This window comes from Dryobates pubescens, chromosome 3, assembly GCF_014839835.1.
Source record: "Dryobates pubescens isolate bDryPub1 chromosome 3, bDryPub1.pri, whole genome shotgun sequence".
Lineage (NCBI taxonomy): Eukaryota > Metazoa > Chordata > Aves > Piciformes > Picidae > Dryobates > Dryobates pubescens.
Genome location: NC_071614.1, coordinates 35,459,827 through 35,604,005, shown reverse-complemented (window position 1 = coordinate 35,604,005; position 144,179 = coordinate 35,459,827). Strand labels below are relative to the sequence as shown.

The 144,179-nt window shown below is 36.9% G+C and overlaps 2 protein-coding genes across 3 annotated transcripts; one reads left to right on the top strand and one right to left on the bottom strand.

The window, feature by feature from the left end:
* Positions 1–29,728: 29,728 nt before the first annotated feature.
* Positions 29,729–65,307, top strand: MCPH1 (microcephalin 1). The gene is made up of 12 exons (XM_054180176.1): positions 29,729–29,808; positions 31,631–31,722; positions 33,816–33,934; positions 37,045–37,129; positions 37,681–37,801; positions 38,100–38,240; positions 41,331–42,013; positions 49,543–49,581; positions 56,162–56,196; positions 59,150–59,314; positions 64,152–64,227; positions 65,272–65,307. Exons 1-12 carry the CDS (start codon positions 29,790–29,792, stop codon positions 65,305–65,307), a joined length of 1,611 nt encoding a protein of 536 aa, XP_054036151.1. The 5' UTR covers positions 29,729–29,789.
* A 2,722-nt stretch (positions 65,308–68,029) lies between these two features.
* ANGPT2 (angiopoietin 2) lies at positions 68,030–108,275 on the bottom strand. 2 transcript variants are annotated; one of them, XM_009904176.2, is made up of 9 exons: positions 107,607–108,275; positions 88,320–88,475; positions 86,302–86,423; positions 83,960–84,192; positions 81,609–81,736; positions 73,897–73,998; positions 73,246–73,412; positions 70,236–70,366; positions 68,030–68,911 (listed from the first exon to the last, which is right to left on the bottom strand). In XM_009904176.2, exons 1-9 carry the CDS (start codon positions 107,889–107,891, stop codon positions 68,751–68,753), a joined length of 1,485 nt encoding a protein of 494 aa, XP_009902478.1. In that variant the 5' UTR covers positions 107,892–108,275; the 3' UTR covers positions 68,030–68,750. The 2 variants fall into 2 exon arrangements, with proteins under 2 accessions (XP_009902478.1, XP_054035941.1); XM_054179966.1 differs by lacking the exon at positions 88,320–88,475.
* Between the last annotated feature and the right edge of the window lie 35,904 nt (positions 108,276–144,179).

The window sequence follows — 144,179 nt, the reverse complement described above, 5'->3', positions numbered from 1 at the left end:
GATCAAGGCATATATCTGGCATATCTATTTCTCTTTAGCTCATGTTAGAAGTGTACAGCCAGGAACTCAGTGATAAGCATTAGAAGTACTGCATCTGAAGCATCATTTTTGAAAGCAGAAAATTAGAAACTTCAACTGGAGTTGTGAAATAATTGAATGGTGTCAGAAATAGAACCATGCAGCCCTTACTAGTACTTTATTTCATTTTGTTCTTTCTAAAGATATGCTGCTCAATCCACCCTCCCATGCACAATCATACACGAAAAAAATATGTATTCTAGTCCAATGATGGAGTAAATCCCATGGCTAAAAAAACCAATATACAGCTGTGAACGAGTGATAAAGCTACCTGCCAGCTCAGCTGTAAAGGCATGTAGGAGGCTTCTTTTTCATCCCTCTGGAACAATGTGAATAGGGTTGTGATTGCTACCTGTGGAGTTCTATCACATAAAGCAAAACGTCCGTGTTGTGTTGTAGCATTTCATCAGCGTTTCACCACTCTTTATTGGATATGTAATGACAGTTCAAAACTGCATGGCAATCTTCCTTTGAAACATGATGATGTCAGGAACCCTGACAACACATCAGCTGCCTCCCTCCTTTTAAACTGATAGCCCAGTCCTGCAGAAGTTTCTTGTGAAAAAATTCTGAATCCAAAGCAAGGAGTTTGGCAAAAAAAAATACTGCAATTCACTGAAATGAAAATACTTTGTATAAGGATCTTGGTTTCAATACTGTGCAGCACAAACATAGGCTGGACTTTAAGCAAAAGAAAAAAATCTGGTTCTGACATATGATCCTTCCTAGCAAAGCTAGAATGCAATTGGACCTTGGGTCACAAGTTTAATGATTATAAGAGGTTAGCAACATGCATTAAAATTTGAGATCTGAAGAAGACAATATATACATGACTGGGGTCAGAAATCATGACAATTTCTGTCACAAGTGGGCTCCTGAAGTCAGTGAGAGGCAATTCACAGCCTGGAGAACACAGGCTGAGCAGGGACCCAGGGTTTCCCTATCTCCTGGTGTGAATTTGTGAGCCTGGGGAAACCCAGAGCAACTGCCAAAGCCAAACCTTCAGTGTTTATAGACTCTTAATAGTTTGAGCATCAGTTCTTGGTTTAAGAAGGGCTTCCCAAGCTGTCCACTGTAAAACCACTGGAAAAATAATAGTTCATATTGCCACAATAAACAATGAATCATTTCTTTAGAGGGCCTAAACTCAAGTGATAGAGTGTGCTTCCTCAGCCTGGGGGCAAAGTTCACGGAACCTAGGGACCATGTGCCAAATCAACATTCTTCTAACACACTTGCAGGCCTATATTGTCTATCATGCTTTGATTGGTTCCTGAAGATTTTAGATGTTGATAAGCTCCTGAAAAATGTATGGACATTTAGTGATTCAGTGGGCTTCATGTGAGAAGGTAATGTGCTGCTGAAGTTTTTCAAGCGCTAAAAGTTGTCCCCATTCTCACTTAAGCCAAAGGGGCACCAGAGACATAAAGTTAAGATAGTGTCAACTGTCTTCAAATATAGCTCTCCATATTCTTCTAGAAATATGGCACAGTCATGACTGTGCAAGGATAGAGATTTTACAGGCTGGAACCTAAGTAAATATAAATAATATGCTGAATTTCATGCAACACAACTGCATATAAAAGTCTACATAGGCCCTGGAGAGAGTAAAACTCATCACTCAGCAAGGTACCACGTTATGATGCATACAGATAAATTAATTCATACACTGTGAACAACAGGTTGCTTAGCAACTGGAAAACACAAGATAGCCTGAACTGGTATATTATATTCAGTGCTTCAGAAGGGCTAATTTCACAAAGCTCTGGAAATTTTGAATCCAGAAAGCTGTTTAAAATGATTCCACAAGAAGGCCTCACTAGTGCATTGTAAATGGCATTATTACTCACCTTTCTCTCCTAGAAACATGGACTCACCCTACTGCCACATGCTGCCTGACCCAGATCATTCTCCTTTGTTGCCAGTTCTAACTGATCAGCCCCTAGCTACTGGAAAAAATTCTTGTTATTAATTCCTAAATACATGACCTGGCACTTTTAATTTTTAAATGTAATCCTATTCTATTACTGCAATCCTTGAGGTCATCCAATTTCTTCTTTGTGTTGATAAGACTTCCCAAAATTTGTCATCATCAAATTTTATTATTACCTTTCCACTATTTCTGCTAAGATCATTAATTAATATATTATATGAGATCAACCTCCAAAACCAGTCCTTGAAGAACTCTACAGGCAATGTTTCCATCACAGTTCTTTCAAACAATATGTTGTCAAATTGTCTTTAGTCACTTTTACTGTATTTCTATCCGTTTTTGCTATTCTCCATTTTATCTAATGTCTTCTCAAATGGTGGTGTACCGAATGCTAAGATGAAGATCAGTACTGAATTTCCATTACTTTCTGAATTATCTAAGAGTGATAAAGAGCTTTACATCAGCATGGTTCATAGTTAGGGGTCTTAAAATGGTCATTTGGCAAGCCTAGCATGATTTATGTTCACCAGGACAGAAGTGAAATTTCAGAGGAATAGATATGTGATCATCTCAGGTAATACATTTTAAAACTAAGTGTTTTAGAAACTCAAATAGCAAGGTTGACATCAAAACAAAATTTTGGTGAAACCTAGAAATGCTGAAAAAGGATTTCTCAAAAAAATTAAAGATAGGAATACAATTAAAGTCAGGGGGTTTGATTTTATGGAAAACAGACCTCATCAAAGAAAAGTGATTGCATTTTTTTCATAAGACTGATTATTGGAATTATATACACTTAATATATAATATTGGAAAGCATTTGATGTGCACTCCATTAATTACACTGTATTTAATGGATGAGCATCATACAATATCAATAAAGCACATGGAAAACATTTTACAAGCTACCATGGATAGTATATAGTGAATCTTAGGCTGACCCTGGAGTCACCCAAATGGATGTGCGCGGCTCTCTCTGGTCTGTGTCATACATTGTATCACTCAGCAAACCCACCCAAGTTATTGAACAGCTTTTCTTTCTTTTACTTATTCCATGGAGTAGAATTAGGGAGATGAAGGGAGATAATGAAGGGTGCAAAAATGACAGAAATTTTTGATACTCGAAGCTTGCATATGCAAGTGAGCTTGAAATCCCTTTTGAAAACGTATGAAGCAAGAAAAGACAGATTTCATCCTGGGAATTTAATAGAGTCTCCAAAATGGGACTGCACTATCCCTGTGATTAACCTAAAAGAATTACAGACATGGATAGCTGACAATGGACTCATGGGCAATTTGGTTAAGATCTTGTAAGACACCTTACCTCATATCTGGTACATACCTTACTGAAATGCCTTCAGAACAGTTGTCACCAAAAGGTGTTCCACTGACCGGAAGTGTTTTGCAGGCAGTTCCAAAGGAACTGGTTCCAGTCCTGATTCTATTCAACGTTTTCATTCATAAACTAGTTACAAATTATTACATATGACCATATAGTTAGCAGTGATAAATAGTGATGAGGAAAAGGAATGATGCAGAACAATCTGTTTCACTTAGTAAGTTTGGCCTCTATTTAAATAGTATATAATTTAGTAATGCAAAATGCATTACTAAATGTGTACAAACCAAGAACAGAGGTAAAATCTACAAGTATGACAGACTGTACCCTGAAAAGCAGTGACTAAAAAGCATCTACAAATCACAGCAGAATGGCAACTAAATATAAACTCCTGAGGCATTGCTATCACTGTAATGTATACAGTACTGGTGAGAGTAATCCAAGGAGATTGCATCTAGGTCTAGGGGTTATGTCTAGAAAAATTGTTGAAAATTCAGCAGTATAGAAAAGAACACCAAAAAATTTGAGGGGTGTAGAAAATGACTTTTAGTGAAGGACAAGATAGATCCCTCCAGTTTTATCTCCCTGCATTTGCAGGGAGAAAATATCAGGTGCAAAGGCTATTTAATCAAGCAGAAGAGAGCAAAGCGGGAACCAGTGTCTTGGAGTTGAATCCACAGAAGTTCATGCGAAAGCCAAGGCACAAAATTTCAGTGATGACAATGTGTAACCATTGAATTTTCCCATTACTGACAAAAAACTTCAATTACATATTTGATCTATTTCAAAAGATGTGCTCTAGGAAAACAATATGAAACACAATGACTTGTTACAAGCAACTAGATGATCTAGCAATTTTGTCCTTAAATCTATGCATGCCAAACAAATGCCAACATAGTCTCTGTCATATGTCAAACCTTTGTATTTGTTGGACTTTACCAAAACAGACAATGCAAATATTGCTTGTATTTAAGAAATACTATTAGTGTCACTTTCATCTTTCTTCAGCAGCAAAATAAACCCTCTACTACCAGGAGTACAAGTGTGCAGACATTCAAAGAAGAGTGAAATGATCAGTAACATACTGTAGAAATGCAACAATTAAATATAAATTGCTTTTTCACACATAATATGACAAGTGCAAGGTTTGATATTTCAGTAATGACATGACTGCACACATTCCATTTCCTTTCCAATGATCTGCCCTGACAATGGCATACAGCTTCCATTTCTAGGCTGATGGATCACAAAATGCTGGACCTTAGTCCTGTCACTAGTTCATTACAGAATATTGCCTGGCCTTGGCTCCAGGCCATATTGAAAGAAATTCAGCAGTTGTGGTGGAAGCAGAAAGAACGAAATATTTATATAGGAAGATATTTTTTACCCTTGCTTTTCAAAAGAGGAAGTGCATCTTGAAACTAATAAGTGAGTTGGAATGTTAAAAAGTAATCCCAACAGAACTTTACAGGCAAAGTGGAGTAACAGAAATAGCTATCAAGTGCAACCACATCATATGTGGTGTATGGCAGAGTTATGAAAGTTTGTGTTTAGACCACAGAATAGAACAGAACAAATGTTTTCAATTGGAAGCAACCTACAATGATCATCTAGTCCAACTTCCTAACCACTTCAGAGCTCAACAAAAGTTAAAGCATGTTAGTAAGAGTATTGTCCATCTGCCTCTTAAACACAGGCTTGCAGCATGAACCACCTGTCTAGGAAGCCTGTTCCAGAGTGTGACCACTCTCTACACAGGAAAATACTTCCCAATCTCCAGTCTAACTGTCCTCTGGAGAAGCTTTGATCAACTCCAGAGAAGGGTCATGAGGATGATCAGAGGGCTGGAGCTCCTCTCCTATGAAGATAGGCTGAGAGAGTTGGGGTTGTTCAGTTTGGAAAAGGTTCCAAGGAGACCTTATTGTGGCCTTCCGGTATCTGAAGCAGGTCTACAAGAAAGCTGGTGAGGGACTTTTTAGGGTGTTGGGTAGTGATAGGACAAGGGGAAATGTATCATAGTTAGAGGAGGGTAGATTTAGATTAGATGTTAGGAAGAAGTTCATCACCATAAGGATGGTGAGACACTGAAACAGGTTGCCCAAAGGGGTGGTAGAAGCCTCATCCCTGGAGGTTTTTAAGGCCAGGCTGGATGTGGCTCTGGGCAACCTGGTTTAGTGGAAAGTGTCCCTGGCCATGGCAGGGGGCAACTAGATGATTCTTGAGGTCCCTTTCAACCCTGACAATTCTGTGATTCTGTAATTCCCATGTTCCATCACTGCGTAACAGGAAGAAGAGCTCAGCACCTCCCTCTCTACTTTCCCTCCTCAGGAAGCTGTAGAGATCAATGAGGTTACCTCTTAGTCTCCTTTTCTCCAAACTAGACAAGCCCAAAATCCTCAGACACTCCTCATAGGACATATCTTACACCTCTTTCACCAGCTTTGTTGCCCTCCCCTGGATGTATTCAAGAACTTTCCCATCCTTCCTCCATTGCGGGGCCCAATGATTAATACAGTGGGACAATCACCTCTTTTGACCTGCAGGTTATTCTATGTTCAATGTACCCTATCATATTAATTGTATAGTGCAAAAAATTACACAAATAGTGTGATTTGTGTCAGATTGAGGGGTGGATTTTCATACAACCTATTTAGGAAAAAATGCAACTTTTTGTGGTGGGATCAATTCTTGAGTAGGATGGCAAACTTAACAGAAATGGCTTTACCAACATTCTTTCAAAAGTTCTTAGGTCAGCCCTCAACTCTGTACTTAGGACAGTTAATGTTTCAAAGAAAACTACATTAACAGTTATTTTGCAAAGTTATTTTGCAAAGTCATTCTAGGAAGCTAGAACTAGTGGAAAGCACTTGCCACTGGTTAGAGGTCTTCAGGATACATGTTCAAGCAATACCTTGTACCTAATATTAATATTCCACCAAAAAGAATAATCATATATACCTTGAGCTTGTGCTGGAATGGAGGATGAAAAGACATTAAGAGATTGTAAAAAAGTATATAAGTACTTTTATGTTTCTCATGAAAACTCCTCTTCAGTTAAATGCTTTAAAATGGGTAAGTGAAATACCTTTTTTTTTTTCCTTTCTTTTCCTAAAGTTAATGTTTGGGAGTTTTTCGGACAGGTTCACATGTGCAAAGATTGGCAGAGTCTGTATCAAGGGCATGTAGCCAACAACAGCAAAAGTTACTTTTGGGGGGAAATGAAGGCAAAAGCAACTTGAAGCTGTTCAGCAACTTGGTTGCAAGATAAGACATGCAAGCAAAAAGCAGACTACAGGAATGGAAAGAGAAGCCCTTAGCTCTGCAAAGGCCAAGGCACAAAGGCACTGATCAATGTCACCATTGCATGCCAACATTAAATTATACCAAAAAGACTATTAGCAATTGTGAGGAGCAACAGAATTTCAACTCAAAGAAAGAATATTAGGTTTATCAATTAATTCAACAATTCGAGTCACTGGGGAAAAATGTGTCTTTTCATTTGGCTTCTCAGCTGCTAATCAATTCTTAATTATCTTTAATCATTTTGACCTGCTCCTGCTGTTTGTGCCATATAGATTAATGAATGACATTCTAAAGAACACAGTATCACACTTGGAGAGCAAGGGACTCATGTATTATTCACTCTACACAAATATATACTGCTACCCTCTTTTGACCTAAGCAGTTAGCCAGACTTTGAGGTTGACAGGTTGTTTGTGTGAGGAGATGCTGATAATGCAATCTTATTTATCTACATCTACATTTTAAAAGATACAGAAGTCTTCTGTGAACACAGAAGACTCTTAGTTTACAGCTCTGCCCTGGAGTTCTTGGTCCCAAAAGCAGCCATTTTAAGGATCACGTTCCCAAGGCTTTTTGAAGTTTGCTTAGCACTTTTTCAATAGCTCCTCTCTTCTCTGAGTTTTCTGCCTTAACAATGTAACAGCCAAAAAAAAAAAAACCTCACGAGCCTTTCAATTGTCTTTGTTTCATTGCCAGGAACATGTACCCAGTTTGGGGAGTAATCCTGCAGTCTGACTGAAGAAACAACTGCTGGTTTTTCGGAGGTTTGGGTTGGTTTGGATTTTGATTTGTTTGTATGCTTTTTTCCCTAGTGGTTATGCAGAGTAACCACATTAGGAGTTGGGAGAGGGGCTTGAAAGGTCAAAGCACAAAACATAAAAGGCAAAGTTCTGCTCCTCAGTTAAATGGGGAAGAAGACAAAAGAAGTCGCTGTACATAAAGTACACATACACTGTACATGGCTTAGGAAAACCCAGGAAAAAGAAGAAAATATACTTGAAATGAAGATTAATTTGAGCACTTACCCATTGCTGTCCCTTGCTGTCCACAGCCAAGTACGAAAAATCTTGTGGAAGGCAATCCCTTCCAATACACTACAGTGAAAAAAAGACTCCTATTTTTGTTTGTAAAGCTGAGAAAAAGGGGAAGGATATTCTGAGTTTGTGCTTTGGTCAGTTAAGCTAGAAGTGCCTTTCTGGTTTCTGCTGTCCTTTTCCCTAACATAACCTAATTTCTCCTGAGCAGAGATTGAGTGATTTATCGTGGCTTCTGCCAAATGTCATGGCAGCCAACAATCTGTCAGAGCCTATTCTCGCCCTTCTACGCTCTGCTATTCCTATGAGGGCAGTTGGGACAGGTACTTTTTTTTCTTTTCTTTTAACTGCAGATTTTAAACAACTGGCCTAATATTTTAAACCAAGGTCTGTAAAACAGAGAAGGGTTTTTTTTGTTTTCTATTGATGTAGATAAAAACCCCAAAGGTTTCATAGAGACACAGATGACTCAGTGATATAGCTATATACATGCGTGGAATAAAAACAGTCCTTGCACACAGTAAAAACAAACCAACCAAAACCAAAAACAAAACAAAACAAAAAAAATCAAAACCAAGCCAGACTCAAAGATCTCCAGAGGTCCCTTCCAACCCCTAATATCCTGTGATCCTGTGATCCTGTAAAGCCCTGTCTGACTTTTACACTATTTAAAGCCTGTCTTGATGGATGAGGTGGGATTTAAGCAGGTACTTCAATTTGGTGCATATCTTCTCCTAAGGTCTACTCTAAAAGTGCAGTTGCTCTAGTTCTCCTGTGCAGAGTATAAGTGTAATAACAGCTTTCAAAGACTCCCAGGGAACAACACTGTGCCAAGAGACATGTCACAAATAAACACTGAATTGAAAGAGCATTTGTAGTACCTTGGTATATCAAACATTGATCCAACTACTTCTTGCAGTTTAGAAGTTTAATCATGAACTGTGTATATTTTTAGAATTTAATACTTTGAAAGGGATAAATCCCTCATCAACTATTGCCTTAGTCAAAACCTTGGACTTTTCCAAGGATAGATACATATTTTTGTGTCTGGTGACATGAACAGTGATATCTCTCTCAAATGCAGAGATTTTTCAATGTTTTAAGTATCTTCAGATATTCTTCACCACACAGTCAAACTCTATACATGAATATATGTGCTTATGTAACTGTGGCTGCATCAGGGCCCATATGCTTGCTTTACTGTATGGGAGCACGAATGTGGTATTTCAAGTCTCTCTTTACCGCTTTCATCTAAAGAACAACATTTTCCCCTTCTGGTCCATGACCAAATATGTAACTAGAGTTACTATAACCTGATGAGAATTGAAAGTCAGGGGGAGTATGATGATGTGTTCAGGGGAAAACCTGAAGGAAGAGGTTCTTGCAGTCTGTCACTAAGTGCAGCATGAGTGCAAGCTAACAATAAATGCCTCTGCACTAATGGATGTGGTGTGGTAAATGAACATGAGTAATTAGAAGTTCTTGCATATCTACAAAGTTCTATCACTGGGACAGAGAAACATGGTGGGACAACTCACATGCCCAAGTGCTGCAATGTTTTTTTCTCTTTTTTTTTTTTTTTTTTTTCACATCAGAGAACAGAAAAACATGGGTGACACTGTGGTATGCATGTAACACATCACCTGATAAGAATAGAAGAAGATGAACACTTCTTTAGACAGGGCACTTTCACACACCCTGGTACACATGGGAAATTCAGGCACTCTGGTAAGTGCTGGGAGGACATACTCCTGGGAGAATTTGCAAGTGTCCTCACAGGTTCAGTTTCTCCAGATGAAGGGGATCAGGTGACTAGGAAGATGTTCTCCTGGACCTATTACTGTCATATAACTAAAAGTTGGCCAAAGGTGGGAAGATCAAGGGCAGCCTTAGCTGTAGTGGAAGATTATGGAACAAACAACTTCAACAAAAGTGAGCAAATGAAATAATAGAATCACAGCCCTAAAGTAAGCAAATTTCAGCTTGTCAGGAATCTGCGTGGCAGGATCCTATGAAAGATATTTGCAAATAAAACCTGAAAACTTGGGGAAGCAGCTATTTATATTTTTTAATGCTTATACATTTATGAAACTTCTTGTATGTCCGTATTAGCACTATAGTGACAATGGTACAGAGTAGAGTCTTTAATTACCATCTATTCAGGTCTTCAAAATTGTCAGCTGAAATTAGAAGACTATGCTAGTGTCTAAATTTGAAGATTAAGTGGTGGTTAATATTTGCATAAAACATATAATGTAAGCAATATAGACAATGTGGATCATATAATGTAAAGACTTACTATAAGAAATATCTAACATACCTACAACAATTTTTAAAAATCCCATCCTGGTTTGAGCTACAACTGAACTAATTCTGGTTAGTGAGTTTAGTTTTCAGCTCAGTCTCTTCTAAAGTAACCATTTTCTGAAGTTAAGGGCATGTCTTTGCAGATAGTGTCTGCTTCTAGCAGTGATAACGTTTGATGTTTCTAGTCAGTACCCAAGATTGGTATGGAGGCCAAGGTACTGCTAAATCTTGTTCACCATGCTGCGGGTGAAGAGTAAAAGGCTGCACCTGCAGGGAGGTTTAGGTGACCCTTAACTGACAACAAGGGATTCTGTTCCATTCCATATATAATATGCCCTATTCAATGAAAAGCCAAGGGATCACAATGGTCAATGTCTCTTGTTCAGCAGCCAACATCTGAGCAGGGCTCTATCCACTTTGCCTTTGATCTTCATCCATGGGTTCCTGAATCCAGTTCCAGAAACTGATTCCCATCTGCTGCTGAGTCCAGTCTGGGACTTCTACCACAGCACCAGTGGTGATGGTGCCATAGGTGCCATCAAGGAGGGTTAAGTTCCATGTTGGTTTTGTTTGTATTTTTACATATTTAAGTTTATTGTTGTTGTTTTCATTAAAGTGGTTTAGTTTTCTTTTCCATAAGACTCTCTCCCTTATTCACTTTCTATTCCCTTCTGGGAAGGGAGAGGACATAACAGAGAGTGTCTAGTCACTGGTCTAGTGGCTGGCCCAGCCATAGCCCTTGACAATCTCTATGTCATAGCTGAGTCCTAAATATGTATACAATCATGTACACCAAAGAAAAACTGTTAAGAGGATGCAACACCTGTAAATATTCATCACAGTGATTTGGGGTTCTCAAGATATTTGAAAGTCTACCCCTTCTTAAAGTATAGATTAAGAAACACAACCTCAAATAAGCAAAAATAGAGCATGGGGCAAGCAATGCAGGAGCCACATGACTTTAAGCAAGGAATATTGCTTCTCTAGACTTGCTGTATACAGTAAAGGGAGAAAAAATTCTCCAGAGGGCACCACAGAGCAAACTAAACTAGGCTACTACTCTACAGTATTTCATAAAGAGACCTCTACCAAATATCGAGGAAGCCCAAAGAAATTAGTCTCCTGTGCCTGAAGTGAGTCATTGTAAATTCCCCCACATGTCCTCTTTTATACTGTCTTTTATATAGAAGTAGATTAAATAAGTGGACTGCCAAAAAAATATGGCAAAGGTACTTGTGCAGATAAAGATGGCTTCTTTGATGCAACTTGAATTTTGAACTTTAAGAGATGCAAAATGATATTAAAGTAAATCAGAAAGGATCCCTGGGAAAAAACCACCCTAATATTTAATTTTTCTTGGCTACCAACTGCAGCATTGGATTCTTTGTGAGTCAGAATTTAAAGAAGACAAAAAAATAATTCTGCTAGCCTGCAAGACAAGTTACCCAAATGTCTAATGAAAGTTGTTTACACAGTACTACAATAAAAATAAACATTATGTATATGCATCTTAAGCACATCACATCAGTCTCAAACATTTTATATCACCCTGAAGGTCCTTTAGACAACAGTTTGAAGCCAAATTTTTTGCTTACTCTGTTGTTTATTTTTTATCTTATTTACATGCCTTGAATATGTAAAAGATTAACTTTGAAAGAGGTGATGCATTCCCTCTGTGCTTTCCATATTGGGAAAGATATTTTGGATATGTATCTTTTTTATCTCCATTTGAAAGGATTTCACAAGTAGATTGTTTCCTACTTCATGATCAAAAGAGAAAAAGATCTGGATAAGCCATGATCAAAAGAAATTTAAAAATAATCTCATAATAATTCATTTTAGAATAAATAAATAAATGCAAGTCAGATAAGACTGAAGACAGATGGCAAATGAAAATCATAAATAAATAACAATAAACTTATGGCTGTGCATAAGATCTTTCATGCAGTATAAAGAATCTACAAAGACAAATTCAGGAGCAAATGGCTGTTTTATTCTTTCTATGTAAAATTAAATTTTCTGCTTAGAATTCTCAGAATCAGAAAGATTTATAGTAAAGATATCTTGTTTCTGCAATTTTGCATGGACTATTGCACATCTATTGCAACCTGATATGCAGAACGATTTTTACAAAGGAAAACCATCAGAATAATCACCATCCATGTGAGAGGAATGTCCTCTGACTCATAAAAGAAAGCCCAAAAGAAAGAAATATTGAAATGCCAGTATTCTCAGTGCAACTTTTGCTATTAAAACATTGTAATGAAAATAAGCGTTTAAGCTCAGCAATTGACTCAAAGCTTTGATTTTAGGAAATATAACAGTGCAGTGGATGTCAAGCCTGTCAAGATTTAGTGGTATGTTTTACTTTATAATTATACTGAATTCCATGAAATTTACAGGACAGAAGAGTTTATTTTTCTTATCATGCATGCTCTAAGACAATTACAATACTGTAAACATCAGGTAGACCAAAAATTACATCAATCAACATGTTTAAGCAACAAACTTACTGTCCAGTGTTTACTCACTATGTTGAATAATCTCTGACTTGTCCGAGACAATCACCATATTGACATGGAATTCACTCAACATCAAACAGAAGATGACATACTCATATAAGAAGTGAATTTAAATGATTTGTGAGAAAAATATCTTTCTTAAAAATATCTTTCTAAAATCAGTGGAGAAAAGAAAGTTCTCAAGTGAAAACACAGAGTAGTTTAATTAGAACCCAACTCTTGAACCCAACTATAGTATATTACAGTTCTGTCTATTGAAGGAGCCTTTCAATTAGGAGCATCCAAAGCCTAGGGAACTAGGGAAAGATAGATGCTATGCACACCCCTCCTGTCAGTATAAAAGTGGAATCATGGCTGCTGAATTGCTATCACAGCTTAGGGTGAAAAACTTTAAATTAATTATCATTATGTCTGGAAAAGAGAGGGAAAAAAAAACCCTAAGGCTATATTCAAATGGATATAGAACAGACCACAAATGGCTACTCATACCTTCTAGTCCTGAGTTTTAAAAAAATGACTAGGGATTTCCTGGGATGCTCTGAGTGATTTACAGATTGATGATTCCTCTCTAATATTAGTATTACCACTTGAGACAGGTCTTTCTCTGCATATGCAAATCACCTGGGAGGTGATGATTACATCAAGAACTGAGAAGTGTTTCAACAAAGATAAGATGTGTCATCTCTGCCCACTGAGACACCAGCTGCTTGGGAGGTGTGGTGGAAAGACTCCCTGGAACGTGCAACAAAGACAAGAACCTCCTGGGTGGTTTACCTGATAAAACCACTACTGGCCTGGGGTTGGTGTGGTGAACAGGTGGGAGGCAAAGAGGGCAGAGGCCTCTGCAAGCACATAGGAAAGACCACCTGGACCTGGAAGTCATGTATGTATTATAATGTGACTAGGGTGTGGGGCCAGGTGGAGCTGCGATAAATGAACTGTATAAAAAAATCCCAAGCTATCCCTGCTCTGGGAGGGAAAAACTTCACTGAAAACACTACACACTGGAGCCTGCTCAGAAGAGAAAAACATCACAAACCACACTGAACTCATCAGGACTCTTGGACCTCTCTGCTCCTTTGGCCAAAGGCATCACAAGATGAAGGGACTCTTCATCTCTCTGCCTCCTCCTGGCCAAAGACATAAAAGCATCTTGGGGTGATAATATCTCTCCTGCTCTCTCTTTCTCCATTTTTCCTCCTGCTCTCTCTTCCTTTTCTCCCTTCCTCTGTTTCATTTACTTTATTCCTTAACAAACAGCCTCACTTTGATATTTGACCTTGTTTGTGCCTTAATTTCACTCACAGGAATGTTCAAAAAAGAACCGCGTCTCCTTCCCAATTTCTGGACCAAGACACCACTGAACCCTAAGGCCACTGTTGGACTGCTCAACAGATAGAGTTCTGGATAAAGCCTACCTTGTCATTTTAACAGTCTCCTATTTATTCAGTAAATTACTTAATAAAGTCATTTGATAACAAGGTAATGTAGTCAAGAGGCCAGAGAAGGAATGCCTGATCTTTTACATGCTGATTTCAAAGCTCTAAACATAGTATCTCAGATTCTCCACTTTCAAAAATATGCTGAAACTCAGTGTCAAAATAGAGGTCTACAAGATTGAAGTTTACTTTATTCTCCACATCTGGCAGTGACAAATGACCAGTATGGCTAATAAAATTTAATGTACTATTTAATCACAAATTATTATAAACCATTACTAAGGTCACTAAGGAAAAGATGATACAAGTTTGAGTTTGATTAATTCATGAACATGATTACTTGACATGGTCATCAGTAAAAACAGGGGGCAGCCTTAGTTACAGCTTGAAAAAATCTCTCTTTTCTGCTTTTAGTAAAATTATACAGAGCTAAACCTTTCCTTTGGAAAATAATACATTTCTTAAGCACATGCAGCAATACAGTAGCATTTTATTGTTTTCCTGGTTTATACTGGGGATGTATTTATCTTTCAGTATGATAAATAACAAGTTCCATGAAACTCTGCACATTAAGCAATGCCAGAGCACAAAAGTGGTGATAATGCTTCATATTAAAAGAATATAAGTAGATAAAAATGTATGGTATTTCAAAGCATTTTCCATAACTTTAAATTTTATTTTTGATATGTAAATAAGTGGTAAAACATGACAAAGATAAGGCACTTTTCAGTGCTATAAAACTTATACAGATTAAATGGTTTTCATATATATGTAAGAGGAAGAAGAGGCAATGCCTTGTAGATCACATTACCATAATTTTCTACACGCCATAAGATACCTACACTGACACAGTAACTTTCATTCACTTGTTTAAAACATTTCAGCATTCTGCTGAAACAGCTTAGAAATGTATTTGAATTTTATCTTTCAGATTTCCTTTCCAACCCTCCAAAAGATTTTTTTATCTTTCTGATATGTAACAAAAAATAAAAAAGGGATTTGCGCACATGAACATGAACTCCTATTCCTTTCTACTGCCTTCCTGGTAGTGGTCATAGTGGTGTTTGGGTTGACAGCTGGACTTGATGATCTTACAGGTCTTTTCCAATCATAATGATATTATGATTCCATCAGTCTGTTTGAATACCCCTGCTTATAGGTTCTCATTTTGGCTGCTAATATTGCCACCAAGTATCATATCTAGCACAGCTTCAAAAGTCGTGACATGAATTTCATGTAACATAATCAGGAGCCCATAGCAAATTATCAGAAAGCAGGGGGGAAAAAAAAATTGGTTTTCCTTATCTTGCAATGGCCTAGCATTTGAGAAGATATTTGATATATACAATCTTAAACTGCAGTTGTGATTAATAACACCCTTTTGAACTTGCTTTCACTTAAAAGTAATTTAACTTTTGGTTTGCATTCAGATACTGTCACTGTTGTACAATTGTTTCCCTCCCCCTTCAAAAAGCAAGGATTGCTTTATAAAAAGTCACAAAATTAATTTGCTAAAACCTCCTAAGAGTAAATCCTTTTAACAGTGTTTTTAATTGTATTTTTAAAGGAATGCTACAAAGCACTACACTATGTTACAGTACATATGTGTGGATAATTACCCTGCTAAGCACTCAATTTAGGAAAAGGCTGTAATGTTTTGCAAAGCAATTGTTCTATCTTTGCTAAATTACAACCTTAATTGTAACTCAGCAAATGTTTCTAGGCATCTGTAACAAACATTACGAACAAGATGATTCTGATTACACATTCCTCACAGAGATTGTATTTTCCTTGCTAGTTCACCTGTCTTGCAGCCCTGACAAATTCCAAAGCAGAGGAGCACCATCTAGTTGTTTCTATACAAAAACTGATGCCCTTTTTTATAAAAGTATATACTGGGTTTGATAGCATTCTTTTCAGACATTGCTACTAACAATAAGATAATAAACAATCATTAAGATATTAAGCAAGTATGAACTCCCTTTCTACTGTTTAACATTTATTTCTACAGGAATGGGAAAGACAATCAAACAAGGAAGAAGTCAGCTTATTCAATTTGCTTGCCTCTATTGTGTGTGTTTGCAAGCAGGATTTGGTGGGTAGATAGAGGACACCTCAGCATCACACATCAGCACGAATGATGTCCTGTTCTCACAGATGTGATAGACACTAGCAGTCAGCCTCTGTGAAAATCCTCAGCAAAGGAAAATAGATGTATGAGATACAGCTTGCTAATGTAGGATTCACTTCCATGGCTCTTCAGCCTTCCCTAAAGCAAACACTTATCACTCATCTGGACTTAGCTTTTCTACTTTTAAATTTAACTGTTAAGGGGTTTTTTTAGAGTGTGGGGGCAACACAATCAGGATTTTAGTCCCAATATTAACAGCATTCTCCTTTTTGAATACAGCATACTTATTTTATGCAGACTGCAGAAAAGTGCAGAGCCAGGATGTTTGCTATAATCAGCTCACTCAGACAAATACAGCAGATTATCTCCTAAAAAAATAACATGGATAATTTTGCTTATGAATTCTATATTTGCTGGCATGTTTCCATGCAGTATATTTATTAGTAATACAAAATACCAGGCAAAGACATAATACCTAAAGAGACAAAAGAGTGTGGGAGGAAAACTAAGAAGGTCATCATACCTTTTTTTTACAGTTTCCCAAGTTAAAATTGTCTTCATCCTGGAAAACTTCCTAAGGCTGTACATCTGAAGGCACCTGGAGTCCTACACCATATTCTAGACATTAATTTAAGAAATCCAGAAAGACTGTAATATACAGAAGAAAATAGATGTTTCTTTGCCCTCGGCTGTTAAAAGTAAAACCAACTATCTCCAAGTTACAAACTAAACAGGCTCAGTCACTGGTCTCAGATTAATAAAATCATCTATGTATTCTCAGAGACAACAGAACACAAGTACAACAAAGATGGAGATTTGTGCACAGGTCTATAGACTTAACAAGGGAGTTGCTATGGGACAGCAAGGAAAAGTTGTCTTTGGCATTAGGGTAGAGCTTGTAAAGAATTATCAATGGACTGAAGAAGAAAGGGACTAAAGAGCTTGAGAAACAACACTCTAAGTCATTCAAGGTAGAAGTTTGTCTTAACCTGTTATGTAATTCACTTTATAAAAGTTGGTACCCTGGGAAGCAGATGAATGATTCCTAATGAGGTCAAGGCTTAACATGAAATGAGCTAAAGCATTCTAATATTGGAAAATAATATTTGAAGTTAAAATCACCAAAATGTATTTTCATGAACTAAGAAAATTGCCCTTCTCCAGTTTCTCTAGGAACCACCAAGCTAGAGAGACTGCAGAGATTGAAAGAAAACAAATCCTTTGTAACAGAAGATGGCACCTCATTCTGTATTTGGATCCTGGAACCCTGCTGAACTTTCATAATCTGGATCCTGAAAATTGTCCTGACATGTCAGATAATTACAAGTAAAAATAAATAAACAAATCAAATAACAATAAATGCTATATATAGCTGGTAATTTCACAATCAAGAGAGTTAAAATATCCAATGGCTTTTACAGAACTATACTAGGACCACTATGCCAACACCTGCTATGCTTCTTAAAACCTGATAACCCTGAATTAGTTTAAAAGAGCCAGAAAAATAAACAGAGGAAACACTTCAATATGTATTATCAGTCAGCTACCCCCACTGGAACTGGAACAGTGTGTCAGAATACAAAAACAAAGTCACTGGCAAATCTCCAAGATAACAGCTGTACCATACCCAGCAAAGTCATACATCATAACAAACAATCTCTGCAGGAACAGAGACCATCTAAATAAAACAAAAAATTGTTCCAATTCTCTGTTTCTTGGGAAGATCTAAAAGGTAATCCACACCTTGCTAAGTTGCTCTTGATGATGAGCCCAGCCACGGTGCCCCAGATCACAATGTGCTTTCTGTATCCATGCAGCAATCCTAAATTCTAAGGAGTGCATGTCCTTGTACAAACTCTACCACAGATATCTGTAATACGCAGCAAGGCCTTCTCATTGCTTTGTCAAGCCTTTTTTTGTCTGTACTACACAGATTAGTTGATATCTCTGTCCCAGATACTATTGCTTCTGTCCAACCACATTGACCACATTGTGTTAGTATGTGGAAAAAAAAAAGAGATAATTTGTGAAACTAGGGGAAGTTGAAAAAGAGTCTGAGCCCTGAGAGACCTCTACCTAGAAGGATACAAAATCCAGAATGGGAATATCCCATTCTATCCCACTTCCAGTCTTCATTTATAGTGAAAGGTAAGAATTGTTCCATGCATTTCCAATGGGGTCTTGATTCCACATCTACTGCTGAGTTGAGAAATGAGTATTAACATTGTTGCACAGAGAAGACTACAGTACAGGCATTTCAAACACTTAGGAATGCTGCAAATACTAGAAAAACATTCAAAACTATTCTGTGGACAGCAGGTTCATAACATCGCAACAAGGCTGTATTTGATTTGAGGAGAGGAGCTGTGACTCCAGAACCAAGAGAAATGAAAGAGACTAGTGTTGACCTGTGCCTAAGTGATGGGTACACATATCACAAAGTGCCTCACTTTCCATTCACATAACACAGACTGCTGCACACTGTTGTTTTACTCTTGAGTCCACAGAAGAAACCTGGGCACCTCCTCCCACCCACACCTTCGTCTTCTGACACCCTGGTGAGCTGCTGGCCAAGAACCAAGGGGCTGGAATCTGTAGAGGAACTAGAGTAGCCGCAGCTGGTCCAAAATGCAGTTTCCGGGCTTTTAATTTTTGTTCATTTATTTTTCAAGAGGGAAAAGATAGGACAATGGTGAGGTCAAAAGAGCAATGAAGGAGGTGTTATGACAGTGTGTCAAAGGAAAGTACACATGCAATTTAACACTTTCAATTTCCAGTACTGAGGAAAGTCCTTTTGTCTCTCCCTTGTGTAATAGGAAATTTAGATGAGAACTCATGCAGTCAGTGAGTAGTGATTTTGCCTTGTAAATGCAGTTGGCCAACTTGGTAAGTGTACAACATGGCTGATGATTCTAGTAACACATTTTTGTTCCCTAAAGGTTTTTCTATTTTGAAGGTTTGTGAGCAAACGTAGCAGCCAACAGTCACTGCCAAAGACTTACTTCCTTAATAACAGTCTTACCTGGACCTCTGCCACGTTCCTTCTCTGCTAGTCTCTCACTTCTCTGAAACCATCTTGCTTTCTCTGCTTCCTTTTTCTCTGTTGCAAATAATGAGAGAGCAAAGTCTCCTTAAAGACTATGTTCGGCTCCATCCTGTTTACTCCACATCAAGACTGACCTCCTGGTCAAAACAGCAGCGCTGCACCGTTTTATTACAATAAATTACATCCTTCTGAAACAATGAAACTTGAGCTGAAATGTTTTTGCTGAGTATAACAGGACATAAGGGCACCTAGGAAAAAAGTAACAAACAAACATGAACTAATTAATTCTTTTAGCATTCCTATGCTACATGAAAAAAATGAATGATTAAACCAGACTGAGAAATCAGATGCATCTCCTGATATTTTGAAAACATATCATTGCTGGTTTCTCACACATGAACTCCCCCCACACTATCTTGTTGGTACCCATTTATATTTAGACATGAAACCCTCCTTTTGTGCTTATCTATGAATCACTTTGGTTACCCTTGAATTTAGTAAATAATGTCTTTATCTCTGTTGGCCACATAGCCTACTTTCAGAACAGAAAAGCAAGAGCAATGTTCCTACGATGAAAAATAAAACCATTGCAAAAATTGCTAGCTGTGATTCTTTTTTGGAGTTTCTAGGTGACTTCTGAAACTCAACAGAGATTGAAAAGTTATGCAAAAATAGTTTTAAACCATGAAGAAACTTCTTTCCCTGCAGCATTTCTGATTAATAATGCTCCTGATTTTCTCTTTGTAACCCTAAGCATTGATCATCTTTGATTCATGTAAAGATCATTTTCTGCTGTGCTTCTTTCTTCTGATATGATGGATGCAATCTAATTTGCTAAAACTCAATATGCTTGTTTTAACAGGAGAATTATTTTTCCTTGATTCTTGCTTTTTCCCCCCCACCAGATTATGTACATTTCTTGTCTTCACCAATGAAACATAACTTTTGCAGCAATACATGCCACATCCTGGCTTCATAGTCTCAGTGTAGTGATTCTAATGTTATGATCACAGACAGGTCTGGGACAAGGACATGAGTTTCCTTTTTGTCTCTGAGGGCAGATATGAAAAAAGCCCTGATTTTTTTTTTTTTCTCATACAACACAAGTTCACTGGCTGAAAAAGGCAAGGATCACCACTAAACAGTGGAAAGAAGAGAGGCCATGTATAGCACAACTGTCAAAAATGAGGCCATAATAATAATATGCTATCTTCAACAATAAAGCGCATTTAACTAAGTTTCTCGTCTTCATGAGCTTCTTCTGGTCCTTCATACTTGCCCTGAAACAGATCACTAAGATGAAATATCATCATTCCAAAAAAAGGGTCTCAGAGAAGACATTACTTTTAACACAGTCAACAATGCATGATGAATATCTGCCACTAAGAGGGGGCAGCAAACAACAATGGTATTACCCTGCGTGTATGGAAGAGATAATTTCTTAAGCCTGTTTCACCTTCAGAGGTAATTTATCATGGATATACTGCAGCAAAATTGTGTGCCCAACTACTTAAGGCCTTGGTGCTGTTCTGAGGTTGAGAGCTGTACAGCTAGATAGCTGGATAGCTGTGCAGCCAGATGTAGCTGTACAGCTAGATGTAGCTATAGAGATGGATATCACTATACAGCTAGATATTGCTGTACAGCTAGATTGCACTCTGTGCAGCTAGATACAGCTTTACTGCTACATCACACACTGTACAGCTACATACAGCTGTACAACTAGGTATAGCTGTACTGTTAGGTATAGCTGTACAGCTCGATACAGCTGTACATCTGGGTTCAAAACATCACTGATATTTATCATACTGAGAATTACGATGAACCTAATTTACAGTAGACTTACTAAACTGTTGGAAAGCATACATCATCCCAGAAATACTTCTCCATGTTTCTAGATCCAAAGTTCTCCCCTTCTAGGTAGAGAAAAAGACATAGACCTCACTCAAAAAGACAGACTCATCTCTGTAAGGAACATTTTGTCTCTTCCACAGCCTCAACAGACATTCAAATGCTTTTTATAATCCAATATATTACCAGTAAGAACTTCTTGTTCCAAGAGGAAGGTAAAGCACACATCACTAAGCATATTTCCAAAGCATGAATCCTTTTACAATCCCATATGAGACTTTATTTACTACTTTTTATTTGAGCACGTCTGACACAGTTTTGCTGCTCTCTGCAAGTTCTTCATGAGAATGCAATGAACTGTTTCTTTGTCCCAGTGTTCTGCAGGTTTTGAGAATGTTAGATTTAGGCCTTATTTTTCCAAACCAATTAACAGCTTTAGATGCTCAATGCAAACATCTCTACATGTCTTGTTTCAGAAGAAAGCAGAGTGTATTTTCTAAGACTATCAGCAAAGTACCAAAATAAAAGAAGTTAACATAGGCCATGAACATGCAATGAATTTGTCATTCCACTGTGACAACTAATGTGCATGCTTTGCCTCTTGCAAACATTTTCTCACTCGTCAGTGAGAAAGGGCAACCAATCATTCACTTGCTTCTAGGCAAGAGCAGTTACTTTTTGGCAGATATTGCACAAGCTGTTGTGCTGTAAATTAACAGATTAATTCCATAGTGACTTCTCTATTGACCTGTATGTATTACAACAAAAATGTTCTATACAGTAGCACATGGAAATTTAGGTATCAAAAATTATCATAAAGAGTATAATAATGGGTCTGGAGCCTAATAGTTATCAGGCCTTAATTTCTAGCCAACAAAAAAATGTTAAAACTTTAACTAAATGAACAGAAATCAGGTTTTGGAAATGTTATATAGCATTGATGGGCTGCATGAAACAGGAACTTTTTAACTTTATCAACAGGTATATGGAAATAGAATAGGATAGAATAGGATAGAATAGAATAGAATAGAATAGAATAGAATAGAATAGAATAGAATAGAATAGAATAGAATAGAATAGAATAGAATAGAATGGAATAGAATGGAATGGAATAGACCAGACCAGGTTGGAAAAGACCTTCGAGATCATCACATCCAACCTATTATCCAACCCACCTAATCAACTAAACCATGCAACTAAGCACCCTATCAAGTCTCCTCCTAAACACCTCCAATGATGGTGACTCCACCACCTCCCCAGACAGCCCATTCCAATGGGCAATCACTCTCTCTGTGTAGAATTTCTTCCTAACCTCCAGCCTAAACTTAAATGTAACTTATATATGGCAAAGTAGCCTGATAAAGCAAGACCAAAGTAATCTTTTAGCTCATGTGGTGTCCAGCTTTGTGTTCTATGATAAATGAGAACTGAATTATGGGAAAGAATACAGAACCTACAGTACCACACAACAACTCCAAAATTGCCTCATTCTTTGTCTTTGCCCAAGACAATTTTTGCTCTAAAATTTTGGGGTACCTTATAAAAATAAAATAGTGCCTGTCATGAGTCTGTGGCTTTAAGTTATTTTCCATTCTGTGGATTTCCACAGCTTTTCCAGATCTACATGTCACTTTAAATTTTCACATCTATTGGATTATTGCACCACAAAAGCTGTTTGTATTGCAGACCTGTAGCTCACAGGGTAGAAACACTGTCATAGTAAATATAATTCACATAAGTGTTCTGCAAGAATTACATAATGACTGGGGTGCATCCTTTTACCTTGTTTCATTATAAACAATCTGACAAAGTTGCTTATTCTTTGGATAGATTTTGTTCTATTCTGATGATCTGAATACATTCTATCCCTGTCTCACTGAAAGGGAAATTTGAATTCAGCTTCACAAAGCTGAAAAGCAAATGGGTTAATCTTTAGCGCTCACAAGTCTCCCATCTGCCATTTACCTTCTTCCTTATAATCCACTTCTGAATTTTATTCTGTTTAATAGTAGACAGGCCATATTCACTGCTGGCTTTACTAGAATTGCATTAAGGATTAGTTTGATCCCTGATGACTGAAAACATATGAAGAGCAACAGAAACAACCAAAATGGGTTTCCTCTACTTGAACGTAAACGGACATTAAGCTAACATTTGTCATTGGTTCTTTTGCAACTTGCTTACAGTACTAAGAGTTGTACTTAGCTTCTTCCATGCAATTACTGTGACAACAGTTTAACTAAGCAGAGGTAGACCCATGCAAAACATGTTTTGCAGCTTGTGCTGTGTTAAAGCCTCCCAGGGGGAGTGGGCTGGAAATCAGACCACAGGTGGGCAGGGAGACCTGGCCCCTCCCAGGGCTAGGGGCCCCCTGGGTAAAAGTTTATTCCACTCCCACTTCCTGTCCACAACCCTATTTGAGAGAGACAACTTGCTAGCCTTGATCTCTTTTGCCTGCTTTCTCTTGTCAACACCTCCTGTCTGCTGTTGCTGTGAGCTGCTAACCACATGGTCCAGCCTTCCTCTACGTGTTTTGGGGCTTGGATCCAAGAAATCCACTGGCATTGAGAGAATCCATTTCCATCTATGATCAGGTTCTGTATATATCTGTGTTTATCCCTTCCCTTATACCTCTGTAACCTTCCTTTTACTTAAATACCTTTTATTTATTTTTAAAATAACTTTTTGCTTCCAAATCAGTGCAAGACTGGTTTTTTTCATTGTTTTACCTCTGTCTTTTTCTCCTGCCTATTTTTTTCCCCTACCAGGAGAGGGGAAGCAACCTAAATCTGTTCCATTGGGCTTTTGGACTCTGGGAAAAGATTAAACAGCTACACAGCTCCTATTCAAGATATTGTTTCAACATATTTGACAAGGGGAGGTGGGGAATAGACATGTAGAATGAAAACAAACAAATTAAACCAGCCACCAACTTTCCAGATCAGTAATTTTATTAGAATGTACAGCACAAAAACACATTAGATAATGAGGAGTCCAGTTGACTCAATAATTTTTTATAAACGTTGCACTAAAAATCAAGTGATCCATCACATCCTGCATTCCCAATGGTGATCTGTTCATAGAATCATAGTTGGAAGGATTCATAAGGATCATCAGTGCCAACTCCCTGATTTTCTTAGGACTGCCTCATAGAACTAAACGATATGACTAAGAACATCATTCAGATATTCTTTGAACCCTGATAGGCATGGTGCTGTGATCATTTCCCTGGGAAACCTGCTTGGGAAGGAATAACCCCATATATCAGTATGGGCTAATCTTCTGGAAAGCAGTTCTGCAGAGAAGGACCTGGGAGTACAGGTGGACAAGTGCACCATGAGCTAGAAATGTGCCTCATGGCCAACCACAGTACTCATCCATCAGGTTTTCCTTACAGGACTGGGCCAAAGCTTCTAGATACTCTTGCTTATCCCTCATGCTGCGTGCATTAGTACAAAGACACTTCAAAGGTCTCCCAGTGTACTGTGCATATCACAGCTAACACACAGTCCCTCAAATGCTGGCATGCCATCCCCCAAGCTTCTCTCTAGCAAGTTCAAAGCTCTTTTAATGAGCCCTGAAATCTCCTTGTCCTGGTTTGAGCTAAAACAGAACTAATTCTGTCCAGTGATTTTACTTTTCAGTTCAGTGTCTTCTAAGTAACTACTTTCTGAAATTAATGGCATTTTTTTTCACAGACAGTGCCTATTCCTGAAGCAATAGTAATAGAAGGTTCCTTTCCTGTAGGTACCATTTAATCTGTAATATGTTGGAGGCTTAGTTTGCAATTAAAGCACTTTAGTTGCCTTCAAATTAGCTTTGGTCATTCATGCCAAGGAGATCTATAAGAAGTTCATACTTACCATTGTTCTTTTTGCAATGTTTACTGCTTCAGAAGCTGAGTCAGCTGCAGAAAATGTGAATCAGTGTCTTTCCTGCCTCAGTTCACAGCCCAAACTCACAATTTACCCTACCATCACCTTTCCTGAGACACATAAAACTGTGAAGCTTACAGCAGGAGATGGAAACCTCTTAAATTGCTCTTACATGTATCACCAGGACATGCCTGAACAAGTGCAGCAGGACAACACTTTTGGGCTGCTTTGCCCAGTGAGAATAGGATCGTGAAGCATTTCAGATACTCGTTCTTAATGCCGTCCTCCAGATCTACATCTCCACAAAGAGTTGTGTGAAGAGCAAGTAGTCTATGGTCAGCAGTCCGGTTCCTTCAACACAAACTTTTACTACAGAGGTCAGATAAACTGATGTTCCCACCCCTTCACAGCTGCATAGACTGAACCACAGGCAGTGAAAACTTGTGGGGAGGACAGACACAGAAGATTCTGCACCAGCGTGAACAACATAAACACCTGCTTATTAGCATGTAGTTGAGCCATGTTCTCAATTACATGATGGGTTGCTATTTTTCAGCATGGTGCTGTGTTTTTCTTCTATCATAGGCCCTTGAGGTCATAGTATGTCAAAGGTATTGTCTTACTGGGTGACTTGAAACTCAACAAGGGTAGGTCTCTATCCTATTATCAGAGTTTCACAAGCTCAAAATAAAGCTAGTGCTGTGTCAGCAGATTAGCTGTAGACCTAAAAGTGATTTCTTAAATTGCAGGGTAGAAGGAAGAAAATAAAATTGGTGTCACTGCCTCAGCTGAAAGAAAAAACAAAACAAAACAAAACAAAAAACCCTGCTTTTTACTTTCCTGAAGGTCTCATACTTATTTCATGTCCTTTTCTTGATTGTGAACATCAGCACTGGAAAAATAAATGTTATCTCACTGATGAGAACATTTAATCATTTTGTAAGACTATATGATCTATAATATCACACTTTCTTTGTGCTAAGAAATTAATGTCCCTCAGATTATTTTCCGCATTCCACCAAACACAAAAAAGGAGACTATCAGAAAAAGTTCTTCAAAACAATAAATACACGTCTATATGACAAACTTACACAAATATTCCCCAATATTACCCCAAACAGCTGTTAACAAAATGTTTTTCTTTGCTTGTTTTACTAATTTATACTAACACTCTGTATAATACATTAAATTAAAAAAACCCAAAACAACAAACACAGGGAAAATATGAGATAAGAACACACACACACCCCTCCCATTTTCTGTTTAGATTTAATTACTCTACACAACAGAAAAGCTTTCATTGCTCTGTGGAACAGAAGTAGAAAGCTAAACCATGCCTTTTTCAGCATCATTTACAGGCTGAAAGCAGGAAAACAAACAAGACACTGCTGGCAATCTCAGGAGGCATTTTGTTTGTGGAGAAGCAATAAGACTAGAATGTCTGAAACTACGGTGGTGTGATTCCTGTGTCTTACAACAGTTCAACACAAACTACTGCAGAGTGTGTGTCAGATTACTATGTAGTACAAAAAATGTCAGCATCAGTTTTATTTCACTAGTATGGCCCCCAATTTTGAGCTATATTAGCATCACTTTCAGCTGGATTCCTGGTGTGTAATTCCATTGCATGTAATCAAAAACTCCAATTCTAACTAGCTGGAGGTGGTCATTCCTAGGCTCAAAGAGATCTCGCTGGTGCTAACTGGTCAGAATCCTATCCAACCTCATAGCACTGATGTGTATTTAAGTGGTGCAGTACGTCACTGACAATTTCCTCTTGGATTATGGGGCATCATTCTGCTCCCCCTCCTGGTCAGCCATCTCAAGGTATCTGGAGAACAACTGCTTTTACTATTTATTAAAGACTGAGGCAAAGATGACAAAGTACCTCAACCTTTTGCTTACCCTTCATCACTGTTTTCTCCTAGCTGGGCTGCTGATTTCTCAACTAACTCTAGTTTATGTCCCACTCTCTCCCCTCTGGAGAGACTGGTTTCATCACCCACCCCCTTCAACAGTTTCAAAAATTTCAACAGCTTTAAGACAAAATCGTGAATTCATAAGATACTTCTGGTATTGTAGGCTTTTCTTTCTGTAATAAAAAAGGCAAGTATCTCAAGTCCAGTGTTGTCATGAGAAGTCCTAGCCTGCTCTGAGTTGTATCAGCTTCTTGTAGCTATTTTTCATTGTCTCTACCAGCATAGTCAGCACAAACAATTGTACATTCCAGCATATTTCCCTTAAAAGGCTACAAAACCTGATGCTACTATGTCAAAAGCTCAAAAACAGCCCATTTTTTTTACTGAGGGTCTTCAGTCTTTTATCTTAGATTAATAATTATGCTTGTAGTACAAGTATGTACATAAGTCTTACCTACAGATTTATGGATTTTAATTAAGCTGCAATTTCCCCCTCTGTGGATTTTACTATTAGAGCCACTGGACTGAGCTGAACTATTGCACTGACAGCCAGAAACTATTCACAGAAACATGTAGTTTTCATGGATATGAAGGTAGTACCACCATATGAATCTTGGCTGTCTCATATTAAACAGTTTTCTATCCCATACCAATCCAAAAAAGATTGTGTCGGTGTGCCTAGTTTTGAACTGTTATTTACACTTGCTTAACAGAATTTTATCTGCTTGCTAATTTCCTAAATGCTCCAGTTTCATTATATGCATTTCCAAATTCCATTGAAACCCCAAAGCTACTTGTTCTACCCAAAAAGATATTCATCAATTTAGAAATGGTTCTGGATATAAGGGAGCACTAACTGTTTGAAAAGACTCACATTTATTGCAGAGGGGCCAGAGTTTCAGAGATTAAATGCTGCTTCTTCAATGCTATCATTTCAATGTGCCCATATACAACAGAGTTCTCACCAAGCAGAAGGTTCTCTCCCAGGTATTTAGAACTGACTCTCCCTGACAGCGTACATTTTATATCTTCTCTACTTCCACTTCTGGAATTACATTAAGACTAGAATCCCTTTTACTTGAGCCACAGTTGAGAACCTTTGTAAAAATATTTTGTTCTTGCCCAGTATACATACAAACAGAGATATTAGATTGACTTGTCACTTTATTCACATAGTGAATACATATGTTAAAGGAAGTCCATCACACATCCAGAAGACAGAGCACCCAAGAGCTTGTGCTCAACACATCATAGATCTAGGGTCATACTAATGCCCTGGAAATTAAACAAATTGTATCAATGCTTAAATACTTTATACTGAAATATCTTAAATAGCATTAGCATAGCCATATGCTTGGTAGACTCCTGGAGTCAAGACTTAAGTTTTGAGCCTGTCCATGGAAGTAGGAATGGGCATAACAGATCACATGAAAGCCTTTTTAGGTCAGCACTGTCGCTCCAGTAGGAGATGGCTGAAGAACAAACAAATAAAAGAAAAACCCGAAGTGTTCGTTATACCTCCTCATAGCCCAGCAATCTTCAACTCAAAGCTTTACTGACATAAAGGTGGTTTTGAACATTTTTGATAATTCTAAGATTGATTTCACAATCTTCCTGAATTTGCTTCTAGAAACTATGCAGTTTGCCAGAACTCTGAACATACTTCCACAACATGAAGCACAATGTGGATACACCTCTTCCAAGAACACCCCATATGCTAGTTTCATTTGGTGCCTACTAGTTCTCACTGGGAATGCACTGCTCCATGTGCTCTTGATTGTAGAGACAGCTAGCACATCCACTTTCCACAATTCCTTTTCCAGGCTGATAAGACTTTGTCTAAATTTGACTTTTCGTATGGATCATGCAGTACCTTTGTTTTGCAGCTCTGGGTTTTCCATTACTGCCACGTAATTTTTCAAAGAAACAAGGATTGCACAGTGAAGATTTCAGAACAGCACCAACCTATAAAACTACACAGCAATGCCTGGGCTTCTGAGCTGTATCAGTTGCACAATAAAGCTGTACAGCATCATTTTCCTTGGTATTTTTTATTTCTTATTGTAAATCTCTATACACTCACTAATTCACGAGATCACTAAGGTTGAAAAAGACGTTTAAGACTCATCAAGTCCAATGAGTATCTAACTCTACTACAGCCACTAGTACGCCACATCCTTGAGCACCATATATAGACAGCTTTTAAGTACATCCAAGGATAGCAATTCAACCACTTCCTTGGGCAGTCTGTTTCAATTCCATTGTTTTATTATAAATTTGATTTAAGTTTTCCTGGGGAGACACCAGGTTTTCTCTCTTACTTCACTCTGGTATCACATTTTCTACCTTCTAGCACCAAAGCCACTCCACATACGGGTGAGCTTACTACAGTTAACAGTACAGTTGTCCTTAAGCAATTTTGGATGATTTGGTAAATACTGCAGCCTTGCTTACTTCCAAATCCACATTTTGTTGGCTTTGTTACTTTTTTCACTAAAGACATTGTAGATTGTGCCACCAGAGTTCAGAGGACACTGACTCTCTGACGTATCCTCCTATAATGTAGAATTCTCCGGAGAAGCCTCCTGGTGCAAATAAACACAGAAAAATCACTTATTGTCTTTCCAACACAGAGGTTTCAGCAGCATTCAGTTGTTCCCATGTAGCCCGAGCGCTTCGCCGGGCTGGAGGCAGCAGGACAGGGCACACTTTATTTCTGAACAGGACTTCAAACAGCAGGACTGCTTTGCATCCCTGACTTATACAACCACGACACCGGCGGCGCCCGAACGCCCTGCTCCACCCGCCAACTACCCTCTTATCTGCCCAGTATCACCCAACCACCACCAAAAACGCCGCTCCCGCCGAGGGAAGGCGTCCGCGACACTACGGCTGGGCGAGGCGCAAGCGCGGCGGGACGCAGGCGCAGCGCGCAGGCCCGGCGCCCGTGCGTGGAGGCGGTTTTAAACTGTGGCGGGTGGCAGAAGGTCGTGGTGCTGCGCAGCCCCTCTAATGGAGCCCGTTCTGAAAGGTACCGGCTCGTCCGCTGTGTGGGGGCAAGGCCGGCGGCCGGGTCGCACTTATCCCGGCGCAGCAACAAGGAACGGCTGGGCCGGGCAGGGCCCCGTTTACAGTGCTGCCCCGGTACCTCTCTCCTTGCGGCCCTTTCTCCGGTGTTTCCCGAATGGTGGAAAGCGATCGGGCCTGTCTGCTGTCGGGCTTCCGCGTGGCGTTTCTCGCTCGTCTCCTTCCCATGCCTTGTCCTCTCCCTGGTGGCAGCCAGCGCCGAGCCTGGGATGGGGTCCACTCCTTCAGGCCAGTCAGTTTTTAGCTTAGCCTTCTGGCGTGGCTCCCTGCGCCACGGGAAGCCCTCCGGAAGGCGCGGGACAGAGAGGGCCTCGCTCTGGGGCTGCTTTTACTAACGGTGAATCCGCCCGAAGCCTGCCGTGGGGCCTAGCTGCAGGACTGGCCCCGGCGGGGCGCTGGCTAGTCTTGGCAGTAAGCCCGGCCCGGGTTTGCGGCCGCTAGGGCGGGCAGGGCTGGAAACCTGTTAAGCAGTGAAGGCCCCGGAGGCAGCGGGTGCCCCTTGGGGTGGATCCAGGTACGGTACCAACCGGCGCAGCCGCCGCGCTGCGCTGCCCGCCTGGCTGCCCCTGCCTTGGTCAGTCACGGCGTAATCTGGCCTGGTTTCTTTTGCATCTCTTTAATCTGTCTTGATAGGCTGTCCGCCGAAGCTTTTCACAAAAAGAGTGACTGGCCATTGGAATGGGCTGCCCAGGGAGGTGGTGGAGTCACTATCCCTGGAGGTGCTTAGGAAGAAGCTGGATGGGGTGTTTGGTGCCATGGTTTAGCTGATTAGATAGTGTTGGATGATAGGTTGGACTCGATGTCAAAGGTTTTTTCCAACGTGGTTTATTCTATTCTCTTTTGCCCCACTATTACCACATTCTCTGAGATCTAGTTTAAGTTCCATATTGCAAGAACCCAGCTCTACTCGGAGCTCTTCAAATAAAACTGTAAACTAAGATAATTAAGCCAAGCTAAGTAAAAAAAAAAAAAGATACTGTGTTTTTTATTGATGTGTTTGGAGAGTTATCTGGCCTGCAATTTGTGTCAAGCTGTTTTTTCTTGTGAACCATTTTTTTTCCAGTTTACTGGATTCACCATTTAAAATGGGAGTTTGACCAATGGAGATGTAGGTTACTCTAGTGCCTGTCCTAAGTAAAATTAATTACAAGATTGTGATGAGTTTCAGTTGCTTATGTCTCCATGAGAATACAACTGGGTTCATTTGTTTTAAAGACCTTATCAACCAAGGCTGATTTGATTCCTTGAAGAGATTATTGACCTGATTGATAAAGGAAGCTGCTTAAATACAATATATCTGAAGTTCCACAGAATAACAGACATAAAGTTGTATTACTCCTTGTGATATATACTTAAATTGGAGTGATTCAGTATAAATAAGGTGGAATTTCAGGTCAATGGGAAATTAAGCAATATTTTTGCAGTTTTCTGGTGTTTTAAGGAAGGAATAGTTCCATTATGTTAATTCCATCACGTTCTGAAATGTACAAAGGTAACACGTTCTTTGTTAAATTGCTTCTGTGTTTTAAATAGACCAAGCGGAAAAGTTGTGGAACTAGTGTCAAACTTCCAAGTTTATTCCATTGCAATTAAAGGGACAGTTAGTAATTAAAAGTAATCTGCTGTTAACATCTGATACTCAGTTTATGAAAAGCTATATGTGGTACTGACTGTGATATATATTAAAGCAAAGTTTGTTGAACAGGCTGTTTAACAATTTTATCGTCATGCATACTTCATACCTGCTTGTTTTCTGTCTGATCTAGGTGTTTCTGCATTTGTAGACGTTTGGTCATCTAACAGAAGAGAAAATTACTCAAAACCTTTTGAACAGCAACTTCTTGACATGGGAGCAAAAGTAAGGAAACTATTTTGCAATAAAAAGGAAGGAACGCAATTAATTACAAGCTGCCTTGGTTGTTCTGCTTGTCATACATGCATTTTCAAAGTGCAGGAATGATCATCACAGACTTGAATAGATGAATGTGCTCTAAAATTCTAGTAACAGATGAGAAATGCATTTAAAGCCAAATCTAAGTGTTGAAAGCTTGTGGCTTACAAGTTATATACCTTATGCTCTTCTGTTTTCTTTGACTACTAGGCAGCTGCTCTCTTGTTACTACAATATTTTCTAACCCAAGTATCATGATGTTTTATTCTTCCATTCACTCCTACAAATGTGGTTTAACTCCAATTGTGCTAGTAAAGCTGCATTTAAGAGTCTTTGATATGTCTCTGACTTTCTTTTCTCCATATCAAGTGTAATTGGCTTATAAGTGCTGCACATGTTTGAATGAAATTTTACAGTTCATAATTAGAGACCACTCAAACTGGCATCTTCCTTTCTTGTGTGTAATCAGCAGTTAAGTGCAAGATTTTTACAGCCTGTATCACACTATAAATGACACATGCATGAACTCTGTGTGGGCATGTGTAGCTCTATATTAATGTAATTTAGGAAGTTTTGCAGCTTCCCCCAAAACTTGTCTGTTCTGTATATGTTTAGCTGAGGTAGTATGACACAACAGTAGAATAGCTGTTTCTATTAGGAAAGCAAATAACAGTCTCAATACATAACTCAAGTAAAGAAATACTGCTTGTTCTTTTTGTGCTGTACTATTGAATCCATGGAATTCTGATAATGATAGATTTTTCTCACAGAAAATTCAGAGTTCCTCAAGATCCAGAAGTAGCTGGATATGGTTAAAGGTATAGGCAGATGATACAGGTGAGCCTATTTAGCACATCCTAATGCCCTTCCACTGTTCCAGACTCTTTGTTGCCTTTTATTGGTATGAGCACACAGTAATAACTGACTTGGCACACTATGTCAGGAAAGAAAATTCTACATTAGTTTTGCACTAGATTGACCAGCTAAGATCAGGTAAGCAGCAGAAGATATCCAGGGTGAGGGAAGAGAAGAGAGAGGTAAGAGGCAGGTCTAAGATGGTGCTCCTCCATAATTTGGAGGCAAAGTTCTGTTAAACATCTGTCATCTTAGGACATGGGCTGTGAGCATAAGCAGGTAAATGGTTACACATGGAATTATAACTTACTATGAAAGAGTCATTGGTCCTGTATGCCTAGATGTTTTGGTTTTTTCTTTTGTCTTGCCATTAGAAACTTTTGGGAAAGTTTTCTTGGACCCAGATACAGATCCAGTGTGTTGGGAGCAAACTATTGTAATGCAATTGAGATGGCAGCAGACAGCTACACAGCTATTTCCATTTGGCTGTGCTGGGAAGCAGCAGCTGTAAAACATGAATTATACTGATCTCATGTCAAAAACTGATCAAACAGTGTTATGGGCAGGATGTTTAGTCTCCATGAAAGGAAACTGGTTATGAAGGACAGAGTAGTACTAAAGTTACCACTTAGTTGTCAATAGAGGCTGATAACTGAAGATTTGATCGCTTGTATGACACAAAAATGTCTGCATATTAGCTGTACTGATTTAAGTGTTGTGTGTTTATCATCTTTTAAAGTGTTCCCATATAAATATTTTATTTGTAGTAGCTTCAGCATTCTGTCAAAGCTAAAAGTGACCCTCACTGATGAGACATAAAGGACAAGGTTATCTGTTCTTTGCTAGATAAAAGATGTAATTTGGCATTTGTTTGTACTTTCTGTACTGGTTGTTGGATAAGAAGTTGCATTGGGCCACATAAATAAAAGGCTGTAAGATTAGTGGTACAGCTAGAGTAGGAAAATGAAAATAGTAGAGAAAAACAATTTGGAAACAAAAGGCTACTCTAGCCCTCTAGTATCCATTGAGTTGGTATGACTAATGAGACTGATTGCTTGAAGCGTCTTCCAAAGGTAGGAAAGATCAAAGGAGTCCTTGAAAATAATGTATAAACCATTAGTGTAAAAACTTTAAACATTAAAGCCAGACTACACAAGTGTTTTCTGACTGTTACTTACAGATGAGTTCTCTATGTACTTCTGCAGGTTTCAAAAGGTTTGAACAAGCATGTGACCCATGTAGTCTTCAAAGATGGACATTTGGCTAAATGGAGAAAAGCACAGAAGATGGGTGTAAAAATAGTTTCTGTACTCTGGGTGGAAAAGTGAGTACTCTTGAATATAATGAATGTGACCCATTCCACATAGAAGGGATCCTAGTATTGTTTTATTTAAAAACTTAAGTACAGTACCTGTGTTTTAATGTACTTGAAATAGTGATAAATGTCAGTTATCACTTTCCTTGACGTTATTTCTATTATAAAGCATGTTACCTAAATAAAAAGGTAAAATCTTAGCTCCTGAAAAATAAATGTGTTGAAGTAGTCCTGTAATATATTTGTTAATCATTCAGTATTCCACTCCTTTGCTCTGAGGTGGCATGCATAGGCAGTGAAGACTGAATATTTATCTTGGATAGAATTCCTCCATTTTTGAAGGAGAAACGTATTTAATCAGGGACAATGTATTGGTTCTCTCCTTAACTCCTATAGAAAGAGAAAATCATATCAAGTGGAAAAAAGATCCATATTTAGTTTAAGATACTCATCTGGTTCAGAACAGCACTGCTTGAAGTTTCTCAGCTACCATATGGAAAAAAGTCAAATTTAAAAAAATAAAATCAAATTTCACTTGTGTGGTTAGTCCATGAGGATTTACTAGTCCATAGCTGTTTCTCTGAGTTTACAAAGTCTCTGCAGGCTGAACTTGGAGAAATGCAAAATTTGTCATGCAGGTCTGTTAGCCAAAAAATAAATTAATGGAGTTCTGCTGAAGCTGAATTTTTCTTTTTTTTTTTTTTCTTTAATACTGGATACAGAAGTTAGAGTTGCAGCCCAGCCAGCTTTAACATGAAGAACCTTTCAAGAACTAAGTTCTCAAAAATGGGAGTGATTCAAAATCTGTGTGAATTTATCTGTCTGTGACTTGGTGCTATCTGAGTGCATGAGAATGATGATCATTTCAGTAGGAATCTTTGGTTTTAAATTTGTTATTCAGATGATTAAGTGTACAAATAAAGGATTTGAAACATATTTGAGAATGGGGATATGCTGTACCAGAAAGGATCCCAGAAAAGTCCAAATGAGTAGCATCTGCAATGGAAGAAGAATGAGAGTGCCTACAGGGGAGGGTCTAGGATGTGTCATACAGAAATGCAGCCTCTGTAATAGCAGTTTCAGTCCAAGACTCTCCTCTGCAATACTGGAAGGTATTGAGTAGATGAATGTTGTAGAAAGCTCAGACATGGAGACAGTTGTATATGTGATACTGTAGGAGACAGTACAGAGCTTTGAGATCCAGGTGTAAAAGCCTCTAGAAACTAATTTGTTGGAAAGCAGCAACAAAGGAAAAGCCATAAGAAAGGATCTGGAGGGAAAACTTAAGCTGTTCAGTAGGAAACAGAGGTATCCCCTTGGTATTTATTTTTAAGTGTTACTAGTAGCATGCTGTGTATGAAGGAAGGTCTTGTTATATGGCTTAGATGAGGGTTTTTTGGATGTGGGAAATCATCTGAAACAGATAGTGCTGGGGGTTTTTTGGAGGAGTTGGGAAGATGGGGTTTACACAGACACACCCACACTATAAATTATGATTTTATTTCATTATCGTATTTTTTTCCTGCCTCTTAGCCAAAAGTTATGCCACTTAAATTGATGTGTATACTCCAGAGAAATTCATAGGAATATCATAACCCTGCACAAATCCTGAGTCAGGAGTGGTAGAAGCTTTCATGAGAGGTAGTACTGAATAATCTCGCTGGTGATAGGGTTAGCCAAATGAGGCACAGGTAATACAAAATTAAAATGACTCTGTCCTAGCATCCCATTTGTGCTGAAACTTTTTGTAATAAGGCAGCCAGAGTGCCTGAATTTAAATGATATGCCTAATGTATCATTATCTCAGAAATCTGGTAGGCAGAAGACAGTCTGAACCCTGAGATGTTGTAACAGGAAAGAATACGTTGTCTGCGCTAGTAAAATAGTAGTCCTGTGTGGATGGTAGCTTTTTATTGAACCTGATAACTGTGTAAGCAAATAATGCAGAGTTCATATGAGTTGAAGTTTTGGTGTCATTAATAATAGCCACTGCAGTCCAGCATATAGAATATCAACTCTAATGCTCTAGAGAACTCTGAACTCGGTTTGACAAATACATGTCGTGATTTGGCTCTATAGATAAAAATTTTACAGCAGTTAGATCACTAGGTGTCACTAGAATCACAGTTTTGAATGACTTCTAGGGGAGGCCTGTAAGGTTCTATGCTCTTTCCCATAGCCAGTTTTATTGTTTGAAAATAAAATTTTATCCACCTATCTTGATCAAAAGAACTTTATGTATTAATAAACAAATTACATAGAATAGAATACATAGAATAAACCAGGTTGGAAGAGACCTTCAAGGTCACCGCGTCCAACCCATCAACCAATCAAACACCACCCAAACAACTAGCCCACGGCACCAAGCACCCCATCAAGTCTCCTCGATGGGGTGCTTGTCTTGGCATCATCCTTGGTGTTCATAAATACAGTACATTGTATTGTAGTGCAAGGTAGCCTTAGTCCTACTGTTCTCATATGAGTCTTTGAATATGGGAACATAAGAGTAAGGTATCAGCTATATTTTTGGTTTTGTAATTAAAAAGGTTTGCATAAATATGAATTACTTCTCAGAAATGGGTGTTTTTAGCAATGCATATTCAAAGAGAAGACGGAAAACAGACTAATGGGCAAGATGTGAAAGTCAGGATCAGATGAAGCCTCCTTCTTCAATTCCCTTTCCAGCCCTCTACCTCACCATGACATTATGTAGATTGTAATTAAGTTTACTGTCATCACGCTGGGCAAGTTAAGGTTATGTTCACTGGCTAGTGAACAATGAAAGCCTATGACCCTTGCAAGTCAAAGCAAGATTAAGGTTCATCTGGCCACAGAGTTTTCATACAGTGATGACTTTTATCTTTTTGTGTGTGTGGAAAATAACATGAGTAGGAAACTTTGAGTTTTAAATCTGGAATTCAAAGGACAAAAAAATAGTCTTGTATTTGGTGTGTAAAATACCAATTTTTACTTAATTTCTTTTTCTTGTTCTGCTAAAGATGCACATTTAGGAAGGGTTGGTGTTGCATTGTTACAGGGCTCAAACAACTTTTTTGCAATAAATGTTCTCATTCTTAAAAAAAAGAGAAAATAAGCACTTGCTTTAATTTATTCTACAGGTGTCGACAAACTGGACTACACGTTGATGAATCCTTATTTCCCGCAATAGCTGTTAATGAAGAATTCCCACTACTGATGAAAAAAGTGAGTTGTTTTCTTTAAATGGGCTTGGAGTAGTAAACTTTAAAGTTTACTCAGACATTTTCATAGCATTCTGTAAACTTTACTTATCCACTCAGAGTAAGTTTTCAAGGGTAAGCTGTGGCTGTAATGATGTGATGTCTTATCTGAAAAAAGAACAATAAAAGTAGGGGGGTTATATTGGTGAATAAATAAATATCTGAAGTAAAATGACATAATGATTACTTAAAAAAAAAACAAACTGCAATATGAATTTGTTTCACTGAATTGTGACAAACCCTAAAATCCTGGTATTAAAAAAAAGTCTTTCAAACCCTTTGCCACAAGCAAAAAAAAAAAAAGAAAAACACGAAACCCAAAACATAAATTGGTTGCTTAGTCTTCTTTTTACTAAAATCTAACCTATAATATAGTTTCCTTTGAAAAACTTCAACTTCTACATTCTGTGCCTCTTAATGAGGTGTTAATAAGTAGCATAAACACTGATAATAAATAGAAGTGTAGTTACCTCTGGCATTTTTATGTCATAATGAATAGTTTTGTATGTCTTCTAGCACAGATGTATGCAACCAAAAGACTTCGTTGAAAAGACTCCAGAAAATAGTAGAAGGATGCAGAGAAGACTGGACCAGCTGGCTAAAGAATTAGCTGAACAAAAGAGAGCAATTAGTGCTGGTAAGAACTACTGTGGTCAAAGATTCCAATACCACTTAATTTCTTTAAAGCACTTAATGGGTTTTTGGCTTTGTTTTGGTGTTTTGTGGTGGGTTTTTACATTTATACATCTCGCCATGAGAAATAAAGTTGGCTTTAATTTTTTACAGAATTCTTCGCAATTTTGTGGTGCTAAGGCATCTGTAGTGATGTTAGGTATAAGGATCCTAATTTTTTCAAGTATTTTAGACAAATGCAGCTTCATCTGAAGCTGTTATAGCATGCAAATATTAATATACAAATGCATTTTTTTGTGTAGAAACTGATGTGCCAGTTCTACTATTTGAAGACGATGGTTCGCTTGTATACCGCCCTGTTAATAGAGTGAAAGGTCTGGGCACTGAAATGGAAAGCAGAATAAAGGAGATGAAGGAAAAAGGAGAAAATCTTTCTCCTACTGGTAAGATAGTAAATTTTACTTGAACATGTACAAATGGCTAACATCTTTTTATTGCTTAATTTTTGGGTCATTTACATCTGGCCTTTGTATTTTGTTTTATGTTTTCTATCTTATTTGATTACATGTCCTCCCTTATTCACAACTTTCAAGTAGGTGTGAACGGTTTAGTTTTCACTTTCTTTGCATAGAAGAGCACAAGAAGTCATGGAAGGCAATGGTCATAATCACTACACTGCTCAAGAGGACTGATGTTTAATCTTGACTTTCTAAAATATTATTACAGCTTGGTTGAACTTTACAGTGAGACTGTAAATCCTATTTCATGGTAAATTTTAATGCAAATGTTTTTACTGGACAAATACTATAATGTTATTACTCCCAGGAGTCAAAAAAAGGAGTCCCAAAGTGGCTCTGTCCAGGTACTGAGGAACAAGATTTAAAAAAATCAACTCATGTAGATGACCCAATAGAATAAATCTACTTGACTTGAAAATGCAGGTCCTGGTGAATTTGAAGTTTTAACAAGTCTGTCAACTAAACTGTTAGTTTATAATTACAAAAATAATTGTGGAGAAAAGTGAAGAGCCAGTGACACATGGATAAAAGATTAAATCTCATTTATGTATTTCTTTTGAATTTTCAGGTAATTGCTTCAAACTTTTTGAAAAGCTTTTATGCAATATCAAGGCCTTGCTAATTACAGAATTTGACAGATTCTATAGAAAAATGCCTCACCTGGCTTAGAAAATTCTAGTATTTTCTAAATGTTTTGCTGTCATTCTTTATTTTGAGAAATCCATGGTGCTGAGTTATCTAGGGGAAAAAATTGCTTAAAATCATAGAATAATAGCTTTACTTAGTATGTAAATTTGAGATGCTGTTGAGCAATCTGTGATTGGTTATATGGTTATAGTTGTCAAAGCAACGACTTGTCTCTTACTATTTAGCTGTTTTGAAATATGAATAGATGGTGTGGAAATCTGTTTGCAAATAGAGCTAACAAGTTTCTTGTTCACATTCTTCTTCACAAATGTTTCAGATACCTTCAAGCAGTACACCAGGAGCTTGCCCACTGTCTAATTCTGGCTTAACTAATTCAGAAGATGCATTGTTACTAGGCGCATTATAGAAGATGCATTGCAGAAATCAGAACTAATACATGGCCTGTATATTTTATTTTGGAAAGGGGAACTGTATCAAATTTTCTGTCACTTACATTTAAAGCTGAATTATTTTAACTTAATTGGCAAAGTATGTAGAATGAAGAATTCAAGGCAAATGGAGCATGAGGAATCACACTGAATGAATGCTGTGCCTTACTGCTGTGTTGTGTGCCTCTTTTCCTCTTCTTTCCTCGGCATTCCCCATTAGTGGCTTCTTGTCCTGGCCTGGTGTCAAGCTGCTTCTGCTCTTACAGTGAACTTGCATAGAATACAGAGCAAGCACTAAATAGTGTGATGTGAGAAGCAACAAAGGGAACTGAGTTAGGGAGAGACCTCAGAACTGATGTCTTCCGTATTTTCTATCAAAAAAACTTGAATTCAGAAGGAAACCTACTATATTTTCCCCAGATTAAATGTTCAGGGATCAATGAAATAAGAATGAAAATTAGCTTTTAAAATGTTTTGTGGCTGCAGATTAAGTAATTTGTTGCTGAGGTTCTTTTGTAAAGACATGAATTTGTTCTGTGTTTTTTTTCATAGTATCAGGACATAAGGGAGAAGATTGTAAGGGCTGTTGAGCTATGTCAGTGGGCATCTTAGCAGTACTCATGGATGCAGTGTGTGTGTGCGCTTCAGCCTGTCATGTCAGTCACATCAGCAAAAAGCTGAAGTCGGATACTAGGGTTTGAGCTCAGTAGAAAGTAAGGAGAAGAACGTATTTAGATTCATAATGAAGGCCTGCTTGAGTGGTGTGCTTGTTCCCTGTTTCCCCCTGACCTCCTGCTGTTTCCAAGTGTGTTGTTCTGGCTTACATGAGAGCAGCAGTGGTTTCTTGTCTGAAGCAGGTTGATGTGTCTTCATGCAACATTAGGGAGAACTAATAGCTTAATATTGGAAGTAGCATAGCTGTGCCAACCATTTTTAGTTTTTTGTAAGCGATTTGTATGCTGATGCAGTTGAACATTGTGATTTGAGTGCTTTACCTTGAGCATCTCTCTCCAGCACTACAGCTATACAATGTAATTTCACATTAAGAATAGACCTTTGCGTGCCATGACAATATTCAGTGTAGCTTTCACCTCTGCTCTGTGACAGTGGCCCTTTTGTTTGTGTTTGTGAGACACACAAGAGTAGGTTGGTTAATGGTTTAAAAAGTTCAAGAACCCAGTTTAATTTGAGGATTGAAGTTGAAGCTTTTCCAATTGTTAGTCTAATCATGTGAAACTTCTCCTTTAATCTCCTTAATTCATGAACTTAACTAGATACACCATATATTTAAAAATACTATTCATGTTTAGTAAGCAAATTATATCAAGTTTTTCACTACAGGAGCACTTACAGAAGTCTTACTAAAAGATTAACTCAGTGTTAATGCATCTATTGCAACAATCATATTATAGAACTGGTTGTGAAAGGTATATTCTGAATAACCAAAGATACTATCCTGTTTCAGAGGAATTTATTGTGAAGACTTATGTGTAGATTCTGTATATCACCTTACAAGAATGGCTACAAGAAACTATCAATTTCATTAGATTTCATCTAATTTACAAAAGCTATGTGGTGGTGGTAATGCTGTGGTAGAAAAAAAAAAAACTGTTATAGCTAGCTTTATCAGTATAAAATCTTGCTATTCTCCACACCTGCAAGCATGAAAGAGTTGTGCTGCTGCTTTGTTTAAAGGAAGAACAGGACTTACGGATACTCACTACACATGAAGATATGATGGCTAAGGCTATTGTAGCTTCTTGTCGGCATGGATTAGAAACAAACCACACTCCATTTTCTGTGTAGTTTTTAATGACTTGCCATATAATATCCAGAGAAGCTGCTAAATCCTTGTTTTCTGTAGTAAGCTTACATGTATTTTACAAGTATTTGGTGCTCTTCTGTTAAATACACATTGTTACTTTTCATATTTTTGCAGGAGAACAAATGGATGATCGCATGAACTCAAGTTGTGATTATACTTGGGAAACAGATAAGAGACAGGAAACAGAGGCAGTAAAACACACCTCTGATGCTTTGACTGATGTTCAGGTATCTATGAGTGCATCAGTGAGTTCTCCCTCATGCAGCTATGGGCAGAAGAGCTTAACACCAAAACAGCATGGCAGAGGAAGCGTAAAGAAATGGATTTCACAGCATACTTTGGATGACAAATTGTCTTTTGAAAAGGAAGATCTAAAAAAGCTTACAAAGGAAAATCATAAGGATGAAAATAGCATGAGTACATCAGCTGCAAATGACGGGACTCTTCTACACTGCAAGAGCTTGGGTCAGATTACTTCTTATGAAAAAACAGCCACATTAAATACTGTTCCTGCTTTGATTGGCAGTATTTCTAACTCACCTACCAACAGTGAAGAACTGAATACTACTTTATTATATAGAAGCTGCCCTGTTGACAGAAACCATAGTGCTGCCCGTAAGATGAGGAAGAAAGTACAAACACCATCTAGTTGGAAACGGACTACCTCAAAACCAGGTGCATCAGGGTCTGAAGAGTTCTTAAAAGCAATTACTACACATAACAAGTCTTTTTGCACTGAAGATACTTCTTATGAAGACTTCTTTTCATCATATAATTTGAATGAAGAGTTAGTACAGGTACAAATACCAAAGGAATCACAGAATTCTCATGAAGTTTGTTGCAAAGTCTCTTCTACAAGCATGGACTTACTTGATGGGAGTTTCTCAAAGTCACATACTACCTCCAAGAAAAGTAGGAAAAAGTCTATTCCAGAAGATGATGTTATAGTAAAAAAAACAAATTAAACCAGCTGAACATCCTGGAAGTGTGCCATTAAATTATATATCAGATGGTGAAAAATTGACACTGCAGAAGCTCTAGTTTCTGATGATGTGAATAGGCTGCCTCAGAAGAATCGTGAAAAATCCTATGGATTGTGTTGACGCTACTGGTAAGTCATATCAAGCTGGAAAACGAAAAGGTATCATATACTCATGCAACTAAATTGCAAAATGAACTGCCATCCCCAAGGGAAAAATATTGCAGAATTACACCAAGAGAAGAAAATGCTGCAGTACTGACTTTTGTGTGTGTAAAATAAACGACTCCCTAGGATCCGATACAACACCTATTTTTCCCGTACATTGCAGAAAAAAAGTTGCAAGAGATAAAGAAACTTTGCTCACAAAACGCAGTGCAAGCACGTGAGCCACCTTTTCCCGTAGTGTTTGGTATTCTGTAAACTTAATTTAGCCATTCAAAATTAAGAAACCAAGGACTTCCTGTTCTAAATGTTACAGTACTCTTACATGTTAACTCTTTATCATAGAGTCCCTTGTTCAAATTATTTTTATTTCACAAGTTAACATTGCTGCTTCAATTTAAGTTAAGGGCATAATCTCTACTGGAAAAATACTTGATTTAGCAATTTCCACCTTCTGCTTGAATAAGACATTTGAGGGCATATTTGAGAGTTGCAGTGTAGGCTGCTTTTAACCATGGCTTTTTCATGGAACTGATTTTAGCTTTTTTCAATTTAAGTGTTCGAGTTGGTTATTTCAATGTAATTATTTACTAGAATATTGACTCCCTGAAAAATGCTGCTAACTTGCATTGGGGTAATTGCTTTCAGATTTTTGTCTTTTGAGTTCTGTTTGTCAAGCTTTACGTAGGATTAAATAATTGTACGTTTTAGTAATTTGTTTTCTTTAAATTCTGCAGTAGTACATCAATAAAGTGTATAAAATTACTAATTTCAAGGGATCAACAGACTTGGAATGAGACTAATGAAATCAACTAGTGGAAATGTTGAACATAAACTATGCCTGTATGTGTGGGTAGTAAGTTGCTGAACCCTGAGCTACTGTTTGGGTTCACTACATGTGAATTTTAAATACCTGGGGTGTGTCATTATAATGCACTTCCTTTTGCTTAGCCTGTATCTGGGGCTGAAATACTGCACGTTTTTATCACCTGCTGACCCCTCCCCAGCAGTGAAAGGAAATTGTGAAAAGGAGAGAAGACCATTGGGCTGAAATGGAAGCCAATTTAATGACACAGCTAAACTCATACCAATGCCAGTATAAAGTATGCAAAGTTACACTCTGTCCAGCAAATGTATGGTATGGGAAAAGCAATTCTTAGGAGCAAGAGAAGGAAGAGGAAACAGGGTCAGGAGGAGCCCAAGCAAGAGACCCCATCCTCATCAACCTTCCTCCTTTAATAATGAGCATGATGTTTATGGTATGGGTTACACCTCTGAGACAGCTCATGTTAACTGCTCTTGTTGACTTCAAACTACTCATGGTCTGCAGACCATGGCTGGCCTCTAATTCTGTCCCAGCCAAACTGAAACAACAGTGTCCTGGTTTGAGGTCAGGCAAATCCTCTCTTGCCCCTGAAATGGATTGCTGAAGTGATGGAAAGTTTAAATGGAAAAGCAATCAGTGTTTTACAGAAGTTACAAGCATAGTGACAAAAGTAACCCAAAGCATACAGAATCCCCTATAACACACCCAAAGCCTCCCCACACTTCCCTGCTCCCCACCTGAGAGTATACCCAAACCCCCCCGGGCTCTTTCTTCCCTGCCTCCACTGCTAGGCTAGTTTCAGGCTGGCCAGGTCTGAGACTGCCCTTCCCCTTCTCCTCCTGGCTTTAGGCCTAGCCAGGCCTAGGAGGCCTTCAGATGCTCCCTGTTGGGTAATGGTGGGGGAGTATCTGCCAGAGTAGCAGAGAGGGAAAAAAGAGGAAGTAAAAGACTTTGCAGATGGATTTATAGGGTACAGGACTTTATGGGTATGAAGTATGCTATTTCCTGTGTCTATACAGTGGACTGGACACTTGGGACACCAGAGGGGCAACTTGTGTGGCAGGAACAGGAGGCATCCAGCCTAAACTGCCACAAACAGTTGATGCAGGTTGTATGTTACACAACTACAAATGTGCACCCTTAATGCATGAGCCCACCATATATGGTTCTTGCCACATGGCAATGTACTAGATGATGATCCCTAAATTGTATATTTACTGATGTCAAGCAGTCGTTTTTTCAATAAACACTCATGAAAATAAATGAGGAAAGAGAAAAGGTTTTAATGCATGTAATATTAGAGTTAATTCTGACTTTTAAATTCTAATGATTAAATGTTGTAGCATGTTATGCTTGCTTTTTCTTTCACAACACACAAAAGATTTTGGAGTAGAGGAAAAAAACAGTATTCAGCAGATGAAAGTTATCTGATGTTTATCCTTTCTATCCTTTTTGTTAGGAACTTCTATAAGTCTCAACTTGCCTTTCTAGCAATTTTGATGCTATTTACAATTTACCAGTGATTGCCATTTTTCACAAGTATACCATATTCATCTTTGTGCAATTGTTTTGTAGTCAAGTAAAACCTCAACTGTGACAGCTCAAATGAGCTCACTAACAAATGAAAAAAAATAATGAAAGGTGAGTAGACAGGATTCTGTCATTCTACTCTGCTCTGGTGAGACCTCACGTTAAGTACCACATGCAGCTCTGGAGCCCTCAGCACAAGAATGATTTTTAAACTGTTGGAGGAGGTCTTGAGGATGGCTACAAAAATTATCCCAGTGCCCAGAGAAGAGAAGGCTGCAGGAGGACCTTAGGACTGCCTTTCAGTACTTAGAGGGAGCTTCTAAGATGGTGATCTTTTTAGCAAGGCCTGCTGTGACAGGACAAGGGATAATGACTTTAAACTAGAAGAGAGTAGATTTAGACTAGATACAATGAAGGCTTTTATTTTTTCACAGTGAGGGGGGAATTCTGGCTGAGGTTGTGCAAAGAGGTAATACAAATTCCACCCCTAGAAGCTCTCAAGGTCAGGTTGGATGGGGTTCCAAACAACCTGATCTAGCTGCCTATGTCCCTGCTCACTGTGAGGGGCATGAACTTTTAAAGGTCACTTCAACCTAAGGCATTCTATGATTCTGTGATTTTTTTCCCTAATGATACAAGTTCTATGGAATAAAAAAATCCAATTTTAAACTTGCTACTGTGATTTTATGATGGAATCATTTAACTTTTTTTTATTTTTCTGCCTTTGCTTTAATGTGAGTTATTTTTTTGTCCCTGTTAATAACATAACATAGAATACATAGAATAAACCAGGTTGGAAGAGACCTTCAAGATCATCGCATCCAACCCATCAACCAATCCAACACCACCCAAACAACTAACCCACGGCACCAAGCACCCCATCAAGTCTTCTGCTGAAAACCTCCAGTGACGGCGACTCCACCACCTCCACACAGGCAGCCCATTCCAATGGGCAATCACTCTCTCTGTATAGAACTTCTTCCTAACATCCAACCTAAACCTCCCCTGGTGCAGCCTGAGACTGTGTCCTCTTGTTCTGGTACTGGCTGCCTGGAAGAAGAGACCAACATCCGTCTGTCTACAACCTCCCTTCAGGTAGTTGTAGAGAGTAATAAGGTCACCCCTGAGTCTCTTCTGCAGGCTAAGCAACCTCAGCTCCCTCAGCCTCTCCTCATAGGGCTTGTGTTCCAAACCCCTCACCAACTTTATTGCTCTTCTCTGGACTTGTTCCAGCAAGTCAACATCCTTCCTAAACTGAGGGGCCCAGAACTCAAGGTGCGGCCTAACCAGTGCAGTGTACAGGGGCACAATGACCTCCCTGCTCCTGCTGGCCACAATGTTTCTGATGCAGGCCAGGATGCCATTGGCATAGAAAAGTGCTTTTTTTCTGTATGTTGTATATTATTTGAAATCTGATAAATACAATATATTTTAAAAGCTAAAGAATTCTTTTCACTCATGCATATATATATACAGTTAGAAATAATCCATATAAACCTTAACTTATGTCTGGTATAGATTTTAAATATCAAACACTTTTCTTGGCTATTGCTTTTACTTGTCTGTTTAGGTCAGTGACACCATTAGCCAATGTCTTTAATGAGAGGAAGTAAGGTTTTAGAAGCTTGCTTTCTACAGACGACATGGAACATGTGATTATCTTTTTTTTCCCCAAAATAGAAGAATAATATGCTGACTACTCTGAAACAAACTTTTCAAGTTCTAATGCTTAAATTGTAGCAAACTTGAGGTTTGTTTGGAGGGTAAATTCAAGGCTGTCCAGTTCTTTTGAGCAGCACAAACATAAATAAGGCTACTTATTTTAATTTTACTCTAAGTCATAAATCAAATTAAGAAATACCACAGATACAGGCATGGAAATTAAGTAGATACTATAGGATTTTTAGAAGATGCTTCCCTATTCAGCTTCACTTTGTTTTCTGGAGGTGGAATAAATTCTCTATCCTGATTAAAGCAGCCATACCTGATAAATTTCACTGTTCTGTAATCAGTAAGTGCTGTCCAATTGGCTTTTATGTATCAGAGCCTACATTTTTAGCAGTTAGAAACCACAGGAAAGTGGCTTTTCTCTGTAATGAATATAACTTTATGGAAATTAAATGCTGTCTGTCATGACAGTTAATGGTATGTGTTACCAGGGGAGTCTAAGAACTTCTTTGTCATTCATGTTCTAAACGGTTTTACTTTGTAACCCAGTCCAATCTTATAACTTGTAGCAGGGCTGCTGGTAGGGTAAACTTGCACTTGAACTACGCATCTTAAAATGTTAATACATGCTCGGATTTGATGAATTCTTGTGACTTTTCGTTTAAAGCTACAACAATAAATAATATTGTGCAAGGAATGCAAGAGAACGCTTTTGAGCTTTTATCATCCTAAAGCTATTTAGAAATTTGAACTGGGACTTAGTGTTATTTCCAGTCTTAAAAATAAACTTAAGGTTTAGCTGAGTGAATTTTAGATATTTATGGTGAATAGGGGAAGCAAACATCATCTTAGTTTGCCAAAAGACATAAACGAAGACCCATCATAGTGTAGCGTGGTTCAATGTTAAGATGGGCAGCATGGAGTAGTATTATATTATTTGGTGCAAAAATGGTCAAGTTTAATTTAGTTGAGAGTTTTACGTGAGGTGCTAGCTGTTTGATGCTGCTAAAGTACTGATTATATCTAAAAATCACACGTATGAAAACTTCCTTCGATTTGATACCTTTTATTTCCTTCAATTGCAAAAGACAAGTCACTAAAAACGTTGTGTGATGTCCTCTATTGACATTTTATTCTGTCCCTTTTAAAAGGAAATGATGGACAAAGAAAACTTTCTTGCTTGATTCCTTATTTTATCTTCACAAAAAGCAAGAGGCAAATATTTCTGAACAGGGGAAGAGCTTGAGGATTATTTTCATGTAGTCAAATTTACAAAGAGTCATAAAACTTATCCTAAAGCACATAAACTTGATAAAATTGTTTTAAACTGTTAGCACATTCTGTTTGAGAACCTTTCAGAAGACTTGAAAAACTTGAGTTTCAAGTGCCAGAAACTTGATGTTTGCCCATGCTGGAGTAATAACTGCAGTAATAATAACAACAACAAAAGTTATTAAATAGTCTGTGCCATGAGGGTTACCAATGATGACAAATTCAGATTTTCTTTCTTCATATTTGGATTATATAACTGTAGATAAGTACAAAAGAGTAGCTATGATATAGCTTAATTTCAGTGGTACTTCACCATTGTTGAACTAGAACACTGTAGTTAACTTGTGTTTGATTGAACAGAAACTAGCTCATCATGCTTAATCATTACCTTAACTTGAAGAAAATATAAAATGGAATCTTGACAATAATCTGGTGCAGGTCTTTACACTGGTGATAAATGATCAGGAATTAAGTTACAAATTAAATTATTAATTAAAGTCAGCCTTATTTCTTATAATATTTTAGAGGCCTATCACAGCTGATGATTTTTGGTACCTGTCATTGAACAATGTTTTGGCAGAGAGTTTAAGGTTCTGATGGACCACAGTAACATGACTTAGCTGTGTGTTTGCACTAATTTTAGAGATAACTAATAGTAGATGAAATTGTTTCAAAAAGTTCTGTTGACCTTATCTGAAGATGAAAACCCTGTATTTGTGACTGAGTAACTGCTTTAAATAGAAGCAGTGAGGAAAAGACAGACAATAGTAAAGCTTCAGACCTACAGAATGAAACGGATGGAAAGTGCCTGAGAAGTCCTGATAGTCAGGAGGTAAGCCACAGAAACTGGACTGCAAGAACCCTGAATTGATAATCAAGAGGAGGTAACAGACTTTGACTTCTGTTTCATTGTAGATACAAAGAATGAGTGAGTGTGAACCATGACTGGAGAGAGGACTAAACATGCAAGTCTCGAGACTTTAAATCTCAAGTCGGGAAAGAGCTGTGGAGCTTGAGCATTGAGGCCAAGCTGCCTGCTTCAAGCCACCCCTTCAAAAAAACCCCAAAACACCAGATGGGTCCACAGGCCTGTGTTTTACCTCCATCTACCTAGGGTAAAGCAATGGGAGGAATGAGCTGCTTACAACTTATGCTATTAAAACTTCGTTGATCAAAAGATAGATCAAAGTTTTTCATCTTTTGCAAGCAAGCTAATTTTTCAGACAATTCCTAAGGTTACTGCTTATATGTGTTAATCCACAAAATACTGCTTTTCAGCAGCCATATTAAAGTACATGCTTATGAATAGCACCTTTTAATAAATGATAGGACTGATATGCCTGCTTGCATGCACAATCTCCCTCTTAATAGCTGTCTTGATTGGCTTACTAAGTGTTTGAAGATATGTTTAAGACCGTGAGGTTGTTTCATATGAGTACAATGTGTACTGAAAGCATTGAAAAAGATCTAGGCACTATTACTTCAAACTTCAATATCTCTGTGTTCACAGAAATTGTGAATTTTGTAATTATTTAAATAAAGTAATTTGGCTGAGTCTCTGCCTATGTTTAATATATGGGGTTTGAAACATTGGAAACTAGGAGTTCTACAACTAGTTTATTTACAGGTTCAGATAGTGAAAGATTAAGTCAGGTGCTTAAGATTTTTCTGTAACTGAAATACAATAATGAAAAAACCAATAATGTGGGTATCTTAATTATATATAGCTATGAGTATGTGCTATGATAAAACACTTGGTGAGAGTTTCATTTCTCAAGATTGCATTTTTCATCTCAAGTTTTTAAATTTGGTTTCTAGGTGATGGAAACAAAGTTTGAGTGCCGTGTTACTGATGGCTCTTGCACAGTTTATATTGAACAAACAAGCCCAATGGGAGATTCAGAAAAATGAGAAGACTCCAAAAGGTCAGTTTAACTGCACATATTGTTAAGCTCTTTCTTGGAGAATCAGTGAGCTCCTTTGTATATATCAAGAAAGAAATCTGTTCCCTATGCACTTTAAAAGCTTTTCTGAATCTCATTTCTTTCAAGTGTTATGTGAATGGTGTTCAAAAACGATACGTGTACTAGAGAGTTGAGCTCCATGGTTACATTTTAGTGGCAGAATCCATGCCAGTTGACATCATAAAGGAGGTTGGTAGGTCAGCTCAAATTGGGTTTAGCTGAAAAGCCACTGAAGTAACCTGAAAAAGATGTCTATCCTTTTTGGAGTAGTTACTAAAAGGGGTAGGTAAAGTTTTTAGTTAGTTTTATAGCAGAAAAGGGGATGTTTCTGCAAGATAAATATTCATACAAGTTCAAGTAAAGCTAAGTTCTTACTTTCTGTTAACTTACTATTTGAGGCCAGTTTGGATGGAAAAAGAGGTCTTTTCCAACCAAAACAGTTCTGTTTCTATGAAACCACTAAAAGATGTATGAAGTAATTGATTATATGAAATAAACTAGACACTTGTTTCATTGGTAGATATTGGTGGAGTTTCAAAGAGACTCATCACAGATTTTGATCCTCTTATGTAAAAGTTCTGAGCAGGTAGAGGAGGCGGCTGTTCAAACTTTAAACACCCTGAAGATGGGATATTAATCCCTGTGGACCAGTGATCTTCTCTGAATTTCATTTATCATTGAGTTCTTGAGTGCATCTTATTGCTTATTATTTTCCTTAAGATTTGTTCAGTTTTTCCTATATTGCTCTCTACAACTACCTGAAGGGGGGTTGTAGTCAGGCAGAGGTTGGTCTCTTCTCCCAGGCAACCAGTACCAGAGATCAGGTTGGGGAGGCAGGACCTGCCCTTCCTAAATCTATGTTGGCTCCTCCTTTTCTTTCTGTCCTATGCTGTTTATGTAGGCATGCTTATGTACTTGACATGGAAGAGTTCTAATCAAAGTTACCTATGATGGCACCATCAGCTAACAAAAGCACTGAAAACAGAGCAGTTTATAATGGCAGCTGCAGGCATGTTGGTGGGTGGAGATAAGTAAGATTTTCAGGAATCTTTAATGGCTGCAGGAGCCAGGGTTTTTTATTTAAAACACCACCACCACCCTGTAACCCTGGGAGATTTTGTGTGTTGTACTTATTCAAATGCAGCACATAAAGATAGAGTCATAAAATTGGCCTATAGGTTTGAACATCCTAGTTTTGAGATGCAGCAACCCCTAACTGAGGATAGTTCCAGGTTCTCATGCAGAGTTGGTAAGGATAAACAATGTGGATTAATGCTTCTGAATGTCAGCAGGTGGCTTCCCTGGTTTAGAAATCCAAGTTGATGATGCTGGATTGCAAGGATGAAATAAACCCTTTTCACATTGTGATGCATTTTTCAGTTCTATGGAGGACAAAATCAAATAACTAAAAGGGATAAAGCAAAAAAATATTAGTTTCAAATTAGTTACAGTGGTGTTAATCTGTTAGTATGAGGACTGAGTGTTCATTCTATGGCTTTATGACAAAAAATGTTTACAGTCATTCTATTGCATTCTTGGATTTGGTGGTGTAAACGAAGCTTAGGTACAAGAAACAAATGCAACACTTTCTGGCTCAGAGCTTGAGAGTAACAATACATACACATTATGTAAGAAGTGAGGGCATGCAGTCTGTGCTTGAGATACATACCTCACTGCTGAAGGTATGTATGTGTGCTATAAATGAACTCTAATTACTGGCACATCACAATTATTTTCTAGTTTGGGCATACACTGTTACATATAACACTGAGTTCATAACCAGCGTGGCAGAAAATGAAACAATCCACTGGACTGCAGCTGGTTTGGCAAAGAGTCAGTGTAAAACTGAAACTCTTTTCCCTCTTGGCATCAGAAACTACCAGGAGAAAAAGCAACCGCTGGTTAGATGCTCTTTTGGGGGGAAATTTAACTCTTGGAAAAATGAACACCTGACATAAACCTGCTGGTATCTGGCATGGCTCTATAGGGCGGAAATCCTTTAGTTGATGGAACTGCTTTCTAAATTATATCCTTACAGATCATGGAAATTGTTGAAAACTGATTTGAACAAAAGACTTCCTAAACGCCATTCTATTAGTATTTAATGTGTCTTCATTAACATTTTTTTTCAATAATAAAAATATCACCATTCTTTTCTGCATTGAAATTAAACATTTTATGGATTAGTGGTGTGATTACTGTAGAATTCAATTATGAGGTCAAGTACAAGAATATAAGTATGCAACAAGCTAAATAGGAAAAAGTCATGCAGCACTTCTCAACAGATGTACTACTTCCAGCTACTATAAAGACTCAGAAATGCTGAAAGCAGTGGTTGTTGATCATAAGTATGCACTACAAAAAAAGTAACTGTTGAAAGGTGCATGTGCTTGTATGATTAATTTAGAATCCATCAAGACTCTAAAAATAAAGTGATTGGATTTTTTTAAGTATTGTTCTACCCATCATAGTTTTGCTGTTGCACCTCAAAATCTGAAGTATTCTTCAGTTGTTTGCTGTATTGACTAGAGGGCAGTAAAGCTTTAAGTCAAATTGTTGACTCCCATCAACAAATGGGTTACAATCTTATCAGTGGGGTATTTATTGAAGTTTGCAGTCTTGTGTCTTAACACAAACTTAACATAAATCCAGGCTTGACTTTTTGGTTCACAAACATCTTCAGGAGTATCTTCACCTGAAATTCCATTTTTATTGTCCTTCAGCACCAAGAAACACCTGTTCAAATGTAGAAGAAATAACACATTTTAAAGTTGAATAACTCTTTTGTCGTGTAGGTCAGTTAACATATAGGAAGTATCACATCTGTTACGTCCTGGAAAAAATTTACAAGTCTTTTTGAGCTAGTGAAATTCATGGTTTTTATTTCAGATGACAGAAAAATCTTGTTGGCAAATTCTAAAGAGATACTTGATACAAGCGTGCTAAAGGGAAAGCCAAAGCATGTAACTTATAACACAGCTGTATTCCAGACCTAAAAATTAATTCAGAAACAAGTGTGTTCTGATTTAGATATGTAACTCTTCAGGATTCAGATTAATGATAAATAAAAGGACCAGTTAATTTAATACCACGTTTTCTAGTGTTTTATTAGTAATAATCCTCCTACGAATGTGTATTAGAACTCGTAATGATGTTCACCAGATGTCTTTTTGCTGGTCAGGAAAAAAAATGCTAACACAAATTGATTATTTTTTTTTCCCCAATAAGAGCAAGATGTAACATAAAACAGATACAAAGAGCATAGAAGAAAAAATGCATAGCAAGAGGAGGAAGCAATTAACTTGAAAAACTTACAACTGGAAATTAAAACATAATTTTGCTAAGTTATCTGCTTGGTAACTAATCAAAGACTATTGCTTGTCATACTGAAGCAATAAAAACATTGGCAAATGTCCTCTAACTTGCAACAATATGCAAATTTGAATGCAAATGAAATAATAGTTTGGAAGAAATGAAATGTTTGTACATTTTTGCATGCATCCTTCTGCCTTCTTGAGTCTTTGAATCGCTTCAAAGTGTACTGACAAAACATTTGCCCAAAATAGTCACTGTACTGTCTTGTATGTTATGTGTCTTAGCATAAAAACTGACTGTGCAGGGTAATGTCAGGACAGGTTGTAGGTTTCTTAATGTGTGTGGATCCAGTGTTTTTAATTCCCTATAGATAAGTATGAAGGAATTGTTAACAAACATTGCTGCTCTGAAGCTGAAGAAGCAGCTGTTCTGGCATTGGTTTATAGTAATGCTAGTTTTGACCTATGTTTGGCAAAAGTAGTGGTCTCATTAATAATACTTCCATGACATTTCATTTGTAGAAAATTGTGAGGAAGGGTATTTTTCTGCATGTTCTGAGCAGGCACATCAGGATCTGACTTTTAAATCAGTACTGTACAAGGACCCCAGGAACCTAGTGCAGTTCTTTTGTGTAGATTCATCTTCTGACTTTTGGGCAGAGAGCTTCATTCTGATGTCAGTGAGTCTTAGCTTCAGATACTGAAGAGCACCGTGACCACGCTGAAGCATACATTTTTCACATAGGTGAGGTTTACAGCCATGAAAGATTGGATACCTTGCTTTTATGTCACGTTTTGTGCTTCCCAGGCTGTCACATCCCAGCATCCTTTAATGTACAGGAGTTTAAGTTTATTCTACTTCAATAACATGTATTAAGACACTATGAGATATCCTCACTGTATAATTTGGCTTTATGTCCAGTTTCAGTCATCTGACCTAACCTGTGCTGTAGAGTGCCTCATAACGTCAGTGCTTCTGCCATGAGAAACCTTACTTAAAGTCTTACTATGTCTTTCTGAGTGTATATAAATTAAAATTTTCAGTTTACATTATTTAATATTCAATATGAATTATATTAATTTTATGATATCTTTATTTTTGTTGCATTGTTACTATTCTTGCTCAAACTCTGTATAAAACTCAAATGTGGAACTGAAACTGAAGATCTTGGAACTTCCACAAGCAATTAGATGTGGCTGCTTACTTGAAAGTATTGGGGTAGAAAGTCTTTTGGCAGAGGAGGCACCATATTTTAGTTTCAGAAAAGTTCATGCTTTCTTCAACTGTGAGGTTAGCAGTAGGCAAAGGTATCATCAGTAAGTACTGCTCATAAGAAATTAGAATTTGGAAACTTACATTTCTAAAAATACTTTGTAGAATTTCCCTCAAATAAATACTTCAATATGAAAGTTTCATCCTTTACTCATTTGAAGTTTTACTCCATTCTATTAATGATTGTTATTACATTTTGACGTGTATATGTTTTATTCCCTGAAGTATTGTATAGCTGGCATAATGTCTGAATGTATGTTTATCATGAACTTAGAAAATTATTGAGCTTGCTCTGCTGTGTTGCTTCTGAAGACTTAAACAGTATCTGTGGTTTGTTTTTCAAAATTACCCAACCATGGAATGAAATTACCATGTATATGTTGAAAAGACTACTGCTTATGTTATCTTTAATATCTAGCTTCTCCATGGCATCTAAATTGGTTTTTTATTTATGCAGAGATTGCTCAGATAATGAGCAGTTATGGTGCACACTGTTAATCTACAGTCTGTTAGTCTGCAAAGGTAATTCCAGTGTGACATACTGCTTGAACCCTTAATGAAGAACGATTTTGTACTGATAACAGGATGGATGGAGAAGCTTCAGAGTATGTTCTCTCTTCTGTGGTTCATTACTAGGTTAAATGAGTTGCTCTGAAGTCTCTTTGGCCTGTGCTCCAGCTGTAATCCAAAATATTTTTATGGTCTCAGCTGAGTACATTACTCAAAGAAAACTTAATTTTAGTGGAGATTTTGGCAGCTTACCACTTGTGGTTTGGTAATATATTGGCAGGGCAGAAATGGGAATAATTCTTTCTAACAGAGCAGCACTTATTTAGAGAAACAATTTGAAATTCATACATTGATTTTGAAATTTAGGAAGAGTTGATTGAAATCATTGTATACAAGTCAGTCGACCTACTTTCTCCACAAAATTGAAATGCTTGTGTATACCTACTTGTGCATGTTTATGTAGCTGCAAGTAATTTTTAAATCTTTTCATACATGCATATTTTTATAACCATGTTATATTGGACTAGATGACATTTAAAGGTTCCTTCAAACCCAATGCATTCTGTGATTTTGTAATCCTATGTAATATTCAGTTACTTATTTCTCTGATGGTGCTAAAATTAATTTTCTGTTCTATCCTTACCTCTGGATGCTTGAAGCTGTCATGGTAATTGCTGGTGAACAAATGATACATCTTCCTCTCCTGACTTCTGTAATACGAGTTCTTAAAAAGCTTATTTAAAATCTGTATTGGGCAAAAACTCCTAAGCTATGGAAGAATATTGTAGGGAAGTGGAGGGTTGCTTTCTAAGGTGTCTCAGAATTGCTGGTTAAAGGGTGCTGTTCCCTTTGAGTATACCTTGTGTATTAAATTACTCAGAGAACTACACAAGATTTAAGAGTGAAAACGTGTTTAAAACCTGGACTTAAAATATTGAAGTTATCAAAAAAAAAATTTAAAAACCTACACTATGAAAGTTATTAGAGTTCTAATTTACAATAAATATACTTTTGTTGCTGCAGCGTATCAGCCAGCTTCTGCATTTCTTTCGAAAGAAACTGGAATAATTGTAAATTGCAAGTTGCCTTTTCCTTTCCCCCGATCAGAAGGATAAGGAAGGATAAGGAGGATAAGGCAGAAGAGGAATACTTTCTTTTTCTTTCTTTTTTTTTTTTCTGTGTCATCCCAGACTGGAAAAGCCTTTGCTTTTTATTTTTAGTAATGAAAACTTACATTCCTGCCTTCTGCTGTACTGGATGTTTTGGTGTCAGATGCGATGAAGGGATTTGCTTCCTCCATTGTCCTCAAAGTTCAATACTTGTAGTAGATGTGTTAATTAATACAACCTCATCTACAGATAATACTGTAATTATGAAGTAGTTTAGTTTCTAATTTAAGATTTATTTTTCAAAGGGGATGTTTTCTCGTCTCTTTTACAACTAGCTGACAAGGACACTGGTTATGACAAATATGTCTTCTGAATAAGTATTAAACATCGTTACTCTTTAGTCATCACACCACTTAAACTTGAATGTTGATAATCTTTTTATGTCTATAAAAAATGAAATTTATCTTTGGGTTGTATATTAAAACAGTTTATTTCTTTCTGTATTCCAGCTGGAAACACATATATACATGTATTTTTCATTCCTGTCTAGATATACTGTGTCTATTTTGTGTTGCTGTGGTGCAGACTAAAGTAGTTGTTCTATAGGTGAGCGCAACAGGGCTTCAGAGCAATGAAATTAAAACCTTAAGCAAGTTTGAATTTTTCTGAAGGAAGTTTTAAAAGGATTGTTATGGAGTAAATGGTTTTAGCCCAAGATTTAGCTTTTTCACCAGACATTGTAATTATTTCTATAATAATCTGAAACATCAGTTCAAAATGTTTTCTTTTACATAAATAGTTGGTGAAGAAATATCAATTATAGGCTTTTTTGCCACTTAGTTTGAAAACATTAGATGCAGCTGCTACTGCCTGTTTGGAGGGAGAGTTAATTTTCTGGCACACTCTTATCATTCTCCTAAGTATTACAGCATCAAGCGCATCCAACAAAAACACAATTCCATATTTTATGTTGCACTTCAACATTTTTTTAAAAATTCTTTTTCAAAACTTGAGATATTTCTGCTGCCCACAAATCTGTTTCAGGTTTGAAGTAACTGGCAATTACACAGATATAAGTACTCAGAAGCAGCATTTAATGGCTGTCCTTTCAGAAGTTCTTTGCAAATGGCTGTCAATAGCTTTTAGCAAGTATACTAATATATGCCTGAAACCATAGAATAGAATTAACACTTTCCTTTAATGTGACTGGATGCTAGTAACACAAAGACTATCAAGTGTACTTAGCAAGTCATGTAATACAGGATTACTGTCAGGGGAGGTAAAGATAATAGATAGGTATAATGCAGATGGAAATAGTGAAAAGCAGTGCCTATAATCTGCCTAAAACAAGAGAATAAATCCTGTCAGAGACAGGGGAAAAGTTCTTTTGTTGAAAGAGTTAATTACTACATTATTTCTTCCATGTTGCTTGTATGTTGATTTTTTCCTACCAGCCAATTAATATTTCATTAAATAAGGCAATTGCTTTTCTTCAGAATTTCTTTTGGCTGTCTACAGTTGTAGGCATTCATCAACCACCTTCTTGAAGAACTAAGTAACAGAAAATAGTCCTGCAGAGTGCAGCTCAATGGTCAAAAGCCAATTCTACTACCTGGTAGCTGCAGCCTCAAAATAGTTCATTAGAATTTAAAAATCATCAGTGATTTCATGGCATTGGATTTTGAGATTATTAAATGCCACTCACTACTTTTCAGACAGCAGCTTCTGTATTTCTGAACCAAAAATTCAGTGAAATTTTGCTGCAAACCTGCAGCCGTCTGCTTTTGCAGCTGAGTAAAGTATCAACTGGTAAGTTTTCTCTATAATTTCTAAGATACCTTAGATTCAATTCTTGTACAACAGGACCTTTTCCTCTCATTCTAAGGAATTTTACATAGATGTAAGAAGGAACTAAGAAAAGGTTCAGGCTGAGCATTGAAAAGTCTCCCCTGAGTGGGCAGGCTGGGCAGGGCTACTGCCTATAGTTGCAGTGTTGGAAAAACATTCGCTTCTAGGCTATTTCAAGTTAAAACCCTTATAATCAAAAGGGAATAGTAAATATTCTAGTAGCACTGAAAGCCATACATCCAAGGCCAGAATTCTCACTGGAGTGAAAGTCTGTGGTTTGTTGTTTTGGGTTTTTTTTAAGTGTTTCCACAGACTGTATCACTTTATGAAGTGAATTTGTTACACTGTTTTCACAATTCATTTATTTGTTTGAGGCTTCCTAACAAGTAGATTGCTGCATTCTCTTTGAATAATGCTTTGCAGTTTTGTTAGCATTCCTCTAAGTACTGTTTGTTTTAGCTGGGATATTTTGGGAGTTTCAAGAGAGTTACTTTCTTTGGAGTGAAATGTAGTGAGAATGAAGTAACCCCAGAGGCTTCTGGAAATGTTCTGAGTGCTTTCTATCAGTGATTAACTTAAATGTTTTACCTGAGGGGATGACCGTTGTGACAGATGCGATTTTGTTTAAGGTTGTGTTTAATTGTGTTATCTTGTGTAGCATGCCCTGGACATTTCCAAGTGGCAGCAGAGAGGACACTGAAACTGGGCTTTCACTTGCAAACTTTGATCATTTGTAGTAATTATTTATAAAAGTAACCGTGAGTTTTTCTCATGCAACAGCTTTTCTCTGGTGATACCAAGATCTCAGGTTTTATGGTGATACACCGATACGCTTCAACCTAGCTATGTATTGGAATTCCAGTTATAGGGGGCTATTCTGGATCTTATCTTTAAACGTATATATTTCTTTGAAATTGTATTTAAGTGAATTTGTAACAGGAAGGTTGGCTCAGATGCGTAGGTAGCAACCCAGAACTTTAGGATATCTTTCTAAATTTAAACACAGCAGTTTATTCAGATGCTGAAAATGTAGTAGTTTATGATTAAACCCTCTTAAGAGTACTGTGTCTAAATGTTTACATCTCTTGGTAATAGTTTTTTTGATAGTACTACAAAAGCAACCAAGACTGAGGCTGTGTTGTACCAGGCATTGTACACAAACTGTGTTAGATAATTCCTGACTCAAAAGCTTCTATTTAAACAGACAAGATACATCTGGGCGACAGAAGAGCTTTGATGTGCAAGTAGATATGACTGTGTGATGACAGAAAAGGGTCTGTTTGGACTCTCTGGAAAAGCTAATGAATTTAGGGCTGGCAAATGGGTAGAGGCTCAGTAAGAAAAGCATAAGGAATTATTAGTAAGGAAAGAAATGAAGTGAGTTTAAGTCAAGTTGTATTGTGTATATATGCTTTTATAATCTGCATATCCAGACAACATTGTCTGGTTGGTTTTTTTCCTTATCCTGTTTTTAGGAATCAAAATATAGTAATTCAAGCAGTGAATAAACTTGGAAACTTTTTGTTCTCAGAGGATGTATGTGAAACACCAAGTCATGTAGTTGCAGGGAGTCCTCATCATATCTTGAATGTTTTGCTGGGAATTGCTCATGGGTGTTGCATTGTTTCTTTTGAAAGGGTAAGAAGTATTTTTTTTTTTAAACAAAACATTTTTTAATGGCTGAAATATCAACCATATAACCATGTTTGTGTCCATTCCACATATAATAGTGGAAAGTTCAGATATTCAGGCTTACCTAGAGCTAGTTCAATTGGAAGAAATTTTTGTGCGTAAAGCTCTGTTACCATGACTTTCAGTACTTCATCTAACAAAAGTATTTCTGTATTGCCTGAGTTAGTATGTTAGAAATGCCTGAAGTCTCATCTCAAGGATGAGAAACTCATATGCATTATTTTTCAACAAATGAAAGGCTAAACAAACCATCTCTGCTCAACATTAGCCAAGTCACATTATTCACTTTGATTTTTTAAAGTATTGATTTAATATATTTCTGTTTTGCTCTGAAACATATGTTATTTTCTGCATTGGTGAAAATGAAGGGGAACTGTTAGGTATTTTGATGCACAAACCTTAAAATAGGAAAAATGCTAAGAATAGCTATTTGTAGATTAGTAGTCTGGAGATTTTGTAGTTTACAGATATGTTTTGCAGACATCTAGATCAAATAACCACTGTATATGTTCAAAATTTCTTATAGACTACCACCTACAGTTCCCAGACTGTTTCTGTAAAGACAAGATAATCATGACTTGCTGTACTGACTCTGGCTGATATGGAGCCTGGTGACCAAAACAGTGTTGATAACACACCAAAGTTTTAGCCATTGCTGAACAGTGTTTACCCAGCATCAAGGTTTCTCAGCAAGTGGGCTGTGGGTGTCCAAGAAGTTGTGGGGAGACTTTGCCGTACCATATGACATTACATGCAGAATATAAATGCAGTAGGAGTTTTTCCAAAGCAGCCATTCCTTGTGGACCAACTGAGCATTGATTTGTTGGTGGAAATGATTACTTTTACATCACCTGGTGCATTTTTTTTAAACTTTTTCCCCCCCTTCTCTTACTGTCTTCATCCTAACCTACCAGGTGTGGGGGGGTATTCTTACTTTTGTCTGTCCAGTTCTCTTCCCCATACTGCTGGGGCAGGGAGTTGAGCAGTGGCTGGGTGGGCCAGCTCAGGGTTATCTGTCAGCCCAGAGTTAAACCAAATCAATTTCTCATTGTTATAAAAGAGATTAACCACTCAACCTGACATTCATCTTCCCTTGTGTTTCCAGCACTATAAAACATAGCTTTGCCCTTCTCTGGACATACTTCAGCACCTCTTGTAATGGGGGGCCCAAAACTGAGCACAGTACTCAAGGTGTGGTCTCAGCAGTGCTGAGTACAGGGTGACTTCCCTGATCCTTCTGGCCTCACTGTTCCTGATATGGGTCAGGATGCTGTTGGACTTCTGTCACATTGAGTCAGAACAAGTTGTAATTCCTTGGGTCCTCCTTCTGTCCCTTGTAGATGGGTGTCACATTTGCCAATCTCCAGTCAGCTGGGACCTCCTGGGTCAGCCAGGACTGCTGGTAAATTATTGATCCCCCTTCTCTGCTGGAGAAGGGTCATTGAGTGACTTAACTGCTATAGTTTAGTCCCAGATAAAGGCTAAACAGAATGAAATACATTGAAATATTTGCCCACATCTAGTTTTGTATGGAGTTTTAAACATGTAACAACACATTTGCTATATATTGCTTTCTCATAACAGAGTAGTCAAACTTGAAAACGGTGTGTTTCCTTGAGGGAAAAAAAGCTTAAAATTACTACTAAGATAGCTAAAGATGGAGATTATTACAGAAATCCAGTAAAACAATTTCCTGTTCCTGTACCAAAGACAGTATTTGGATAATCAGCATTCTGGCAATTGCTATTTTGGAATTTCTTTGCCCATTTTATGCACTTCACTTCTGTGAAGCAATCCATGGAGAAAACATCAACATGTGCTCTTAATACAGTAATGCTGGCTAGTAGCAATTCCAGTTCTGTGCTGCTGTCTTACAGGCTACCTTTTAGACTCATCATCACTCAGCCGTGTCCCTTGTGTAATACCAAAGTGCTAAATGGAATTGTTCCAAGGATTAGCTTGTTCCTGTAAATATTATTGGATCAAATGCTGAAGCTGTCTCTACTCATTTTATTGAGCTGCTATTTAGATGAAGTTCTGAAGTTCCTAGGAGAATTGCATAAGAAGGAACTAGAGAAAAACTTTGTAATTCATCTCCCCAGATCATAAATTTGTTTAGTCTTATAGTATCTGCTTATCTCTGAGTATTGCTATTTTTAACTTTTTTTAGAACTATCCTTAAATTTTCGCTGAAGCTGAGTACAACTTTGTCCATAAATATCCCTCAAGTAATTAAATAATTTATTTCACTGAAAGAAAATGCTGCTTCAAATGCTTTTTAAAAATGATTTCTCAATCTGATGCAAGATTATCATGAAAGAACATCATTGTGTTATTTGTAACTGTGTCACTGCCATAATTTTGCCCTTTTTTTAACCCAAATTTGTTAATTCAATGTGTTAACTAGAAAAGAGAAAGCTGAAGCCTTATTTAGCTATCACAAGTAGTTCCGTAAAAAATTAGGGGAATTTCATTTAAGAAAAATATTTTCCTTTTTATAATGCTGCAATACTGAATCCTTTAAATTACTTTCAACACTGTAGCAAATCAGTCTGGAGAAATCAGTAGCACTTTTTAATCAAAGTATTCATTGTGAAGAGTAGTGATTGTCTTTTGGAAGATGTTTTTCAACAATTTAAGAAGCTGAAATATTCTTTACCTCTATCTTTTGACTAGTAGCATTGGGACATAATTTAGACTGCAATAATTTTTTTTTTCCTTCTGAGAAAACTTAAAATTATATTTTTTAGAAATGGACCTTAGAAAAATATAAAATTTACTGTTAGACATTTAATATTCGTAGTACTCCCATTTGCATATTTCAAGATTAGTTATTTAAGTACAAATATCATATTATTGTTCACTGTCCTAGTTGTATGGGTAAGAGGCCTTAATGACTAGCCAAACAATGTGTTTTCAGGCCCCTAAGAACTTGATGTGTGGCATAAATATTCTGTATACTGTGAATAAAAGAGCATAGATGAGGTGTCCCTGCCTATGGCAGTGGGTTAGAAATAGATGCTCTTTAAGATCCTCTCCAACTCAGATCATTCTGTGATTCTATGATATGCACAGGATGACTGCACCAAGGCTGTATAACCTGTAAAGTATTTTTTTGGAGGTGAAGGCCATAGAGGTTGCTTGCTACTGAATTAGACAGAATAGTAGATGCTTGAGGACACAGTAACAGGAGATTGATCAACTCGATTCTAGAGTCCAAAAGCCAAGGGAAAACATTCTTTAAGGTTGTGGGAATTCCACAGAAAAGCTATGCTTCTCTGCTTCCCTCCTTACTTCCCTCTTGCATGGATACTCAGCAAGTCTGCATTCTGCTAGAATCTGCTACATTCTTAATATCTCAATGTTATCAGCAGTTTTTTCTAATTTCTGATACTCCTATATCCAGCATTTCTGTTTGATGCATACTGTACTGCTTTATCATTACCTTTTAAACTAAATCTTTTGTAACTGGACTTTTGAAAACTCCTAGATAACTTTTATCAATATAAACCCTTCTGAAGTGTTTCAGCTTTTCTTAATGATTTTTTTCCACAGGCTGAAGAACTGTTGAATATGAGGATATGACTCAACAAGAAAATATAGTTTACTTAAGAATAATATTGCAAATCATAACTTGGTTTTGCCCTACATGAATTTGAAGCATGTTTTTATTTTTAGTATTGCTATGAAAATATGTTGTGCTAATGCCAGAACTGAACTTTCAGTAACTTGGAATGGAGAGCTCTTGCCTCTGTGTTCATGATAACAGAATGTTTTAGTCATTGGTGACCTAATTATTTAATGCAGGATCTGATCATGATCTCTGCATCTAATTTTCTTTTTTTCTAGGAAAATACATACAATGCTTTTGTACTCAATTCCAGAACCATGATGGACAACCATTAATCCATCTTTTGTTAAGATAAACAAAATTGATTTTTCTAAACAAAATTCTGTAAATACTGCAAGGATTGATAGAGGGTTTTACTGTAAAATTGGCCTGGAAAGTTGAATGGGATTAGCTAATCATAACTGATTTGGGGGGTTTATGCCTTAATCTTTTTTGGGTTATTTGCCAGCTACTCTTGGTACAAACATCATTTTGGTATTGTAAGGACATGATGTACATGTTATACAGCATGTACATCTGTTCCTGCTGAAGATTACTTACAAAGACATTATTATCATGCAGCATGTCTCTAGGAATTGTATCTGAAATTACAATTTTCTTGGTTCAGTGAAAGCTGATATATACTGTGATTAAAAGAGAAATGGTTTGGATTAGCAAGTTTCTTTTATATGTAATAGATATGTACAGCTGTAAGTATAAAGCTAATACATGTCAAGATTCTTATTGTAAATTGTAGAAAATAGACACAGATACCACCTTAAAATGTACAACTTAAAATCACAAGTTGAAGTCTTTACTGCTACTATAGTTTTCTAGACTTAAACACTGGAATCCATTATTAGGTTTTGAATAATTTTTATGGCCATTGATTTATTATGTGCTTAATCTTATTTTTAGATTTAATATGATATTTAATTACTAGATAAAGTAATTTTTTGGTCCATTTGTTGCATTTTCAGATGTTTGATATAGGAATATAACTTCAGTGTTTTAACAGTTTGTTTCAGTGGTAAAAATTTTATCTTTCCAATTGCTTGCTTTTCCAGTGACTCGCCGGATAAACAAAATACCAAACTAACTGCTGGAACTACAGTTACCTCTAATTACATATTCAGAGTTTGCTGTCATAGAAATTAAATGAATTCAACTTACCACTTAATGTCTCTAGAACTGGACCATCGGATCTCAGAGGAACCTTATGAGCTTTCATTCGGCTTCCCTGCAGCTCCTGTAAGTTTAATGACTCTAAGTTTGTGAACTTTCTTTTGTCTGGAAAATTGTTTGCTATCTAAATTGATTTTGTGAACAAGAAGGCCTACTAGAAAAAAAAATCCTTCTTCTTTCTTTTTTTTTCCCTATGCAAATATTATAAGGAGTTAGTTTCTCCTTCCACTACTTTTTGAAGTGTATGCAAAAACTTTGCTAAAATGCAACAAATTGATCCACCAATTAATGTCTGAATAAACTACTTTCTTATTTAAGTGTAAATGTCATTTATTTTATTTGTGGAATAATTTATTTCTATCTGTGGTTGTATATAAACTGGAGAGGCATGTTATTACCTAACAGAAACATTATTCAGGCATGGACTCAGTATTTTCAGTCCAGAAATTGCTTAGGTAATGGAAAAATTCTGTGGGCTTTCAAAACTACTAAGTAGGTAAAATTAAGCATTTTTCTGTGTTCAATAATTATTCTCAAAGTACTGAACTGTGAACTAGTGCAGAAATACGTATGTGGGGACCTGGTGTATCTGTGCAGTCATGACTGTATCTGCAATCCATGTATTACAGATGATTAAACTCTAGGTTTGCTTTGGTTTTAGAACAAGTAGAATTCTAGCAGGTTACTAGCCTGTCACTGTAATAGTTTTTCCAAGAAAAGGTTTCACAGTTTCTCTTACATTGTGACAGCTGGTTAAGTGTATTATCATCTGCTACTTGTTTCTCAGACTTTCATAGGGGGGTTGAAGAAAGAACACTAAATAGGGGATGAACTTTTTTGCTGTAATTTTATTAACTGTCACAAACTCACATTCAACATTCTTTCTAAATCTATAATTTATGTAAATTTACTTGTGTAACATGAAGACTGTTTAATGATTATAAATTGTCAGTTCTCAAAGTGCAAGAAAACTAAGTTACTCTGAAATGAGCCCTTTTCACTTAATTTGTAAAATATGAAGCATGTTTTTCTCCCTCTTTTCTGTATTTGTGTGAAGAAAGGACACAATGCTTCAGATTAAGCTGTTCTGAGTTGTCTTTGTCTTTTCAGACTACCTCGTTTAATAACCAAATACGCTATCAGTAAGAAAGTATATTCTTTGGAAGGGATTTCTCTTAGAGTTGTTTCTTAGATTCTGTTTACAAATGTTATTCCTAAAGCAGAACTAAGGAGGGCTTGAGATATGGTGAGAAGATAAAATTGAGGGAGGTTATGGTTGTGCTTAGAACCTGAATTTCTTGTTTGTAATAAACGTTTCTTTCAGAGTCCAAGGTGAGTCTAGTCATTCCCTTCTGGAGTAATTCTGGTTTCTTACTGTAACAGATACCTTATTTTTAAAGATATTATTATTATTTGAACATTAATTATGCCTATGTTAGGAAAAATTGGTGGAGTCACCATCACTGGAGGTTTTCAGGAGAAGACTTGATGGGGTGCTTGGTGCCGTGGGTTAGTTGTTTGGGTGGTGTTGGATTGGTTGATGGGTTGGACACGATGATCTTGAAAGTCTCATCCAACCTGGTTTATTCTATGTATTCTATGTATTCTTTCTGTTCCTATATTCTCTTTCTTTTCTTGTCATTTCTTTTCTACTTCCAAGAAGTATTCAGAAAAATTGGAAGTGTGTTCTAGTTTTATATATTGTTTATTTGATTCTAGGAAGGAATTAAAAGAAGGGGTTATCTTGCTGTTATGTTTTAATTGTTTGTACCATGTCCAAGGCAATTGCTGCAGCCTTCTTTCTCCTATTAATTGCATTCCTTCCAAAATGTCCTCCTCTCACTTCACTGCAGTTTGCAGTTTGTCATGCAATATCATGTAGATAAAATGTCATTTTAAAAGATACTCACTCTGAAATTTTGCATTGGTCTTTATAAATTACTCTTTTATATTAAAAAAAGGAAGGTCTTATGAAGCAGTGGCTACACCAGTATCTTCGATCAGTTTCCTAGAAGGCATCTAAAAAGCCCTTAAATCTTACAAAGATTTTTTTTTTCCCAGCAAACCAAAACTAATCATGCAATATTTAATCATTCTTGTCATGTGGAGTTTTCTTACTAAAATAATGAAGGTTAATTTCAACCACAAGTTAGTGCCATTTTCCTTTGCCAGGTTGAGCATTCCTACTATGCCAGATTCCATCATGGTTTTAAAGAAGTTTTTCTTAAATATATGTCAGATATTGTATTTTATTTTTTTAAATTATCTGATTAATTCATATGGTTTCTGTTGGAAGGGACATTAAAGACCACCTAGTTCCAACCCTCTGTCATGGGAAGAGCCAGCATTCCCTGAGAAATAAGTCATCTAGACCCAGCATTTCTGTTAAATGTCATAGAATCATAGACTTGTTAGGGTTAGAAGGGACCTCAAGAATCATCTAGTTTCAGCTCCCCACCATGGGCAGGGACACCTCATTAAGGACCATTTGGTTCTGTAGTTGAACGCTCTGCTGCAAGGGACTTGTCCAGTCTACCCTAATGTTAATAAATTAATAAATTAAAAAGAAAAGCCAATTTCTACAATTCTGACTTGTGTTTGCTGCCTCTTATGCCGTTGTGGTGTACCTCCAAGAAGAGTCTGACTCTGTCCCCTGTGTCTGCAATCAAGTGGTTGTAGACAGCTTAAGACCTCCCTTCCTCTTCTCCAGGCTGAAAAAGCCACTTATGTCATGTGCTTCTTGGTATGTCTAGCTCCATTACTATCTTGGTGTCTGTCTGGTAGACTTGCTCTTTAATGCATTTCTTAGAAGTTCATGAAAGTAATTTGTTTGTTTGTTTGTAATATGTATATCCTTACAAGTTTGGTAGGAAAAAAATAAAATATTAAGCTGTAATGTTAAATATAGTGAAGATTGGGGGTTTTTTGCAGTTCTTTAGCTGATGAATGTTGAATTACATTAATTTTATTTAAAATCAGATCATGAAGTGATATTAGAAGTATTTTTTTCTCTGCTATCCTTTAGATGACTAATGGGTAGTAATTTTCAGTGATAGAGGTGTGAGTGGTGGGGTACTCTCAGAACAGCTTTAGTGACTGTCAGTAAAATGAAGAGTTTTCATTGATCTTTCTCAAAATCATGCACTGTTTTTAAGATAAAACACCTTTTATTAAGTAAGCCTTCAGAAACTGTGTGTCTGGGGTTTTGTTTTGCTTTATGAGATGTTCTTGCCTTGTAACTAATTCGGTCCTAAAATTTTACCAAAATCTTACTGTAAGACAAAGATTAAGCATAAGAATTAAAACCTAAAGTTCATCTGAGGGGGAAAATCCACAAAACTTTGTGTGATTTGTGAATAAATATCTTCTAAATCTGAACTGCAGTGTACAAAATTGTAAAGCATATAGGAATTTTTAAAAGGCAGAAATCACCCACTAGAGCAGTCATATTGTGGCATACATTGAGGGCCTTCTTGAGGAGAATTCCTGGAATGAAGTAATTAAAAAACCCAAGAGTTTGACCATTGAAAGCTTTCAGATTATTTTTCCCCTGCTTTTAAAATCTAGTAATTTGTATCCTAAGTCACAGCATAAATTTAATTGTATCAAAGAACATGCATATGTGTTTGGCTTAAGGTAGTTTTACAAACCCTGTAGACATACTACAGCAGCAGGTGATAACTGATTGTCATAGACAACTGGGCATCTGGTGGGAATGCCGTTGTCCCTCTTTATAAAGTACTGATCGGTTGCTTTCCAGGTAAACAACAAGGAAAGCAAAAAAAAACCCAACCCAACAAAAAAAAGGTGCAATCTTCATAAAAATGAAAGGAAATACATGCTATGCTGTAACTTGCAGAGATTTTTGTAAGTTAATGACTGTAACAGGTATGAACTGAACAAAATGATGATTACCTTTTTTTGTGCACAGTATTTCCCAAGAATAAATGCAAAATACTTAAATGGTGTTTGTCCTTTGTTAAATAACGTAATACAGGCTATTGGGAAAAAAAATAAATCCCTGAATAAGTGTAAGAAGTTATTTAGGAGACTACATGAAGAGAAAGTATGTATTCTTTAAGTACAATATTAAGCAAATTACAGGACAGAATTTTATGTACATAAAAGGCGAACATGACACAGATAAATAGTTCTAGATCTAGTTAAGTGTTTTATATTGAAGTAATGTTTAAAGTTCAGTGATGAGGCAAAATGCATATTTCTAAAACTATTTTAGGTATTTTTCACAGTTCCAGTTATTTACTAACAAATACATAACATAAATGATCAATAAAACACAGTCCTTAAGTTGTGTGACAGTTCCTTGGATGCTCTTTTTATTCAGTTGTTTGGTCAAATCACTGCTGTATCAGGTTGATGCTTTAGACTTTGTGTGTGGTTGAGTAATATGAGATTTAGCTGATCAAGCTTATTGCAATTCAGGATTGTACTGAACATGATCCCTTCAGAATACTAACACATATTTTCTGGGCTTGAAAATGAGACAAGTTGCAGATGTGTGTTTATATACTCAGCAAATGAAGTCTTTGAAGATTATACAATGCATAATTCACATCATGCAAAAGCATTTAGAAATCTGCTGGTCGAATCATCATAGTTGTGGCTTTGAGAGAGTATCCTGAGCCTTTCCAATAGTACCACTTGATACCGTTGAACTTGTTGTTGTTCTGTCGTAATGGATAATACATTCCATTAAGGTTAGAAGGACCACATGCATCAAACCACCATCCTGCAAGACAGAAAACAAAGAGAAACATCAACACAAGTGTTTTATATAAGGACACTTTGTTCTTGTGAAATAAGAAAGAAATCTAACCCCAGGTTTTCACTCTTATGATTTGGCAGTTTCAGTATAAAATACTTGCCTCAAACACAGAAAATAAATGTATTTATGTATTACATATTCTTGAAGCTTATGTAGTACATTCTAGTTTACAAGCAAGAAGCTTAATTTATTGTCAGTATTGAACACTATAGTTCAAGTCAAGACTTGAACTGTAATTGTATTGCGTTGTCTTTGGTTTTTATCTGCTCTTCAGTAAATTCCTGTTCAGATTTCAACTCCTTCCTTATTTCTCTTTAGAGAATTAACTCAGCTATCTGTTTTGGTTCTCTGTGCAGATCAGTTCAAAACCTCTGTGCTGCAACTTGGTAAGAAGGAAAAAGAGACCTGTTGGTGGGTCATAAGGAAAATTTATTTTTATTAATAAGAAAATATTTTTATACTTCTGTTATGATGGTGATAATGCATGTGGTCTGTTTTTCAGGGCAGTAATCCAATTATCCATTCAGATAAACCAAAGACGCCTTTTGTCTTGCAAGTTGTGCTATAGGGAAATGAACCATTTCTTAAGAGATAACAGGAAGAGAAGTCAAATTTACGAAGGACTTGTTTACATTTCAGAATGTGGAAATCTAGATTGACAAATGAGAATGGCTTCTGTGGTTCAAGATTAAAAATAGCACCTATAACGCCAATAACTAGTAAACAGTCATTTAGAAAAACATAGATCTTGCATATGTCTGGTACATCTTTGCTATTTCATTATTATACTAAAACAAGGGATTAAATACTTGTACCCTTCTATGGCATGTACAGTATACAGCAGATTTGGGTTTTTTTCTTCTCTTTTGCATAGTTAAGGAAAGGGTTTGTGCCTAAAGAATCAGGAGCCATTTCACTGATGAACTGAATCGCTAAAACAGGCTTTGGAGAGGGTAGGGGTAATTAAGTGATTTGATCTCTGAATGTTACCTCTTTCCTAGGAAATAGAATCTGCTGTCTCTCAAATTAGTTCCACAACTACAGACTTTCCTGTACCCCAACTTTGAGACTTCTTTTCCTTCCAGTTTTAACTTTTCTTGTTTTACTTTATCCTTTGTCAAACGATAAAATATTTCATTTGAAGTCACTATGCCAGTGTTTCCATTTGTGAAATGTTGGACTTCTCCAATGGTCAAAATTTACTAAGTCAAAATATCACTATTTATCTCATAGACAGTTTCAGTGCCAATAAAAATAGGAAGACGGAGAAACAAAAAAACATTCCTACCTCCTGTTAGCATTTGTGAACATTTGCAAATACATTTGTCATTGTCTGCATCCTTTGTGCTAAAATCATTTCCTGGTTGGCTTATGCTGCTTATTTTGCCCGCTGTCCCAGTAAGTCCTTTAAGGTAGATCCTGTAGGAGTGAGGAATGGAAAAAACAATTATTACGTGGAAATTAATGTTAGTTGATCTGCAAAGTAATGATGGAATAGTTTGCAATAAATATCCTGTTCAGATAGCTGAGTTCTTTTCTGGACAATGTATTGTTGTAAGCTGTTTTGAAGCATAATGTTCTCATACAAGCAGAAACGGTCAGCACAATATTGTAAGGAACAGCCTCCACATTTGTAGAGATGCTTGTTTTGCTCATGTCAAATTAGAAGACAATGACAGCAGGTACAAAGTAACTCCTGGAATTCTTCATATAGGTCATCATTTCTAATACCTTGTGTACATTATGTGCAATTACTTTTTTAAAAAATAAAGTTCAAAAGTTTAAAACAAGAATCCCTGTTTTGTTGTTGGCACAACATGGCAATGTAGCATTACAGCTTTGCATCTATGATAGATAATAGCATTACATAGACTATTAATTACCAACCAGTAACTGATATTTAAGGAGTTTCTAAGTATTTCCCTTTCCACTATCCTAATTACTCTTTCTTTTCATATCCTTCATATATTTATTAGTGTTAAATAAATCATGGGAATTCAAGTTTGCTTCAATTCCCTGCCCAGGTAAGCTTTCAGTGAGGCTGCTGCTGTTTGTATCTGCTTACACAGGTGTAGATGCAGTCTCACTGAGGAGAGACAGCATCAAACAGGGGAGGCAATTACACAGTTATTACTGTGTTACCTTCAACTAGGACTGGAACCTTATGCTCCCATAGTATCTCTTTTTCATGATTGCATTTCTGTATCAAATAGCTCATCCTTGTCAGAGGAGGAAATTTAGTTATGTGAGAATTAACTTGTCCCCAGATCAGTCTTCATCTTGCATGTAATTCTCTGTTTATGATAGAAGTTGTCTTTGGTAGTTTGATTATTTTAACCCATTTTATATTCCTTCTTTTAAAATATTAAGAATGAATTAATTTTTATTCATTTAGGGTTCAAAAGTTCAGCTCATTACAGATTTTCTTTAAAATCTTTTTTCAAAAGGTTAAATACTGTGGGTTTTCTTAAGGTGAGTTCAATATTCTGTAAGTCAGCTATTAAGAGTATTCAAGGTTCCAAGTATAATGTCTGAGCCTTGGCTTGATTTTCAAATACCATTTGAAGTCTAATCTAAGCAGAATATCATAAATTTCTTACTATTACTCTATTTTTAGAAGTGTGGCTTAGTCTAACAGTAGATGAGAGGCAGTAGATATAAACTGAAATGAGAGTTTCTGACTGTCTATCAAGAATACATTTTTCACCATGAGGACAGACAAGCAGTTTTCACTGCATCAAGACCCAGCTAAATAAAGCCCCGAGCAACCTGGTTTTGAGATAAGTTTGACTCCAAGTTCATTCTGGTCTCAATTTTTATGAATCTATGAAATTTCAGTTTCATGGTCAACTTCTCCTTTCCAGCATTCTGAACATATTAGTGTTCCTAATGTAATGGAAGGTGCTTTTAATTGACTAGTTAGATTTTTTTCTCTTTCTTTTTCATAATGTTAAATATAGTCTTTAAACCACTGCATTTTATGATGCATTCCATGTTTGGTTGCATATTAAAATAAAGTATCTACTTACAGAAAACCATCTTAATTTTCAGCCAGTATTTCTTTTAATATTGTAAATGGACAGGGGTAGTGACCTGTATTGCAAATGCTGCCTTTATAGCTATTTTGAAGCATTACTTGGAAAAAAAAAAATCTCTGCTGTAGATTCTGACTGTTTCCAGATGGAAAAATATTTGCTTTGGAGTTCAGACAACTGTATACTACTAAGGCATTAAGATCTAGCATTTTGGGTGGGGGTGAGATTCTGATAGTTTAGGATTGCTTTGCATATAGGACTTGAAATAACTGCATTGGTTCTCTCTCAACAGCTAGAAAAACTTGGAGAAATTGATCTAAATACAGACAATTTTTCTGTTCTGTCACATGAAGCTCCCTGAATCTGTAAGACTTACAAAGAAACATGTCATGGGCCATGTAGCAGGAAGGCATCTGTAGTGTCTCATTTATTCCATAACCAATCAACCACGATTTACTGCATTTACAGTCAGCCTGGAAAATGAAGTGTGAACTGCCCATATATTTCAGCTGTAGCTGATACTTCAAAAATGTATAATACTATCCTATTTCAAAGGTAAAATACTGTAATAATTATTTATATATAAAGTATTTATTATAAATGTATATTATTTCATCTTTTAACTAAATGCATAAGAAATCAAGAAGCATGACATTTTACAGATTGATGGGAGCACAAATAGTAGGTCTATTAAAATCTGGTGTTAAAAATGATAACTTAGGAGCATGAGACTGCACATTTGCTATTAGCTTCATTTTCATAGGCAGGATAGTTTTCTTTGAGAATCACAGAAGGGAAAGGTGGCATTACATCAGTGTGCTCTTCATGACAACAGAACAGCTCCTAATAGCCACTGACTTAAGTGAAAAATCTCTTTGCAGTGTTATTCATCTTAGTCATCACCTTCCAGAAATGTATTGTGAAGAATCAGGATTTGATAGCAACTGCAGACAGTTTTCTGTTGCCCTGAAGACTGTACACTGCTACGTGCTATACTGGCACGTGTATCCTATCTTATAACATACTTTCTGGATCTTATGTATTACACTCACCTGGGGTACATTAGTAAAATACACATTCTCTCCATTGCAAAAAAAGAAATTGATTGTTTTAAGCAATAGGCTAAAAAAAAAGGAGCAAACATTTTCTGAGCAAACTGAAAAAATTGTAATTTGTATGAAATAAAGTCACACATCTACAACAGTTTAGCATTTTTATTACCAGATTTTATTTTTATTATTCTGATTTGATATTTCTACTTACCTGTATTTTAGTTCTTCAGTTGCTAGAGAGAAGTGGTCATACATTGAATATGCTTCATTTCCTTCCCAGTCTTTCAGGTGTATTTTAAGAACATAACGCTTCTGATTAGTCAGTTGAGAAACAAACTCATTTCCCAGCCAATACTCGCCAGCAGGGTCACCAAATCCCTGTAATTCAAGTTGTATAATTTAATAGCTTTGTTTTCTTGGGGTGTTTTGAGTTTGAATTTATCACTTTATGAAATTTTAAGTTTAAGTCTTTCAAGTAAGAAAGTGGAAGTTATAGATCTGTATCAAAAAGGTAATTTTAACAAAGACAAGCTCATGAATATGAAATAGTGAATTAATATTACTTGGTAGATTTGGAGCACTTTCTACTGCTGCCACTAGAAACATAAATACAGATAACACAAAAGATATGGACATCATGGAACAGCTGGTTAAATGAAAGTGAGGTTTCTCTTTAGACACAAACATCACACTTGCAAGTCTGCTTAGGCAAACTAATACTACTCTGATATTTTCTAAGTGATCATTTAAGGACAAGCTTCTAAAACCTGCATACGTTTGAAGGCTGCTCTTAATGTAACTTTATTATATTAGATTTCAGATGGTAACAATTAGTATTAAGGCTTCAGAAAAGATTGCTTACCATCTTGTACTCTTTCCATGTCCGATGAAAGTCCACGCTACCGTCTTCACGTTTCTGAATAACTGTCCAACCTCCTCCACCAGTTTCCATGTCACAATAGGCCTACCAGAGTAAGCAGGTAAGAGCATAAGGGCATGCAGTCATGGAAAAACAAAAATACAAATCGGCTACTTTGCACAGTTCTCTGGGGTGGCGAGTTTTAAAGTGTGCAAATGCAAAATGTGGTTTTCATAGCTTTCATACAAATCAGTTGTAGTTGTCCATAAATAAGTGTGATTCCTTAGTGTACATATCACCCTTAACAGAATGCAAATGGCACCTGAAAAATAGGTGGTAGCTGGTGTTAAAAGAAGAGAAAAAAAAATGAATGTAGCTTCTGATTATGTCCCTCACTCTTGCACTGATTGTTGGGGTTTTTTTTGTTGTTGTTGTTGTTGTTTGTATCCTGATGAAATATTTCTCATAAAAATGCTTTCACTTCTCCATCTTTTCTGTGAGAGATTCATTCAAATCCATGGCTTTTCAGAGGATACATGCTGTTAAATTTGGGCAGTGAGCAAACTGAAATACATTTTTATTTCCACTTGTGTACCATGTTGGGGTGTGTAAAGTAAAGATGTAGCACCTGTGGGGAGCTGCGGACAGGATAGGTGACCCTAAACTGACCAACAAGGTCTTCCATTCCATATTCATCATATTCTGTGTAAAGCTGAGAGATCAAAAATGTTCTTCAGTCCCAGTCCAAGCATTCCTGAATCCAGGTCCTGAATCTGGTTCCTGTCTGCCACTGAGTCCAGTCTGGGACTTCCCTAGTGCCTACCCATGGCACTGGTGGTGATGGTGATGTAATTGCCATCAGTGCGGCTGGGTTAAATACTGGATTTGTGTCTATTTTGTATATATTTCCTTTCAGTGTTATTATTTTCATTAAAGCTGTTTAGTTTTCCAATCTGTAAGTCTGTCTTTCTCTTCCCCTTTGGGAAGGGAGAGGGGGCAATAGAGAGTTTCTGTCACTTGTTTAGTGGCCGGCCCAGCCCTAACACTTGACACTTGTGCAAGTATTCCTATTTGGAGAGTTCACAGTTAAAGCTCTAGTTTCTCTCACTGGGAAGGCTAATTCTCTTTTTTTAACACTTTATACCAAGACATTGAAACTCTGAATCTTCCTTGGAATTATTTCATATCTTTGAAGAGGTTTTAAATTGGCTTATCTGTATTCTAGGTCTTTCATCAAGTAAGTGAAGTTGCATCTTCCCATTTACAAGAGCGGAGCCAAAATTTGGCTTCTCAAATTTTGATAGGATCTCTCACCTGTACAGATTAATTAAAAACAAAACAAACACATGCACTCCAGTGTTGCATTCTAATTTGGATGTTTCCTTTATTTAGAAAAACCTCTCAGTGGTCTTCCTTCTTATCTAACTTATTACTGCTGATTCTCACAGTGTGTTTATAAATGCCACAAATCATGACTGAATGCCACTGAAGCTGTCTTTTTGTACCTAATGCTATGGGAGACTGTCTTGTGAGTGCTCTCAGTTCTCTGAACTGTTAGGCATCCTGGAAAATCTCTGAGAAAGTACGACTTCAGAAAAGCCAGAGTTTCCTTCTGCACTGTGGCAAGTTTTGTATGTCATCTAAAGAACTCATTGTGCTCTTTACTAAATTTTGGATATAGTTGGCTCTTTTAGGATATAAATGTATTTCCATGTTTGTGTATTGTACATCTGTTACATACACACATAGGTTCGTAAATTAAACCAGGTATTTTCAGGGCAAACAGGGACACATACACTTTTCAAAGGTATCATCCTTCTGAAGAGAAAGCAAGCCCTTGAGATACAATTATTAATCTTGTTAGTGTTTCATTGTGCTGTAACATATTGGAAATATGAGGCAGATACTATATTTTAAGGTTGTATCTAAGCTCTTTGTTCAGCGTCAGAGAATGGTGAGATAGTCAATTGGAGATTTTTAGTAAAGATTGAAAAAAAACCCCAAAAAACACAAACAAGGAAAAATAATTGGATTAGGGATTAGTTCTTAAATTACATCATGTGACTGGAATTTAATTGAAAGCAGCAACTTTAATTTGCACTGCTGTATGCAAGTCACAGAAACACAGAAACATTCAGGTTGGAAAAGACCCTCAGGATCACCAAGTCCAGCTGATAACCCTACTCTGCAAGGTTCACCCCTAAACCATATCCCCAAGTACCACATCCAAACAACCTTTAAACACATCCAGGGTTGGTGATTCAAACACCTCCCTGGGCAGACCATTCCAATGCCTGACCAAAACCCACTCCAGAATAAATTTCTTCCTTCACATACACAAGCCCTGCTACTAGCTGCAAGGAACCATTTATGATTTATTAATACTACCATAAAAATGGAACTAAACAACAATGAAATAAAGGATAATGAAAAGTTTTTTTGGCCTGTAATTAGTCTGCAAGCTTTTAGAGATGCAAAAGTCTGAGGTATTCAGTTCAAACTTAGATTTTGTTGGAATGGGAATAACGCAAACAGATAATTCAAACTGCAAACAAGTCATACACTAATCATCAAATCTGACTCAGAGTCATAGATTCATGGATTGGTTTGGGTTGGAAGGGACCATCTAGTTTCAATCCCCCCTGCCACGGGCAGGGATAGCTTCCACTAGACCAGGTCGTTCAAGGCCCCATCCAACCTGGCAGTGAACACCTCCAGGTGTTTTTCTGTTTGTTTTACTGACCTGTGTATTTAATGATCAGTAAAGATTTGGTAATAGCATATAAATGATATTTAATAAAACAGTAAAGTAAAAAGTGCCTTGGAAAGGAAAGGATGAAGATAAGGTAGTCTAAAAGATAATCCATCTGTCTTATAAAGTGAATTTATGGGATGTGCAATGCATATGTTAAGATTAATTTCTATGGGAGGCTATGAAGGGTGAAGCTAGTGATGGGCTGAAGCAGATGCAGATACTTCATTAAGCATCATTACAAGTGAAAATGCTGATTTAACAGTGGTCAGACATCATTGGTTGTGGAGAAAGTTTTTGGACTCTAAAGCTTCACACCACTGAATGGACAGTATAAGGAGCCAGGTTCAGAATAAAACTGTTTTATACTACTCTGAAACAAGTAGTGTTTAACTACTTGCAAAGGAATGCTGCCTAATAATTTACATGGGCCACTTGAGCAGTCTGATTGGAGCTATCAGAGAAGTGAACTGATGTTTTTTAATGTGACACACAATTTCATTGATGCCAATCTAAATTTCAATTTAGCTGGAATAATTACTTTGAAGATATCAATGCTGTAAAATAGCACTTTATTTAGTTCTAACGAGAAACTCGAACAGTGAATGACACTGAGTATCTTCCCCAAAATATTCCTGTTAGAGCCAGTATCTATTTTGTATGTGAATGGTAAGACAACTAGCTTGCATAGACACTATGGACTCTTTGGGATTAATGCTAGGGTACTGCAAATTTGTTCCCCAATGGGGAAGCAATTTAGTAAGAACTTAAATAATAAGCAATCAGAGAAGTCCATACAAATCTCATGTAGATTTTTCATACTAGTAACAGTATTGTAAAGTTTATGTAAATTTGGGAGAAAAATTTCTCCACGTTAAAAAAGTATAATAATGTAAGTCATATGTAAGTGCCAGTTTTATAGCCTTGGAAAAGGAAATTCTTTTCTTTCTTGGGTGGAAAATGTGACACAGGCAAAGGGAATGTACTCATTATGTTATCTTCTAGTGTCATCCTAACTGTTTTAAAAGATGAGAAGATTATTTCTGTTTGAGATTTCAGTGTATGGTTTCTAACTGCTATACTCCATAGTGGTACACTTACTCCCTTGAATTAGCTAAAAAGTGAGAATTATTTTTATCATCTATTAAATAATCATCATACAGTGACATATTTAGCTTTCAGGATTCTCTGGCAGTCCAGAACTCTTGTCTTTCAAGCCCTAATCTGTGTAGCTTTACTGACAAAATCATACTTTGCTTTCCAGGATTTCCCTAGAAACAATTCTCTGTCTAAACAAGATGAAAATACTGTAAAACTAGGAAAATGATTTTTATTTGGGGAAAGAAAATCAAGTCAATGAAGAAAAATGGCAGTAAAGATAACATAAAGAAAGTTAACCAAAGTGATTAATTTTTATTGCTTTTTACTGCAAATGCTTAAGTGAACGGTACATAGTTATAAGCAGTAAGGATGGGAGTAGGCTATTCAGTAAAATGAAGGTTAAGGAAAGGGGTTTGGGTTTTTTTCAGTTTAAAATAAACACAATTCATTGCTGTGTTAGTTCTCAGAGGGAACAATTTCTTCATGAAGTATGTGAAAGATGAGGGGAGAGGAAACATTTATTTGGACTTCAGCTTTGAAAAAAAAAATCTTAATTCTCCAGTAAAATGATATGGACATAAGGCTTTCCCTAGCACTCATTACTAAAACAGAACTCTTTTGACCTTTCAGCCTAACCTAGGTTTTATATTCAAAAGGAAGAAATGTAGCATATCATAAAACTAGTAAAAATAGATACCAAGATTAGGCAGGCAGCAGGAGTCTTCAAACAGATGCCAAAAAGAATAGAGAGATTAGTCTCTCAAATTACAACAAATTGGCAGGGGGAATATTTGATTTGTCTTATGAACTGCTTCAGTACTTACAGTTCTAGCAGCTGTAGCTCTGTGAGAGATCAGGTCAGCTGTTTTTATTTTTCACCTCCAGCTAATGATCAGTGCTGTATTTTTGAACACTGTAATATACTGTAAGATACATGTAACCAGAAGCAGTCCCCTTCCCAAAGATGATCAGCCTGTAAGCTGTGAGTGGTCAATTAGATGTCATCACTGTTTAAGAAGCTGACTTTTAGAGCAAGTAATTTTTCTTCTTCTTTTTTTTTTTTCCCTTGTACAGTAGGATATTTGGGATGTAAGTGTTTTCAGACCTACTTTCTGAATGGTAAGGCTCTGGCTATCAGGATGAAGATCCAGTAAACTTTTTATACCAAGTCAAGTGTGGTTGGTGATCTGTGCACCACTTTTGGCTGATGTCTCAACACTACTTTGCTATCTCTAGCTCTTAGAGGTCTGATTAGATAAGAATTGTGGTCTTGGTTTCCTTGTTCCGGGGAAAAAGAGCTCTGCATGTCGTTTCTAGACTTCTGAAATTCACCTAAAAAACCTGACCTCATCTGACCTCTTCAGAGAAGCTACATATGCGCTCTTTTTGAATGCTTGGCATTGGAAACAATTTGTGTACGTGTATTTTAGGCATAAGATCCATGGCATAGGCTCTTTTTGACATGCCTAGCCACTTGTCTGGATGACCACATTTTAGGAAAGTTATGCACATCCATTTTATTGAGAAATTCACACCTGCCCAAATGACTTTGTGCAATAATATTTTGGTTTAAAAGGCCTTGGCTTGGAATGCATGATGGTTCTTGGAAAAAAATTCAACTCATCGGGAGTAGAAATGAGGAAGAGCTTAGCCACTGCTTCAGACACTGCTTTAAGATTTGAGGTAATACATTGGTAATAGTTGTGGAAATGTATCAGGGCCATTCAAACTCGGTCATTCTGTCTGGTTAAGAACAGGGGGTTAATCAGTTCAGTTGACTGCTGTAAACATGAAGCTATTGACTCTCATGGCTTTGCCTCTGTCATTTCTCCTTGTGTCAGCAGTCTTTTGCTTTTTTCCCTCAGTGTTTCTAAAAAGACTTAGCTTTTGTGCTGGTGCAGAACAGGAAAGCTTGAAAGCTTGCAAATATTAATGGAATGAAAGAATTGTTTTCCTCTCAGCTCTCGTACGCAATTCTTCAGTTTTGGATTATGATGGGAGACAAATTAGTGAAGTGGGATCAGTTACAGATTACACAGAAGTTGTTTATAAGCCTGTTAGGAGGTCAGAAGGTGTTACAAGAGGAAAAGATGAAAACATAAACAGCAGCACAGCACTTTTGGCAAATAAAAAAGGTCATTCTGTTTCCTGGTCTGAGTGGCTATACACATCATCAACAGTTAAAAATGGTGTAATGTGTTGGTTATCCCTAAACCTTCACTTCCCTTGACAACTCCTCATGTATCTGTATTTGTATTGAAAACAAAATCGGCATCAGATTAAAACATTTTAGTCTCTTGTTTTTCATGTCATATAGTAAGCAAAACCTTCACTACCTTTTAAAGTTTCTTTATCAGTCTATCTGAAGTGGACAGAATAAGGTCATAAATCTTTAATATTATTAAATTAATTACTGATTTACTTAAATTACTAGATTTTAACTACTTTTTTTTTTTTCACCTAGTCAATTACCAAAATGGATAACTTGGATAATTTTGTTAAGTGTTTTATGCCTCAGTGTACAAATGTAAAACATTTAATATTTTATACTCTAGGAAGTCTGCTTCAGGGACAGAATATTCTGGTGGGTTTTAGTTTTACAGAAATGTGCATTACTCTGGCTTCTCAGGTCATCTAAATTTCCTAAACATTTATGCCTTTGAAAATGCAGTGTTAAGGTTTACGACAGATATTTTCATTCTGTAATATACCATGCATTTGTGTCTGCTTGTAGGAATGCTCTCTGTATTATATTTAATAGTAAAATTAAAACCAAAGGTAAAAGCTTGAGAGAAGTAATATTAAGAGATTCAAGGAATGCAACCCTTCCTGAGATATCTAACAAAGACTGCTCAAGCTGTTACTTTGGAGATGCAGACACCTGCATCTCCCTTAGCACTTAAAATTGTAATTGTAGATATCTGTGTTATTTAAGTACTGTACCACTTAATGTATAATAAAACACTTTTTATGTCTTATCTAACTAATTTGGTTGTGAAACAGATGTGCTGAATATAGACTAGAATATTCAAAAGGAAAACCAGCCTTTTTTTTTCTCTCCAAGAGAAACAGATTCCAGATATCATCATTCTGTAAACGATATCTGCAAAAATCACAGGTTTTATGTATTGTGTTTTATAGATCTTACACAAACAAATTGCTTATTTCCTTTAGTTGAGAGCTTTGTAAAGATAAAGATCACAAAGGCTGGCTTGGCCCAGATGAAGTTCTGGCATTTCAAAGACTTGTCACTGGTGAACTTAATTTCCAAACCTTTGCTGTCAAACTTGGGAAAAAGTGCTTTCTCTCTCAGGGTTTTATCAATTGCTTTTCCACATGTGCTGATCTGATTGCTAATCTAATTGTTGCACAAATGCCCTTAAAAATCTGCATAACAAAGAACTGGAACCCATACATGAGTCCAGTACTATTAAATTGTTTATACTGAGTACACTTCCATGCCCCTGATTTTACCTCCTTTTCCCACCAGAAAGGACTTGGCCATATGAAGGGACTAAGAACTTAGGAAAGACAGGGAACTGTCACAGAGCAATTACATTGGACTTAGAGATTTTATAAAGAAATCACAGTACTATATCGGTTTAGTGGTGTTAATTATGTGGAAACAACTAAATTCTGGCATGAAGTGAACAACAAAATGTTCATTCATTTCAACTGAGCCAAGAGTTCATGTTAAGGACCTTCTTCCTGTGAGATATTCAGATCTCTAAGTATGAAATGCTTGTAAAAAACACCATGCACCATGGAATAAACTTCACTATTAACTAGCCTTTGATCTTTACCAGATCAAATAACTTTAACATATACAGTATGTCTAGGTAGCACTTTACAGCCATCCTACCTTCTTTTCTTGTACAGTGTTCGAAACTGTCAAGGTGTAGATTCCACTTGTAGTCAGTCCAGATTTGAAAGCTTCAGCACAGTCTTTGAAGCTGATTTGCTCCTCTTTAGCTATGAAGTTGTGCTTAGCTGTTAAAAATATAGTGGAAATGGAAGGCATTAAGAGATGAATAAAAGTTACTAAGAAGCAATTAACGATGTAATCAGCTTAACACTTTGCAGTTCCAAAAAATATGCCTGTTCCAAAAAAGAAATGAGAAGTAACAGTATTAATTATGTGTGTTGTTGCTTTACTTGATTTAAAGACATTACTCTGATATGAACATGATTATCTGATAGATTGAGAATTGCTGAATTATTTCAGCTGAACAGATTCTGCTTCCATTTGTTGCCTTTGCTGGACTCCTGCATAAATTCTAACCTCTATGCATTAACTACTACTACAAATATATCTAACTAGCAACTGATTGCATTAATAATGACCTAATATGATTCTAATATTGTGAAAACTGACATAAGAGTTATGGAATCTCTTCTAATGCAGCTGACTGGAATAACTACTCTCAAGATTTTAGGCAGGTTCTTTTTTTTGGCCCCTCCTGAACACGAACATGCTGAAGCTTGGTAGATCAGACCAACCCTCTAAGGAGACATCCCTTCTGGAATTAATTTGAGTAAAAAATACATTTTAATATGCCTAAGCCTTCTTATTTCACAGAACAATCTAAGGCTCATCCTTTTGTTCAGTTCTTTATTAACTGTGGCGGTTGGAATTTCCTGGCATTTTGCCTGCTGACTGATATTTCGTATTTGACCCTTTTGGGGTTGGTTCTGTGTATTTTCCCTTTTAACTTAATCTAACAAACACAGACAGTACAAAGTTTTAGGTGCTATATAAATACATGTTTATATTACAGTTGCTTATTATGTTCCTTTTTGCTTGCTTATTCATTATTTACCTGTTTACATGCTTTGCCTTAAATGTAAAAATAACACGTTCAGTAATTGCTTTTCCACACTCTATTGTTTGTATACCGTCTTAGAAGCTTTCCCTGCTAATTTTGTCTTTTTGGCAAGCATTCATTATTTTTTCCACTCTGGCTTTAACAGTGTTGTAGCCAACATGACTTTGCCTTGTTTACTTATTTGTGCACTAGCATAGCAGATAACATCAGCAGGAACATGTACAGCCTTGGTAATGGTATTTAAGGGGATAGTGTCAGTTATTAAGACAAAAAACTTAGGACTTACTTTGTTTAGAAAAACCTACATCATATTATTTAGGACACTTGAAAGTGAGGATTTCCAAACACCTTTTTGCTTTTAGGTGATCCAGTTTACAGTAAGGTAGCATAGCCCATCAATACCATCTTTTAAATTGTAATGACAACATTTTCCTAGTATTTAATTTTACTTTTTTTTTTCTTTTTTAGATGTTCTGTATGCTTCTGCATTTCCAGCCCTGAGAGCTTTCAAGGCAAACATGTCAGATTCTTTACTCTTTCATGCAGAACAGCTATACTTTCTTAATTTGTCAAAGTTGTGCATCGGACATAAAATTCAAGGGAAGGAATTTGTCCATCTTTTAAAATCCTGTTTAGCCATAACCTTGAGTTTATGGTTTGTGTGGATTTTTTTATGGAGCATGTGAATCTACATAAATTTGGAAACTGTGGTCAATGGCTGTGATTTGTGGCAGTACTGTCAGGCATTAAGGAGTAAGATCCTTTCCTATAAAATTTGCTAAACTGAAGGATTTTTAGAATGAACAGGGAAGCATCAGTGAAGGACTGGAGGACTTTAGGAAGTACCCACTGCACTGAGCTGGTGTTTTCTGTTGTTTGGGGCATACACAGGTGCCAAAAATTGGGCCAGTGCTGATTCCTTTGCCTTTAACAGCCATTATAATTAGTCCTTTCTTTGATGAACATAATATGCACAGACCAATGAGATGTGGCAGAAGCAACCTGTGCTAGCCAGGAGGAAGAGCTGCAGACCTACATTATGCAGTTTAACCTAGATACATGGTCATGGGAGTGTGTATTGCCAGAGGAGTGAATGCCATGTGAGACAAATTACATACTTGGCATCTCTGTATTGTTGAACCACTGGAGAAGTGGGCAGCCAAACCAATGTAAGCCACAGGAGATGAACAAAATGCTGAAAATAAACCACAGTAATGTTGTGGTTGTTCCCCCTCGCCTCTAAAAAAACTAGGTTAATTAACTCAGATGCAGAATTTAAGGCAAAAAAAGAAATGTGGTGAAACTGGGTTTAACACTTTATAGGTAATAATGTATGAAAATTAGAAAATGTCACTCAAATAATGTAAGCAGGTCTGCTTTTACTTACAGTTTGGTGTAGATATCATAGTAAGCAAGTTATGAACAGTCTCCATCAGATCATGTTGCTGTTTTTGCAGAACCGAGTTGTTTACTGTAGCTGTAACTAGCTGTTTTTCTAGTTCTTCTATAATAGAATTCTGTCTGGCTACTAGGACTTGAAGCTGATCTTTTTCATCTTTTATTGACTTCAGCTGAAGTGTGTGCTTATCTTCCATCTCAAGAACTCTTTTTTCTAGAAAGCTAAATAAAAGATTACAGTTAGGCTCCCCAGAAACAATTCTGAGCTGATATAGAGAACCAAGCCTGTTGTAGGAGTTTCTTTCTTTGTAAGTATTCAACTTTATTCTCTGATGCCACGCATGCAGTAGAAAGCTAAATGAAAGTTTAGTTTGATAAATATGCTTCATTATGTTAATAATTAAATTAATAATCAACATTATCTAGCGTAGTCTGTATTGCAGGCTTTTAAAACATAACAATTGGGTATTTGCTAATTCAGCATTATAAAAGGAAAGATATAATGAAAGATTTCATGGTTTTACCCTACTAAAAGATGAAACTTATTTATAGATGAACCTAATGTCCTTTAATTACAACTAAATATATACTTAGCATGAAAAGAACTTTATGGTGTGAAGATAGGGAGACATGCAAAGAGTTACTTGAAGATGTGTTACAGCATCTCCAGTTTTGGGAGCTGGTGTGTGTAGGTTACTGGCTGGAACAGTATTTATTGGTAATTGTTCTGATGCAGACTCTGAGAAAGCTCATGTTTAAAGACACATGGCAAGAATGGAGAAGTAAAATCCATTGCCATTATTGAGAAAAAAAACCACAATCTTGAACCTTGCAATTAGGTTTCAAGCAGAACAGCTTGATGTCAGATTTTCTTTTGTAAGGTAAGAAACAATGCTCTCATGTTTTACCTCGGTTTTAAAAGGATAGTCTAAAGTCTGCTTCACACACACTAAAAATTTACATTTCAAAATTCAGTATTTGCTTTGCTTTCCATTTGATAAGGATGCTTGTTTTTATTAAGCTGGTAGATAAACCCTTTAGGGAGCATATATAAATGTAGTAAAGTGGTGAACAAAAATGTCAAAACACGTCTCCTGGGTTTTTTAAGCTAATTCTCTGAAAATAAAAAGCACTTTGCACATATGGTTCTCATTGAAAACCAGGGCTTTGAAGGAGAAAATTTAGTCACTGCTGCTTTTATATTTCTCTGTAAACTATTTATTGCCAAAAGTAAAATTAGACCCTGGTGATATGAAAATGAAACTAGCTGAAAAAAAGGTATGAGCCTTTGGACACCAGTTGAGTGCAGGAATGGACAGGAGTGGCATTTGGATATTGGTCTGAATTTCAACAGTTTGACTAGTAAGGAACACTGAATGTGAGTAGTTGACTTTTCTCACCAGGTTGGAAAAACCTGTGGCAATTACCTGGTTGTATATTAGGGTAGCTGTGTGTCATGGATTGAGTTGAACCTACTGCTGTTATTCACACCATGCTGCAGTCATGCCAGCTTCAAAAATGAAAGTGTTGGCTGGAGCAAAGTATTATGGGGCTTGAAATTCCAATTGTAACGTGAGAGGCTTCCTGTTCTGGTTGCTGCTTCTGGGTTCTGGATTTCTTGGGTGTTGGTCTTTTATGCTGGGATAGTGGTGGGACAAGAAGGGGTGGGGGAGTGGTTTTCTGGCTTGGGCTTTTGGCACACTTGCTTCTGCTTGCTGCTGCTTTGTGCCATGCTTTTTATGCAAATAGGCTAAGGTAATGGTGTCTTTTGTGCTATGTTTATCTGATTTCGATCAGTAAACTCTAATCTTATCTCACTTTTTTTTTGTCTCAAACATAACTTTTTGAGTGTTACTTTTCCCTCACTTCTTTGTTGGGAAATCAGACGGGTTCAGTTTGACCCATTTATTCTAGTCTATTCATTTTGTTCCGATTCAAACCATTACACTGTGTATTACATGGAAATAAAATTTTAGAGATATGGTTGCACTGGACTAGTTTAAGAAAAATTTCATAATCCATAACTTCATCTGGATAAGTCTAAAGAAGAATATATACTGGCTACAATTGAAGTATGGAGAAGTATTTCAGGCTTAGACTGCAGTTGCTCGTGAAAAGAGCTTTAGTGAAGAATGATACATAAACAGAACACAAGAAGAATAAGCTTACATGTTTTAGGCCTTAAGCAATATATGAACTTTGTAATGACCATAGCTGTGTGATGGGAGCTTCTGTAGAAGGCCCTTATTTTCCTGCTCAAGTAGGTTTGTTTCTAAAAGTGTTAGGAGGGCACTTCTAATAGCATTATGTTGGGTTGACAGACAAACTTACCTGTTCTTTTCTTGTAATTTAGTTATCTCGTTGGTCTGATCTGAAATCTGTCTTTCTAGTTTGTTTGTTGAAAGAGAGTGTTCCAAAAGCTGAAGTTCAAGTCTGGTTGTCTGGTTTAATACCTAAATAAAATGTATAAAAGTATTTTAAAATCAAGATATTTCTTTTAAACGAAGTGTCATTTCTTTGCTGTTAAATCATACAAACATCTGCTTAGGCCTGCAATTTAAAAAAAAAAAAAAAGTATTTTGGAAAACTTAATTTAGGCACAAATGATCATGGAGTTAGAATGAAGAAGAATAGAGACTTGCACTAATTTTGTTGTTGCACGACCATATCTGGAGATATTTCAGTAGCGTGGTACTTTTCTAATCAATGTCTGAGAATGACTGTGTACCTCAGTTTTACAGTCACACCTTCCCTCTATTCCAATAATCTTATTTCGTTACTGGAACTATTACAGCGGTTGTTCAGGGAGTAATCTGTTTTCTCAGTCTGGTGAAGAAAGGCAGTACTTTGTAGATATCTCTCTCTGATTGAAATCACATCCAGGTGCTGAAATCACTAAACGGTTCCCTCTTACTTTTTTCCTTAATCTCAGATTATATTTTCATGTGTTTATCAGACTTGTGGTGATCCACTCCTTGCATTTTAATGTAACCTGCTTTACACTTACTTTTTACTGTCTAAATTTACTTGCATCTTTAAATAAAGAAATGCAGATACTAGGAAACCTGGAAGGTACTTTTAAGTTTGTATTGGATTGCATTAATTTAAGGCATGTTTTCTAGAAATATTTTCTCATTGTTTTAGAAGAGCTTCTTTTAATTTAGCAGAGTTTGGCTTTTCTTGGCAGAAGAATTGATTACTCATGTCCTTCATGTTAAACAGTCATTCAGGACATGATTTCACACTTAACTGTAATTGAAAACTATTGCCAAAAGTAAGTGGCCTTGAGAAAGCAATTGTTTGGTTAATTTCCTTATGTTGTTAATTAAGCCTTTAGCCCAGTCACCAGTAATTTCAAGCAGAGAAGGAATGTTACAGTGATGATTTTCTTCCTCTAAGCAAAAACTAATTGAATAATTTCCATAAAGACATTACCCTGAATGGATAAATACATTCTCTCAACATGTGCAAAGTATTGGGCTCCCGGATAATGCTCTCAGAAAGTTGAATTCGGTACCCCTGTGAGCTATGAACTATCACTTCATCAAAGAATTCACGAAGGCTTGTTTTAGGTTAAAAACACGGTCTAATTCATTGAATGAATTTTACAGATACTAAAACATCTACCAAGGATTTGGGGGTTTGCATGCTATTTACTTGATATAAAATGTTATATGCTGCATGCCGTATTTGTTATTCATCTGGGGACATCTGGGTCTGAGATTTCCTACTGTGTTAGCACAACTACAAATACATAACGCTCTATATTGATCTGGCTCATTCTTACATTAAAATCAGCATTCTATTTCACAGAATGTCTTACTGTAGTTAAAATCATAATTACAGATAAAACCTTTTTTTGTTTGTTTGAAATAATTTAGAGAATAATATGTACAACAGGCCAGTTTACTTCTTTGTGAATGTACTTTTCTGGCAACCTCCTCCTATTAATTTTTTTCTGATTCATCACTAGTTCATTTATTTCTCCCTCTGTTAAATAACAATAATGTAATGCATTGTGGTGGAAATTAACTGTTGTACCACTTAAAGCATCTGCAAAAACATTCATTAAAAAGAGATGTTTTTCTTGATTTTTTTTTTTTTTAAAGAAAGAAAAGAAAGAATTTTACAAAGGTATTAGCCTGGTGAATAGAACAAAGCCAGTTTGAAGAAATTGTCTTTTAGCTATGTTCTAGGGGTGAGAGCTGAATAATCAACAGAGCTATACAACAAGGGTTGTATAAAAGCATACCAGTACCCAGCTGATGCTTGGATACTACTACAGAATAGTAGTTTATATCTGGGTAGAGCTGTTGATTATAATGATTGACTTCTCATTCATTACTTACTTGTGCTTCAACATCTGTTAATTTGCGGGTCTGTTCAGCTGTTTGATTTAGTAAGTTTGTGCCTATTTCAATCATTACTGCAGTCTGGTTCTGCACTGCAGTTTGCTGGATCTCTACCATTTCTTTCTTCATACTGTCTTGGATGTAATTCTCAAGCTACATGGGAAAGGAAAGAGAGAAGATAGTTGCATTCTTTAAAATTTGGAAGTGGGGGTAGTACCATAAGCTTGTTGGCTGCCTTGTTAAACAAATGTCCCTTGTATGATGCATTTATGTGAAGTTTCCCAATGTAAAAGTTTCCTGATGTGAAGTTTCTCTGTGAGAGGAAGGGAGATATGACAAAGAATGTGTGGCCACCAGTTTTATAGAGACAGAAACAAAGATTTCCAGGAGGAAGGTAGAAGACACAGTGGTGAGAATACTTGAATGCACTTGGGAGTTCTTCTGGGCCTCACTTGACAGACTCAATGCACATCATCAGTTAGATGGGACATTGTGGAGGGTGGGGGGCAGGGAAAGACATACTGAGAAAACAAAGGAGCAAGATACCTTAAGTATCAGGGAGCTACGTTGTGAGAAAGCATTGAAATTATTGTGTCATCTTTAATTTAGAAAAAAGGCTCACACACAAAAAAGGCAATAAGTGCGTAATCAAGGATTGATCAAGACCTTTAATTCTTTCATAAAATAACTGTGGATATTAAACCTCATTCTTGAAGATTAGTTCCCTGTTTACTAGAGGGAGATCAGAATGAGAACCTGAGCAAGCCATCTCTGCAAATAGGATTACAGAACCACATTGCTTCTTTGAAAATGTTATCACTGAGTTTTCCCAAAACACACTACTAGAAAATGAGTTAATTCAGGGCTTAAAGGTAAGGTAAACATTTTATGGTAGGCTTAGGCAATTGCCCAGTTACAATACACAACTCTAAGATTGCTCTGATTACAGTATGCAAAACCTGTGATTAAGGCATCCGGTGGCCCTGGTTGCCCGATTTTTATACCCCTTTTCAGTGTGCTTGCAACCTTGGAAAGCAATTTTGTTTGGAGACACAAATCTGCCTTTTCATAATTTATCTTACCTGAATATCTGTAAGTGTAAGTCTACCTCAAAGTATCTAACCTTTTTCAAATGTCACATTCATGTGATATATTCTAAATCACTGAAGTATCTTCTTGACTCCAGTTTAACAGTTTGTCTTCGCATGTGTTTTGCAACTTAAAAATATTAGTAACTTAAGGAATATGGTATTTGTGTTTACTTGAAAGCATGAAATATGAACATCAAAAGGGATTTATTTTAAGATTTAAAGACAGTTTCATGGTCTGGTGTATTTACTCTATTAAGAGCAACACAATGTATCAAAATTATATAGATCCATTAAATGGCTTTGGAGCTTCTTGTAGGTTTTTTTCTTTTGGCCCCTAAAAATGCTACAAAGCATGATTACATAAACCCTTTCTGTTCTTTCCTTCATAGCCAGTAATCCTCTCCAACGTTTGTGTATTCTCTACAAGTACACATTATAAAATCTCTTATCCTGACCTAAACCAAGCTACACACTCATCCCTCTTTGCTTATATTCACCTCTCTTTCATCATACAATGCGAAACTCTAGAAAGTAGGACTTTTCACAACTATATTTCATAATTTCTTTTAGTGACAGGTGCTTACTTTCATTTTTCTTCAAAGACAAATAATTTCTTTCATCCAAAATGACCATCATCTTCCACTGGCCTCAGTAAGAGCAGAATATATTCCCATTGCATGCTCCGGGAAATTAAGGCCCTTGGGTTTCCCTTAGAGGGCCATGGAAGGACTTCTCCCATGCAGACTCCAAGTAAGGCAGCCAAGCCTGATCTTCATCAACAACACTGAGGATTAGCAGCCTTTTTGCAAGACTGCAGGTCTTAGTGGCACACTTACTTGTAGACTACTATTCAGTAGCTACTGCCAAGAAGCCTTCTTCCTTTGACCACAGTAGCACACTCAGAATTTCTGAGGTGGGGAGTGTATTTTGAGTCATGTGCAAGAGGCAAGGGCACAGGGTTTAAATACTGCATTCTCCATGAATGAGTTTGGAAGCTTGGCAGTTTGGTTTGAACAACATGTCTGTCTTCTCCAACACTTTGCTCAAATTTGGAAGGTTCAGTGAGGATTATTTGTTAGATTTCTCCTTTGCCACAGGGATAGTTATAGGAAAATAATTTTTAATCTCTTTTTAACTCAGTTCAGTGCTGGCATATAAGACTTGTGTTGATGTGTGTTAACATTGATTACACAATGGTTACTTTGGACAAAGTAATTGTAAAATCTAATAACTGATTATTAGTGATTCATCTTCTTCCAGAAAGTCTGCTTTTGAGGGTGTAAGTCAATCAATTAATCCTGTCTTACAGAAATTGCGTGCAGAAGAGAGTGAAAGAGGTATTAATACATTCAGATTTTAAGGAATGCTTAGTTGGCAGCATTTCAGTGAGGTTTTGTGTGTGTGTGGGCGGGATATTTTCTTGAAACATTCTATTTTTTGTGTAAGACTTTGGCTGGCCTGTATTCTTGAAGAAAGTAAATATAAAAATGAAAGCACAGATGGGAAAAAACATGTCTCTTAAAGTATGGTTAAATTGCAAAAACAGCTGGGAAAATTGAAAAAAAATAAATAAATTGACTATTAGGGTTTGTAATATAATGATGCATTTTTAGAGTGACAAGATTCTCTAATGTCATCAGTTTGTGGCCGTCATGCTTTATTGCTTAAAATCATTTAAAATCATAAAATTTGACCAAAAAATACTTCAGCTGATGTGCCAAAAGAACAAGGACAGATCAATCATCTTGGAGCACATTCCAAAACATTACTTTTGTTGCCAAGTCTTTTTTTCAGGCAAGTTTTAAATTGGCAAGAAAGAACGTGGAGAGATGTGGTAAAAGAGATTTGTTTTCTAACCATGGCCCAAGATACCATCACTGCTTTATGAAGGGTTATTAATACTCATTTAAATGAAGAGCCTTCCCAATTGTTATTGTATAGTTTGTGCCCACATTTAGAACAATTTTCCAACGTTTAATAAGTTATTTGTGCATTTTATAGGCAATACTTACCTTTTTGGTTTTCATTTTAAGTTATAAATGAGGTCTTGCTTTTGCTCTTTGCTGCCAAATGATTAGACTACACTAATTAAATGATCACATTCCTAGCAGCATTTTTAGCCATATGAATACATATGTATATGTACATATGTACATATACATATGTATATGTACATATGAATACATATGTATTCATATGTACATATACATATGAACATATGTATTCATCTGTGCAAAATGGTACAAACAGTACTGGCTGCTAGTTTCATTTTACAGACTTTTGTTAGTTGTTGGAGCAGTTCTTCCAAATAAAGTTTACTGATTTTCTTAATGTTTATAATCTGGTTCTGTCACTGTAACATTTATTTTCAAAGAGAGATAATATTAATCATGAGTTTCTACATAGTTCTGTGTCCCCTAGAAGTAGGTAGATGGCTGGAGCTGCATGATCCTTTATATCAAACCCTGAAATCATTGGAATCTATCAAGGTCTCTTTTCCTGGAATCAGATATGGATAAATAGCCTAAGCAATTTACTGCTTCCAGGGAATACATCTGCAGGTTTGAGAAAATTCCAAAAGCATTTTTTTAAGGTTTTCTCACAACTTGTCTACTGAAATCTGAAGATAATGTTTATTCTTACAATAAAGCATTGACTCTAAAATTGTACCTGCTAAGAGAAATAGCAACAAGGTCAAAGTTTATCTGCAGTCATATCTTCTTAGCCCTGTATTTAGATCAGCAGATTCATTGCATGAAAAATGTTATTAGCCCCATAAACTCGGCAAGTGCTATGTGTGATATACTGTGTGAAGCTCAGCTGCATGTAGGTCATTCATTCTATTTAGCAGCTGATTGATGTCCAAATGGAGAGGTCATATGCCTCTATGCCCCAGCCACGTGTTCCTGTTCCCTTCCTCACACCAGCAATCACATTTGTTGTTGAACTTTCGGCTAAACCTACAGGCACTAACCTAAAAGAAAACAAAGGACAATTTCCTGTTAAGTTTGTGGATTATGGATCTCTCTGGGATGTTACTAAGATAACTGTGGCTGTTGATAGTGTAGAAAAGATGTCTTAAGAAGTAACATCATTTAAAATTATATGTTAAGAGTTTTAAATACATGCTTTGCCCAAAATTTTCTTAAAGATTATCAGTCCATAAGAAGATCATGACAACTGATTATTCTCCTGCCATTAAACTGAAGCTTTAGATCCCTTACGCTATTGGCAGTGGTAGTCTGATGAGCATTGAATAATTTAACTAAAACTAGTTTTCTCCATATTTTCTAGGGGGAAACCCAAATAATATACAGAATGTTTGCATGTGAAAAAGCTGTTTCTTGTCAGACCTTGATTGTGCTTAGTGATTTACAAAATAGTTCAAAAGTACTTGCAGAAGAATTGAACACGTTGTGTTACAACATGTTGCATGCTCAGGCATCCAGTATAGATACAGAAGAAATTGTAGGGATAATGACATGGCAGTAGTGGGTTTTTTCACTAATTTTTGTTTTAAATTTCCAAAAATGGAGTAGATCCAGTAGAAAACCTAGCAACAGAAAATACAACATTTAGAGCTAGGCATTTCTTAAGTATTCATTGAAGCTACGTTGTTTGACATGTATTAAGCTGTCAAAAGCTTTTTGAGTTACTCTTCTTACATCCCTACCAAAAATGTCTTGTGCTTTATTCAAAACTTAACTTTGTGAATTTAATACCAAAGGAACTTAATCAGCCCTCCCGATGCCTGTGGTCATCATCCTGACATTTAATTCCCTAAGATGTTTAGTTTTCACAGAAGTGAGGATAATGGAAAATGAGCTTAAGCATCCATAATCAGTTTTGCATAGCTCTACTGATAGGGCAAAATAATACAACAGCTGATGGCTCTCATCAGTTGTTGGTTTTTTTAATACTTTTTCAGAATACAGATGAGGCCTTGCTACTTAGACTGCAGACATCTTGAGTTATCTTTAATCTAATAATGCTTGGCCTTAGTTGCCTTGCCTTTGTTTCAGAGTGGCAGTGTTCTTTGGACTGTGGCAACATCTCATTTCTTCCATCTGAAGTAGGATTTAGCCCATAATTTGAAACAATTTTTAGAAAACTCTGTGCCAATGCACAACTGTCTTGTTGTAGAAGGTCATCCACACATGCCAAAGAATCCTTAGATTTCTGATTCACAGGTTTTGTGTATAGACAGTTTTGTCAAATACTGTTTTAACAGACTTCATTTTCAGTTAAAACACCAAACATGTAAATTGTTTATTTGTAGTACATTTAAAGCCTGCACACTAGGAAGGGTTCCTTGGGATGAATCTATCTTTTTGGATCCTATTGAGCAAGGAAATTTAGTTTTTATGAAAAGAAGAAATCGTTTGTCACAATTTAGTCACAGTAGTTCATACAGCCAATATGAAGTATTTTACTTCCATATACATGACACACACTGCTTCATGTGTGTGGGTGTAATGAATGGACCACCATACTGCCAGGGGACTTCCATGTGTGCTTATATTTGTATTTCCATATCACTGCAATGTATGGGTATTATTAAGACAACATACAGTAAAAATTGTGTTTTGTAGACAGATTTTTTTTCTCTTCAAAATACTGCTTAAAGTTAGAATACAAATGGAAGAAACACTACCCCTTCCAAGCTCAATTCATGTTGACAGACCTAAGGGAACACATTTTTAAGGGCATCGCATCAATACCCATCAATCAGACCATAAGCTATTTCAAATCAGCTTTTAATAAAATAGTATATTTATCTATGCTTTCTGAAAGTTAGTTATCAAGTAGCTTGTAACTTTTGGAAAAAATTAGTACACTGTGGAAGAAAGAAGCAACTATGTCTGGAAAAGAAACATTTCTAATTGCCTTTTTCTTTTTTGTTGTTGTTGGGTTTTGGTTTTTTTTTCCCCTCATCCTGGGGCAGGAAGTCCCAGTGGACTATGTGTTGTTTCTCTAGGGAGGGGAAAAAAATCTTTTGGGAATGTATATGGGAATGCTTGAGATGTCTCTATGCTATTAGCTTCTTACATACCCCATAGAGCACGTCTGCCTGTCCAGACCTCCAGCTAAGATTTTTCTCTTATCTCATTTTCCTGTCAGCAAACAACAGATGAAAGTAACATCATAAATGAATGCTAGCTGAAAGTGAGCTGTGATTTATTGGAAAATATTTAAGCTAAAATTGTGTCATGAAATACTAAAGGTTTAAATGCTAACTCTTAAAATAGCAAATGCAGACTTGAAAGTCCGTAGGCAAGAGATGATTTGGTTAATGCCATTTGTGCACTCAATGAAAGCTTGCCAACTTATTCTCACGTGTGATTACATATGATTTAAAGGAAGCTGTTTTATATGCTTTTAGAATTTACACCTTTTAGCAGAAGGAAAAATTCCCCCCTTTATTGGCAATAATCTACTTATATGAAAACAAAATATCTCAATGTAACATGAAGCTAAACACATGAAATGCCTTCATCGTTTGCACAAACATTTATAACTCACTTTGTATTCTTTACTGGAAGTATTTTGCACTTAACGCTAAATGGTATCACTGCATCATCATATTTTCAAAACCATACAGTAGTGTGCTTTAAACTAGAAAAGTTACAACCAAAATGTTGACCTAGAAGAAGCAAAAGAGTGCATAGGAAAAGGGAAGAGACTGAGAGCTGAAACCATCCCAAAGGCTGTCTTAGAATTGCGCTCCCACCACTCCAGACACTGAAATTGTGTTGTACATGTCCCACAAACTACTGCTTTCCTAACTGCACATATGTTCTCATGTGATTTGTCACCTGGAGAATGATGACAGTTCTTTATAATATATGCAGTGTTTGTACTTTTTACTGTACTTTTGTTAGGAGATGCAAATAAAACTGCAAGTGACAAATATTTTTTAGATTTCAAAAAAGTTCTTAATTGACACTAGGCAACTTGGCAAACCTTTTAGTAGAGTGAATTTCTAGATGGGTAAGGATTTAATTTAACATCAAACTTTAACAATCGCTTCAGAACTGGTGATCAACCATTCTCATTAAGAGTTAAGGATATTCATTAAGGCAGTAATCTAAGATTCTGAATCACTGTTTTTCAGGATCATAGCTAAGTGATATTTCTCTTAGAAATCAGGGAAGGAATTCATAAAGTTCCCATTAGTCTAAAAATAAAGAATAAATAAATAGCGTGAGTCATGAATGGCATTTTGCCGAAGTCCAGTAGCACTGAAGCAAGACAAGAAGCCAATGATGATTCTGCCATTCACTGAAATGAATATAAATATTTCTCATTATGTGCAACAAGCCACCAACATTCAAAATTTGGATTCCTTATTTATAAACAGTGCAGGAAATACTGCCCATCAATATTTGATTTTTTTTATTCTAGGTTATAGCATTGGACTTCACAAATTGTGTAGTCAAACTTTTTGTCGTGTTTTGTACTTGCATGCTACTAGCAAGGAACCAGGACTTTACCAGACTCCTGTAATGATGAGACTCTGTCTTAAAAAGCTCACATATGAATAATCACTTGCTATCCCAGATTTACAGTAATCCTTTCCCAGTTGTGCATTTTTTAAACTGCTACTGAGCAACAGGTAGCTGAAATAAATTTAATGTCAGGTATGCTGTTGGAGGTACTTAGGAAATTTTTCATTAAAGACATTGACTATGTAGCCTCATGAACTTTTAAAGAATTTTAGCAAATTTTTATCCATCACATTTTTTTCTTAGTATAAAGCCATTTATTTTATAACTTACAATATTAAGTGATTTTTAGTTACTTATTTTTATTAATTCCTCTACAGTACAGATTATTTTAGAGACTAGCTCATGATGTGGTGGAGCAAATCATACTGCAAGTTTTTGATATAGATACGAAGCAAATTTCTCTTTTAAAAATCTTTAGTTGAGGATGTGAAAAAGAGCTAGGCATTCACAGTTCATTCCCAGCATTGCTTTCTAGGGAAGCAGTCATCTTGCATTCCACTTCCAACCAGAAGGAAGAATGATTCGGAGTTCAGGGATCAAACTAGTTAGGAAGCTGTGGAACACAATTAGTCCCTTTTGTAAACTATAAAACTGGGTGTCTCCTGTTTCAAAGCTGTGTTCACAGAGCATCTTTCAGCATGAAAAATCATTAGATTTTTGTAACAATAAAGGAAACTGAAAGCATTTTTAGTAGTCTTAAGCTATGCAGCTTTTTTTTAGTTTGTTTTTGTTTGAAGAAGAAGCCTCAGTGATGATGCTAACATGATGTTGCATCTTTCTCTCCACCTTTTCCCTTACTAACATGCTAAATGGATGGGCGAGGTGGTGGGTCTGAAAAGCTACTACATTTTCTTGATCAGTCTGAAAAGTCCTCACTTGCCAGATCAGATTGTTCACTGAATTTCTCTGAAGTTTCCAAAACACTGAGTGGGAGAAGCAGGACCCCAAAAACAAATTGGACTTGACTTTGAATACAGAAAGTACTAAGGGTTGCCTTAAGTAAGGGAAGTTCGTGTGGTCACCCCTGTTTAGTTAAAAAAGCTGAGCATCTTGATATGTTCTTGTCAAATACCACTTTGTTATTTCCCTTTGCTCTTCTATTAGCACAGTTAAGAGTCCCTAAAGCAAAAGCTTCTGAGGAATTTCATGCTTGAAAGATAAAACAGGAAGCTACTGCGTTAAGAGTAGACAAACACAAATATTTGGAAATAAGATTAGCATGTATAGGCAGCATATTGCAGGGGGGGGAGGGGAAGTGTAGTGTGTGATGCAGAAAAAGAAAATTGAATTATGTGATCCTGATAAAAAATACAATTTTTTAATCAGTTGGTAGAATTAGCCATCTAAATGCAGGCAGTTTACTTTGTTGGAACAGAGCCAAGAAGAAAAGTCTTTCCATCCATTACTTCCAAAAGTTCCTCTTTGTCTCTGATGCCCCACTGAGCACTAGGGCAGCAATGGAAATTCATCTCTCCAGCTGAGCTATGGTCAGTGCTCCTGAAAGCGTGAAGCCAGGCAAATGCCCATTGGTGCCCTTCCATGAAGACCAGAAACTGGAGCCAGATCCTCTCAAAACAAATGATGCTATTGGCATTGATTATAATAGGAGAGGAGGAACTGCCAGCGAAAATGGCTGAGAACCAAAGCTATGCACTATACAATGGGTATTTTAGGGGAGGAAATTGTCCCTGTCTGTCAAAATCTGATGGGGTGGGTCACTGAAGAAGGAGGCTTTCAAATAACTCTTTCCGGAGATTCCCTTGGATGCAAGATGCAGCTCTCAAGATGAGTAATCACATCTAGCAACAAAGTACAATGCCATTGATACTGTGTTCAGCCGACCAGAAACAGCTGTAAAACCCAGGAGGCTATTCATGCAGGTGACCATAACAAAGAAATTTAACAAGCACAAAAGAATCCAGAAGTGAGAATCCTGAATGACAAGGGATATAGGGAAAAGAGAGTTCAGACTGGACAGCCAGGAGGCTGAATAGTCTTAATGATGGGAAAGAAGGTGGGGGGTGGGGCAGGAACAAGGAACTGCATCTGTATGAGCAGAATTTTTTTAATGGATGTGTCAGGATAGGAATTCACAAAGGCAATGAGCTGCAAAAGGGGATTGGAAAACTGATCTCAAACCCAGCTGAGGGAAGGTTAAAAAATATTGTGGAAGGAAATGCACTGAGGAAAATGGTGAGTGCAAAGGATTTGACTGGATGAGACTCTTGGGAGATATTACTCCCACATGCACTTGAGAGGGACAAGAAAAGGAAAATGTGAATTTCCTTTTTCTCTTCCAATAGCATCATTGCTAATTAAGAGGTAATCTATAAAGTAAGTCTTAAAGCACATGCCTGATTTACTGGTTTATTCCATTATCTACTTCAAATTTTAAAAAAAAATAAATTAAAAAATCATTGTTTGATTCAACTAAGTTGTTAGATACATCAGACAGAATCTCAGTTTCACTAAGAAGTCAGTGGAATTTTTTTCCACTTTCTTAAAGTGGAGCTAGGTTTTTGTAGAATGTCCTCAGAGCCTTTTAAAAATAATAAAGTTTACCAAAACAAAGAAGCTGAACTCAAGACATGGCTAAGTTTTTTCTAGATGCAAGTCAAATAAACTTATGTGTCAGGGGGTAAAACAGGGTATTATTAACCATATTTTAAACTTTCTTCCATAGCTGGTAAGCTGTAGTTGTCAGAATCCTTGCTTGTACGTGGCAAGATTTCAACAGGGTCAGATTGTTTATGTTTGCTGTAGTTTATACTGTTTCGATGGGTTAGGTTATTATTCTCGTGGTTTACCTTCTAGTTATCTGAACTTTGTTTCATCAAGTCAGAGTATTTTTCAGAGAACATTTGCAGTAAGGTTCCAGTAGCAGTTTCAACCCTTTTTTTTAAATTTACTATGACTTTATAGGGTAATCAGTATATCTGACGGAAAATCTGGCATCAGAATGGAAGTTCAACATAAGCAAAAACATAGGGATAGTTATTATGGACAAAATTCAGACCTCACGCAAGGAAGCTTAGTTTTATTTAAGTCAGTTCCTTTAAAGCAGAAAAACACAAGATTTTGTCTGGTTTTACTCATTCATTTAGGAAGTCCCTCACCTACTTTATCTATTTTCCTAAAATTGGTGTTCCCTTTAAATAGTTGAATTACTCTGTTTACAGAAAAGAAAAGAAGGAATATGTAAAGAAAAGCAAGAATATGGAAATAGCTTCATTAAGTCTTCACCAGGGAATTTGCTTGAATATTGAACTGTCTGAATGGACAGAATATTTGTTAATCATATAATTTTTTTTGTTGTTTGGAAGACAACTTGAAGATCATCAAGTCCAACAATTAACCTAGCACTGCCAGGTCACTACTAAACCATATCCCTCAGTAACACATCTATAAGCCTTTTAAATACTTCCAGAGATGGTGACTTTGCTGGGCAGACTCTTCCAAAGCCTCACAACCTCACAAATTTTATAATATCCTACCTAAACCTTCCTTGGCAAAACTTGAGGCAGTTTCCTTTTGTCCTGTCACTTCTTACTTGGGAGGAGACATACACCTCATTATGATCTCTCTTAAGTTATAGACTCCTAAGTTCTCCCCTAAGCCTCCTTTTTTTCCAGGTTAAACAAACCCAGTTCCCTCAGGTGCTCTTCACAAGACTTGTGCTCTATAACCCTGACACCTAATGCTATAGGAAAGTACATCAAGTGTGTTTTCCATTGCTACATGTATCTCAGTCTTGATCTCCATCTTTTCTGATGTTTGAATGTTGAGATTTTGCTCAGTTGATGTGGTAAAATGAGGCTATTCTCAATTGGCACATCCTCCTCAGGACGCAGGTTTACATATCACTAAGAAACTGTGGGTCAGGACTAGTATCATACAAGTGGTTTCACCTTGCAAATGCAAAATGGCAAAGAGAATTGTTGCACAGAACCTAACATCGTAGTTCAAAGGAAAAGACTTAAAGTGTATGAAGTGTCTTAGTATGATGTCTCCATATTCTGTGGAAGACAAAACAGAAATCAGTTTTAGGTACCCTATTAAAAACTACATCTCTAAGCTTATTCAAATACCTCCGTGTAAGCCGTATCATCATATGACATATGGTCATCAGGTCATATGATGAACAGGCCTCCGGTAACACTGACGTTATGTCATATGTAGGGGAGCTGTTGCTGGGGTAAGGGCTATGGCTATTGCCCAGGAAACGTCCTTTCCACTGTGCTGGGTGTCTCCCCATTCCCACACCCTGACAGAATGGAACAAAAGAGGCTTTTTCCTTCCAGGATCACACACATCAGGTGCAGGCCTGAACCAAAAAAAAAAGTGAGCACAGCGATGAAGCTGATATTGTGAGTACACGAGGTGAATGACTCCTAGCGCTTGCAGCGTGGGAATGAACAGGTCTGCTGAGTTCTGGTTTAGATGGGCCTTAATACTCTGCCCAGTCACTTTACCAGAGATTTGTGAAGGTCTTCACTGAAAGGGTTATCAAACATTGGAATGATCTGCCCCTGGCAGTGGTGGAGTCTCTGTCCCTGGAGGTACTTAAGCAGCATGTGGCGCTTAGGGACATGGTTTAGTCTTGACCTTTCATTGATGGGTTGAGGGTTGGATTGGATGCTCTTCATCTAGAGAGGGAAACATTTCACTTCCTTACAGCTTCTGGGAATAACATTACTCATTAATAATAATAGATTTCCATCCATACTTCTACTAACAGAGAGAAAAGTTAGTGGAGAATAGGTTGTGTATCAGCCTTGTCTTTTTAGCAGTAAGACCTCATTATGACCTCATGGCTCTTGGAAGATTATTGGATAAACAGATAAAGGTTTGTACAGGCAGTATAAGGACAGTAGAAATGCTTCTGTAGCTTCCCTCTCTCTGTCCAGCCTAGGCCATAATATCTGGAAGTTGGAATGAGAACAGACAGGTATCTTCCAATCATACAAATTGCAAGTTAGCTGGGCTTTGTAAACAACATCTTAACTTTAGGGTTAACCTGTTTTGCAAACAGATGAAATTATAATAGTATTTTCAGTAGTTATTTGGAATGTAGTAAGCAGTGGAAAAAAAGGCATTTAATGAGTGGCAATGTATTTTCCTAGGCAGCTTGAAAACTGACACAGTGTTTGCAGAACCATTTCAGAGTGGGATTTTTTAAATTTATTTATTTTACAAAATATGGATCTGAGTTTTGTAACCCGAAGAATACTTTAACATTTACTCTGAGCTTGGTTTACTTGGAGTCAAGTTTATGTTCACCAAACAGCATTTCATGTATTCTCACTAGAGAATAAATACAATTATTTTTTCCTCTGCTTTATTTCCTAGAGATATGTCTGTTAAAGGAAATGAAATGATCACAGTATTTCCAGTTGTAAAGCACTTTTTAACCTTTTTTCTGTGAGGTTATTTGGTTTAATTTGTTCCATTGTGGAATATGCCATATCACTAAGGCATTTCTAAGTATTAAATTACTGTGCCATACCTTTTTTTTTCCCAGATGCTTTGTTCTATGAAATTATCTGATGCTTCTTTTGGGTTTTTTTCACCTTAATTTATATCTGGCTTGTCTCAGAAATTCAAAGAATAAAATGATAGATAACATTTTCTGTGCTTATTTCTGAAACATCTTATTTAGTGCCACAGGAACTCTCCTGGTTATATTGATATATACTGACTTCTTCAGCACTGCTGATAAATCTGCCTCTTGAAGGAGGATTTCTTGTAAGTTTTCCATTCCTCTATTTCTCTCTTCCAGGCTAAAGAGACAGGATAAACTTACTATAGGGAGCTAATAGACATCATCTGATCAAATTCTGGTTTGCTCTGTGTTGCTAAGCTCAAGAGAAGGATCCAAAAGTAGCATCTGTCTGTTGTAGACGTTAAGAGGGACCTGGGGGTACTGGTTGACAGTCAACTGAATGTGAGTCAGCAGTGTACCCAGGTGGCCCAGAAAGCCAGTGGCATCCTGGCTTGTAGTAGAAATACTGTGGCTAGCAGGAACAGGGCAGTGATTGTTCCCCTGAAGTCAGCACCGGTGAGGACACACTTTGAGTCAGTTCTGGGCCCCTCACTACAAGAGGGACATTGAGGTGGTGGAGCATGTCCAGAGAAGGGCCTGGAACCCACTACCTACAAGGAGCATCTGGGGGAGCTGGGCCTTAATACTCTGCCCAATCACTTTACCAGAGATTTGGTGAAGGTCCTCACTGAAAGGGTTATCAAATGTTGGAATGATCTGCCCCAGGCAGTGGTGGAGTCTCGGTCCCTGGAGGTGTTCAAGCACTGTGTGGACCTGGCACTTAGAGACATGGTTTAGTGTTGACCTTTCAGTGATGGGTTAAGGGATGGACTGGATGATCTTGGAGGTCTGTTCCAACCAGATGTATTCTGTGATTCTGTTCTAACTCAGTTGGCAGCATCTTGCATGTCTAGCCTTATAATAATGGTAATGGTGGAGGAAGACAAACTTATTTTGCCCCTATCTTGGCTTTCAGCCAAAACTACAGGATTTTAATCCCATGAAACAACACATGTAACAGGAGCTTCTTGCATTAGAGTATGTGTAAAGTTGTTTGATAAACAGCGGTTTACTGAGGTGCCTTATTTTACTGTAAGAAGTACTGTAAATCAAATAATGTATACAGTGATATATTTGCAAAACCACAAATACTGTAGTATGAAACCCAGTTACTGAAGATACTAGATGTCGTATTTTGAATATTAGAAATGGATATCTGTGTCTTCTAGGCAAAATTCAGTTCTAAGCAATATATATATATATATATGAGATAGCTTGTTTCTTTTGATTAGGAATCAAGCAAATTATATCATTTGTGTTCCTCGGTAAATTAAGTGGAAATGCACATTATTGAATTTGTTCATGACTATAGCAAAAAGGAGCAGTAACAAGATAACTGTCTGTAAAAGAAACACCATTCCGAACCTCAGTCTCTGCAAAAGTTTCCAAAATATTCTGAAGGTTATGCTATTAAGGTTTATGTGTTAGGTGGGTATGCAAACTAAAAGAATTGGAAACTGTCAATTCAGGCTCATTTCCTATAGGTGCACTTGCAGAAAAAGAATAAAGGACCTGATGTCAAAAATTAATGGAGAAAGTCTCCCCATTTGTTGTTTGAACCAGTCAAAGATGATCATATTAATAACAAAGCACATGAAAATAGATCTTGAATGCTAAGAAGACACTGCATTAGTAAAACAAGCCTCTGTTTATCACATTTTTTTAACTGATAATATCTTGGAGATGGCAAGCTCTCAACTTCATTTTTGTCTTCTAGATCTGTACAAGAAAATCTCTAGTCTTCTTCGTTGATTTTGCACAATTTCATACATGTATCACCAGTTTGGTGTTCATGGACAGATGCAGAAATATTCTTTACGACGTGGTTTTTAAACACATGCAAAAATGTAATTTCAAATCCTTTTAGAGAAATTTACCTACAAGAGATAATCCAATAAACTGCATATTTATAGTAGTGTGGAAACTTTACCTGGTAACATACCCTAATCTGAGAGTTGGGGGGGGAAATCTTTTCTTTTGGGTTCCGCCAGTATTCTTTTGCTTAGCTAATACATAGTTGATAGACAGAAACAAGCACTTTTCACAGTAAGTGAAAACAGATGCATTACTTAAGAAAGGAATGCAGCTCTTGATTCAGAGTCAGAATCATCTCTTGCGTACTTCAAAATCCAACACTATACAATATAATTGTACAGATTTTAATGATGGCATTTTGGAATATATTTTTGTATTTGAGATATGCAGTTCTGTGCAAGTAAGACAATAATTACAGTCTTTTGTTGGTAATTACTCATCAAAAATTAGAAGCATTCATTCCCAACTTAAAACGTTTGATTTTGTTGTGCTTATGGAAGAAAAACATTTCAGAGTGACAAAGGGGTTTTTAGATCCCAGTTTATCACAACAAAGAGAAACGAATCTCAGTTCAGAGTATCTGAAGACATTGCATCTCTACCAGCAAAGTTTGCCACTCCTAGTCTGCTGGGATTGTTCAGGGTGAAGTTCTGGTTGACTCTGGTTGATGTTGAATCCTAGCACAGACTTCTATTTTCTAGTCTTTTCATCTGCTGAAAAAAACTGAAAATAAATTACCTATATTCCATTTGCTATGATCAATTTGATCATACATTGGTTTTAATTCCTTCTAACAGGCAAGTCTAAGAAAATATGACCTGTTTCTTTTATGTTGTTGCTTTGGATAGAGTCATATGTCCTGAGTTGTAGAACCTAGTTTATGTATTAATAAGTAAATTCAAGTCAGCATTCAGTTATGTCAATGTCTTATTACCTGAAAAAATGCAGTTCCTTGAGTAGAAATGTCACGATTCAAATGCTAAAGCTTCCATTAATTCAGGAACCTAAGGAAATTACTTGATCTCTAGGAATAGCTGAAAACTTGATGTTGTTTTTCCATTAAAAAAATACAAAATATAATAGCCAACATACACGTTGATGGTTGGACTTAATCTTATGTCTTTTCCAAACAAAATGATTCTTTGCCTACATATAAAATTTCCAGTCTTGTATCTCAGCTGTACACCAATCTGCTATCCTCTCAAATTAATCAGAAATCTTATTATTGAGGGGTTTGTTCTCCTTGCCCACATGCACATGGGCAAAAATCTTGCACTTCAATATATAAATTCATCCCAAGGTAGGGAAACTCAAAGAGGAGAGTTCTTTTCAGCTATATTGCTGCACAACTGACTAGTGTTTTGGCCTTTGCTCCACAGCATCACTTACTGGCTTACCACTAAACACTGGATTAGGTGGAATAGCAGTTTGTTCTAGTATGCCATCTGAACACTTCAGCATACTCTGCTTTTGAAAAGACAGTCTCCAGTGTTAGGTATGGTACATACAGCAGTGGCATAAGGCCTTAAAACAGTTCAGACAAAAATTGTGTTTTCATAAACCAGCAATTTGGAGCAATTGTAGAACAAAGAAAGTCTTCTGCTGTCTATGCAAGAGTAGATCAAAAAAGAACCTGATCCTACGTAACTCATTTTCTTTCCATTGTGTTTGTCCATTAACCAGATGAAGCGCACACTTCCCATGCTGGTCCATTCATACAGGCTAGTGTTCATTCAGAAACAGAGCATTTCCTTTAGTTGATGGATTAAAGGCAGGATGGGGGGAGGAGTGTAAAAATCTTTTGGGATGTGCAATAGTTCAGGAACAATGTTTAGAGGTTAATACATGCTAGGAGTCTGAAATGTACGGTTCTTACACAGCTTCAAAACAAAACAGTTATTGCCTCTTAAATGGGCAAAAATTGTTTATTTATTTATTTATTTTAGAAAAAAGCAAGACCTAAAGCAGTTTTTTGTGCAACTGCTGAGAAGTTAATGTCAGGTTGTTTTTAAAATCAGTCTTATAATACACTTTCAATGCAGTGTACAGACTAAACTACCAATTTTGGCTTGCCTTGCCTTGCCTTATCTAGCATTATATTTTGCTAAAATGAAATACGAACCTAGGAATGTGTATTAGTGACCTTTAAAAAAACAGCAGGTTAAGTCTGTGAGCAACTCTAAAGGTTATTGTTTGCTTTTCATCTTCACTTGCAGACACAGGTGTCCCTAGCAAAGCAAATCTGAGGAAAAGCTACTTTTGTTGGAGACTCTTTGTGAACAAAACAGATGACATAAAGAGCAGGTGTTAAAATAGTGAAAAAGGCAAACAGCAATTAATTTACAGGATGTTTAGCTGTTGAACAGATAGGGGGGGAAAACCCAGGCTATTCCAAAGCATCTTATGTGGAAATCTTTGCTCAAATAAAAGAAATTTCTGTGTCTCATAAACCAGAGTCTGCCTTTTGATCCCCCAAAGGACTGGTTAGATATACTTATCCTATTCCTCTTGTAACTCATTTCCCAGGGACTAACAGGAAAAAGCATAGTTTTTACTAAATAAGGATGCTGGAATTTGTTTACTGGTTTCTGTTTACCTGATGCCATTTATGATACTGTGTTTGCCTACTTAAGTAGCATTTAGCATTGATGTCTTGTGTGTGATTTTACTATTTATGTTAGGAAATTGCTTAGCAGCTGGGGAGATTAGAATGTTTTACTTTGTGTGTTTCTCATCCTGCATTGCACATCTGTTAATGTTGGTCTTAACATGACAATAGTGAGCATTGTAAATTAATAAGTAGAAAGATAAGTAAATATGTGGAGGGAAGTATGTTTGCCTGTGAGATTACAAAGAAAATAAATAAATTAAAAGCTACTGAAGTGACATTATTTGGGTGTCTAAATTAAGCATCCTAAACCCATAAAGACAGATTGAGAGGCCCACTCTTCAGCCTTTGAGTGTATGCATTTTGGATTTAAGCTTCCAGGTTCATTCTCAGGTAGCTGAAGACACTGTGCTTTCTGCTTTTAAGTGTAACTTCTGTTTCTCACACACACACATTGACCAGCAGGTTTCTTTGATTATATCATGCTAGTTCTGCACATTTGTAACTGATAAGAGAAGTGAATCCCAATGCAAAACTGATTTATTGCCATGCAAGAAGTGACTACATATTGTAAAAAATTGTTGAATTCTCTCAATTTGCAGCAAAAATGTCTTCCATTATGAAAGGCCCTTTTATGACATCACTGGAACACTTATTTGGAGACAGTATGTCAACTACTCAGTTAAGTCCTCAAAATACGTGCTGCTTAGAAGACAGGCTTCTTGTTATGAAACACATAGACTCATAAATTTACCATGCAATTAAACTACACTATCACATTTTTTTTCAGGTACTGAGTTTATTAAAACAAAATCTATTGAACCATAGAGCATTTAGAATCTGATTAGTTTCTATAAAAATGTGGAATCTTAATTAGGTTTATTCTCCAGTAATATTAAGAATATACACAGTGTACACTTTTTTCCTGCTGTTTCAGGTAGTATTTTACAGATGTTGCTGCTTTGGCAATAAACATGCCATTTCCCCTTGGCTGCAGTGGAGTTGCATTAAAGGAAGCTATGTGGCATCTGCAACACCTTTTCCAGAATATTTTCCCCTTGAATATGGTGTATTTGAGTGGAAATGTTACAGGATGCAAAGGATATCCGCTAATGAACTTTCTTGAAATTCTATCACTTCACTAGGCTAATGGCACTACAAACCAGACCCGCAGTCTTTGCTTGGAATTACAGTTCTTCATCAGTGGAGCTTAATACATTAATTTCTATGGTCAAGTTTTAAAATAACTTTTCAAATAACATTTTTTCAAACGTGCCTGGGATAAAGGTACGTGCTGTATTCTTTAAACAGAAAGAAAATAGCCCTTGTCAGTCAGTTCTAAATTAGTAGCTGGTTCATGTCAGAGGTTTCAGACACACCGTCTGTCTGCATGTGTAACATTGTCCAAGCAACTCACAGTGACAAACTTTAAATCACAAGCTTTGCAGGACAGTGCAGTTCTCTTTTCCTTTTTAACTGTAAAATTATGTTCTCAGACTTGAAAACAACTTTGTGGCTGGAAAGTAATTCGGAAATTTAGTTTAGATAATGCATTTGGAAACTGATGAAAGATTAAAAAAAAAAAAAAAAAGGACATATTGAAATAGATAACAGGATGTTGCAAACAAGATTTTTAGACTAGGAATTCTATTGTCTTACCTTCATTAGCCACTGAGTGTTGTTTTCCATGATGTTTTCAAGTAGCTGCAGTCTTTGAACTGAATCATCATAGTCTAAAGGTGCGTCCCTTTGCACCGCGTTGGACACGTAAGAAGTTGAAGACCGGCAGTTGTCCGTCTCGGGCAAAAGAAAGGTATAGCTGCATGACCCATGCTGAACCTGGTACTGCTTCTTGCCTATCGTCTCCATGCTCCTACTGAAGGAGTTGTATCCTGAAGCTATGAAAATCCCGCAGCCCCAGAAGAAGTAGGCAGTCAACTGCATTTTATCTCTGGCGGTCGGTACCGGCGAGCCGAGAGAGCTGCGGGCGCTGGCGAGCGGTGCGTAGAACGGGCTAACCTGCGCTGAGCGGCCGCGCTGGTGCCATGTGCCGCCCGCGGCAGGGCGGGCTGGGCTTTTTCACTGTCCCGCTCACAACTGGAAGCGCGCCGACTTCTGCCCCGCAGCCCTGCCCCGAGCTGTCAGATGCGGGGAGCACCAACAGCCCCCGGGAAGCTTTCTCCCCCTGCCCGTGCCAAGGCGTCAGCGCTCCGGTACCCGAATCAATCACTTCGCTTCCCTTATATGATAAGTTGATAACAGCAGGCAGACATGTGGAGCGGAGCTGCTCCTCCCTCCCAGCCTCGCCAGTGCCTTCCTGCAGCCTGGAGGAGGGGGCGGGGGGAGGCATGTGCAAAACGGGCGGGGGGAAGAGCGCGGCCCGGGTGCGGAGGTGCGCGGAGATGCGCGAAGAGGAGGGAGGAACCGGCAGCAACAGGACCCCTGCGAATTCCTGCAGCACGGCTCTAATTAAGGGTTTCCTAGACAGAGCAATCAGTTCCGATAGCCTCCAACTATGCTTGTGAAACGCTGTAAAAAAGTATATAAACAAATAAATAAATAATAAACCAACCCAAACCCAACAGTTCCCGGCTTGCTTGGTCTTCTTAAAGAATTTTCTTCTTCTTCTTCTTTTTTTTTTTTTTTAACATGTGCTGAACCAAGATGTGGTTTCATTTGTGCTTAATGCTTTGTGTCATTCCAGAGAAAGCCACTGTCCTCAACATACAAAAGCAAGCCTCGGCACATCCTTGCAAAAAGAACCAGAGACAGGGCTTAATTAAAAGTTTTCAGTTGAACGCAAACCTTGTATTTTACAGCATCTCCGATAGATACTAATTTTTAGTCAGGGCTTTCAAAAGCTAAGTGTTTTCAAGTCTTTTTTAAAAGTTATTTTCTTCTATATGTGTGTATATATATGTGTATATATGTGTATGTGTGTATGGCTTTTTTGGTCTGTATTAAATGGCTTTGGAAGTGCTAACATTAACATTAAATTCCAAATCACAAGTCAGCAGGGGCTGGAAGATGAATAACTGTCCAGACACAGGGGGAGCAAAGCATGCCTCAGGAAGTGGCATGGCTGAAGAGAAGTTACCATGCAAGCTCGCCCTAGCCCAGTTCTGTACCCTTGGATATACCCATAAAAGGTGAGGGAATCTCAAAGTACTTGAAATGTATATGTAAGAATAAAAAGAAGCTTCCCCCTACTTCCCACTTCCATGTGCTCTGCAATGATCAGTGATCATGAAAAAGCAGAAAATTACTAACCAGATCCAGGGAAAGAGATGATTCCACTTAAATTTTGTTAAAGTTTCCTTCTCTGTTTTAAAAAGCGTCTTCTTTAAGACTAACATGATAGGATACTGACTCCTGAAAAACTGCCTGAGAGTTTTGCTCGGTCTGGATCTGGAAGCTATAGATTTTTTCTTAATTAAAATAAACAAAGGGAATGTCAAACTAGCATGAATTACAGACCAAAGTTTCTCTTACATGAGGAAAATCCCAGCATGCCTCAGGATTTCTTAGGACAGACTTTCTTGCACAACTTGCTGTATTTCATGTAGTGTATTAATGTGGCCTTTTCTTTTTAAATCTTGGAAGTTGTGTTCAGGCATTGTCAAAAATACTTGTAACAGCTTAAATGCATGCCTTGCATTGTTGGAAGCTGTTGGGATTTCTTTATGTACTACATAGTTACCTCTAAAAAGGAAAATCTCTAGAATTCAATTCTGGAGAGTTGCAGAAAAGGTTCCAATTATACTTGGACTGTGACCTTTACCCTGTGGAGTGTTCATCTGCCGTTTTTCATCATTCCAACCAGAGGAAACAGAGGAATATGTTTGGAACTTGGGATGCAATCAAGATTATTTTCTACAAAGTGTACATATTTGTAGGGTTTGATATATAAATTATCCATTCTCCATCACTTCAACTTTGTATTGCAATAGCAAAGCAAATTAATGTGACAGCTGCCTGCATTGCTGATGAACTTTGAAAAGCTTTTTGTATACTGCATTCTACATTCCAATGTACTGAAGTCCTTGAAAAAATTGTTTAATTCCGTGTGAATAACAGTCTGTTGCAAGGTGATGGAGAAACCTACTGTTATCCAACAAAGAGAGCATGTAGGATTAGACTTCTACACTAGACTGTGTGAAGCATTTCTAGGTATCTAACCAGACATTCAAATTCAATATTTTCTGTTATTTGAATATTTTTAGTTTGCTAAGATAAATGAGAATTTCCTATTATGACTTATACTTGTCCTTGAATTGATCTGTGCCTGCTTTTTCCTCTCACAGGTACTGCAAAATATATAGGGCCTTCAATAGAGCAGTGCTGAAAATAATATTGCTCCAACCCTGAAAGTATCTGTCTCCTAATAAGGAAGAACTGGAGGATAAGCTTAATTTCTCTGATATTTTCATGAATTTTCCTAATCCCTTGGTTAGCTATGGAAGATGAAACTGACTAGTGTGGTCTTTTAGCAGTTTTCTTTTTCATTATTAGACCTCTACTCAAGGAACTGTATAAAAGACAAGACTTAAGGGATGCTGAGAATTCGTTACACTGGATCTCCATGAGAGGCTCAATTAAATCAGTAGTTTCTGAATTGCTATGACGCCTGCCATCTATTTGCCACACCAGTGAGTCAGATCACCAATGTAACCTGGCAGCTCAGTTTTGCTGGATTTTTGAGAATAGATTAGAGTGTCTCTAAAGGTTTGAACTGGTGTCTGTTTTCCTTTAGGAAAGGCCCATGCATGACCCCGGGAGGCCCTTGAGCTGTAGTAGGGCAAGGAGCAAAACTGAACTTGGAGGATGCCTAACAGGGCTTGCTGTATCTTGGACCTCCACTAGGGAGAACTGTGGTTGTATGAATACTGGAAAGAGAAACTAGTCTACCTTTTACTGATTTTTGGCTGGGTTTGGGGGTTTTGTGAGTTGTTTGTTGGTTGTTGTTTTATGGGGTTTTTTTGAATGAGTGAATGAATGAATGAATGAATGGCCTGTTGCTACGGCAGCTATCAGCTGTTAAGGGAAAAGGTATGGGAAGTGCTGCTGTTATTCTGAGAAGTGACAATAAATTACCAATAGAAGACCCTTACTAGCACAGCAGGCACTGCCAGATAGCTACTCTGCTGTGCACCTAGCTCTTGGACAAGCGCTCTGAAGTTCCCCATGGTAATGTTTGCTCCAGCTTTTTATTGATATCTCCAGGCTGTAGGGTCAATAACTGAAATGCAAGCCCCAACACATAACTGAGGGAGGATTTTGCTGCTTCGCCATCTGTGTCCAATGGACTCACATTGCTTTAATGAAGTGCTCTTTCCCACTGCCCAAGAAAGTTAGCAAGCGTTCACCTTGCCAACAAAATAAATATACATCCCTTTAACCCTTCACTGCAGGATAGTGCCGTATTTGGTGCATCTTTTGGAGCATTTGATTGTGATCCTTCACCCTTTCTATCCCTTTGGGAGCAGCTTTCCCAGCTGTTGGAGGAGGAAGTGGTCTTCTCTCCCTCCCCAGGGAGTCAAAACCAGTCAGAGTTCAGGGAGAAAGAAAGTAGTAAGAGCTAAATTTAGAAAACTGGTGTGAAAAATAAGGCAAGTTAAATACATTTTTGTCCTTGAAAACTGAGGAGGCCGTTTTACTGAGCCTTAGAGGCATAGTAACAAGTCTGCTTGTGGGGCAAGGCTTATTCCAGAAAAGCTGAATGACAGAGATCTGTCTCCCATCAGTTATGAGAAGGAAGATCCCATTGTTAGACATGTTGAAGTAGAAAGGAATGTAAATAATTTGGCATGGAATCTTATATATGCCAGTATGAAATTCAGTAAAAAGTAAATCAGACCAGTTGTTTCCTTGGTGTGGGATTTTTTTGTCATGTTCACTGCTCTCTTAAACTTTCATTTCTACTGTTGATACGGAGTGGTAGATTTATTCTCCAAACTGAAATGTAGCTGCTTGGCCTGTGATTTCCTGCTTTTTTTATAGCCACATGTATAAAGTATTTGATATAAAATAGCAAACGTGGTGTATTTAAAGCACAAATTAGATCTTTCCCCTTTTAGAGAGAAGGTACCCACTCTACAGAACTCACCTTACAAGAAGAACCAAAGTGTATATTTTGTCAAAACTAAACGTTTCAAACATTTTGCCAGATGTGTTGCAGGCAATTTCCTTTCCTGGGAAACAGTAAATTCCCTTACTCAGCCAATGCCGGGTTTATTCCATACAGTATATGACTAAGCTGCTTTGAGAGAGATGCCTGAATCCCACTAACATTATCTTTCTAATTACTGTTTTACTTGCAGCTGCACAGCTTCTGTTTGACAGGCAAATATAGAGTTCTTGTGAGATCTCTGATATAAAGGGAAGCATAAAATTTTTTGAGGTAATAGAAGAAGTTGACTTGGCTTTAGTCTGCTATCTGCAGACTTTGCCACCTAAAACTTTCAAGATGTTGATTTAGTAGATAAGCAAGTTCTCATTTCAGCAGTTTTTTTAGTTTTACCAAGGGAGAAGTACATAGTGCTACATGTGTAAAATAAAGGCAAAACAATGTAAACAAGCAGGTTTTGGTGCTGCATTCTCAGGGGGATATTTGATATACATATATAACTGAAAATGCTGTAGTGTGAGAATATGTAACTTCAAAATCAAATCTGAGATGAAAAGTTATCTGAAACATGGAATAAATTATTGAAGTATTTTATATATTCCTGGTATTTACATTCTTCACATTTTGACACTCAATGTTAAGGCCACACTTTTGGTTCCTGGTACTTTAACATTATTTTATAGTAGTTGCATTTGCTGGCTTCAAAATATTTTCTTTCATTTGGAGTATTTTAGGATGTTTCTCAGGAAGAAATGTCAACAAGGAGAAGACTCATGAACTCATAACTTAAAAAACAGGGAACAGGATCTTGGACTCTGCTAGATTTTTAGCCTGGTGAAAATCTTATCTGTTTTCAGATCTTACACTCTCTTTGAAAGAGAAGAGTGCCAGATTTTTATGTGTTCTGATAAGCCAAAATGAATTGTTTTGATCAAGACCCACAGTTCAGTTCTTTACCACTTACAAAACTAGCGGTAATATCTTACAAATTGTTCCTCCTTTCCCCACCACTTGCCTATTATGCTTTTTATTCAGTATGAACTTCTCCACCTCTCCATCTCACCAGTCTCTCATGACTTCTTTAACAAAATCTAAGGATTCCCCTCACTTTCTCAGCTTCTACTTATTACTAATCACTTAGAACATCTGGTGTAACATCATAGTTGGCTTTCTGTTCCATCTTGTGTTCCCTCATGGCTCTTTTGAGTGCCCTTCCTTTGAAGGGAGGGCATTTACCTACTAATTCTCATGTAGTACTTTTGCCAAAGGGAGAAGAAGTCAATAATCTGATCCAGTGAAAAATTCAGTTACCACTCTGTCTTGGTGACTCAGTCTGTTTGTTTCCACCTTGCCTCAGAACACCCAATCCATCATTTCAGTACATGAAACTTCTCCTAGATGTCACACCATTAGTGGAGGCATAATGCAACCAAAACCAGTCTTTGTAGCTATCCTTTGAAAAGCTTTCACGCTAGCCCCTTTTTTGCTGTTGATACTGCCTCCAATTTTCAATGCATTTAAATCTGTAATCTACAAGTTATATTTATCTCTCCTTTTCCCTTTGGAATTTTTTCCTCTGCCTTTTTTTGATGCCATGCTTTCATTAATATCTCTAAAACTCCTATGTTGTCCCACTTTGAATTTTTTGAGTATTCTGTCTGGCTCCTCCATAGCACTTGAAATGGGACTTGCTTACAAAGTTTATGATATTAATTCTGCCTCTCAATATTGTTGGTCAGTTTTTACCATCTAAGCACTTTTATAATTATTTCCTTCATCAATCAAAATTTTCAAGGATTGTCTAAAGTAAAATGTACAAATATCTATAAAGCTGTAATCTACACAAATAATGTAGGCAGATATCTAAGAAGATTCTCACAGTGCATTAATAAAATTCCTATTTGTAAGACAGGTGGTGGTTTCTTTCACTATGAGCATTTTTTAGTAATGGATGTTATTTTCATCTTTGAAAGATGAATCATCCACACACAGAAGTAGGAAGTGAGTCCCAGGATTATGAACATTTTTATATTGTTTGGCTATAGCACCCAAAGTCCGTGCTTCAGAGATACAAGATGACAGCAAACTTCAGCTGGTAACAAGTGTAATTACGTGTTAAAAGCAAATAGCATGAGTTCAAAATCAACATGGAAATTACAGCTAATGGTAAGGATCTTGCAATTGGACTGCTGAATATCTTTGACAGTATTAAGTGATGTGTTCCGTCTATGTTCTATACTGGGCAAAACATGATGCACCGCTTATTTAAGCAGGTTGCCATCAGCTTCAAACCAAATGGAGTAACTTGCTTACATCCTGATGTGTAGCAAATAGCTCTAGTGAGGCCTTCAAAACCTGTTTTTTAACAATTGTTTCCATAGCCCATGCATACTTACTTTGTATTATTGAATTGCATGTGAAAAAAAAATAATTAACAATATTCTTACCCCCTATATGCTGATCTACTGTTTATATGCTTTGTGGAAAATGTCTTTTTAATTAGAGTTTTGTGCATTTGGACAATTTAAACCGAAAACCTTCAGGTAAGGTTTTGACTTTTGCTGTATTATGTGAGTGTTGTATTATGTTGATGTGAAAAGGCAGCAGACAGTGAAAGAATCCAGAAGGCTTTTGGAAAATGAGAAATCTGCCTTACTGACATCCTAAAGAAAAATGCATGTGCCGTCTGTTTAGAGGAATGTATTTTAAAAATGTCCAAGCAGTCGACAGTAATCTAGCCTTACAAATCACCCCAGTCCCTCTGATTTAAACCCTTCCTCTTGTGAGCAGTCATCCAGCTTAGCAGAAGGCTCTCTCATCTGGTAATAGCACACTTACTTGATAATAACAGCATGTCATACTTCCGAATAGCATGCTCAAGTGAAGAATCTGAATTCAAAGATAAACTGATGTCACAGAGAGAATGAAAAGGAAGTGAGAAACTGTGTAAGAGGAATAAACAAAGCTTTCAGAGAGAGAGGGGACATTTATGGCAACAGTAAGGTACCTAGTTCCTGACATCTGTTTCCCTCAAGAAAAAATACAGCACTTATTCTAACCTTTTTATGGAGAGTGCAATAAAAATATTTGCAGCATATTTTCATATATTCATATTTGTTGAACCGTATTATAGATGCATAATTTGAAGAGGACAGAGCAACTGAAAACCATTTTTGCACTCTGTAAAGAGCAATCTTTTTTGTTACTAAATACAGTTCAGTAATAGCTCTCAGAAACAGTGCCTGCCCTCTTGCTGATTGTGCCACAAAAACTGGGCATTGTTTTAATCATTGATCTTGCTGAAGTACAAGCAAAGGAAGGAACTAAACTTTTTTTTTCCGTGGTTAGTGAGGCATCAGAACCTGTAATGAGACAGCAGAAAGTCTCTTAGCAGACTAAGATTAGGGCTCTTTTGAACTTGGACTTCTTGCCACCATATTACCATCCAGCAAAAGTCTTACTGATGCATAAATATTAACATAAGTACTTCACTGGCAGAGTAACAGTTTGTTCTTTAGATCTCCAAATAAATCATTCACTGGCAAGATAATTCTCCATCACCAATGGAATATGTACAGAAGGTCAAATCTCTTATGATTATCTTATTGTTAAAATGGTATCTTTTCTTCCCAACATAAACTAATTAGAAACCCCTCTTACTGGTGCTCTGCTTTTTACCAAATCTGAATTATTGCTTGAGTGGTTTCACTGCACAGAGAAAATTCATATCTTTGAAAATCTTTATTTTGTCACACTTGAACTGCATGGAAATTAAATTCTGACACTGTCATTGGTGGTGCCTTTATTGTTTGAATGTGAATCCCAATTCAGGCTAGCCATAGTCAAACAGACTTAGATTTACAAATCCTATCAAATCATTCAATATTTGCTTATTAGCTTGATTTTAAACTTGATTATAGGAGGTCTTGCTTGTAGCTGTATGTCCTCACTTCAGTTTTAAGTCAGCGTCTTCAAGCAAATCTTTGATCAAATTCTATTTTAAATAACTAATAGAGCTTCATCCTGAATGCTAAATTATGTACTATCAGTTGTTATTACTTCATCTGTAGCCTGTGGGACATTAACAGCAATGTCCCGTGAATAGTATTTTTCTTTAATATAAATAACTTCATATCTAATTCATCAAACTAATGACCAGCTGATATTATACTACTAATTTCTGCCTTCCTTTGCCTGTCCACTGAAGTATAATTTTTTTAGATGAAAAATGCATTTCTTAAAGTTAAAATATTTATTGGATGATGCTATGACAACTAGAAAAAAATCCCCTAACTCAGCCAGAGTAGAATATTTTCCTCTTCTGTTAAAGAAGATTGTATCCTTGAGTAGAGTATCAAAGGGGCGAGTACTGTGTCCAGTTCTGGGCCCCTCAGTTTAGGAAGGATGTTGACTTGCTGGAACGAGTCCAGAAAAGAGCAACAAAGTTGGTGAGGGGTTTGGAACATAAGCCCTACGAGGAGAGGCTGAGGGAGCTGGGGTTGCTTAGCCTGGAGAAGAGGAGACTCAGGGGTGACCTTATTACTCTCTACAACTACCTGAAGGGAGGTTGTAGACAGACGGATGTTGGTCTCTTCTCCCAGGCAAGCAGTACCAGAACAAGAGGACACAGTCTCAGGCTGCGCCAGGGGAGGTTCAGGCTGGATGTTAGAAAAAAGTTCTATACAGAAAGAGTGATTGCCCATTGGAATGGGCTGCCTGGGGAGGTGGTGGAATCGCCATCACTGGAGGTTTTTAGGAGGAGACTTGATGGGGTGCTTGGTGCCGTGGGTTAGTTGTTTGGGCGGTGTTGGATTGGTTGATGGGTTGGACGCGATGATCTTGAAGGTCTCTTCCAACCTGGTTTATTCTATGTATTCTATGTATTCTATACAAGGATTAAGCAAAGATTCCTTGCAGAGTCAAAGATTTCTTTCCGCAGATCAGAAGTAACTCATGAGTAACAAACTCAGATTAAAGTGCCTGATGTTAGGTGAAATAATGTCATAAAGTTCACTAGAGAATACAGAGGCTGGTTTCATGATAATTATAAAAAACTGCTTGCTGTAAACTGCAGGAGGTGATGAGAACTGAGGAGAAATGCACCTGATTTCTTGTCTTTTGCTGAAAGGTCTAGTTTGACTTTCTGAACGAAGTGATGGTTGTTTAAGACTTCAGGTGTGTTCCATTGTCCCACCTTCAAGTGATGTTATTAGTATATTATCAGTATTTGTTCATTTTATTACAATCTTTGGACTAATCCATCCCAGCTTTATTGTTTTGACTCTTACCTTCCTTAGCAACGGATTCACATGTACTATGAATTGATTAAACACCAGTCCACCAAGAAACTGGCTCTAAAGAGATTGTTCACCCTGGAAAGATAATTCTTTTGCTCTGCAGGCACATTTTTCAATATTAAGTGCACTAAATAAATGTCAGGTGACATGTTAAAGCAGTGCCTGTTCTGGAATCCCATTGCACCCTCCCTTATAGATGGCAAGGAAGGATGGGCTAGCTAAGGGACTGATGTTTCTACAAGATATGAAGTATTTCGGGCAGGACTACGGCAGACTATGGCAGACAGGGAAACTGTTAGAACTTGTGGCCTAAACTTTGTTTTAATTTTATATCAAGAAAAAGGAAATATTTTCTGAGGCTTAGATCTATGAGGCTGTAGAAAAGCTTCTCATGAGAAGTAGTGGAATCCCTGCTGTATGAGTAATTTAATATGGACGGGCAGAACACTGAAATATGTAAAGGAAAATCCTGTGCTGGCAGCAGTAAGAATTAAATGACCTAATAAGCTTTTTCATCTCTTATTTTCTCGCATTAAACCTTATCACTTTGCTGAAAGAAAGAAAAATTCTTATGTTGGGCCTCCATGTGAAAAGTGCTTATAAAAAAAAAAAATCCAAAAATCCCTCTTCAGATGATAAAAATATAATTATTATATATGAAGTTATTCTTGCATTTTCTCACAGCCATGAAATGAAACTTGTCAGCCACAAGCTGATATTAATGCCTGCAAACCACTAAGACAATTGTTGCAGTATCTCAACTTTATTTCATATTATTTATTCTACTGGTATTACTAAAGCATCAGAGTGAGCCTGTGTTTCATAAACTGTTATTGCCTACATGCAAACCTGCTTGGCTAACTGAAAAGTCCACAATCAATAGCTTAATTGCCATTTTTGATTTTCAATTAAAAAAAAAAATGAAAAAAATTAAACATGTCTACAATGAATAATTTTTTTAATGCACATCATAGACTTTTCAGCACAGCAAGCCACAAAGTTTACATCAAAATCAGACTGCTCTTGTTTTTATTAACTTGGCTTTGAAAACTTCTCTTTTGGAACATTTACTCTATGTGAAACAGGCTTCTTTGTATTAACATATTTTTACCTTGCTGTTTCTTCAATGGGGAGAAAATCTGCACTTACCTACATCTTACCACAATTTTTATCTGCAGTACACCCAATAAAGCAAAATAACACATACTATTAAGACAGTGATTTCAATAAACTGCTAGCCTGGAGGGCTAAGGGAAAAAAAAAAGATGCTTAAGATCAAACTGTGGGCCTCTCATTTAGAAGGCTTTTTTTGGTATCAGTCAGAACCTTTTTCAGATGTGTCTAGCATGTGCAATGGTCAGAAGCTGCTGAAATAAACAAAGTGTGGGTCTGTTCTCCATTATTATAATTTGCAGATGCCCTCTGTCAGCTTGCAGAGGATGGCCCAAGGCTTTTGAAGCTGTTAATGACATGAACAGTGGCCAAGAACTGTCTTTATTTGAAATACAAGTGTATTTTAAAAATAAACCAGAACATGTGAATCCTCAACTAGCTGCCATTTGCATTAATTTTATACCGTGGAGATTTTTCTTAAAGATACAAATTTCTCACCAAGACATTCACTGAACCAGTTAAACATTTGGAAGGATATTCAAGAAGTGTCACCACTAGTTAAAAATATTGTCTTATGTGGCTGATCCCAATGAGAGTCAGGCTTTACAGTAAGTGACAGTACACTCTTTTTGATTTCTCAGTGTTCATAAATTCATTAAATGCTCATTCATCAAGTCCCATCTCTTTGCTGGCTATTCCCTGCCAGAATGAGGCATCTGTTCCCAAAACTAAGTGGTAGTTAGTTTAGTAAGTATTGCCCTGCCCTATAATAAGAGCTCAGAGAAAGAAATAATTTAAATGAATAGAAGATAAACAAAAATCAAAGTGCTCAGAATTAGAAATAAAAGAGAGAAGGCTTCTTGTCTTTTTTGTGGTTGTGGTTAGTTTTGTGTTTTGGTTTGTTTGGTTTTTTCTTTTCCTATTTATTTATTATTTATTTATTTATTTTACTAGTAGGGCTGAAAGTGGTGAATACTAAATGTTGACATTTGGGACAGTTAAGACTATGTAACAGCTCTCCATGTGGCCATCAAATGCACTGTAGTTGGAGCTGCATCTGCTCTATGTGTAGGTTTTATCCATGTATGCACTGTGACATTTTTCCAGTTTATTAGACTTCTGAAAAACGGCCTTGTTTCTATGAAAATATGTGGAAAACCATGTCCCATATGCTTTTCATATGAGAAACAAGACTGGACTGTGTAATACAGGACATCCCCTGTTATGTGGGACATCTGCCAAGCTCAGCAAAAAGAAAAGATACAGACAAGAATAAAACCAGAGGAATAAGTGATTATTAAATCCTTATTCTGTTTTAATGTTTATATTCTACTCTGGACTCAGCTTTTACAGTCCGCTTTTGACAAGGTCTCTGAGCTGGAATAGCCATGTATTCTGTACTTTCTAGTCTATTCAATGCGTTACAGTTAACATTTTAAAGTGTTTAATGTTCATAAGTGAACAACATATTTTCTAAGGTAATATTCAATATAGGCTTTGAGTCTTCCAAAATACTACTGTGTTCCCCTTTACACCTTTAGGTAACAATGTATCTCTGCATGGAAGAGCATAAGAGCCTCTTAATATGTCATGTGCATGAGTAGTTTATATTTGAAAGCTAAACTGCAGCTGTTACAAATTTTCCCAATAGTCTGGGTCTAAAAACCCAAATGTTACCTTGTTTGGGGGTATACCAGGGTTGCCAGTGCTTATTTTACTCACACATTTTGGTGTATTACATCCTGGACTGTGAACTAATGAGATTAATAAATGAAAGTTTAAATTTAGGGGAAAGAATTCTTTTTTGCAGGTTTATGGAAGCATGAAAATGTTGCTCTGCAAAAATTGTAATAGAAGGCAGCAAAATTAAAAGGAAAAAAAATAAAAAGGGCTTACTTTTGGAAGCCAGAATCCTGATTTCTGGTTAGCAGTCCTGGACATGTAAATTATACATCTAATACTGTTCAGCCCTTCTTTATTGGCATGCATGTTTATTATACCTAGTGAGAACCAAGTCCTCCCAGTACCTTTGATTCTGTTGAAAACTTCAAATTAAATTGGAATTGCATGTCCTGCCCACAAGAACACATTACAGTCCATAGCTGCATACAGGTTTCATTCATGAAAACTTACAATCGTGGCTGCAGGTTGAACTAATAGACAAATGCATGTGGAGTTTTTTCTGAGCACTTCACCTCCCAGTCTAATGGGAGGAGTGCAGAGAGTACTTGCCTTTTTTGTCATGTTTTCAGTATTAACTATGTTACTAGAGATGGCAGAAACCACCTACCACATCATCTCATAGAAAGTGGTACCAGGCTCTCTGCAAGTCATATGCTGCTTCTCTGGCTTAATATTCTGCTGCCTTTTTTTTGTTGTTGTTTTGGTTTTTTTGGTCTGGTTTACATTTGTGAACCTTAGAATAATTCTTACATTCATTTTATGCTTTGCTACAGACAAGAAAGAAAGGAACTCATATATATTCAGGATATAAATGCAAATGACTATTTTTATTTAATAAAGACAGATTGTTGAGCCTGGCACTAATTTTATCCTTTATTACCAGTGAAGACATGAGAACTTGAAGTACATCCTGCTTCCATACCAGGGAAATTGGCTCAAACTGGAAGGAGGAAGACATAGCATAGTTTTTTTGCATGTGGACTGTGTCCTTTATATGTTATTTTACAAAGGCATTCTGAGTCAAAAGGCCAATTTTATCCAAAAGATGTTTTTTAAGACACACGTAGCATATTCAGATGAAACAGCCAAGATGAAAAAGTTTCAGAAACCTGTTGAACTTTATGGATGTCTCCAATTATTGCTCAGGAGCACACAGTGGGAAGGATGCCTCTCTACCCTCAAGGCTTCTCTGGCTGATATATTTGATCCATGCACTTGAGCTGTGCTGAAATGCTTTACGAATAGCTTGTGACATCCCAGCTAGCTGCTAAAACAAAGCTCTACTTTAGGATAAAAATCAGTGTCTGTAATTCCTTTTTACTACTTTGTAGTCCTTGTTCATAGCATGATGGACTCATAGCTGTCACTAATCAAATCCTGAAGCCATACTACACTTTGGTCACCAAAACCTTTCATCAGTTACTTTGCTTGTAATTTTAATGAATGCCACCAGTTTCATGTCTGCATTCAACTGGTTTGGACTAACCTGGAAAAGGAAAATGAGTAAATGCAAATTTTTTTGCTGAACAAAGGCACTGAAGTGGCTGATTCCGGCCCAGAATTTTATCTGCATGTAAACAATCATTATGTCATAAATCAACACTTCAGGGTTTGTTTGTTTTCTTTTGGGTTTTGTTCCAAGTGTCTGGAGAAGAGATGATCCTTAAATGAGAACACTAGTATGTGTTTCCAGAAACTTATATGGGAAATACTGTGATAACAAGGCACCAGAAGAGCAAGCAAAACCTGCAGTAAGGAAGCTGAAATTAACGTATAGATATTAAGAAGAACAGAGCTAGACCCAGTCATCTTTGCAGCCAATATTCATTGATAGGAAGAAACAGAGGTTTATGCTGTTCTATTGATACAGTTTGGGAAGATTTCTGGCTTGCTGCAATTGCAATACATTCTATTTCTACATTGCTTTCTGAACTGTAACCTCATAATTCTAGAAAATCAGCATTTGGGGAAGATCTGTTATCATATGAAAACACAACGTTTGTTTGGTTCTTTGGTTGATTGGTTGGGTTTGTATTTTTTTTCACAATAGCAAAAGCCTGGTTAAGTTTCTGGGCCTTTGTCCTTTTTTTTTGTCTTCTGGTGATGTTACACTGTGATTGTGTTTGCCTGTATGATTCATTACAAGCTTGCTGGCAGATGGTCACGTACATTTTGCAAGAGTGCTTGATGCTAATAATAATCAGCTTTTAGATATTATTTTATTATTTTTCCTAGGGTAAGTAACGTATGTTATCCTAATGCTTAGAAAATCATTATTGCTTTCAGTCAATGCCATCTAAATACTTTTATCCCTTCATTACAAAAGGGTTTTATGTACATGCTCAGCATTTCATAAGTGAAAAATAGCATGGATGGATAGTGACAGCGTAAGTAGTGTTCTTCCTTACATGAAAAAAAATGGAAGGAGAAGTGTTTCATGAGACTAGCATGTGCTAGAAAACCTTCTGGCTCCTGCATATGATTGATTTTTTGTTGGTTAAGCCCCACTGGGGCTATACAGCTAAAGGTTCAGAAATCCTGCTTTGTCTCACTTGATCCCCACACTTGTTATGTATATTTTATTGCATAACAGTAAATCAAGCTTCTCTGTAATGTTTTTCTATAATGATTAACATGCTGTCATTTTAAAATATATACCATTTATTTAAACAGTGAAATTGCAAATACCTACTTCTATGAAGCACTGTAAAAGGTAAAAGTAGCACTGTTTTATAAGAGGAAAAGTGTGTTGAATTACATCCTCTTATCATTATAATATGACACAAACACATTTCATGGTTTTTTTAGTACCAAGACTAACATTATTTAACAGTAGTTCTAGATGGAATAGCTGAAGAAGCTACAGTATGGTGGAACTTTGTGGGAACTGCTTATAGCTCTCCTTATGTTGGAAAAGGAAGATTTCTTGTTAGTAGGTTTAGCAGAGATGGCTGTTGAGATGCTCTTGTTGGCTGCTGTTTATCATAACTTTAGAACACTATATCCAGGCAATTAGTTATAAGTCTGACTCCCTCAAAACACAATGTCATGCAATGTTTCCAGCAAAAGCAGATCTTAACCATTTAATTAGTTTCCTTTATTTCTTCATTTAATCATAAGCAACAGGTTGTATTGCAACTCAAAATATGTTCTTGCAAAAGCATATGACACTTAATTCCATGACAGGGTCTCTACAGCATAGGATCATGGCTTACAGACCGGATATTTTTCTGAAAGCAACTTTCAGTTGCAGAATCTTATTCATCTCCTGAGAGCATTAGAATGTACATTTTAGCTGATAAAGCTTTTCTTCTCAGACTCTCATAAGTGTCTAAGGTACAGTCTTAAGTGCTCCATGCTGTCCTCCAAAATCAGGGCTAAAGTAATTCACAGCTAATATGAAGAAAATACTCCACAAACATGGACCAAATTCCGTCCTGCTAGTCTTATTTTCATTGACATAAAAGTTGCCCTTTGATTCGTAACTTCCCTGCAATTGCTACAACTATGTGAAAAAAATAATAATTTATAAGATGGTTGCTGAACCAAATTTCAACTTCTAATTATTTATTTGCATTGTTTTAGATTTATTGTGCTTGTGAGTATATGTGTTTATATATAGACCTTCTTCTTTTCTTGTTCCTACTATTTTGTGATTTATTATGTGTTGATGAAATTCTGTTGTACACCTTGGAGGCTTTTTCAAAGACAAGAAGTTCCGTTGTCATGTTTTTCTCTCAGTAATATGTGTCTTGTGTGTTGAAGTTATATATCAGAACTATTTAGAAGATTGCCTAAATTCATAATTTTTAAAACCACTGTTATTTAATATTTGCCTAAAGTTGGTTCCAGAGGCTGCAATCAAAAAAAGACCCTCTTTTGCTAGTCAATATATTACTGTTATAAAGTTAGTATGTCTTCATTATTTTCCACTGAATATAAAAGCAGACTTTGCATCTTAATACACTGTACAAATGCAAAACAAAAGATAGTGTCTGACCCAGAGGTCTTTGGATCTACAGAAGAGTGTATATCTGGCTGAAAGGTCACACTTCACCCATATTCTGTTTTTACCAGACTTATTTTTGGCCCAGAAGCTTGATCAGCTTCATTTCAAATGGAAAACTCTGGAAGTAGACAGCATGAATGACATTTACCTGTGGTGTTGACTCCAGGCAGCCTGATTCTGTTAACTTTCAATAGTCTTTCCTTCATGGCATGACTGTTTTTAAAGCTATTGTAGACAGGGGAATTTAATGGGAGTATGTTTGCCCCCGGGAGAGGAGTTTTATAGGTATTCTGAACAGGGTGGAGTTTTGTTGACCATTTTAACAGTAGCTGTTAATTAGTATCTTTTAAACGAATATGGTTTAGGACAATCCCGGGGAAAAGTGTAAAAATCCTGTTTAATACTAACTTCCTAAAATCAAAGAAAACAAGCATTTAAGAATCAGATATAAAAGGGTCCTCACTAGCATGTTAAAACTGAGAAACTAGTCTTAAAACTTCAGTGGCCTATCAAAAGTTTTGCCTAGCCTCAGAGATTCCTGCCTCATTTGAGGTGAGGTAAGTGCCTGAAAGAGTTGCAGTTTCAAACACAAAGCAAGGGCAAACTCTACAGCGTTTATTATTATTGAATAATAAAAATAATCATAACTAATAATTATACAGGGATTTAATATTTATTTATTTATTATTGAACATCTAAGTTTAGCATGAAGGAGGTAAAAAATTATGACATTGACTAGAATTGCACAGAAGTTTGTTCTGTGAAATTGTATAGTTGCATTGATCATGGCTTAGATGAAAAACTATAAAATAGGAACAGCATAAATAATTGAAAGCTGTTTGTCCCATGCCATTGAGATTTTGGGGTGGCTTAGCATGTGCATATAAAACAAAAGATGTGTCTTCTTGGAGCAGTAGCATAGTGCGATCCCATCATATTCTCTGTGCTGTGCAGATTAAGCTGGTTCCTGCTTACTTACTTAGGGGATGCCTGAAGGAGATACATTGGTTCATCTGACATGCAATTAGACTATGTTTCTCTGTGGGTTTTTCTGGCTGGTTGGTTTGCTTGTTCATTTGTTCTTTTCTGGAGGTTGATGAGGCAATTTCTCACACTCAGGATTTTTTGGGGGATTAAATGGACTATGTCTATTTTCATGCTGTCATTGGAGGATGTTGGTAGTGACTGTTTCTGTTATCTGAAGTCCTCAGCATCCTCTGCTGGCTTCAACCATTTTACAGTACATGTTTCTTCTACTGTGTTCCACATTTCTCTAGAAAAACACAGCCTTGAGCAGCCAACTGGGGTTTTAACTGCATGTGCCTGAAAAGTGCCCTTTGGTCTATAAGCACAAGAAGCAGTACTCTCTACAAAGATAAAATGTGCACGTGGATCTCTTTTAACAATAGTTACTTTACTTATCCAAAACAGCACTTTTCTGGTTATTTATGTCTCTTGGTATAAAATGTCATTTTAAGCTTGAACTTCTGCCTTGGTGATTCAGCACTTCCCATTCCATGGTTAAATAAATTTAGGAAAGAAACCACATATGTTGTAATATATAGGCTATATTGTACTTAACCAGACAATGACATTATGTTGTGTTTTCAGGTCTGGAGTTGTCTTTCTCATGGTAATAAAGTTGACAGAAGTCTTTCATCTGGAGTCTAAACATTAACAAAATCTGAAAATTAAGGAAAGGAGGCATTGTAAGGGACTGTTATTGATTTAATCTCATAGATTGCTAAGGAGGACACAGGATAATTTCTCTTACAGAAAAAAATATTTTCAAATGATTATTTAAAGGATCTAGCAAGTTACAATGCTGGGTGACTTTTGGGTATTTCAAGTATTCTGGTATTCCAAAAATGTTTTTGAATCAATTCACACAGATGGTACTTATGTCTGTATTGCAAATGGGAAACTGATTATTACCTCCAATAGCTTTCATGAGACTGTTAGTGAAAACCCTCTTACCTGTATTTCATCTCAGAGAACTGTATGCTATAATTAAGTGAACTTCAAAAGTCAAATTAAACTGAATGAACAAAGTAACCAGTAAGGATGTTCTCTTAAGCATTCATTCTTACCATGATGAATGATGCTTGTTTTTCTCTTCTCTTTAATTAGAATGTTTCTACATTTGCCAAGGAAAACGTTGGAAAACAGACAAAAACTGAAATTATAGGAACAGGGCTTGATGTAATAGCTTATTTGTAAAGGAAACACAACTTGTTTGGTATTTTATTGAAACAGGAAGTTCAGAACCTCAGTACACACAAGCACAACAAATTCTCAGGTGCTAGTTGAGTCATCTGTTGTTGGAAGTAGTCTCATAGAAGGCTTCCCCTTGATTTAGTTTTAATCTTCAATTAACAAAGGGAAGGAAATTACATACAGATTTAGTTTTAGATTATGTGCAAAGCTCTCTGTTGCTTTGTAGCTGTCACACTGATGTGCATGCTTTGTGAGTGTATCTTGTTGGCACAACTGGAGTGCGTCCTTGTGAATTTATTTAGCTTTTAATGAGAATAAGAAAACTGATGTACTTATTTCAGTTATGAAATAATGTAAAGCACACTTAATCAAAGTAGTCTGATTTTTTCCTTCTACTCATGTCACCTGATGCCTGATTTCAACTTCACTGCAAACCGTGAAAGCAATCATGTGATGAAGTCCTAACTGATAAAACTATTGTTTCAAGTTTAGTATGGGGTTATTTATTTATTGACATATTTGTTTGTAACAAGAGGTCTGTTGATGCTATGTAGTTTTGTTTAGCTGTGAAATATTTAAAAGGCACTTGGGAGTTTGCATGTCTATCTTCTCTGTAGAAGACTTAGCTTTTCCCCTCCTTCAAGGTCTGTATGAAACTGGCCTTCTTTGAATGAGAGGGATTTTATTGAATTCCCTCCAAATCCCATCATTACTCTTCCTCTTTTTAACCCCAAGAGTACTCCAGTGTTGTGCAATGAGTTCTCTTTTCCTCCATCAATGGTCTGAGCAATGATGTCTTTGTAGCTCTCCCAGGACCCATCCCTAGCATAAGGTTAAGTGTAATAGCACTTTAATCAATAATGTCATTTAAGAAAAAATTCCATGGGCAACATTAGAACTACCAAGTCAGCTCCTAAATGTTACAGTTAATATAATTTTAAAAGAAAAATAGATACATGATCTGGTGAATATGCAGGACATTTTTAAACCTTTGTCCTTATGCAGGGCTCACTAGATTAGATATTTTTTCCCCACCCTCTGAGCATGCCCATACTTTATTGTAGTACATATGCATACAAACAGTACCTTCTGGTACATTATGGCAGTTTGTGCTGTTATAGTGCTAAAACTACATTCCTAATATGCTCACCTTATTCTCACTGATTTTAGCGGGAATTCTGGCTTAGGACAGAGATGGTAAATATTTATTTACCGAATTTTCCTGGAAAACTGGTGTGTAGGAGAGGAGTTACTGAGCATTTGTATCTTATCTGTGCTATACATTTTTTGACTAGAAAATAAGTAGTAATTTTGCTTGAAGACCATGACTGTTTTTGTGCTTGGCAGAATTTCTCCTGCATCTAAGACCAAATATCCACTTGCTCATATTTTATGTAGAATACTTGCAGCGAGCGTAGCCTTTGTTTTTCAAATTGCAGTTGCTTGCTTACGCAATGACAACTTCTTGAAAAGGCTTTCTGCTCTCACTAGCACATCAGATAAAATCCAGACAGACTAGAAAGCCTCTCAGTCCTGCAACATTCTTAGTTGAAGAGCAGTAGGAACAAAGGGAAGAAACTCAGAAAGGAGGACAGGGTCAGAAGTTTGACCCTACAAACTTCACCTGTGAGAAGTAACTGAAAGTCCACTTCCATCATAAGTCTGCCTAGTTCTCTGAATTTAACCATGTCATAGCTGGCAGGCTCATCTCATCTTTAAAAGAAAAAAATATTGATATGAAATGTAAAAAAAAAAAAAATAGATTTAAAAGAGTTTTTTTAAAATATCACCATCACATTTGTAATAAACAAAAGTGAACTTTTCTGTGAATTGGTGATTCCTCCTGCCACTTTAGATTTGCACTGTAATCGCTTCCCCTGTAGAGTTACGCTTTTATTGTACACTTCACTAAGATAGTTCTTGCTAGCCCAAATGCAAATATCAGATAGGCCAAATGAATATTGCTCCATTATCTTTGCTACTGACACAAAAAGTTAAATTAGAAATAAGTCATAGAAAAGAAAAAAGTGGGGAAATTACCACATTGAAACATGAAATGCATTTGAAATCCTCATTGGCAGTAAGATTCTGGTCTAAATAAGACTTGTATTCTAAACTGGCTGCTTCTTATAGCAACAACTGAGATCCAATGACAGATACTGTTTTCCTCCAGCATTTGATAAGGTAACTGACACAGTACTCTTGAGATGAAAGCTGTGTGGTAATGCACTGCCAATGTGTTTGGTGTTATTAGCTCACAAGTTGATAAGCGTCAACTCATCGAAATAGATACTGGAATCAGTTATTTTTAGAAGGGGATCATTTGGTGCCATACTGAACTTATCATTGTGGTTTGAGAATTATTTTTTTCAGTTTATTAAAATTAACCTTTTTTCAAATGTTTATCATTACCTTGAAAAGTTCTATGGCTTAAAAATGAAAAAAAAAAAAAAAAAAAAAAGAGAGAAAGAGAGAAAGCGAGAAAGAAAGAGAGAAAGTGGGAAAGAGAGAAAGCAAGAAAGAAAGGAAAAAAATGCATAAATTCCATGTCACATACTTTTCCTACCAACTTTAAAATTACTTTCAAAAGCTTTCAAGTTCCATAGCTTTGAAATTACTCAGTATTCACAACACAAATCTTTCTCATTTAGCTATGCAGATTATCCCAGTTTGCTGTCAGAATATAGCCAAAGTTCTTTCTTCTGTAACCTTCCATTATTGTCTTTGTAGAAAGCACAAGAGTTCAAGAAAATTAATCTTAGGGTAGAAAATGTTAAACATGTCCTTCATTTAGCATCTATGAAGAAAGCAGTGCTCTCAAAGAAATTTTTCTTGAGTAATTGCAATTTAAAAGCATGATTTAGAGAAAGCACCTGGTCAAGTATTTAAACACTTGGAGGTTCTTTTTTTCTGTGTGTGCTGGAAGCTCCACTTGCTACTCTTAGTGCTGGAGGATTAAATTTCTTTGCTTTCCATATTTCCTATGGGATCTTTTCCTATGTTATTACACATAAAGAAGTATTGCTGCCAAGGATTACTAATCACAGAAACTATAGACCAGAGGCGATTGTGATAGCAGTTCTATCAGGTATTTCTGAACGCAACCTGAACCTGGTCTAGTTTTGCAGTTGGCAGCATTCCACAGCAGTGGCCTCCAGTTGTGTGATGCCAGGTAATCTCTCTGAGTGATTTTGTCACAGTTTTAAAGTTTTTTTCTCTGATGGTAATTCATGTAATTTCAACTGGCCCTTTCATTCATATTTTATAAAGATGGCACTCCCTGCTAGTTATTGTTGCAGTGCATGTGGTTCATGGTAAGTACAAAGCCTTGCATGTAACTTCTGAAAGCAGCTCTTGAGTTAATGCTGTGCTCAGTCATTACCATGCATCTTTTTTAAACAAATTAAGAAAAAGGCCAACCTTTAATTCTATATCACATTTTTATTAATATATAGTCAGATATGTTGTAATACATTGGTTGCCAAACAGAAGCATTTTATAGTTTTTGTTGAGGGAATACTTTAGGCTGCCCTGCTTAGTGGTTAAGTTTTTCCTCTCTTGATATGTTAAAAAATAATTAAAAGAGCAGAGCAACTTTTTACAAAGTAATACGCTGGTGCCTGTTTGTTGTTTTTTTAAACCAAGTCCATTTTATCTCTCTCACTGCAGCATATCAAAAGAAGATCAAGAAAAGTCAGTCCTAAGAAATTTGTAGGAAAATGAACTCGCTGTGTTCAAGCTTTGACATATTTCATAAAGCTGTTGAAAACCAAACCACGGAAGCCAGATTTATGAGCTTTTTAAAAGTTATTTGTAGATTCCCAAGACGATTGTGTTCCCATCACTTACTGTAGCCTCTAAAACTCAAATGACGCTTAAAAATATTCATGTTTGGCACACACTGAGTTACTGCTGGGCGTTGCAATGGCATTCAGCTGAAACCAAGGAGTAGGGAAGAGAATGTACTCTGCATTCACTTAAATCATTTCAGCCTGCTGAGATAGAGCAAATGGACTTACAGATTCATATTTTAAAGATAAAACTAGGATTTTTATTTCTTTTTTAAGTTAAGATTATTTTTATTGTGGGTTAATACAGCTGTTTGGGGAATGAGCCTTTTGGGAGCATCTGTGTAACCCTTCACATTTGCCAGGCTTTTCCTTTCAACAAGATCACTCACTTTGTTATTACTGGAATAGAAAACTCTTTTATTTATCAAAGCATTATTCATATGCACTTTGCCAGGTATAGCAAATGTTGACAGCATGGGATTTATCATTTACTGTTAAAGACGAATGGAAGGATTCCCCACATCCTTAAGCCAGCAAAATAAATGTCGTTCTTGAAGCTCACTGCACAATATCCTGTGTTGATTAAAAAAGAAAGTTAAACTTTCCAGAATGATTCAATAACTGAAAAGCCTAAGGCAGCTGAAATAAGTTTATAATTTTTTATATATTCTATGCAAATACTAGGCTTCCATGCCTTGTATCTCTATTATGTGTAGTATTTAACCACGGGGAATATCAAGTTGTTTTCCCTGAACTGCAGCACATTATTAGCTCATGGAATTCCTGTTTGAGTGTGGTGTTTCATCACTGAAGTACACTGATCTGGAAAATGTACTATTTCCATCTGTGTAAATGCAGACTGTGTTTTCTCAGATAGGATTAAATACTGCTATTTGCTTTATTAATACTTCATTGCTTAAGCTACCCTGCTGAAGTACATGACTTAGATACTACATACTGGTCTCGTGCAGTAGGTACTAGTGGGTTGGGAGAGTTCAGTAAACCTAGAGGATACTTTGCATAAAATAGGCACAAATAGTTGCAATATGAGGGAATAAATGCCAAGATGCAGCTAATGTTCATCTTTCCCATTGCCATGCGAGAGCGAACTATGAGATAATATTAAGGGCATGTTGCAACTGTTACCAAAGAAAAATAGGCTAAATTTAGTTGAGGGCATTATTTTTCTGCAGGTAATAATTCAGTTTGAAAGAAGCATCCCATACATACATCACTATCCCATTATATCTGCCAGAAGTGACTCCATGCTCAGTTGAGCCTGCATCTCAAAATGAGTATTACAGATAAATGGAATCTGCAACACGTGTGAGCTTGTGCCAAGAGCACCTTGCTTCAGGGATCCAGGCTTCTTCCAGTCTGCTCCTCTGATCAGAGCACATCTTCTGGCTGTATTTCACCCGAACCAAGTACAACATGTGTCCTTGGTGGCTGCTCAACAGCAGGAACCAAAAGTACCCTCGTAGGAATGACCAGGAAATCAGTTTCAAAAGAGCACTAAAGTAAACCAGTAGAAATGCACTGGCTTTGCCTAAGGTCTTGTGAGGATATAACAAGCAAGAATACATCTGTCATCTGTGAGGGAAAACATGTCCATGTATATTTTTACCTTTTAAAGTCATGACTGGTTATCTAAAGCAAATTGTTTAGAGGCTGAGATTTTCTCGGTTTGTATGTTGGCTTAGTTGCATGTTGCATTTATTCAACTGTCAGCTGAGTTAAGGGAAAAGACTTTTTGATTTTGCTTTACTTCCTTTGCTTTGAGACATGTGAACTTGCATTAAAAACTGAGTTAGATGGAGAGTCCTACCAGTAATACCAGGGAGAAAATGGTGGATTCAACATGGCTCATATAGATCTGCTGCACAGGGGATCTGTATATGCTCAGATCATCTCTTTGGTGATACCCATCATGAGGCCACCATACCAGCACATGTGGGAATCATTGGGCATAAAACATACAACTATCCCACCCATATACCGCAGTTGTTGCTGGAAAAGCTGATTAATTATGACACAAAGTAGTAGAAATGTAAATTGATTTTATTGGGAGGGGTTATTTATTAAACTTCATCCATCTTCATCTCAACCCTTGAGTTTTCTCACATTCACCCTTCCAAATTTCCCCACTTCCATCCTGCCAATGCAGGGAGCAAGTGGCTACTAGGTACTTAGCTGCCTACCAGGGCCAAACACAACATATTGTAGATGTAGATGTGGTGCTTGGGGCTATGGCTTGGCAGAGTAGGGTTCATGTTTGGACTCAATTATCTTGTAGGTCTTTTCCAACCCAAATGGTTCTATGATTCTATGATATTGAAATGAAAATGCTCCTTCCCTGGAAGTGTTCAAGACTGGGATGGATGGGGCTTTGAGCAATCTGATCCAGTGGAAAATGTCCAAGCAGGGGGCTTGGAACTAGATGATCTTTAAGGTCTTTCCCAACCCAAAGCATTCTATGATAAAGTAACCCCGAGAGACAGAGGAATGATCAGAAATACAGATGACAAAGTTCAGTAAGGACAAATGCAAACGAGGGAAAAATGATCACCTGCAGACTGACAGTGATTTTTTTCTGCCAAAAGAGCAACTGAGTATTTTAGAGGATCTGAACCAATTGATGTCACCTATGTCATACTCCAATAAAAGAGGCAGACATACTAGGATGCATTACCAGGAATGCAGAGCAATGGTGGGGTCTGAGCTAGAGTACTGTGTCTAGCTTTGGACACTGCTCTTCAGGAAAGATGTGGATCCATTGGAGAGAATCCAGGGGAGAATAACAAAATCAGAGGCCTACAAAATATGACCCATGTGCAAAGACTGAAAAAAACTGTGTTTGTTTAGTCTACAGAAGAGAAAACCAAGGGGATAACTGTTTTCAAATATTTAAAAGGTTGTTGCAAATAGGAAGAGAATAAATTGTTCTCTATGTCCCTTGGCACTATGACAAGAAGTAACAGGCTGTAAAAGTTGCAGAGGCAATTTAGATTAGATTATTAAGAAAAGCTTTCTAACTGTGAGATAAGAAAAGCATTGGACTAGATCATGTGTGGAGGTGGAAAACTTCTATCTCTGAATTTTACTGGGATTCTTGGGGGCTTGTCACATGTAACATATGTAATCCCTGTGGTATGCCAGAGATGCAGTGCTCAGAGTCCTATGTGCCACACTCATATACCACTTCAGAGTGACGCATGGCACAGCCCTTCTTCACTGATGTTTGGGTGAGAAAAACACCTCCTAGTTATAACTGGTAATTATTTGCAGAATTTTCATATAAATTTCCAATTGCAATCTGCAGTTTTATCACAGCCTGGTAGTCACTTGGGTGTAATTCTCTTGGAATAAGATGAAAACAAAGATGGGCAAGTTCTTGAGGTATTTCTGAAGCAAAGTTTAAACTTCTAATTGTGGCAAATCCTCCCTTCATTAGCTAATTAATAGTGAAATTATTAAAAAATTAAAATTGCATTTGCAACCTAAGTCAGAATGGTTTTTGAAGTTATAAACAAATAGTTACAGTGAAGTGACCACACCGTACAATCGCAGCACTGTTTTTAAGTGATACATGCTGCAAATACAGCATCTTAATTTAGAAGTTGTATTTACCCTCAAAAGGGAAAAGACTTATTGTTTTGCCCTAATTTGTTTTTTATTAATCTATGGCTCATAATGTTGATATTAATTAGTATTTAAAAATAGTTCTGCCTCTGGAAAACAAGGAAATTAAACTAAAAATAAGTGAATTTGTTATCTTTTATCCTGCAAAAATTTGCTACACCGGAAAAAATGGTTCAAACGTCTTCCAGCATAATTTGAATATCTGCCAAACAGTAGATTTATTTGCCAAACATTTTCATACAGTATTCCCAATGGAACTCGGTCTTTCAGAGACTAAATTGGTGAAATTAAGTTTTCTTATCAGTCTATGGGACTTGAGAGAAGCAAGGTTGTCTGCCAACACACAGTGGAAAGAAATAATGTCAGCTAAACTGTCTGGATTCAAGCCTTCTTCCCTTCACCCTCATCTTGGCCAGGAAACATTTACATGAAGGGCTATACAGAGGAGGGGAAGAAACTGTGTTTTGAAGAACTTTCCTCAGATGCTTTCCAGATAACATATTCTTGACTGTGGGCCATTTCTCCTTCTTTTACTTTCCTTTTTTCTTTTTCAAGACCAGACATTGAAAATTTCTTTTTTGTTGGACTGAACTTTCCACTCTACCTCCCTCTGCTTCTGGCTCCCAACCCAGTGCAGCAGTTGTCTTCTACCACTCAAATTTATACCAGGTTTGCCAGTACATCCTTTCCCTTTGTGTCTACATGCTGGCCTGCTGATGTAGCTTTATCAAGCATTCAAAGAGTACATTCTCACTTCTGTCTGAAGGCTTATGCTTTTCTAATTTGACAGAGAGAGAGCTTCTATTTTAGCCAAATCACATTGATATCAAATGAGAGAGCATTGTTTCAATAAATATTCAAGTGCAAGGATGCCATATTAGGGGACACAGTCTCAAGCTGTGCCAGGGGCGGTTTAGACTCGAGGTGAGGAAAAAGTTCTTCACTGAGCGAGTCGTTCACCATTGGAATGGGCTGCCCAGGGAGGTGGTGGAGTCACCGTCCCTGGAGGTGTTCAAGGGGAGATTGGACGTGGCACTTGGTGCCATGGTCTAGTTGTGAGGTCTGTTGGGACAGGCTGGACTTGATGATCCTTGGGGTCTCTTCCAACCTTGGTTATACTGTGATACTGTGATATTTTTAAATAATTTATATTAGTATGGCAGGTTGAATTTTGCACTGAGAATGAGAAACATCACTAGCAGTAACAAATGCATTTCATGCCAAAGAGTGGAATGTGGTTCTGGGCACTCTTGAGATCATAGTATGGTAGTATAGCTTGAACCAGTCTGGGTTGGGCATATGTGTGATGTTCCATTAACTTAGATAAGCTTCTTCAAAGCTGAGGATCTATTTCTCTGTGAAACAATTTGCTGAAGTCATTTCCAGCCCTCAACATGCACTTTTATAATGGAGAGCACAAATTTATTTATCTAGTCCAGAATGTCAGTGTAATTTTTGAAGCTGTTACTGAATACTATTTCAATTTTAGTATTCTCCATCTGTTAAAAAAAAAAAAAAAAAAAGGCAAACTGCTAAAATAAACGATGGAAATCAAACTAAGATGAAGAGCTTATAGTTTTAGTGGAAAATGTGTATCATGCATTATTCCTCCAAAAATTAAGTTGCTGTTTGAATATTTGCTTCTATTCTCCCGTTAAACATGATATTTAGGGATTAAAAGGGAGCATTTCTCCATGTTCTGATGGAGTACTGTGTTGTTAACACAAATGTTGTTGATCCCTGAAGGGTCCTGCAGATTCTGCAAATTCCTCACTGCAGGATAATTGTACGTTCAGAAGTCTGCATGCTGCAGTATGCTCCTCTTTATCAGAAGCAGGCTGATGCTCCACTTGTGTGGATGTGTGTGAGCCCTTGATCATGTACATGGGGTTCCACATATGTGTTTTTCCATCAAATTTTTACTAAATGAGAGATTGTCTGAAAATCCACATCATCATGCAAGTGTCATGTTTCCTAAAGGTGCTGTAGTTTTGAGCGTGTTCTTCATGAGGTCTTTGTACAGAAATACAGTAACTGAAAAAATAAACATTCCTTGGAGAAGGAATGCAAAATCATATCAATATTAAAACCTTAGACATTAATATAACCCCAGCAACACCACAAAACTACCTGAAATGAATATGGCTATTCTGCATACCTCTTTTTGTTAAATTTGTGTATTGTCAAACCATAAAGTCTGGGATTTTGGTTTTATCAATGTTATGGGTTTCCACCATTTAGTAGTTGTGGAATGGTGAACTGATCCATAAGACTTTAACATTTAGATCCTTGTCTTTTTAGTGAAAATGAGTAATGTTTCATCAGCTTCAAATGGTCTTTGTATAGATATAAGCCATAACATACATTCTTCTCTCTTCAAACTTATATCTTCAATTTTATCTTCTGCTGTTTTCATTTATATAAATGTGTTTATTATTTTTCTAAGTAACAGTAACCAAGATATAATTCCAGCTTTCCATAACTTCAGTAAAGACTTCATTAAAACAGCCTTTTCAAATGGATGTTGGCAAGGCTTTCAATCCTCTATTAAATGGTCAAATAGTAATAAGTTTATTTTTGTAGCTTTATTTATCTCTGGTGAGTAGTTGAAATTAAGAATAAAGATTTGCCATAATGCATACACTGATTGCATGATGTGTGCACACATTTTCAGGCATGTGTAATCATTACAGATGGCTATGTTTTATATATTTCTGAAACTAGTATTTCACATTTTCAATTCTGGCTTACAAATAAAATTTCTATTAATTGTAATAAATCATAACCATACATTTTGTTTGTCTGTCCACCTCCTAACAAATATAAATAGAAAGGCAAATTGGTGTTGTCTCTTATAGCAGGGACTGACACAATTGTAACCCGACTGCTGACTGATAAATACACAATTTGTGGAAATAGTCACTTTTGGGGTCTGATGTTTTCCCAGGCCTGATCTCTGCTGAGGAATTATTTATTTATTTGTAAAAGCTTACGTGAAATGTGTATGGTTTCAAAAGCCTGGAGCACCCCTGGAGAGCCGTGCTGGCTTTGATGTTGCAAAGGCAGCTGAGTCAATTCAGGGGTAAGAGCCAGACTGTGCCCTCTCATCCCACCACCAAACTCTGTGTGGTCAGCTGGCTGCCTTTCCAGCATCTGGCTAGTGGTGTTTCTTTTGGGTCAGTGGGCCAGAAAGAAAAGTGAAGTTTTCAGGCTACTCTCTGAGCTCTGAACTTCAATGCTCTAATTTTTCCTTATCTCTAAGACCTGTGCAGGGACCCAACATGCTCAGTCACACCCAAGCGCAGTTTGTCTGGAAAGCTGTGGTGGTGGTGATCCAGATGAAGGGAAACATAAAGATCATGTTCCATGCTGAAGCATGCTCTTGACAGTACTACCAAGATGCACTGTCTCCTTACCTCGTCCTCCTCTCAAATGCACAGAGCTGGAATTTCAAAGCCATTTTAAGAAAATCCTCTCTACAGCATGTCAGTTTCACTTTCCTGGCTTCTCTTAGTATGTACTAAATGCATAGAATAAAGAATGATTTTTGTGTACCTCAGCTGAGGTAAGTGCTGCTGGGTCCTCAAAATTTTCATTTCCTGATCTGATGATTAGCTGTGTATGCATTTCCTTTTAATGTTAATTTAATCCAACAGTTCTTTCTATAAGAACATATATCATATAAATATTTTCATTAGATGGCATCAGATAAATCCTTTCAGAAGAAATGTTTGAGGAATTGGGAATACAATTAGCTCTTTTAAATCATATTCCCTAAAATACATGAAACAGCACACTGCAACAATTTCTATTTTGTGTCTTCTGTCTAATAGAAATCCAGTTGAATTTTTAAGATAAAAGCTTCCATTTTCAAAGTCTTAGACCTTCAGGTTGACAAAAACAGTGTAACTTCTGTCTTCTTTTGTTAAATCTGATTTCTTTTAGATAAACTAGCATTAAAGTGTCTTGATTATTGTCTTATTGATTGCATCTGATTTGTGCCAATAAACAATTCCAGAGAGCTCTGTGTCAGATCAGCTAAGAAAACATTACATCTGTCATGAGGCTGTTCTAAGATATCACAGTATCACTAAGTCTGGAAGAGACCTCAAGGATCATTGAGTCCAACCTGTCTCCACAGACCTCATGACTAGACCATGGTACCAAGTGTCACATCCAATCTCCTCTTGAACACCTCCAGGGACGGTGACTCCACCACCTCCCCGGGCAGCCCATTCCAATGACGAACGATTCGCTCAGTGAAGAACTTTCTCCTCACCTTGAGTCTAAACCTCCCCTGGTGCAGCTTGAGACTGTGTCCCCTTTGTTCTGGTGCTGGTTGCCTGGGAGAAGAGACCAACCCCTTCCTGGCTACAACCACCTTTCAGGTAGCTGTAGAGGGCAATGAAGTCACCCCTGAACCTCCTCTTCTCCAGGCTAAAGGTTGATGTGAAGAGACTGTTATTTTTGCACTGTAGTGCACTCTTAAATTTCTTCACCTCCATTATCACAAGCACTTTTGAAGTTTCACAAGTGTACAGATTCATTTTTTTTCACTAAAATGATTGCATGCGGTCCTAGTCATACTAAAATTATGAGAATGCTCTATACATCAGACATTGCAAAGTGATTTATATTCTTGAGCTAGTCCCATTTTACGATATTGGTTGTGGCCTCTAAGCCTCACAAGACCCATCAGCAAGTAGTACTTTTAGTAAATTCTAAATCTGACACCATATATTAAAACCATATCATGATTGGTATTCTGTTTTTCATGATAACGAGGTGCCCAGTAGTCATATTCAGAGAACAGCATTTTGCTTAGATGGAGGTAGGCAGTATGCTGATGAGTCCAAACCCAGCTGTTCTCCACAGGTGTAACGTATCAGGTGCCAACTTATGTACAGGAAGGCCCAGCAAAATATAATTCAATGAGTTGAGTCCTCCAAAAAGTGCAATATAGCTCTGCTTGGATACTGTGATCAACAAAATTATTTAGCAGCTGTTTGACTTCCATGTGATGAGGATGATCAGAGGGCTGGAGAATCTCTCTTATGAAGACAGATTGAGAGTTGAGGCTATTCAGACAGAAGAGAAGGCTCTGAGGAGAACCTATAAGAAAGCTGGTGAGGGACTTTTTAGGGTGTCAGGTAGTGACAGGACTAGGGAGAATGGAGCAAACATAGAAATGGGTAGATTCAGATCGGATGTTAGGGAGAAATTCTTCACCATGAGGGTGGTGAGATACTGTAACAGGTTGCCCAGGTAGAAGCCCCATCCTTGGAGGTTTTTAAGGCCAGGCTGCATGTGGCTCTGAGCAACCTGATCTAGTATGAGATGTCCCTGTCCATGGCAGGGGGTGGGGGCAAACCAGATGATCCTTGAAGTCCCTTCCAACCCTAACAATTCTATGATTCTGTGACAGGATTAAGTGCTGTATCATTCATAAACTTAAGTTCACAGAAGGATAGAAGCTAAAGGGGTTTTCTTGGATTGCTCTTGTGTCTTTTTTGGCTAGCTTCATCCATAGCTGTCAGTGTCTTTTTAACTTGCTGAATTCAGAATGAAAATAATCAATTTTATTCTAAGAAGAGCAGCAAAGGAATTAACAATCAGACTAAGATGAATTATTTATCAATGGACAAGGTCTCAAAATTCATACTGGGATTGACTTGTCCAAGAATAGCCAAGGACAGAACCACTGAGCTATGAAATGTTAGCAGGGACTTCCCATTTTGCAAGTACTTCATGCAGCTAATTGATCAGAAGTGCTAAGGCAATTCACTGATTTTTATTAAAAGTTCCATGAATATGCCATGGAACTGTTTCGCTTTATAAACCCCTGTAAACCAGGTAAAACTCTTACTGTGGCTGCACATCTGCCAAGCACATATATTATTGCATTCGATTCTTAAGTGCCTCTGTTTTCGCAGCAGGTTTGTGACAGGGCTGGAGCAAGGAATCCATTCAACAAGTAATTTTTTCCATTGTTCCAGTTACACTACCTCACTGACTACTGTTTCACATCCAGATATCCCACATAAACCAGATATATAAAGAGCAACCTTGCCTCGATGTAATGTGCTCACCATTTTTTCTGTTTCATATAAAGCAAACTAAATTATGGGGAAGCCCCTGTAAGATAAATGCTTTTTAAAATGTCATATATTTCAATTTGAGATGTAATAAGATTTCTAACTGGTAGAAATTGACATAGCACTAATGGAATATAGTAAGTGGCACTCTCTGATAATCTGTCCTGAATTACATATTGTACATCTGCAAGGTAATTTTCTGCAGTCTGTATTTCAATTGTAAAAAGTTCTCTATTTTAAAACCTGATACTAAGTTTCTGAAAGTTGGTTAGTCCATTGCTTTTCCATCATGGACACCACACTTCTAACAGTTATCTCTTTGCAAGAAATCAAATGTAAAATTGCAATATCCTCACTCTCAAAAATCCCAGCTTTTGCTAATCTGTGTATGGTTTACAGCTCCCAGTCTTGACACTCTCTTTTTCAGACAAGATAAGGGTATTTTACAAAAAGGTTCATTTTGCACACTAGAGAATATAAGTTAATAAGATAAGGTTAATAAGATTATTCTGTGTCAAACTCCTCTAGATAGTGCCTCACTCAGACTCTAGCAATAAATGTTCTACATTAATTGATGTTACATGAGACTAGCCAACTAAATCCTAACCTCTTGAACATTAGTGCTATCAGATCATAGTAACTTAAAACCTGAAAGAAAATACGACTAAAGAAGAAAAGTGAGCCATAAAGGAAAAACAATGACCTATGTGAATATGTTATCTGGTGCTTTTTAAAAGTATAAGATAAAATTGTGAAGATTTGAAAGACAAGAAGGTGTCATTGTTTATTGTGTCTTTCTTTTAGGAAGACTTACAGAACAAGTGTGGCCAAAAGTGATCAGATGGGGAAAGCAGAGGTTTGTGAAAGACTAAAAATATGATGGAGTAAATTGAACACAATTGCATATTTGGCTGCTAATGAAAAAGGACTCTACATTCTTTGTGCCATTTATGAATTTCTCAGTTCTCTTTTGCAGTCTTACAGTGCCTTTTCTAATTGCTATGTCCTGCTCACAAGGCACAGTTGCACAAGGTCCAGCTAATGGATTTTAAGTAATGGATTACCAAAACTCAGATAAAAGAAGTATTTCTATGTGATATTTTAAAGGAAGGATATAGGTTGTTGAAGCTCAGCCCCTTTCTCAGCAGATATTTACATAATAGCATGAACAGTGTCACCTACAAATTGCAATCTTAATCAAATAAATCAGGTCTGAAGTTCTGTCAGCCTTAGACACTGGATTTCTGCAATCCAGTTGGTTTGTGGCTATGTGCTTTCTGCCATTAAGCAGCTGCCAAGTAATTCACTCAGGGCTGACCACAATAGCAAGAACATAGGTAGATAATGCAGCACTTTTAAAAAAAACTTAAATAGTAAGTGCTTACAGCATTATCATTTGACTGTTTGCATTTAGTTTCTCTCTCTGGCTTCTCAGTTACACCAAACAGTTTTGTACCAGAAATTGCTCTAAAACATGTTGTTGCTTTACCATCTTATTTCTTTTGCATTTTATCCTAAATAATCCTGCTTTTTTTATTTCTTTTAGATTCAGTCACTCAGCATACAATATGTCCCATGGAAAACTACATTTTAAAACTGTGAGCTAACTCAAGAGCTTCCATATGGTTTTAAGGAAACAAGCTTAGTCTGGATTCAACAGCAAAAATATAAGCTGTGAGTAAAGTTTCTCAGAAAATGCAAGTTGCATATTTATAAATACAGGGAAATGTTTTCTACATTTTTATTACTTGTGTAAGTGTTCATCTTGTGAAATCTTGAGATTTTCTGCTAATAAAATACTTCTCTAATGAAAGTCATCCTGCTTTTATTTATTTGTTGAAGACCTTTGGACCTAAAAGTTGAATGCATCATTATTCACTGGGAGGAAGTGGGAAGATATTTTCTAATCTCTAAGTGAAGCTGATCATGTTACTGTGCAATTAAAAGATATGTATTCAGTGTGGGTGAGCATACCTGAGCTACATCTGGTGTATTTGGTAAAAGGCTAAGGTTTATGCTCAACTCTCAGTTGCTGGTGTAAACTTGCATTTCTAAATGGAGTTTTCAAAAGTAATTGAAACTCAGTAGTTACGCCCTGATGCATAGTTAAGGTGTTACTTTATTTCAGTACCTATTAATTGGATTTCAAGCTGAAATGATAAACAGTTACTGATCCTGAGTCAAATGAATTAAGACAGATCATTTAAGTGCTAAAATATGTTGAAAATGGAATATATAACATCTTTTAGGCATACTTGAAAAGTGTTTGAAAATGTCACAAATGTTAAATTCCTCTTCAATCTATGGTTCTGTTTTTAGCAGGTGCAAATAAAGATTTGTATGTAAAGCATGTTGTGCAACACTCATTTATCCATAAATGCACAACCTCCTTTAAATATTTGCAAAGTCCATCAAAATAATATATCGTTAGGGCAGTAACCCACACCTTTCAAACTGCACCCCTCAGAGTATTGTCAGTGTGAAGCAATGGAAACCCTGTACTACCAGAAAAACAAACAAACAACAAAATAACCCCAAACCCACAAAACCCACAATCAAAAACACCAAACCCACTGAAACCCAACCAACCAAAAAAACCCCAACCTTTCAAGTTATTACTATTATTATGGAACAATCAAGGTACAATGGTTTATAGAAGTTGGCATTCTATTGCATTGTTCTAACTTCTTGGACTTTTAAAGGGATTTGGATGTACAATTTCTGTAAAGCTGAGGATTGTACAAATATTTTCTTCGAAGCAAGTTCAGCAGTATTTGGGTGGCAGGCTGTTTCAGGCACAAATTGCATTTGTATAGTTGCTCTGTAAAATGTTAAACATGCTTCTTAATGGAAAAGCTCCAAGTTATGATTCTTTTGTGGAAAATTAAGCTGACTTTATTTTTCAGAAATACTGAGCGCCTACAACTCAAAAGGTTACAATCTCTTTTTCATGTATCTAAGCCCTACATGGCTACTTGTTTAGTTGGATAGTATCATTTATTGCTTAGTTTCCTGACATGTACATCTTTAACAGCATCTCAGCTAGGGAAAGTATGTTTGATACAAAAATTGGCCATCAGATTTGCTTATAAATTGTACTGTTTGTAACTGAAATTATACCTATTTATTGCAAAATATGAGTAACATGGTATCACTCTTCACCCTTGACCTTATGAGCCCCTTTATTAAGAAACTAGTTGCCAAGTACTCTGAACTAAAATATAAATACTTAAATAAGTTGTGACATATGAACATATGGTTCCCAGTAAATAATAGAATAATTTGTTTGAATTATATTGCTTAACATTGAATATTATGAGCTCCTAGCTTATTTTGTAGTAATTTCCTAAGTGTATTACACACAAAAATCTGTCACTATTAATTTCTATAATATAACATTCTAAATCAGCTTTTTAATAAATCTTCTTAAAGGCTAATGTCAGCTATTTAAATTGTGAATTCTTGTTCAACTTGTTGCTCATTTTTAGTTACACATGTAACAGACTTGACAGTGAAAAGTCTGATATACTTTTTTCTACATTAAAATGTTTCAGATAAAACAATCTGTCAGTTTAGACAATTTCAGCTTAAATAATGTTGTTTTATATAAAGCCCTGTCTGTTGGCTCTTCTTGCAAGATTTGTAGTACCCAGGTCAGTACAGCCAACAGGAAATTAAATGCCTGATTTTGCTCTCCCATTCTGAGCAATAGGAGTGCTTCCATCCATCCTGACTGTTGCTCTACTAGTACACAGCAAATACAGGAGAGTTAAGAATGAAGTCCGAAGACTAGCATGCTGTAGAGGCAGTAACAAATAACTATTATTTCATGTTTATAACCCAGAGTCTTTTACATAAACAGCTTCTAACCTATATACCCTATTGTGGGTTCTCATTTTACTTGCATTGGTGGTACAGGTGCCATCACTTGGATGCACACACCACCACTATCACTCCCTCCTTCCTTTTCCAGAGATAAGAAGAGGTGTTACCACACTTTGCGTAATTTACTGGGGAGTCACATTGGCAAATGCAAAACTACTGAGGACAAATAGGCAGAAATACTGAGGACAAATAGGCATGACCTTGAAGAATGTGCTGCTCAAGCTGTGTCATATCAGCAGCAAAATTGCTGTCCCCTTCAAACGGTGTATTCTTAAAAATAAATTAGGAACTAAACCTTTCTCACTTTTGCAGTTACAGTGACTAATACTGTGAGATTGGCTAAAGAAGTGTTTCAAAGCAAGACTGCCAGAAA

Coding starts and splice junctions, on each gene's coding strand:
- ANGPT2 (XM_009904176.2), bottom strand. CDS start 107,891: ATGCAGTTGACTGCCTACTTCTTCTGGGGCTGCGGGATTTTCATAGCT. Junction 81,737..83,959: donor TATGATATCTACACCAAACT/GTAAGTAAAAGC, acceptor TATTTTTAACAG/CTAAGCACAACTTCATAGCT. Junction 70,367..73,245: donor ACTGAAGAACTAAAATACAG/GTAAGTAGAAAT, acceptor TCACTCCTACAG/GATCTACCTTAAAGGACTTA.
- MCPH1 (XM_054180176.1), top strand. Junction 37,802..38,099: donor AAAGAGAGCAATTAGTGCTG/GTAAGAACTACT, acceptor TTTTTTGTGTAG/AAACTGATGTGCCAGTTCTA. Junction 38,241..41,330: donor AGAAAATCTTTCTCCTACTG/GTAAGATAGTAA, acceptor ATATTTTTGCAG/GAGAACAAATGGATGATCGC.